This window comes from Chenopodium album, chromosome 4 (genome assembly GCF_948465745.1).
Source record: "Chenopodium album chromosome 4, dcCheAlbu1.1, whole genome shotgun sequence".
Classification (NCBI taxonomy): Eukaryota; Viridiplantae; Streptophyta; class Magnoliopsida; order Caryophyllales; family Amaranthaceae; genus Chenopodium; species Chenopodium album.
In genome coordinates this window covers 18,690,735-18,834,913 of record NC_137837.1, presented here as the reverse complement: position 1 = coordinate 18,834,913, position 144,179 = coordinate 18,690,735, and the positions used below count along the sequence as shown (strand labels likewise).

At 34.6% G+C, this 144,179-nt stretch overlaps 5 protein-coding genes and 1 pseudogene across 9 annotated transcripts; 2 read left to right on the top strand and 4 right to left on the bottom strand.

Annotated features, from left to right (window-relative positions):
• Positions 1-2,781: 2,781 nt before the first annotated feature.
• Positions 2,782-3,885, bottom strand: LOC145626795 (uncharacterized). The gene has a single exon (XM_081679272.1). It carries the CDS (start codon positions 3,765-3,767, stop codon positions 3,039-3,041), a length of 729 nt encoding a protein of 242 aa, XP_081535398.1. The 5' UTR covers positions 3,768-3,885; the 3' UTR covers positions 2,782-3,038.
• Positions 3,886-46,012: 42,127 nt separating this feature from the next.
• Positions 46,013-93,807, top strand: LOC145629002 (uncharacterized). 3 transcript variants are annotated; one of them, XM_081681466.1, is made up of 29 exons: positions 46,013-46,256; positions 46,475-46,738; positions 49,128-49,288; positions 50,738-50,803; positions 52,063-52,180; positions 52,306-52,415; positions 52,541-52,636; positions 53,526-53,646; positions 54,812-54,879; positions 55,763-55,849; positions 56,422-56,574; positions 56,672-56,767; positions 56,947-57,006; positions 57,093-57,211; positions 57,306-57,393; positions 59,724-59,828; positions 59,911-60,012; positions 60,088-60,140; positions 60,235-60,298; positions 60,405-60,539; positions 65,453-65,565; positions 65,652-65,745; positions 66,386-66,605; positions 71,238-71,368; positions 79,066-79,212; positions 79,478-79,606; positions 79,874-79,972; positions 93,189-93,227; positions 93,604-93,807. In XM_081681466.1, exons 2-29 carry the CDS (start codon positions 46,498-46,500, stop codon positions 93,739-93,741), a joined length of 3,153 nt encoding a protein of 1,050 aa, XP_081537592.1. In that variant the 5' UTR covers positions 46,013-46,256; positions 46,475-46,497; the 3' UTR covers positions 93,742-93,807. The 3 variants fall into 3 exon arrangements, with proteins under 3 accessions (XP_081537592.1, XP_081537591.1, XP_081537593.1); XM_081681465.1 differs by having other exon boundaries at positions 59,908-60,012; XM_081681467.1 differs by lacking the exon at positions 46,475-46,738 and having other exon boundaries at positions 46,014-46,256; positions 59,908-60,012.
• A 4,296-nt stretch (positions 93,808-98,103) lies between these two features.
• Positions 98,104-98,868, bottom strand: LOC145627748 (putative mitochondrial protein AtMg00310). Its single transcript, XM_081680098.1, has one exon. It carries the CDS (start codon positions 98,866-98,868, stop codon positions 98,104-98,106), a length of 765 nt encoding a protein of 254 aa, XP_081536224.1.
• A 4,175-nt stretch (positions 98,869-103,043) lies between these two features.
• Positions 103,044-109,404, top strand: LOC145629001 (glycerol-3-phosphate dehydrogenase [NAD(+)]-like). 2 transcript variants are annotated; one of them, XM_081681463.1, is made up of 11 exons: positions 103,044-103,343; positions 103,463-103,539; positions 105,793-105,865; positions 107,275-107,492; positions 107,615-107,722; positions 107,847-107,910; positions 108,008-108,045; positions 108,272-108,392; positions 108,490-108,544; positions 108,653-108,701; positions 108,927-109,404. In XM_081681463.1, exons 1-11 carry the CDS (start codon positions 103,226-103,228, stop codon positions 109,095-109,097), a joined length of 1,092 nt encoding a protein of 363 aa, XP_081537589.1. In that variant the 5' UTR covers positions 103,044-103,225; the 3' UTR covers positions 109,098-109,404. The 2 variants fall into 2 exon arrangements, with proteins under 2 accessions (XP_081537589.1, XP_081537590.1); XM_081681464.1 differs by lacking the exons at positions 108,653-108,701; positions 108,927-109,404 and adding an exon at positions 108,615-108,645.
• A 178-nt stretch (positions 109,405-109,582) lies between these two features.
• Positions 109,583-114,152, bottom strand: LOC145629000 (protein SIEVE ELEMENT OCCLUSION B-like; annotated as a pseudogene). The gene is made up of 7 exons (XR_014111531.1): positions 113,817-114,152; positions 113,624-113,716; positions 112,942-113,390; positions 112,759-112,868; positions 112,501-112,647; positions 111,907-112,380; positions 109,583-111,034 (listed from the first exon to the last, which is right to left on the bottom strand). The product of XR_014111531.1 is annotated as a protein SIEVE ELEMENT OCCLUSION B-like (transcript).
• Positions 114,153-117,512: 3,360 nt separating this feature from the next.
• LOC145626794 (protein SIEVE ELEMENT OCCLUSION B-like) lies at positions 117,513-121,035 on the bottom strand. Its single transcript, XM_081679271.1, has 7 exons — positions 120,737-121,035; positions 120,529-120,627; positions 119,797-120,227; positions 119,615-119,706; positions 119,371-119,516; positions 118,788-119,261; positions 117,513-118,464 (listed from the first exon to the last, which is right to left on the bottom strand). The coding sequence occupies exons 1-7, from the start codon at positions 120,977-120,979 to the stop codon at positions 117,781-117,783; spliced, it is 2,169 nt and encodes a 722-aa protein (XP_081535397.1). The 5' UTR covers positions 120,980-121,035; the 3' UTR covers positions 117,513-117,780.
• Between the last annotated feature and the right edge of the window lie 23,144 nt (positions 121,036-144,179).

The following is a 144,179-nucleotide window of genomic DNA, read 5'->3' as shown; positions in this document are numbered from 1 at the left end:
CTGCATAATGACTACATTTGTTATTTATGAACAGGAACTTGGAGACTACTTTTTAGAGGAGTATCTGAGTGAACATTTGATGAATACATTCACTTTTATAATACATGTTCCTGAGATAGAAAATGATGATATCATAGTTGTATCTGTTTTACAAGTAAGATGGGAGGAAGAATTCTACTATCTGAAACGAGAGATGCGTGGACAATCTAATTGAATACTTAGATTCATTCATCATAATATTTAAAGACTTTAATATTTTTATTTTTTTTTATATATGAATTCAACACTTGGTTTTTTTTTTTAATTTGTTATCAGATTTTTTTTTCTTTTTTTTGGTTTTTGTTGTCATTATTTTTGGTTTAATTAAATACTATATGCATCTACATACTTTGTATTTTTTTTAATCCTATCCTTAATTATAACCCGTGCACTAGCACACGAGCACATTCTACTAATAATAAAAAGATAGTTATTTTTGCCAAAATAAAAGAAGTATAACACTTATTAAAACACGGTCATATTTGGTAAGTGTAACACTTATCAAAACACAGATATAGTACTATATTTTATCAATTTTCTCTCTTACTTTAAACCCCGCAAAACTTATTTTATCATTTCTCTCTCTTCCATAGTCCCTAATAAAATAATAAAAATATTTATCCTCTCACATACGTAGTATTTTATCTTTCGTGGTCCCCATCTTACTTTTGTTATAATAATTTATTCACCCACTTACAATATTATATTACTCTCCTAAAACTTTGTGCAATCCAAAGTGATGAAAAAAAAAGGAATAATAAATAAATAAATAAATAAATAAAGGTGAACCAAGCATGGCCTCACAAAAGTGTCACAAACTCATAATGAAGCAAATTTAGTTTGCCACCTACAAGATTTTGCATTTAAGTGTCAACATTATAAGATTAATAACTACCCCTTTTTCTACCAAAAAAAAAGGGCAGTACAATCGTGCAAGCAATAATAAACTATGAGCACATGGCGCCAGATAATATGCTATGTCCTGGAATATGCTGCCAGAGTACATGAATAGTGACAAAGTACTTGGAATGGTAAATGACTAAATGAGTGATGAAAATCATCCACCAAGTGCATTAGCATATATTCCTCAATCCTCCATCAATGCTACTCCTACATACAGGAAATAACCATCACAATTAACCACTTAAACCACTAGACTGAAAATTCAAGTTTGAATACAAGAAGCTCTAGCAAGGCAAATTAGCCTCACCACATTGCTTGCAGTCGTACTTTTTTTTTTGTCATTGCTTTTACAAGGAACTTTACCCTTCATACCATAACATCTAAATATAACAGTATAAAGTTTTCACCCATCTGCACCGTCTAATTCATAATGCAGTTGTTTTACAGTAGATTCATAATCACAAATATAGATAGCTAACTAATACCAGTCGACAGAATATTAAAACCAACTCCGTTCACACAAGTAGGAGGATAATCCGACCTTATGATAATGAAATACTTCGTCATACTTTATTCAGGTACTTATATCAGACTCCATCCATGAAGCACATGGGTGAATCCATGAATATGCTTGAAGGATTAAGTTTAATAAGGGGATGAATAAACATTATGACAAAGTTAACTGTTCAACAAAAGGAAAACGTTATTGTAAATGATTTGTACAGAAAACTTCTCACTAGACTGTCATTCACACCATTACAGTTGCCGGCTGCCTTTTGTCACATATAATTTATGGGTTTAAGGGCGGACTAATCACCCTTTCAAAACTAACATCAAAACAACATTGAAACTTCAGATGGTATTCTAACCATGGTGTAAAAACAAGGCCGAGGTGTCTTGGTTGGGCCGTTTTGTAATGGATTTCAATTGACCGAACCGAAATTGTCCGTATTAACAAGGGATGTTAAAAAATACCCACGATTTTGTCCAAATCAAACACTCCAACCCCAAATCACCTCTTATTGAGGGTTACATCTATTGTTTCACTCAAAAGTTACTTCCTATTACGTAGTAAAAGATATAATGAAAGATTTCTTCATATCTCCCTACTAATGGCTCTAATCCTTTACTATTCTACCATATCTCTCCATTGATGGCTCTTATCCTCTACTATCTTGAAATTAAATTTGCATCGCAATAAAAGTGACACGGTCTGCGATCATACCCGTTCCCATGACACCGCAACCGTTCCCATGATAGTAACTGAAACCGCATTTTCAAACCATGATTGTTACTCTTTCTAGCAGCCTGAATATCATATGTTTCAATAACCCTTAAATTAGATGGAGAATTGTGACCTAGAGAAAGTAAACTCAGGTCTCGGATAGGGAGACGCCACTGCCACTGAATCAAATTTCCAATCGCTACAATCAGCCTATGAGCACTTGAAGGGGGTAAGAGGCTACCCTCTGCAAGATTTCATGGCAAGTAGAGATCAAGTTGTACAATTCAGACAAACTAATTCACCCATAATTTGGGACACAGTCTGCTTCCAATTCTAGTCATTTAACAAAGGCAAAAAACGCAACTCATAAAATCAAATCCAAAACCCGAAATTCAAGTTCCAGAGCTATACTAGTTAAGAAATTCAACACTAATGTTACAATAAGGCAACATAAGAAGATAAACTAAACACATGATGACATGATGAAATAATTCACCATATTTTCACTGTCACATGAGAAAAATCAAAATTAAAATCCAATTATAACACCAATCTTGAAAAACCCAATCAAGAATTGTTTTCAGCATCAACTAAATCAACACTCAAACATCACATTTAATAAAAATCAATCATGTATCATAGAACAAAATTGGGATTCACACCTCAAAACTCATACAAAAATATAACCAGAGTAAAATTTCCAAATTATCTTGCTAAAAACAGAATTTAGAAATATAAATAAAATAGAAAAAACCATGGCAACTAACATCAAATTTAGCAAATAACTAGATTACTACTATCCAATAGTAACCATTTAAATTCTCAACCTAAAACAAGTTATCTCATCAATATTCTATATTTATACCTGCCTCTACTTCTGCCTAATGTAGCACACAACGGCCGCGGCGACGACGACACCAGCAGAAACAGCACCAATAGCAGGCAATAGATTCATGAATCCTGCAAATCCATCATCAGAAACTTCTCTTTCTGCAACTTTATCCATTAATCCATCAATTAATTTTTCAGATTCATCCGATTTCTTTGCCAAATCATCCAGTTTCTCCTCCAATTGATTCACCTTAGCTTCGGAAATCCTCAACGAAGTCTGAAGCTGTTCAACGGAATTCTCAACCTCCTTCTTTTCGATCAAAAGTGCAGCCATTTCATTCTCTTTCGCTTGTTTCTCTCTCTTCGCCTTCTCTTCAATCTCCTTGATCTTCGTCTTCAGCTCCTGAGCTTCACGGCTCGACTCGGCACCTTCGTTCATGGAGGTGATGTAATCATGCTCAAGACGCGACACTTGAATTTCAAGCTCCGACGCTCTCTTAGCAATGGATTCCGCCGCCCTACGATTCGACTCCGACTCGGCGTTTTCAGCCTTCAGTGCCTCGATCTGAGCTTGTAATTCACCGATTTTAGCCTCCGATTTCGACTTTTCTGTTTCCAAATCGGATTTCTCCTTCTCCAAAGCTTCGATCCTCTGATTAAGGTCGTCAATGGAGGGGGTGGAGGTTGACTTCTTGGAAGAATGATCAGGTTCGTTGAGATCAGCAGTGTCGCCATTGACGCCATTAGAGAGAGCTTCGTTGTCCGCCATTGATGAAGGTTGTTTGGAGTTAGGGTGATTTAAGGAGGAAAGTAGGGTTTTAGAAATGAAAGAAAATGAAATGTGCAAGTTTTAGGGGAAATTGTGAGATACACAGAGAATGTTTCTGTGAGTGGTGTGAAATGAGGAGAATAAAGGGTGGATGAAATGACGTCGTTTTCATTGAGTTTTGTTTTTGCGTTTTTTTTAATTTTCGTAGTGCGCAAGACATGTTGTTTGGGCTTGTAATTTTTTTTTGTTTGGGTTAAGGCCTTAAGAGTGTCCGAGTATTCTCATTAAAGCTGAAATCGAATACTTCCTCCATTTTTCTTTTACTGCACCATTAGATTAGGAGAGAATTCAAGTTTATCCCCTCGATTAACAAACTTTGTTTATCTAAGGGCTTTTTGGTCAATTTACGAGCTTTTAATTGGGGTATTTATGTAAAAGTATAAAAGTCATGTAACGTTCGTTTGCTGAGAGAAATTGACAGCTTTTAACCAAACCCAATTTCTGTTTTTCCCCATGTGTGAACGGAGTACTACCGAAGTCGACCACAACCACCATCTCCTTCCTCCTTGAACCCACAACCAGAAATAAACTGACCACCATCATTATCATCTTCTTGCCAATCAACTAGGAGTCTAGGAGCTTTAATGGTAGAAATCTCAGAGCTTTAATGGTAGAAATCTCTGATTTTTAATAATGGTAGAATTCTCAGAGCTTTAATGGTCAAAAACGATGAAGGAGGGGAAGCTCACTTACCCTTTGGGTTCACCAAGACCTGAATTACTCTATTTCTATGGTTTTCGTTTTATTTGGCGGTGAAGCCGCCATCAATGTTGGTGATAATGTCGGTGGTGGTGGTGGTTGGCTTGCAAGAAGAAGGTAAAGATGGTGATTGAATTTCAGTTGTGGTTTGAAGGAGGAAGGAGATGAAGAGGAAGATGGTGATGATGGTGGTTTTCTTTTGTCCTGATTTGGTGATGGTGCTGAACCATACTAACGCCGTCAAGGAAAGATAAACATCCGTTATTGACAATTGGACCCACATCTTTTTACTTTTTAAAAATTTATTATATTTTATTCTCCTTCTCTCTTGGGATATATTTGTTTTGTTTATCTAGGAGATTAATGGGGTTTTCCTCTTAGATTAGGCTCGTGCAATGCACGAATCTAACAATAATTTATGATTTTAACAATATCTTTTAGCTTGTGTAATATGTATGTAGTAGAAATAATTTTTAAAAAATCTAATAAATTGATAAATTAATAAAGAGTGGACACCCTAATTCATATCATCTGTATAAAATATATGGAGTAGGAGAAAAAGATACTCCGTAATGTTTATAAGAAAATGAAATAGTCCGACCTCCCTTTAATTCTCCAATGGAAATTGCATAATTAGTCAATTCAAATATAAAATCTATTAGAAAAATATATAATTAATTTAGCATTTTCAAATTTTTATTTATGTTGATAAAAAAAATTAATGATGTCATTATTAGTTTTGGAGGGAAAATTTTTTACAAGAAGTTGACATGTGGAAAGTAATGACATTAGCGGTAATTACTTTTTTAGTTATATATATTTATAGATAAGGACTTTTATACTATTCATTTATATAAAGACTAGAATAGACCCGGTCTACAATAACTTATTGTAGACCCAACCTTCTAGTATACCATACGAATGTGATTATATCATACGAAATGTGATTATATTATTACAAAAGTGATTATATCATCTTCAAACTGTTATGTAAATGTATCACTCAAAAAGTGAATTTATCATTATAAAAAGTATCAAATTAATAAATTACATCATTCAAAAGATGATTTTTAAATTTTATCATCCTAAAGATAATTATATAATCTCATTAAATAGTTTGATATGAGATCAAAATATGACTCACAAAAAGATAGTTATACCATCTAAAAAAGTGATTTTATCATCCGGAATGTGATTATATTATTTGAAAGTATTAAATTTTGGGTCTACAATAATTTATTGTAGACCGGGTCCATACAAGACCAATTGATTCATTTAACCTTCTTTGACTATATTTTGTGATTTATCCAGGCCATTAGGAAAAACATAGTCATGTGGGATCTAGTTAGATTCGTCTCGAAATCTACTTTTCAAATATCAATTTTTCATAATTTTTACAAAAGTATAATTAAAGATATTAATAGCCAAAGTAATGCATTGGAAAACGTGAAACCCCTTATGGTGCAATAAAAAAGAACGAATGAAGTATATAATTATAGAGACACTTTTCACGAGAATCCTCCAAATCCCCAATACTACACTCTCATTTACTCCCGCCTTTTTCACTTATTTAAATTTTTTTTTACACAAGTAGTTTACATACAATTCACCATCCACTAACTACTCTCTAAAAATATTAGCCTTATCTTAATCTATTTCTAATCTCATTTTCAAAAAAAAAAAAAAAAAAAACCATTAAACGTGCTAATCAGTTGTAAAACTCCACACCTCCACCTTCATTTTCACTCCTCATAATATACCAAACTTAAGATTACTACTCCCTCTGTTTTTAAATACTTGCTTCATTTCTATTTTTTGCACTATTCATTTGTCCTAATTTGACTAATGTTTGTGATTTAAACATAAGAAAAAATATAGTCTTGTGGGTACTTGTTGGAATCATCTCAATGAATAGATTATTAATTTTCAATTTTTAGAATTTATATTTATTGATAATTAAAGATATTAGTGATCAAAGATTAGCATCGACATGCGTGTCCAAGAGAAATGGAGCAAGTATTTAAAAACAGAGGGAGTACTACACTTATCAATACTCATACTTCATAGCAAAAAAATCTAAACAAAGACAAAATCAAACTTGGCGATATAGTAGATTATTGTATTGGGTATCTTCGGTTTTTGATTCAGTAAGCAATCAATTTTCGCTTATAATGTTATACAGATTATTATGAGGACTCCCAGTTTAGTATATGATTATAAACTTTTACTTTTTAAGCTGTTTGAATATAATGAATGTTATCAACGTATGATTGTAATGAATGTTATCAATGTACTGATTATATTTATATCTTTAAAATTTTATTTTTCAGAGCAATAATGTTTTTTTTATTTTTTTATTTTGCAGGAAGCAATAATGTTGGTTTATCTTTACCAAGTACAGTGTTTTTGGAAATACAAGGTTTTGCTTTTATCGGTTGGTTTGATCTTTACCAAGTAGGGTGATTTTGGAAATACAAGGTTTTGCTTTTATCAGATACATAATTAATTTTTACTATATAAATACTGTGAGTTGGAAACTGAATAAGGAATGTGCCATCATATTATGTAATTCAAGACGTTTTGCGTGAGACTGGACTCACGTGAGTCCGGGCTCATTAAATAAAAAGGCGCGGGCCTGACCAACCCGACCAAAGCCCGCGCGCCATTTTATAAATTGTCTGAATTTTGTCGTTTTCATCATTTTGATCATTTTCATAAAATTTCGAGCGTCGTCATTCACTGAAATTCAACCACTTCATTTCCCCAAATTTTATAAAATTCAAATCTGCAAAATTCATATAATTCAAATCTGCAAATTCCATAAAAAAATGGAGAAATCAAACAATAGGATGATGATTGAAGGAGATTCTGATTCACCTATAGAATCAATTTCCAGCTCAATTACTGCTGAAAAAGGTACAATCTAATTCATAATTTTGATTGCATGTAATTTCAAATTTCATATAATATTGATTTCGATTTATAATTCGCATGATTTCAGATTGTATTATACCGATTTTGAAATGTGAATTTCGACTTATAATTCGCATGCAAGCCAAATTGAATTTCAGATCGTATTAAATTTCAATTTAATATCAGATCGTATTTAAATTCGAGTTAATTTCTACTTATTATTTGCAATTAATGCCAATCGAATTTCAGATCGTAGTTAATTTCGACTTATAATTTGAAATCAGGCCTAATTTATTTTCAATTACATTTTATTTCAACTATTCATTTTGAAATCAAGTTTACTATAGTATTCGATCGAATTTAATTTCAAGTTATGATTTGCATGCAAAGCTATTTTAATATGTAACTACAATTGTCGCAGAAAATTAATTTTCATTTGAATCCATTTTTTTGATAATTTCAGAGTGAAATTCAAATATACTAACACTAATGATGAATGCAGCAGATAATGTTATTCTAGAAGAAAATATAAATGAAGAAAGAGATGATGCAGAAAGAGATGAAGATGCTGCAAGTATAATAGGTATACAGATAATTAAATGTTCTGTAAAAGTATACTCTGTAATTTATTGATGTAATTGCAGATAATATAATTCCTGATTAATAGAACCTATTTCCTAAACAAAATTAGTAAAATAATCTAATTCCTGAAAATTTCAAAATATTTCTAACTGCATTTAAAAATCTAATATTCCTGCCTGACTATTATTATTTTAAATCTGACTATAATTATTTTAAAACTGACTATCATTATTTAAAACCTGACGATCATTATTTATTTCCTGAATAATTTTATTTCTTTTCTTTTCAATTCCCGACTATGATAATTTATTTCCTAACTAATTTTATTTTAAACCTGACTATCATATATCTGAATATTATTAACCTAAAACTGACTATCAATATCTATTTTCTGACCAGCACTATTTTATTCCTGACTAATATATGATAATTCCTAAGTATTATAAATTTTAAAACATATAATTATTGTATTTAATATTAATATTACAATTCCTGACTATTATTATCTATTTTCTGACTAATATTATCTTAAACCTGACTAAGTTATAATACATGTGAATATTATTATCCTAAAACTGACTATCCATATCTATTTTCTTACAATAATTGTCTAATTCCTGACTAATATATGCTAATTCCTGAGTGTTATAAATCTTAAAACATTTAATTACTCTATCTAAATATTGATATTATTATTCCTGAATATTATTATCTATTTTCTGACTAATATTATCTTAAACCTGACGAGTTATAATGTATCTAAATATTATTATTTTTAAACTGACTATCCATATCTATTTTCTGACAAGAACTATCTAATTCCTGACTAACATAATATAATTCCTGGGTATAATAAATTTCAAAACATTTAATTACTGCAAATTATATTGGTATTACAACTCCTGACTATTATCATCTGTTTCCTGACTAATTTTATCTTAAACCTGACTGAGTTAATTTTATTTCTGAATAATATATCATAATACCTGATCTAAAAAATCTAATTCCTGTTTAAGATATGCTAATTCCTGAGTATAAGCTACTGATATCATCAACTAAAACAAAAAATAAAATAACATCAACCAAATTTCCAAAAATAAAATAACATCAACCAAATTTCCAAAAATAAAATAACATCAACTAAATTTTCAAAAATAAAATACATAAACTAAATTTCCAAATTACATATTACTGAAATGTTATTTAATTATGATAAAGTACAAAACATTGAAAATAAGCTACAAAGATAATCTTCCTCAATTTTAATTCTTTTTGCCTCTCTGCATGGATGATTTGCCTCTTCTCTTTTTCTCTTTAATTTGCTGGCTTCTTCTTCAGCAAAAACTAAACGTAATCCATTCAGAAATTCAGCCCAGTCTTGCACCATGCCATTATGAAACCCATAACCCTTATGCCTCATAATGTCATATGCAACCCACCATTCATTTGAATTATGATTTCTTCTTACTGTTTCTGGAATCCAATATTTATAATACCATAATTCATTATAATATTTACATGTACAGTTAATCATTGCCTGGGCTTTGAATGTGCACCTAGGGAAAATATGCATGCATAATATTTCTTCAACGGCCATTGCTGGATGTGCATCTTCTAAGGCGTCAATTGGGTGTGGGATTTGATTAGCCATCTAAACAAAACAAAATGAAAACATAAATCATAACAAAACTCAATAAAACAACACTAACAAAGGTATAATCATAATACGAAAAAAATATACCTTTTGTAATAGCAGTAGTTATATTCTTATAAGATTAATTAAAATTTCTAACTGAAGCAGTTTATATGGATTTTTTTTTCCTTTTCTGAATACAGTTTGTTGACAATATGGTTACTTATATATAATGTTTAGAATGTGAATAGATGCAGTGTTTTGGAAGAGGGAGGGTCATGCCTTTTCAAATATGTCTTTTCATTTATAATTAACCTCTTTTCTAGTAAATTCATTTCATTTTATTCAATTAATTTTACGTGTTTTTTGAAAAGGGAAGAGGGAAGGTCATGAGTTATTAAATTCTAATTTCCTGACTATATTTATCTTAAACCTGACCATATCATTTATGTCCTGAGTAATTTATTATCTATTTTCCTGACTAATATAACTTTATTCCTGACTATTATAATCTAATTTCTGATTCGAACAATATTTTGACTATTTTTTGTTACTGAAATTAGATTATTAAAATTGTTTCAATTTAATTTCTGATTGAAACAATTTTATTCCTGAAATTTACATTTTAATTCCTGATATATTCTAAGTTTTGTATATTTATCATTTAAGTCCTGAGTAATTTATTATGTATTTTCTTGACTAATATAAATTTATTCCTGACTATAATAATCTAATTTCTGATTCGAACAATTTTTTGATATTTTGACTATTTTTTGTTACTGAAATTAAATTAATAAAATTGTTTCAATTTAATTTCTGATTGAAACAATTTTATTCCTGAAATATACAATCTAATTCCTGATATATTCAAATTAATTCCTAATCAAAATTTTTTAATACCTGACATACAAAATTTAATTCCTGACAAAACAAAACTAATAAGTGACATAAATAATCTAATTCCTAAAAAAATAATCAACAACATATTATAATCAGATACAAATATTATTATTTCTGACTGATATTATCTATTTCCTGATTAAATATAAACCTAAACCTGACTGAGATTATTTATTTCCTGACTAGTATTTAGTAATTCCTGATTTAAATAATGTAATTCCTGACTAAGACATGATAATTCTTAAGTATCATAAATTTAAAGAATATTTATTTACTGTGTATAATATTTAATTTCCTGACAAAATTAAATTATGATATGTTTCATATATACTTTTCTTGCAGATTATTACAAATATGACAAGGATGAAAACATAAGTAAATGTCTAGCAGGTTATACTGTATCAGACTACAATGACGGATTTGTTTTATACAAAGCTCATTCAAGGTCTGTTGGTTTCAGTGTCAGAAAATCAACAAAGAGAAGAGATAATAATGATAAATTGTATGAGTTTTATTTTAGATGTTCTAAAGAAGGGCATACAAAGGGTAAAATGAAGATGGCAGGTGAACAAAATTCAGTGGAAATACCCATGTTGGGTAAAACTGATGAAAAAAAGAGAAAAGATAGGGAGGTAAATGAGACAAGAACTGGATGCAAAGCTCATATTCGTTTCAAGAAAACCAAAGAAGGAAGTTTCGAAGCTGTTACACATGAGTTGGAGCATAATCATGAATTGGTTATAGCAGTTCAACGTCATCATCTAAGATCAGAAAGGCAAATATCAGCACCAATGGGTGAGCTAATTGAAAGCATGGTTGAAAGTGGTATCAAACCAATGGATGCTTACAATTATATCACCAATGAAGCTGGAGGAGAAGAATGTGTAGGTCATACTAAGAGAGACCACCTTAACTATGTATCAAGGGTGAAAATGAGTATGGTTGAAGGTGGAGACATGCAGAATGTATTGGATACCCTTCAAGAGAAAGCAGATAATGATCCTTCATTCTTTTATAGACTGAAATTTGGAGAAGAAAACAATGTGGTGAGCTAGTTTTGGCGTGATTCTCAAATGCTTGAAGATTTCAAAGCCTATGGTGATGTTTTAATCTTCGATACAACATACAGAACAAACAAATATGGGTTGATATGTGCACCATTTGTTGGTATAAACTGTCACTGGAGAACAACAATGTTTGGATGTGCATTCATAAGTGACGAAAAGACTGACACATTTGTTTGGCTTCTTCAAAATTTTCAAAAAGTCGATGTGTGGAATCGAACCAAAATCAATCTTCACTGATCAGGATCTTGCAATGAGTAACGCCATACCAGAGGTAAGAATTTTTGTCTTCATAATATATTGTTTCTGGATTAGAATAACTTAATAACTGATAAAAACAGATCAATACCTGACAGAAATTATATAATTCCTGATAAATATCTGTTTAATTCTTGACTAATAATATATGTTTCATGTTCATAATTTAATGTAATATAATTCCTGATCAAAAATATATTAATTCTGATAAAATAAAGGCAATACCTGACTAAGATATATTAATAAGTTCAAATTATTTAATATTGATTGACAGAATCTTATTCATGATAGCAAGATCCTTAATCCTGATATAAGTTTTCTAATACCTGATCGAAATTAAGTCATTACTAATTCAAATTTATTTAATTTCATTTCAAGTTTATTTCTGAGCAAAATGTTATAATTACTGAGTAAAATATTCTTATTTCTGATTGTGATAATTTATTTTATTTCTGAAATCAATATGGAATATATAACAAATTAATAAAATTCCTGACTAAAATAATATAATTCCCGACGAAAAATTATTAATACTAAAAAAAAAATCAATATATGAATAAAAACCAACAAAACCATATCATTTTAAACCATATCTGAATAAATCTTTTGATAATAAAAACAGGAAATACAGAAACATAAACATAAAAGCATATCATATTTTCCATATATTTTAATGATATTGATTGTGACTAGAAATTAACAGAAAAAAAAAGATAAAGAAAAAAACCCTAAAATCATAATCTTCTTGTTGTTCTTCCTCAGATATTAAACTTGTTTTTTCTTTTGATCTTCTTTTTGTTCTTTCTCTTCCTTCTTGTGTTGATCTTCTTCTTTCTGCTTTTTGTTCTGTGTTTCCTGCCATATCTCTTGTGCTCTCTTTCTCTTGCTTAGTTCTTCGATTTCATTCTTTTCAACTTTTTCATAGAGCTTCATCAATCCATTCTTCACTCTATCTCTTCTATCCAACAGATCATTTAATTTTTTTTCAAAGTTATCAATTGCATTTTCTTCTGGATCGTTTGATGAGGTAGAAGACTGAGAATTGTTTTGCATATTTGAGAAATATTGAGGATCGTTTGATGAAGTAGAAGACTGAGAATTGTTTTGCATTTTTGAGGAATATTGAAAAAAAGTTTGTTTTAGGAGAGAGAATATACCAAAGTACAAAAACATGCAAAATGTATGAGTAAATAATACTTTTATAGACAAATAAAAAATATTAAAAAAAAAAGATAATTTTTAAATATATTCCTTTTTATTATTATTACATTGTTTTGGTCCTTATCCAGTACTTCAAGTACAATTCTGATTATTACATTTTTTTAGTCCTTATCCAAAACTCCAAGTGAACTCTAAGACTATTAATTCCTAACCAAAATATACTAATACCTTTCATAATTCATCTAAAATCAGACCAAAATATACTAATTCCTGACCAAAATATGCTAATTCCTTATTAAAATAATTATATTTCTGATATGCATTTCTTCTTGTTTGTGAGTGATGACTTATTCCAAGACACCTTGTATTGCTAATGTTTTTAATTTCTTATTATAATAGTCATATTGCTGACTACAGTATTTTAATTTTTGTTGCAGGTTTATCCAAACTCAAGACATAGGCTATGTTTATGGCATTTGCAAAAGAATTTTGTGTCACACTTTGGAACTCTAAAAACCAATCCTGAATTCAAAAATATGTTTCACAAATGCTTAAGTGGATGTGATTCTGAATCTGACTTTGAAGATTGTTGGCACAAGATGGTTCAAAAACATGGGCTAGAGAAAAAAGAATGGTTTGATAGGTTATACAGTCTACGAGATAAATGGTGCACAACATTGAGCAAGGATATTTTCTCAGCTGGAATTCTTTCATCTCAAAGGGTAGAAGTAACAAACAGAGCAATTTCATTTAAGGCCAACAAAACCACAAAGCTTTTGGAGTTCTTTCACATTTTTGAGGCTACTGTGAAAAGATGGAGAAGCACTGAAAAGAGTGACAACTTCAGATGTATTACTGAGAGACCAAGAACAACAACAAAGATATTAAAACATGCAGCTGAAGTTTATACTCTAAACTTATACAAGGATTTTAGGCTGGAATTAGAAACAAGTCTTGGAGCATATGCAAGAGAAAAAGCCACTTCAATGCAATATGTCAAATTCTTTGATGTTTCTCTTGATGAAGATTATATGCACACCTATCAAGTCATATATTACACTCAAAACAATGAGTTTATGTGTTCTTGTATGTGCTTCACAGAGACTGGATTGATGTGCTTTCACATTATCAAGATTATGCAAATGTACATCATACATATTATTCCAGAGAGATACATTCTAAAACGTTGGACCAAGCTTGCTAAATCAAACATTTGGGATGGCAGTGAATCAGGTACGTACATACTTTGTTATTTTAAAATTTATTACTTGTTTATTTAGTATAAAAAAATATCTTTATTCCTGAGATAAACATTTTAATTACTGTCATAAATAATTTGCTGACATAGATGAAAACTTGATGTCTGATGTGAAAAATATAATACATGAAAAAGATAATATTATTCCTGATTGAAACAAGTTTATTCCTGCAGCATACAATTTAATTCCTGATATATTCAAATTAATTCCTGAATAAAAATTAAAATACCTGACATACATATTTTAATTCCTGACCAAAGAAATCTTAAAGCTGACAAACTTTATCTTATTCCTGATCCTTTCTAATTTATAATAACTAATTTCTGATTGAAACATTTTTATTCCTGAAACAATCTAATTCCTATGTAATCAAAAAATTTTAATACCTGACACACAGAATTTAATTTCTGACAAAACAAATCTAATAAATGAAAAAAATAATCTAATTCCTGAACATAATGAACACTGAACAACATATTATAATGTTATACCAATAATCTTATTCATGAACAAAATATTATAATATCTGATATATATTTTATTATTTCTGATATAAAATCAGATTTATTACAAACATAAAATTATATAAATATTTAAAAACTTATACATTGGTACCACTTCCTGCTTCATTAGGAAGCCTTTCAGTACCATCAGCATTAAAAATTCTAATATAAATGTTATAATGATCATGGTAAACATCAAGTCTGTCTCCAACAACTATGTTGTTCGCAGCTACAAAGTTTTCCCATTCACGATCAATCAACATACCACCACAACCTGTATTTTCTGGTATGCTTATGACTCTTACTTCCCAAAATCTATCTTCTCTGCCATTCTTCCCAGCAAAGACTCTAACAAAGTTCTTGAATTTCAGAAGAAAAAGCTTCCAATCTTCAGGAAGACCCTGAAAGAAAAAAAAAATGATATCATTTAATCTTTACTAAAACACAAAACAAATTTATAAATTTAAAACTTAATGTAATATATTTACCATACTAATGCGATCAATTGGTTTAACAATAATAGTACACTTCTCCTTATTTACGTAGAAATCAGCCATTATTTTGATGATTGATTAGATGAAGAAAAATATAAGTTATTTTTACAAGAATGCACCTTTTATAGAACACAATAGAGGTTGTTATAATATAACTCTTTTAATAGAAAAAACTTAATTTAGAACAGCCTTTAAATAGAAAAGAGTTATGTATGAACAGTAATAATTAATCTGTAATTACTTTTGATAACAGCCTTTAAAAATTGATAACAGCCTTTAAATCAATTTTGCCAGAAAATTTATGGCTGAAACAGAAAATAAAAATATTATGGCATAGCTCGTTGCTGACTTTTCTTACATTTTTCATGATATAAATAATTTTATTTCTGATATTATTATATTATTGAAGCAAAAAATTTTATCATTATTCATGAGCTGCATTCTTTTCTGAGTAAAATTGCCTTATTACTAACAAAAATGTAGTAATCTTTTTTTTTTTTTTTATTAGGAAATTCAACCACAGATCATTCATTAATAAACACTCCTTGGAGACAATCAATAACAAAGAATTTTTACAACCTTGTGACAATATGTCAAGGGAATGAAGAAGCATCAAAAATATGTGATGATGTTTTGGAACAAATGTACAAATCTGTAAGGAAAGTGTTCCAAACAAATGAAGAAAAAATTCGTGAACTTGATGAAGAAGAAGAAAGAAGAAATACAGTAAAAGATCCAAAACGACCAAAAACAAAGGGAAGGCCAAAGAAGAACAAAAGAATTAGAGGACATTTTGAAAGAAGACGAACAGCAACAAGAGATCCAAATGAGTTTGGAACAATAACTCCTAATCCACAACTCATTTAATTCATCCCTATTGTTGCATTCTTCTATCATAAAGCCAATCTTCAAATTTTTTATTTTATTATTCAAGATAATTGTAAACAATACTATATTTTGGCATTTTGAGGTTTGATTACTTCTGAAAAACATTATTTTATTTTCTGATTAGATCAATGTTATTCCTGACTAACCTTACTTTATTACTGACTTTAAAAGTCTTATTGCTGAGTAACTGAAGTTTATTCATGACATCCAAAATTTTATTCCTGACTAAACTAATTTAAATCCTGATTTACACAATTTCATGCCTGATTTAATTTCTGATAACTCAATTTTATTACTGACTATTACATTTTAATTTCTGATAACCGAGTTTTAATTCCTGAGTTAATTCTTGACTTCTAGAATCTTATTCTTAAGTAAAATAATTGTATTACTGACTAACACAATATCATTCCTGACTTTAAAAATCTTTTTCCTGACTAACTCAAGTTTATTCCTGACTGACTCAACTCTATTCCTGATTTAAAAAATCTTATTCCTGATTAACTCAAGTTTATTCCTGACTAACAAAATTTTATTCTTCACCAAAAGAATTTAATTGCTAACATAAATAAAATAATTCCTGAGAAGAGTAATTTAATTTATGACAAACATATTCTTCATTTTAAGTTTGATATTTAAAATTTTTAAAATTAACATTTGATATTAATTTCTGACACAAGTATTTTAATATCTGACCAATATATAGATGTATGATTAATAGAAAATGGATTTAATAGAAAATATATACATATATAAACCAAATTTATAAGTATCTATACAAAAGAAAACTAATGCCTAACTACAAAAAAAAAATATATATGTACATGTATGATTAATTGTTTAAAAAAAAAAAATCTAATCTTCCTCTTCATTTTGCTGAAGCTGTTGATCAATTTTCAATTGCTGCTGCTCTTTTTCTAGTTGTTTTTGCATCAACTTCCACTGCCTCTCTTTTTCCTTTTGAATGGCTTCCTTTGGTTTCTCATATTGGGCCTCTAGCTTCTTTCTTGCAGGTTGAGCTTTCCAAATTTTGTGCTTGTTAATTGAAAACTCAATGCAATCATTCCACAATTTCTTCCGCAAAAAATTCTCTTCTCTAGTAGCCATCTGATAAGCAAGTTGGCATCTATATATCTTCCGATTTTGCTTCTACAAATTTATATAAAAAACAAAATAAGAACACTAAAAAACAATAGGTAAAAATCCAAAAACAAAGGAGAAAAAATACTTACATATTTCAAGTCGACAAGACCTCCAGCTATACCATTGTAATTTTTCATACACATTAATGTAAAAAGGCCACAATCCTCATTTTCATGGCTTGTTTGCCATGTAAACTTAGGTTCATGCCATTCCAATTGTTCCAAATTTGTGTCACCATGTCGATGTTCATGCTTTTTCAAAAAAATACCAACAACTCTAATCTGTAATTATAAATATATAAATTATAAAATTTAAAAGCATCTAAAAGTATAATTTTCACAAATTTAATTTAAAATTATCTTACCAGCACTCTGTCTATTCCATTTAATTTATCTCGATCAATATCAGTCTTGTTATTTATCCAATCTATTCTTGGACCAATACCATCAATGAAATTGAAAACCAACAGAGTATGATGATTATCGAACGCAATGGGAAAGAATAGCTGCAAAATAAATAAAACATAATTTTCACAATAAGTAACACATTTATTAACTGACTAAAAGAAGCAAATATCAGATTAAAAGATCATAATATATGAGTAAAACATTTTATTCCTGACTTACAGAATTTAATTACTGACTAACACAATTTTTTTCCTAACTAAAATAATTTTATTCCTGGCTAAAACAATATTATTCCTGACTAAAACAATTTAATTCCTTACTATACAATTTTTTTCCTGACTAACACAGTTTAATTACTAACATAAATAAATTATTTCCTGATTAAAGTAATATAATTCCTGATTTAAAATAATATAAAATCTGACTAATAAAAGCTTGTATCATACTAGGTTTAGCTTATTCCTGAATATACAATATACAAAGAAGAAATAAAGTTAAAAATTTACCAAATCGGCTTCGGCTATGTTGAATGAAGGAAAACGCTTAACCCACTTGCAAATGCTGTCATAAATGTCCTCGCCTTTATGCATATTCAATTGACAATCCATCTCCATTTTTACCAATTCCTCTTTACACTTATTATACTCTACTGGGTTATTTTTCAAAGTTTTCAAAATTGCCTCCTTTTTCTTTATGTTAGCAACTTCTTTTCTGTAAATTGCCCTTTTTTCTAAGTATCTCCATGTAAGATTCTGCAAAACAAAAAAATATATTAAATACAGTATATTATAAATAAAATTTATTTCTGAATGAAGTAAAGAAAGAAAAAAAAAACTTACAGCAACTTCAGTTTGAAAAACAAATCTTTTATATTGAAAAACTACTCTATCAGTTATTTTACTCTCTTCAATGTTGAGCACAGTAGCCCAAGTATCATGAATAGCAGAATTAACCCACTCAGACGGACGTAGGGAACAAAACTCCTCCTTTACCAAAATAAGATCACTCTGTTCAGGATCTTCAGTGGGAAACTGACAGATAACAGTACCTATATCTTCTATGTAAAGACTGTTGTTACGCCTCTTAACTCCCTCATCTTCACCAGTAGGATCTAACTCAAGCTGCTCAAAATAGTGCATAAAAAACAAGTAATCACACATGTATAATTCATGTTTAGTCAATCTTTTTAGATACAAAGGCTTGTTTACTTGCAAATTCCTACACACAATCTTGTCTTTATTTTGAATTGGAATCTTGTGAATAGGTGGTAGAACCCAATCTAAACCACCAGCTGCTACCAATCTCTCCTCCTGCCTTTGTCTTAATTTATGAATTCTCTTCTCCCTTTTTCCAGAATATTTATCAGCTGGTATCATAGTAGATTCACCAGGAACATCTGTAGGACTAGGAATTCTATCAACATCAATTAACTCAATGTGTGTTTTGGGAGGCTGTTTTTCTGATACTATAAACTCATCATCATCAATACTAGGAGGAGCAGGAGTTTTATCTATTAGAATAATGTCACCAGTAGCAGCAGTAGGAGACTCCAAAGGAATAGAATCAATAGGAATAGGAATAGATTCAGCAGCAACAGTTTTATTCCTCAGCAATTCTAAAACAGCACATGCATCTCTAGGCTGAGGTTGTTCTTCCTACAAGGAAAAAATATATATATATCAAACAAAAGTCTTCTAAATCATGACAATAATAATCTGTACTACATAATATAAATCATAACAAAAGTAATTTAATTTCCTGACTATGACAAGTTTATTCCTGACTAACAAAAACTATTTCCTGACAATGACAAGTTTATTCCTGACCAAGATAAGTTTATTCCTGAATAATACAATCTAATTCCTGACTACCACAAGTTTATTCCTGACTAACACAATTTAATTCCTGACTACCACAAGTTTATTACTGACTAACACAATATAATTAATAACAGTGACTAGTTTATTCCTGATGAACTCAATTTAATTCCTGATTAACTCAATATAATTCCTGAATATAACAAGTTTATTCCTGACTAACTCAATCAAATTCCTAACATAAAGAATGTAATTCCTGATATAAGTAATTTAATTCCTGACAATGACAATTTTATTCCTGACTTACTCAATCTTATTCTAATTCACTCAGTATTCCTTAGAAAAATATATAATTTTTGACAAAAACCATTACCTGATGACCTTGATAAATAGCTAAAGCAAGTTCCTCTGTAGCTTTAGACTGAATAACATCATCAGATTTAGTAAAAACCTGAAAGCATATGGATAATACAAATAAAAATAAATACAATAATATAGAATAATAAACACATTTATTTTTATAAAATATGATAGTTAAATACAATAACTATTAAAATAAATTATTGAGTTAAAATACAAATATTACACCTTAGATGCGCTGTCATCTTCCTTGTTTTTATCATTTTCTTTTTCAGAAGTTTCTTGAACTTCTTTTTCAATAACTTGTGCATTTTCTTCTTGGGATACTGGTGTATCTTGAGAAGTAGGAGGAGTAGGAGTAATTAAATGAAATCTAGGCAAAGAAGTATCTCCCTTGAGGAAACTCCTCCCTTCTTGCACAAGCCTAGCCTGATTCTCATTCATAGCAGATGAATAAATTTTATTGAGTCCCTTGGGTTTCTTTGGTGTTCTTGGAGGTGATGTGGAACTAAGTAGACCTTCATTACTAACTGAATGCACCTCTTTTTCTGATGGTGTTGTGCCTTCAACTAATTCTGGTTCTGCGGTTGTGTCTTCAACATCACTTCCTTGAACATTATTCAAACCAAGATCATCTGCCTCATTCTCTGGTTCCGTGCTTCCTTGGTTTGCATCCTCTAAATTTTGCTCTGCATCTTCAATTAGATCTTTTTGCAAACCAAGATCAGAAATAACATCATTCACCTATACAAAATAAAGAATAATATCAGATATATATCTAATATGATTTTAATAAGTATAAAAAAATGATAATATATGTAATCAAACTTACAATTGCATCAGACTTAAGTTTTGTTTTATCAAACTGATCCAAATCAATAGCTAAAGTTTTAGTCTGCATTGCAGCTTCAACTATTGCATCAATTTTTGCTAAAAATTCAGGATTAGAATAGAAATCATCCTCTCCTTGAGATTGAGATTCTTGTGAATATGATTTTGCTTCATCCTTCAAATCAATAGCAAAGTCTATTTGGTTCTCTGATACAATCTTCAAGTCTCGACCAAATTTCATCATTTTCTTCTTCACAGGCTAATCAACAAATAAAATAAAAAATGAATAAGTAAAATGTAAGAAAGCAACATAATTGTTATTCCTGACTAATAATTTCTTATTAGTAAAATGTAAGAAAATAACATAATTCTTATTGCTGATAATAGTAATCTAATTTCTGAGAGTGTTTATCTTATTCCTGACTAATAGTTTTTTATTCCTGACAAACAAAATTTCTGATGAAAGGAATTTAAATCCTAACAAACAGATACTAATCAAAATAAAATAATAGATTTAAGGATAATATTAGATAATGCTAATTTTTGATAGAAAAAGTATAATTCCTGATAATATGGTAGAAAATCCTGACAATAATAATGTATTCCCAAATTACAGCAATGTAAATAAATCAACAATAACCTTAATATATTAGTTTCATTTCCTGACCAAATTTACCATATTCCTGACTAATAGTTTCATATTACTGACTAATAGTTTCTTATTGCTGACAAGTACAACTTAATTTCTAATGAAAAGAATTTAAATCCTGACAAACATATACTATAATCCAAATAAAATATTAGAAAATGCTAATTACTGATAGGAAGTACATAATTCCTGATAATATAATGTTAAATCCTGACAATAATAATATATTATCAAATCAACAACTTTAATATATTAATTTAATTTCCTGACAAAATTTACCATATTCCTGACTAACAGTTTATTATCCCTGATAAAAGTATTCTAATTTCTAATTAAAGCAAATTATACAAAATCTAAAAATATAATAAAAAGATGGCAGTTTAAACTTACATCGATATCCATATTATCAATTTCAGCATCAGTAGGAAACTCTTTAGGAATCTTGTACATTACATATCTAGCTTTGTCATCTATATCCTTCAATTCAAAGCTAGTAGATTGTACAACCTGATCTTCCTTCTTTCTTTCTTTTTTTTTTTATCCAAATATTCATCTTCATCACTGTCTTCAATCTTAAACTCAATATTGTTCAGCCTTAAACTTTTAAGAAGAGCTTGTTCAGATATGCCAGCATATTTTTTTGGTGAGGCAGCAGGGTACAGTTTCACTGTAATCCCCCGTATTTTTAAATATTTTATAAATGAAATTTTATTTTATTTATAATATTTATTTGTACTTTTCCGGAATTTAATTACAAAAGTTTCAAATTATTAATATTGGTCAAAAATTATTTTAGCACAAACTATTTTATGAACCTATGTTCTACAATTCATGATCATACAAACAAAGCCTAGTCCATTTCATTTACCTAATTGGCCCAATAATTTTATGAGGCCCAATCTTTTTACTTACCCTACAACATTCTCTCCTATAAATACCCCATTAATCCCCAAAAATTTCCCACACCAAAAGGTTAGTCTTATTTTCTCTCTCCTTTGTTTTATTAATTTGTATAATTATAATTATTGATTTATGGATTTTGATTTTATTGGTTGAAAGTAATTTAATTAGTATCAAGTTGTATTTTGATGACTAAACTTTATAATTTCAGATTTTATAAGTATCATAATTTTCAGATTTTGTAAATTTTATAACCTAAGGTTTTTAATTATTGAAAATCATGATTTTAGAGTTTTTATGAACAATTGATTTAGGGCTTTTATAGTAATGATGTTTTGAAATTTTGGTGATTATAACAAATGATTAGTTTAACTTAATTCCAGATTATTTTGAACATGTAAATTCGTGTTTTAGTTTATAGATTTTCGTTCGTAAATATTAATCCCGTTTTAATCCCGATCAGATTCTAAACTCATCCGATTTTGATGAAAAAATAGTGTTTTCCATGTGGAAACAACGTTTTAAGAAAGACTTACTACCCTTGGTAGTGAGTACCACCCTCTCGTGGCCAAATTCAGCCTCTAAATATGATTTTCAGGCAGTTTTTGATTTTAACGAAGTTTTTTTTTACTTAAAATATTATCCTTGAGTTTGATTAATAAAATTAATTATGTTTAAAGTTAATTAAACATAAATATATGTTTTTATTGAAGTTTTAAGTGTTGGAAATAGTTTCTAAGTACTACTTTTAATGTTTTATAAAGAGGGTTTAATCACCCATTAAAAAGGGAGATTTTTAGGGGTTTTTATATAATTTTCAGATTTTTATTAGACTTTGAACTTGCTGTAATTTCATGTATAAGAGTGTATTTTAAGGTTTTTATGAAGAAAATTTAAAGAACTATATATAAGCCTTTAATTTTAACTAAAGGGAAGGTTTTAAAGTGTTGTTTGATTTGGATTTTGAAGGCTTTAAAGTAAGTTAGTATTGCTGTAAATTTGATTGATTGGGTATTGATTGAGATGTTATTATTTGGCTTAGGAGAGGAGTTTATTGAAGGTGATTTCTAGTTAGTAAAGTGGCATACCAATTCGTTTGCTCAAGGTACGTACAAGTTACGAAACCTTTCTTTTAGGTGCATGTTTAAGGACGACGGATCGAGAACTTAGTATCATGTATAGGGATGACTGAGTTAAATTGTTTGGTTATACATTGTGAATTTCGTATAACGTGCACTATTTTATATTGCAAGTATTATTTGTGCTCTAATTATGCAAGGTGCGCTTAGAGGCAAAGGTATATTATTGGTGTAATGATTAATTTATTACTCATTCATGATTATGCAAGCAGGATGAGTAAAGGAAGAATTTAAGTCTTCTAAGACGAGGTTAAGGTTTTGGGGTGCCTTATGCACTCAAGGTGTTTATACACCGAGGTAGTAAAGGAATAAATAATAAATGTTGCTTGCCACTAATAAATCAAGAATTGAAATTGAAAAGTTGTTTTACTTGATTGAATTGATATTGGATTGATTGTATTGTTATGCATATGAGTCATCACCAAGTCTAAACCTGTAAATCACGTAAAGTGCAAGATGGATGAGCAATAAAACTCTGGATTGATGCACTTATGGAGTAATGACAATCAGAAGTTGGGGTACATGGGGTATTAGCTGTGTACTTTTCTCGAGGCCGTCTGATCAACGAGTCTCTTATTTCAAATATTTTTCAAAACTAGGAGTTAGGTGAGATCTCATACTAACTACGGTCACGGAGTCGTGCCCGTGGTCGTTGGATGTTTATTGATGTTTCCGAAAGGAGGCATGGGGTTTTTCTTTTATTGATGTTCCAAATGGAGCATGGGTTGGACAACCTTGTCTATTGCGTAATCCAATGAATAAAAATAATGATTTACCTATTATTAATTAATGGAGTCTTAGTAATATAAATAGTTGAGTCGTGTGTTGAGTCTATAATTTAATGATGCATGATGATTGATTATTAGTAGCATGTTATGGATTTCTTAATTTATTTTGCAGCTTGTATGTACTCAGCTTTGCTGATTGCGTGCTTTGTGTGTCTTTCTTTGGTCATGGCCTTCGCCTTTCAATGACCCTGTGACGATCCAATTTTTACACTTGTAATATTGGGGAGCAGAATTACCACAGGTTCTTACACATGCAGCATTCATCAGGGTTGTGGGATCTTGAGTAGAGAGTTGATTGTTTGCATTTTATTTCTTTTGCAAGTTTGAATTTATTTTAATTCGATTTTATTTGACACTAATTCTTTTGGGTTTGAATTTATTCGAACACTGGAATTAATCACTTACTACTTTTATTGGGTTTTGAATAAGGGCCTTAATGGTTCCAAGTTGTATGACTTAATTTGGTTTCATTCGTTGGTTTTGAAACTTATTTATAACTGATTTAGTTTTTCCGCTGCTATTTTCTGATAAAGCCTTAACGTTTGAACACGTGGCGGTAGCACGCCAGTAATTCTCTTGAATGTTGTTCAGGGTCCTCACAAGTTTAAAGAGAGAATTATTGGGGTGTTACATTCACAGTACCATAATCCATATTTTCAGCAACAGACTTAATCCTCTGGTTCAAACTCTCACAGGTCCAGTTCAAAATAAACGGCTTGCGATGTAAAGTTGTCCCAAACTCAAACTTTTGTAAAAATGCAATTACAAAAGCAACTAAACAACCATTTACTTGTTTAGATTTTGTTTTCAACTCCTTCCCTTCCTTTTTTTTCAAAACAAAGGCTTGAAAATCTGCTATTGACGCACATAAGAAGTCCATAACATAACCAGCCCAGTTGAAAGCCTTAATGAAACGCACATCATCTAAAGATTTGATGATATTAAAATTAGGAGACTTATCACCAATTGGAGCCAAAAATGTAGACACAGCAAACATAACAAACAGCTTTTTAAAATCAGCACCACCATCTCTATATTTCTCAAACATCATCTTATAAGTAATAATATTCACATATGTCTTCTTCTTCCTACCCTGAACAACTTTTTCTTCTGTTTTCCTCTTCTTTTGCTTCTGTGCTTCAGCTTCATTTCCCTGTTCAGAGTCATCCTCTATATCCAAACCCAAGAACCTCCTCCACTCTATCTTCAAATATTCATCAGGATTGATTAATTTCTTTATTTTAGAAATCTCTTTCACAGGTATATTAGTAAAAGGAATACCCAACACATCAGCAATATCAGAACTATCAATATGAATTGCATGTTCCTTTTTACCAACAATAAGATTTCTAGCATGAGGATTAAAATGAGTTACTATATAGTTGTACAACTGATGACTGATATTGTCCTGCAAATTCATTTGAAGCAATCCACCAAAACCAATGTCTATAACATCCTTCTTTTGCTCATCACTAAAATCTTCCATAATTGTACAAAGATAACTAGGACCAGATTTAGTACCAATTTCAAGGTCTGAAATATCATCTTCAGTAAGAGCACTGAAAAATAAAAAACATGAATAAGACACACTTATTCCTGAAAAAAATTATGTTATCCCTGATAACAGTAAACTTATTTCTTAGCATAATTATCTTTTAAAACATTTAATTCCTGACTATTATAAATTTTAAAACATATAATTACTGTATGTAATACTGATATTACAATTCCTGAGTATAATTATCTATTTTCTGACTAATATTATCTTAAACCTGACTGAGTTATAATATATGTGAATATTATTATCCTAAAACTGACTATCCATATCTATTTTCTGTCAATAACTATCTAATTCCTGACTAATATATGTTAATTCCTTAATGTTATAAATGTTAAAACATTTAATTACTGTATCCAAATATTGATATTACAATTCCTGAGTATTATTATCTATTTTCTGACTAATATTATCTTAAACCTGACTGAGTTATAATATATGTGAATATTATTATCCTAAAACTGACTATCCATATCTATTTTCTGTCAATAACTATCTAATTCCTGACTAATATATGTTAATTCCTTAATGTTATAAATGTTAAAACATTTAATTACTGTATCCAAATATTGATATTACAATTCCTGAGTATTATTATCTATTTTCTGACTAATATTATCTTAAACCTGACTGAGTTATAATGTATCTAAATATTATTATCCTTAAAATGACGAACCGTGTCAATTTTCTGACAAAAACTAGCTAATTCCTGACTAATATAATCTAATTCATGGGTATAATAAATCTAAAACATTTAATTACTGCACATTATATTGGTATTACAATTCCTGACTATTATTATCTGTTTCCTGACTAATATAATCTTAAACCTGACTGAGTTAATTTTATTCCTGAATAATATATCATAATACCTGATCAAAAAAATCTAATTCCTGTTTAAGATATGCTAATTCCTGAGTATGATAAATTTGAATACAGACAACAACAACTTAATTTCTGATGAAAAACATCTAAATCCTGAAAAACATATACTATTATCAAAATAAAATAATACAATTAAAGATAATATAATAAAATGCTTATTTCTGATATAAATAATATAATTCCTGACTATATAATAGTCAATCCTCAAAATAATCAAAATTACAACTAATGTAATTACATCAAAAATAACATAATCCTACACAAGAATATTCAAAGTAAAAACAACAATTTACATTTCATCGAACACCTGGCGTGCATCTGAATATACAAAACAATATTTTTCCGAATTTAAAAGAATTTATTTCGAATATCACACCTCACAGATCGACTTCTTTTAGAACCTTGTTTAGTAACACGCTTCTTAGGATGCTGTGAATCATCCCTACAAAACAAGAACAAGAATAAAAAAAAATTACTGAAATTTTTTTAAAAAAAACGAATAAGCAAAAAATAAATAAAAAATTTATTAACCTTTCTGGCATTTCAACTATCTTCGGAGGCTGTTTTGATGATCGTTTCATATAAACTTTTAAAGGAGAATCGTCAACAGGAGGAAGGCCAGCCATTAATGTAGGTGAGGAAGACGGAATTTAGGGTTTATGTAAAAAAAATAAAAATTAAGTACATGCAAGTAAAATATAAGCTAGAAAATGAAGGAGTGATGCGAAATTTTAGGGAAAATGTAGTTAAGTTGAGAGTAATGGAGTGTAATGGAGTGTAACTGCAGAAAACGTGGGGAAGAAGAAGGAGGAGAAAGGCGGAACGTTGGAAGACGTTTTTTTAAAAAAAAAAAAAATCAAAAAATGATTGATAATTAATAGTCGGGCCGCGCGCGGGCCGAACTATTAAAAAACGGGCCGCGTGCGGGCCTGTAAGTAGAACGGACTCACATGAGTCCGTTCTACACAATATTTTTCGTATGTAATTAGATTGGTTATAATTTCTTATGTGTGAATATATAAGTTCTGCACTTCTGCATATGTACATGTAAAAGGATTGAAAGATATTGATCAAGTTATAAATTTTGATTAAAAAAATATTAACGTTGCAAGGTTTTCAATACTTTTGATTATTGGTTATGGATGATTATTTATTGTATTTGTCTACTGTATAGAGTATATAAAAGATTACAATGAAATCTTAATCAACCATCCAAATTCTCTCAATTATATCTTAAAAAGTTCTAATTTAATCTCTATTACTAATAATGATTAATATTAAAAAAAAATACACTGAATTAAAAGGTTTAATTTATCTCTTTTAAAAAAAAATAAAAAAATCAATTCTAATTTCTAATCCCCTACTCACTACAAAAGAGAATTGATACAAGAAATGGGTACACCATTAGTAACTTCAATTCTTCACCTAATCAATATAATTCTAATAGAAATTAATTGAGGAATATAAAATTATAAAAATAATATATATTCTGAATTAAAATATAAACTAAGGTTTTTTTTTTTTTGACAGAAAACTAAGGATTATAGCTTGCAAAGTATACCGAGTATTATTATTTGCAAAGTATGAAGGCACTACCTTATATAAATTTCAACAACATCAAAATCAACTTTCCATATTTTAAATATATATTTTCTTATATATCCCGTGCATTTTGCACGGGGACACTCTAGTCTTTTATATAATTTAAGAGACATTTTCACGAGAACCCTCCAAATTCCCAATACTACACTCTCATAGTCTCATTCACTCCCGCCTTTTTCATTAATTTAATTTTTTTTAAAAAAAAAAACAAAGAGGATTACACACGTAGTTTACATACAGTTCACCATCCACTAACTGCTCTCTAAAAATATCATTCGAGGCGGTAGATCGACATTTCAAGGACATTCCTAATGACAATACATTTTTTAGAGGTAAATTGGTTGTTCTTGGTGGAGACTTTAGATAGATACTTCATGTGGTGCTAAATGAAGGACGAGAATCTATTGTTGCAACCACCTTGCATCGAGCGTCCTTTTGAAGAGAGTGCCAAGTTATGTGCCTAAGGATAAACATACGTTTATGTCGAAGTGAAGTTCCCTTTGATACCCTTGAACAAATTCGAGAATTTGCTGATTGGATAATAAAGGTTAGAGAAGGAAATATAGCAGGAGTGCCCAATACAGAGGAAGGGGAACCAAATTGGATTGAAATGCCAAGTTGTAGACATCTACTTTTGGCCTCCTGTCCCGACAGGAAGTGCAATGACGATAAATAAAGCCATCTTCGTGTTGGATCGAAGTGAAGAATACTTATGGATAACTGGATAAGCCACAAAACACAAAAGACTAGCCCAAATTAAAGAAAAAGCCAAATAAAGGTCCAATTAACTAAACCCGATCATAATTAGGCTTAAGCCCGTGCTTAAAGCCTAATAATGACGGATTTAGGAGCGCCTAGGTTAAAACTTAGTGCTGTCGCAGAAAAATCCGCGCGCATCTCACAAAGTCGCGTTGGGCTGCCGCACACAACTATTTTAGTTGCGCTTCGGAAGATTTAGAATTATTCGGAATTATACGTGTAACACCCCCGATTTACTAACCAATAATAAATAAGAATTAAAGGAAAAATAAACAACCTTTAAATAAAATAGCGAAAGCATACACCTAAATCGGAGGTATTACCGCCACACTCAACAACCTGTCAAGTGTTAAGGCTTACAAAATCCCAATAATTACAACCCGATAATCTAAGCTAAGTGAGCTATTTATACAACTTTATAAATTAAACTTATTATAACAAACTAATCGAAACACTTGAGCTCCTTTAGCTACGACCACTTGATCAACCTGTTTAGACAAACTTAACTGCTGACCATTAAGAAAAATTCCAAAATAGATCGTCGCAGGGCCACCATAAGAAAAAGACATGGCCGCAAACGCAAGTAGCACAACAAAATAACACACACGTCAGCAAAAAGCTGAGTAATAATCACATGTCAGAGTATATAGAGTATAATATAATAATTAACATTACTATATCAATTAAACAATGTAGTTCGAAACTACATTACACATTGTACTATGAAAATAACCTTTATCAACTCAACCTCGAATAATAATACAAACTTTTACTCAATTAACTTATATACCCCATAAGTGTGCCATGCTCTTTGTTTTATACCTAGCCTTGGACATGGGTAATTCGAATAAATCCAACAAGTATAAAAACTTGAATACTCCCAATCAATAACCAGAAAACACCTTAAACCAGACCACATACGGGCCAATTCCCACTGTAGGGGACCATAGAAAAATAAATAATAAAGATTGTACCTCATTCTTAACTCATGATTATTACCATCTTACCAACAAGCCAAGGACTAAGTTATATAACGCCGAGCCTCAAACCAAGAACAAAACAATAATTCTCAACCATTTGATCTCATACATGGATCAAATAACCATTCACATGATAATAAATAATATCTCAATATTGGCACATGTTCCCAATTCATATATGACGACATATTCGGTTCATAAAATATCTCAACTCTTATAGAACTAATACTAGTACCCAAAATTAATCAAATCTCCACCCAAAAATAATACTCTGCATTAACAACCCTAAAACCTTGATAAAACAATACTCCCTATAACAACAACATTAAAACCCTCAAAATAATTGTACAATCAATTATATACAACAAAAGTAATATGATATTCAAATCAAATCAAATCATACAATATCATAATAATTAATCATATATACAAGGAGTACCATTAATAACTCAAATCACACATAATAATAATACGAAATATAATACAAACATCTCTAAAATTTAGTGTGATTACCTTTCGACGAATTAAAATCACATTGAACAAACCGAGCTACATAAGTTGTGTAAATTGCAGCCTTCATTATACAAATATATTGTGGAGCTTTAATTTCCTATTAGACCCACAATATAATCATCATATAAATTAAACTAATGGACATATGATAGATATTGGAGTATGAAACAAAAACTTACCAGAAGAAACAAATTGACTTTGTTTTACAAATCTAAAGCATCGACAAAAGGAAAACGACTTCTTCAATTTTTTTTTAAATATAAAATATCTTTTGAGGGTTAAGAATATTTATAGGGTTAAAATAGTTTATAATTGTAGAATCATATCCAAACAAAATAGGGTTTTAAACGTTCCGTACTCTAAATTAAAATTAAAATATGAGATTAGAAAAGTTATATAATAAATAAAAATAAACTATATTTTTATAAAATATATTATATAAAATCATAAAGTATTCGGGTATTACAATACGAAAAATATAAAATCGAATCTTACCATAAAGCCGCGCGCAAGACTAATAGTTGTGCTGCACATAGCAGCGCAACTCTATAACTTGCGCTGGATGCCGCGCGCAACTTCATTTGTTGCGCGAGACACCTGCTACGGCAAGTTGCTCGAAACCCTAAACCTAATCATTCTATGTAAATACGAGCTTAAACCGATGCTTCAACAAATAAGAAATGAACCTAAAAACTCTGGCGAAATAACTTGTAAACTTGTGCAACCTAGCCCTCTTGTCCTAAACACTCACCCTTTCGATACTTTGTTACTGCGGTGGAGGTTCCCCAACAAGAAGGTGTCCATAAATGTTCTAACGGAGATCTAGCAAAGAGAAGTGGTAAATTCCCGAGCACTTAGTTAAATCACCTTTATTTTCTTGTTTAAAAGGACTTTAATTAATTAATTAGTGTTATTTGATCACCTTTAATATAATTAATTAATCAATTCCACATAGTATCTTGCGTTAAATAAAGATTAGAATTGAATTAAATAATTGTTGGTTGATCACTTAAGCCAAGGCGAATCTTGTTTATTTTCTTGTTCTTTACGAATATTATTAAATAAGAATAATGACTTTACAATGTAATTCCTACGTGAATAAATGTTTTTAAATAAAATCAACTAACATAGTTTTAGGTATCGCGTTGCATATATTGTTTGGTGATAAAATTGTGAAAAGGAAGAGCTAGTAAAGGCCGTACTAGGGCTAGGATGACGATTCCCCTCTACAAGGAACGCTATCTTAGTGCCCTCGCTCCCGAACTCATTTCTGGTTTATAGACCAATTTGGGCATGGGTAAACTTATGATTTGTGCTAATATTCCATGAACTCCACATGGAAGAAAGGCATGAACGATGTTTATGAGTTTTTCCTAAAACTCATTGGCGACTCCTACTTGTTTCTTATAAAAAAGCGTGATGATAGAATCAATTCTAATTCAAGGTCCCCCAAACAGTCAGGAATTCAAATCCTACTACACCTTAACAAGTGTAACGTCCTAGGCTTTTAAGTGGCCAAGGGCATTTAAGGAGAGTACCCCTTACGATGGGATCATTCTCCTTACACACATTATTTTTTTATAAACGATGATGAACATGGTTTGCAAAATCTCATTAACTTTGTCTACCCCAACTTGCCTTCAGATTACACGGATTGGGAGTACCTGAAGGATCGAGGAATTCTAGCACCAACAAACAATGATGTAGATCAGTTAAATTCGAAAATTTTATCAATGCTACCAGGAAGTGAAGAGTTTTTATAGTTCGGATACTTTGGGTCATACAAGAGATGGTGGGTTTCATGATAACATGGAGCTTATGGAATTATTACACTCATTAAATTTGTCAGGTCTTCCTAATCATTGCTTAGAGTTGAAAGTTGGTGCCCCTATAATATTGATGCGAAATATGAACCTATTCATAGGGTTGTTCAATGGAACACGCCTTATATATAATCAAGAAGTTGGGTTATAGGGTGATTGAAGCACAAGTGATCATGGGTCCGAGAGCTACAGAATCAGTTCTACTTCTGCGAATTGATTTAACGCCTTCCAACAAGAAGATAGATCTCCCTCTTAAAAGAAGGCAATTTCCATTAAAATTAGCCTTTACCATGACAATAAATAAAAGCCAAGGACAAACGTTGAGCAAAGTTGCCATTTTTCTCCTTAGGCCTGTATTTAGTCATGGCCAATTATATGTGGCAATGTCACGAGTTACAACTCCTTCCGGGCTAAAAATCTTAGTACAAAATAAGAAGGGTGTTTCTCACAGTTTGACTAAAAATATTGTGTATAAGGAAGTATTAAACAGTGTAAATTAGCTATGTATGTAGTTTTATTATAACATTTATTTAGTAACTCTTAACAATGTTTAATTTAGTGTAATTTAAAAGCTATACATATATATATATATATATATATATATATATATATATAATGAAATAAATTTTTAATAAAGTAAAATGGAAGCATTAACATGACAAAGAAAATCTTATATATATTTATATACTAGTGTTGGTGCACGCGCGCGATGCGCGCGCAGCATTTTGTTTATTGGAATAGGTAAATCAACTATGAATCAACAAGTCGAATGTTTTGACAATATTATAGAACTAACACTTTAATTTGGTGAATGTGTTTAATTTCCTATTGGAAAACATTTAGGATGTAAGTAGGGTCATCAATTTGTTGAGTTATGATAGGATGTAAGTAGGGTCATCAATTTGTTGAGTTATGTGTTAGTTTAATAGTGGGGTAAAAATCAACTCTGAATTAACAAGTCGAATGTTTTGACAATATTATAGAACAACGCTCGAATTTGGTGAATGTGTATAATTTCCTATTAAAAAACATTTAGGATGTAAGTAGGGTCATCAATTTGTTGAGTTGATGGATATGTTGAATTAGTTACAATGTGTTAGATTAATAGGACTTAGTGTTGAGTCACTTAAGGTTTTGAGTGATGACAAACAGCTGACTAGCTGGTTCTTGTTGGTTTTATATCATATCAACTGACATTTTGAACAGGAACAGCTATCCCAAGTACTTGAGGCAATATGAAGTCCTTTTGAATCAAAGCATTCAAGAAATATGTATCAGAATGTTCTATCAAGGAAGGCCGTCAAGACTTGAAGATTATGAAGTCTCTCAGATTAGGATAGTTGATCTTTGTAGTCTTTATAATGTTAAGTGTGCATGGATGTTTGTACGTAAGCTATCTGTATCCCTTACTTAGAATATTTAGTGTTGTAGAGATCAGGAAAAGTTGACCTGATCTCTAGGACACTAACAGGTTAGGAAACAGCTGCTTCGTAGCTTGTTTCGTGAACCTGGACATTAGTTCAGTAAATATTTTCTGGAATATATATTTCCTATCCTTGGAGAATATTTACTAAACTAATTGATTCAGTTTATGCAGAGTTGGAGATGAATTATTTCGCATATAACTTAGAATATATTATTCTACCCATTTATGGAAAGTAGAATAATATCTTAGAATATCTCTTATTTACAAAATAAAAGATATTCTATTTTCCTAAGTTATGATCTGAAAAGATCACGAAAGAATTCATCTCCCAACCTTATAAAAGCATAAACTCGATCAGAATTTCGAGTGAGCTTTTCTGAAAAAAATTCTCTATCTTTGAAAGCTCGAAATACACTCTAAGGGAAATAGTTAGTTCATCTCTTACAAACTATTTATGCACACAGTAAGAATTGTTTTGTAATTATCTCTTGTAAGCTTTGAGTGGAAGCATTTAGAGGGAAACAAAGGGTTTGTATTGAATCACTAAGAGGTTAGTGATTGGGTAGCATTTACGAGTGTGAGTGCAAGTGCTTGTGAGTTCAAGTGCGAAGTGACACCTAGAGTTAGGTGTGGGGATCACGAGTGTGATCATTTGTAATTGCTTTTGTTTTTCAGAGTTGATTAATAAAAGTAATTAGGGTAGTGGAGGACGTAGGCTCAGAGTTGAGCTGAACCTCGTTAAATCTTTGTGTTGATTATTTATTGTATTTTCTGTTTCCGCTGCAGGACCAGTTCATCATCTGGTCCCCCTACATAAATAGAAGAAAATCCAATAATTTCTAACACTGCCCTGTACTCAATTCAACCCCCCCCCCCCCTTCTTGAGTACCAGCTGCACTTTCACTTAGTATGTAAAGAGCCCAAACTCTAACTAATGCAAAATGTGGCTGGCCCAAATCCAATATTGTTGGCCAATTAATTCATTGAAGGAACTATTGTCAATTAAATGAAGAATTTCTATTTGTTTTTTTTCACTTTAAATCCAATGTCAACAAATCTAATAGATTAAGGAAATAATAAAAACATTAATGCATCATTAACCAAACAAACCAAATTAACATGAAAATAAAGCTAAACAATTCAAAACCCAAAAGAAATCTATAAAAAATAAAGGAATTTGTAACCTATTAACACTAAACAATTGGAAATTACTGTGGCTAGCATTTTTTGGCATGAAACACTTAAAACCAATTAGAAGACCTTTTAACCAACAGGTAATGCAATATCATTGAGGATGCTTGATCTCTGTGCTTCAGAAAAGCAAAAAATCTATCAATTGTTATATAAAGCAATTGGGTATTTCACATAAAGTAATTGCTTTTTTCCAAGATTTGTAAAAATTTTCATACTTCAAATTGGTAAAATTACCAAGACCAACAAACTCATAAATCCAAAAGCAAACCCAAAATAGTGTACAATTTTTAACATTCATTTCTTATAGCATAGAAAATAAAGTAATCAAAAGCAAGGTTCAAGCAAAACAAAATCAACACTGAGAGAATAATAAATAATGAGTTTTGGTTCTGTACAAAGTAATCAAAAAATGGAATTAGCCTAAAATAACATTACCAATAAACCCATAAACCTAAAATTACAGGAAATAATAATGCAATGTAATCGTAACTTAAAATTCAAATTGCCAAAAATAGAAAAAATACAAATTCACTGAATTTGGGATGAACAGCTACAAATTTACAATTTCTGCAACTACTTAAAAAAAATAATAAGAACTTAACATTAGCAAATAAGATATCCTCGTGCACGTGGCTAGCCAAAGAGGAAGCTTGAGCATGCATGTGGCAGTTCTACAAGGGACACCTACAATAAGGAGAAAGTGGTCATTCAACTTTCTTAAGGGACCTTTTTAAGGGTAAAAGGGGAAGCACACTGTTCATAAGAATAGGAATGCAAAACCCATTTTCTCACCAATTTGGCTTTTAAGGTGTATAGATATATATAAGATTTTCTTTGTCATGTTAATGCTTCCATTTTACTTTATTAAAGATTTATTTCATTATCTATACTATTTATATAACCTTTGTACATGTGCGAGGAGATCAATTCAATGATGATATATTATGTAAATTATTTTTTATGTCCACTTCAATGATGTTAAAATGCAGAAAATGAACACAAGTTATACACCATGTCGTTTTATTACCCTTACGACATTGAATATGAATATGAGAGTGCGTTTATTATGGATGTTCAATGAACAAAGTAGAGCTAGGGATACAAATTACGTCCATCGTTCATGGAGTATGGTATTCATTGATTCAGAGGTTTGAACTATATTTTTACTTAGTGCTTACTTTTTTTTCAATATATTCATTTATTTCACACTCATGTATGAAATTTTCAATTACTAGGTGGACGAAGTTCAGATCACATTATTTAATGCTGACATTGATAAATATAAAGAGATCTTGAAACAAGGAAAGGTTTATTCAATTGCTCAGCTAGAGCATATGCCTCTAGATACATCTTACAAATATGTCAATAACCAAATGAGGTTGAAATTTGGCAACAAGATCATGGTAACATAAATTCTTGATGATTGTGATGATATCCCAAGGTACAATTTCAGGTTTATTGAATTTTGCCACATTGCACAGTACCTTCACATGCGCAATTCTCCTCTCATATGTGTCTTTTAGTATTTAATATAAATAGTATGAATATTTATTGCACTTTTTAAAATTATTTTTTTGAGTTTTAATGGTCATATTAGATCTTTTTTTCCGGATGATGAATGTATACATATGTTATTGGATTGGTCGTATATGTGTCTGAATCATATAGAGTCTCGGGTGGGAGACAACAATTCAAAAGAGATGTGTTACTCTGCAACACAAAGTAAGAGCATATTAAACAAGTTACAATATGTTTATATAATTATAACAACTTATGCAATGATAAGGTTTTTTTTTAAAAAAAAAATTACATATTTTAATTTACAGCACGGAAACAATGAGGCTAATTTTATGGGAAGGGTTTGCTCATGATTAAGGTCGTTTCTTATTCTATGAGCTTAATCAAGATCATGTGTTGGGTGCATCCATGGTATCAGTTGGCTCCTATTATGGTAAAATAAGTTTTTTAAATTAGATAACCATAGAAAGACTATGGTGTCATTTTCATTATCATCATTGCTTTGAATACTTTTACTAACCTTCCAATTGGTGCATGTCTCTCGACTGTTGGACGTACCAGACTTTTTATTGATCCTGATATTGATGAAACTGATGATCTACATGGGTGGTAAGCCTTACAAACATCATAATCAACAATGTGAACATGGTCTGGTTTGGTGTGGTTTGAGTCTAAACCAAACCAAACCGTAAAATACGGTTTGGTCAATTTTCCAGACCAAACCAAACCATATTAGTATTGAAACAAACCAAACCAAACCGTAATAATGCGGTTTGGTGCGGTTTGGTTTGCGGTTTATGATGAGATGACATTTTTTCCTAAAAATTGTCAAATATTAATAAATTTATAATAAAGTTCAAATAATTAGCCAAAGGGATTAAATTCTACTACAAATTTTTAATAAAAATAACAACCAACTAATCAAGTGCTAAGTGCTAACATAATAACACATAATAAAAATAATACATAACAAGTTAACAGTGGAAAAAAACATAATAAATTTGTCAAAAAAAAAAATTCATACTACATCATACTACATTATAGTTATATGACCTATTGAATTTTAAGTACTGATATTTGAGATTGAGTATAGAGTATAGTAGTATACTGACCGTATAGTCTTCTAATGATTTTTCATGTTTTTTTGTTTTTTTTATTTTTTTATAATATATAATAACTATTTTAATTTATTTAAAAATTATTTAAATATTTAAATGCGGTTTACTGGTTTACGGTTTGGTTTGGTTTATAATTTTTGAAAAACCAAACCAAACCGCAAACCGTATTTCCCAAAAAAATCGAAACCAAACCGTATTTTTCCAAACCGTAAACCAAACCAAACCGCTAAAATGCGGTTTGGTCTGGTTTGGTTACGGTCCAGACCAAACTGTGTACAGCCCTATTGCATACTTATGTATTTATATAGCTCATATAGGTATGTGAATGATGGATATATCCAAAAACATATCTGAAGCCAGATATTAGCCAATAGTATCTCTGAAATGGAAATGGTGTTTAATGTTAAAAGGATCAAGTTAAATTATTTTTCAGTTGCTCATAATGTATGTATATCAACAATTATTTATTTCATTTTCTTATACATAAGGTATTTAATATTTGATGTGTGTTTTCAGGTAAAATACTTTCGAGTACTAGCAAAAGTGTTATCCATTGATTCTTCTATGCCTAGTTGGTATGAATCATGTGCTTGACACTTAAGGAGAGATGATATGTGCGTGGAGTGTGACCCCTCCTTCAGTAGACCAAGGTATTTTCACTTTTTTATTTTATTTAAAAATATAATTATAATGTGCTTTACAAATCACTATACTTAATTATATATATCATATCCATATAATAACAGATATAGAATCAATGTAAAAATTGGTGACCCTATAAATACATTGTCTGTTACACTCTTTGGCCAATATGCTGAGATGATTATCGGTTGTCCAATATCAAGTATTCAAGCGATGACAAATAATGTAAGTATATCCTTTAATCATATATATTAAGGAATTACTCACCTTCATAATGACTACATTTGTTATTTATGAACAGGAATTTGGAGACTACTGTTTAGAGGAGTATCTGAGTGAACGTTTGATGAATATATTCACTTTCATACTAGGGGTGAGCATGGGACGGGTACCCGTACCATTAGTACTAACGGTTCGGGTACCCGATAACCAATATCACTAAAAGTGATATCCATAAACCGAACCGATAAGTTCGGGTACCCGGACTTCGGGTACCAGGATTATCGGAACGGATATCGGGTACCCAATAAACTATCCAACAGTGATCATTAAACTTAATAAATTAGTTATTATGATATATTTTAACACTAATTAACAACAATACCACATGATCTTGACCAAATTATTAATTATAATACTAATCATTGATATTATATAGTGATTATGAAGTAAAGTAAGAGTTTAGATTTTGGAAAAAATAGATTTAAGTAGGATAAAAAAACAAAAAATTGCTTGTCGGTTCGGAACGAGTAACCGTTAATTTTAAAATGATACCCAATAACCATACCCGATAACAAATTATCGGAACGGGTACCCGAACCATTATGGTTATCGGATCGGGTATCCTAATTTTCGGAACGGTAACGGAACGGGTTTTCGGTTTTTCGGGTAGTTTTGCTCAGCCCTATTTCATACTACATGTTCCTGAGATAGGAAACGATGATATGATAGTTGCGTCTATTTTACAAGTAAGATGGGAGGAACGAAGAATTCTACTATCTGAAACGAGAGATGCGTGGACAATCTAATTGAAAACTTAGATTTATTCAGCATAATATTTAGATGCGTGAACAATCTAATTGAAGATTTAGATTCATTCAGCATAATATTTAATGACTTTAATTTTTTTCTTTTGGAAAAATTGCCGGGAATAATCCCTCCTTTGGGACGCCCGCTAAAAATAATTCCACCTTTGTGTTATTTTTTAATAATCCGACCTTTAATAACAATCTTCTTTAAATGGTCCCAACCGGTCAATTAACTTGTTATAGCAAGTTACTTGACACGTGTCAGCACCTAATTGGACTAAAAAAATTAAAAAAAAATTAAAAGAAAAAAGTAAAAAAAAAAAAAAAAAAACAATTGATTAAATTTAAAAACTACCCACCAATACAACCATACCACCAGCCCTGCCGCACCGACCACCCCTACCACTGTACTGTCTTCTGTGCCTACCTCCCTTGTCCTCGAATCTGGCTGAGCTAACCTCCCTAGTCCCCCGATGTCAGTCTCACTAACCACCCCTGCCCCCGATGCCGGACTCGCTGACCTCCCCCATCCCATCCCTCAATTTCGGCCTCGCCAACCTACCCCATCCCCCAATTCCGACCGCACCGACCTCCCTCATCCTCCGATTCTAGCTGCGCTGACCTCCTATGCGCTCGATTCCGTCCGCATCGAGCCCTCCAATCGTTTCCTAAGATTTGGTTTGGTTTGTTTTCAAATGGTCTTGGGTTTATGAGGAATTGATTAAAGTGGTTTTGAGGTTGGGTTGGCTGGGGTGGGATTCTGGTCAATGCGGTCAGTTGGCAATGGTTTCGATTCTGGGTGAGATGGTGGTTCCAGGTTTTGGGTTTGGGTTTGGTTGATGGTGGTGGTGAGGATGCTGGTGGCTGAAGTGGTGTGGCTAAGGTAGGTGGTGGTGTTTTTTTTTTTTTTTTTTTTTTTAATTTTTGACCAATCAAGTGGCGACAAGTGTGAATTATACTTTTTTTTTTTTAAAAAAAAATAACCTACTCAATCGGTTACAAGTCACTTGGGACCATTTGAAGAAGCTTGACATTAAAGTTCGGATTATAAAAAAATAATCCAAAGATGGGATTATTTTTAGCGGACGCCCCAAAGGTGGGATTATTCCAGGCTTTTTTTTTTTTTTTTTTTTTTTTTTTTTGTTTTGTTTGTTGTTATTATTTTTGGTTTTATCAAATACTATATGCATCTATATACTTTGTATTTTTTTAATCTTATCCTTAATTATAATCTGTGCATTAACAAAGGCACATTATAGTTCATATCAATTTAAATCAAGACCCTGTTTAATTCACCTTATTATCGATTGTCCGAATTTATCTGATTTGGGAAATCTGATCTGGTTTGATCTAATTTGATCTGGGCTGCTCTAATCTAATCTGGTTTGATTTAATTTGATCTGGTATGATCTAATCTGATCTGATCTTATTTGATCTCGTCTAATCTTATTGTCTAATTTGACGAAAATTTAACTTAAATGTACGATAATCTGTAAGGAAAAAATGTATCAAATGGGATCTTAGATTTGTAATAATGTGTATTTTATTAATATGTAATTTTGCATAACTTTTTTTATTACGAAATTGAAGATATTTAGCGATAAAAAATTGCACATAAAACAATGATCTAATCTAAACTTATTTTTTCTTATCTGACCTGATCTGAACTTATTTTTTCTAATCTGATCTGATATAATCTTATTTTTCATATAATACTAGGGTGGCTAACGCGCGCGTTGCGCGCCATAGCTAGTCTTGTTCGGAAAGCTTTTTATGTTTTTGGTTACATTGATAACATAATATATGTAAACAAAATTTTTTTAGAGGCAAAAATGTTTGCATTAGAAGCAAAATTGTTCGCATATTTTTCTAAATATTTTTTTATATAAACAACTAACAATAATAAAAGCCAATTTTTTTTTTTTTAAAAAACAATTAACATTAATGGAGGCAAAATAAAAACTTATACATATTAATAAGGGTAAACACGTAAATGCACATTTTGAAGGATATAATTAGCATACCTTATGCATATTTGCATGGTATTTTATTATATCTATTTGCATAGTAATAATTATATACTTTGTAAAATTAAATATGGAGAATGTAAAAAATGGAGAGTCTAAAAAATGCTTTAAACATTGAAATAAACACAATCAATTAATCTATTTTGGTGATTCAAGAGACAATTTTAAGGCTTTTGAATTCAATGTGGGTAAATAAGTAAAATAACATTTTTAAGGATATAAATGTTCATGCACTATTCATAAGAGTATTTTCCCACTTTTTATAAGGTAGGGAAGTAAAAACAAGTTGAACTAAATAAGGCCTAAATCATTATTTGGATCAAATCAAGATTTTAAATCGAATAAAAAATTAATGAGGATTTGGATTTAGATTGGATTGTGTCGGATTTAGTTTGTTAGGAACCGAAGACACTTAATAGCAAATCGTGTATGTATAAATGCATAATTGCAAATTAATCATGTAAAACTATTTTTTCAAGCATGTATTAAGAAATTTGGATTAAACCTTTTTTTTTTTTTTTTTTTTTTGCAAGTTAAAACTAGCATATTTTAGAAAATAACACCACAAAAAAACCAAAAACTTGGTTATAACATCACAAAAAAACTTTTACTATAACACCACAAAAATACTCCAAAGATTGATTTTACCACCACTTAACAGATTCTGGGATGGAATCTGCTAGTGGGACCCACCACGTACACGTGTTTGTATAACAATGATTTTTTTTCTTTTAAAAAAAAAAACTAGTGTAGCCCGGGAGCTGCACCGGGTTAATACTTAAAACATAATGACATAATATTGGGGAAAAAAAACTTAACATATGCACCACAACACTTTCGGTGACCGCTCAGATCCCACCTTAGCCTTGCTGGCGTCGCGGACGCATCCCAGCCCTCATCTAGACCCAAAATCCCTCTCAGGCTCACTTAAATCCAAACCCCGCACCTAGAACCGAAATCTAAAACCCAAACCAAATTGGGGTTGTGTGTTTCAGTGTTGCTAGTGTTGGGATACTTTCGACGGTGGGCATTAAAAGAAGGGGGTGCCGACGGTTTAGGCGATAAAGGAGAGGTTCTGGCAAGTGAGCTTGGTGGTAGTGGGGTATCCGACGATGGGATATAGGATTGTAGGGGTTGCAGGTGGTGGGCTTTGTTGGCTGGCTTAAGGTTTAAAGGTTTTTTATTTTTTTTAATTAGTATATAAGTGAGATGTGTACTTGATGGGGTTTACAAAATGGTTTTTTGGAAGGCATCCACTAGGTGGTTATAAAATCAATTTTTTTGGGTTTTTTTGGTGGTGTTATAATTAAAATCGTGACTTTTTTAGGGTATTATTTTCTAAAATTCCCTAAAAACAATTGTAGGGTCATTTACACTTTTTTTTTTTTTTTTTTTTTTTTTTTTTTTTAAATAGCAGGTCATTTACGCTATTTATAAAAGTTTGCTTTAGGCCATTTTTGGTTGAAGGGATTTGGGTGGAAAAGAAATGAAAGGAAAGGGTTTTAATCATGTTCCCATATTAGGTTGAATAAATAACATGAGAATTCAAAGGAAATGAAGGGAAGTGGGAGGAAAAATTGGAGGAATTCAACTGGAAAGAGAAAAATAAAAGTTGTATATGAAGTAAATTTTAAATATTTGTATCATTTTATTTCACTAACCAAATCTTCAATCTATCTATAACTAATACTAAAGTAATTACCGCTTACATCATAATAACTATACACGTGTCATCTTCTTATTACTCCCTTAGTTTCATAATGTTAGTCCCATATACTATTTTGGGTGTTTCAAAAAGTTCTACCCATATTGAATATATTTCATTTATGATTTGATTTTTTTTGGAATTAATTGATTGTGGATTGATGACATGACTTTAAGTAAGGAAAGTTTTACCTTAAATTATGCAATTATGACTTGTGCTTTCCTAATAAAAAAAAAAAGTTAAATAAGGTAAACTAATTATGAAATATGTTATACTTTAATGTTAGATTCCAAATATATTTGTTTTCTTATTTTATGTGATTGATTCCATATGGGACTAACATTATGAAACGGAGGGAGTAAAAATTTTCCATCCAAAACTATTGTTGATATCATTTATTTAAAATTTTATTTATTTATTTATATATATTTATTTTTATTTATTTTATTTTCTTTTTCAAGGTAACATTTTTAAATTTTTTCTATAGTTATGAAGTTAATTATAGTATTTATGTCCTCCATTTTAGCTCAATATATTTAACGAGAGAGATCAGAATTACTATGTTTTGCTTTAAAAATTTATGTTACACCACTACAAGTAAATAATTTTTATTATTAAAACCGTGCATCACACGGGACTGTAGACACCCATTTGTGTCTCCCCAAAACCAAACCCGGTGATGAGTGCCTTTCACGTCGAATCATAATCGAATGAAACAAAAGTGTGGAAAGGTCTAGTGTTGCGGAAAGTTTTATTTCTTTTCTCTTCTCCCTGTTTTTGAAAACTTTATTTTAAGAAAACAGCCGATCCAGTTTGGTTGGTCCATGATATGGGTCCAATAGTGGTGTAGTTGGATGGGGCTTGCAAAGACCTTTCCAACGATATATTATAAACTCAATTCCGATGAATATTGAGGAAGTTATGACCAATTTACTAAACTGGGTCCGGTTTGAGCTTTATGTACGGCCCAATGATCTAGGGGAGGGCCTAATATGATTTATCATTCCTAATGCAATTAGGAATGGTTCTAGTCTTCTAGAACATTCTAGAAGGTTCTCATCATTTCTAATTCAATTAGGACTCTTCAGAGTTTTAATCAAGATCAAATAGCATTTTCGATGGAATTATATTATTTTATCTTCCAGTACGGGAAATTTATCAGATTTTCGAAAACGCGTTGAAAAACAGTTTGGCGTCCAACCCCAGGCCTTGGCGCCTGGAACCAGGCTTGGCGCCAGACGCTAACCATTGGCGCCAACTAGCCAGGGCTGGCGCCAATGTTGTTTTGCGATCTTCAGACTATGTTTTGTTAAATTATCTTTTTTGGCTGATTTTCTCTATAAATATCGTATTAAAAACTCCGTTTTCATTCACCAATTACCAATATCGATTCATCAACTCTCTTTATTCACAAGTCTCCATTCACTCATTCATTCATCTTCATCTTTCTTTCATCAATTCTCAATAATATTAATTCTTTAGTATTCTTTCTTTCTTGCTTTTTAATACAAAATTCCGTATTCATTAGATCTTGATACACCTAGCCATATTCGAAGTTGCCTTCGCCCTAGACGTGAAAGGTTTTAATTTCTGAGGGTTTGGTCCCAAATCTCTCTTTCAATTATTTAATTTAATTGCTTTGATTATTATTTTCCTTGAAGTTACTAACGTGTGTATTTTGTTATTAGAAAGAGGTACGAGGCATCCAAGTAAGTACTTTAATGGTTTAAATTGATTTTATGATGTAGATATCATGCTTAGATTGTTATTTTGATTCCTAGTATCATGTCTAGGGTAACTTTAATATCAAGTATGATTAAAAGTACGATGCTTCCTATATTCTTTCTAATATTAATTCATGTTAGTATCATGTTAGGGTTAAAGATTTGATTTTTATTGTTTAGTGACATGCTAATCTTGTTAGTATCATGCCTAGGATCTTACTTTTATTATGCTTTAACATGATTATGATTATTATTGATATTATTATTATTATTCATGATGTTGATTATTATTTATTATGTTGCTTGATATATTTTTTATTGTTATTGCTTGATCACCTTTTTATGCATGCTTAAAGGGAATTTGGTATTTGCAATCACGCTTAATAAGATATTTAATAATCTTGTTAGGGTTAATTGTGATTATATTTCAAGTGATCGCCAATAATAGTTTATTTGTGCATTAAATTCAACCAACATAGATTAAACAGGTTTAGGTTAATCCTATTGATTGCATGTTAGTCAGAAAGCGCACATGAATACGAGCAGAATAATGTAGAGGCCTATTATTAGGGCAGGTTCAATCTCTTTTAGGTTGGATTTGTACCCTCATCCCCGAACCCTTATTTGGTTCATGACCTTATGGAGTTGACGATCTCTTGGATCGTTAAGGGGTGTAACCTTCACCTCGTGATGGTTTACAAGTTCCTTAAAAACTTGTTGGCGACTCTTTTGCTCTATCTTCTTCCCTTTTGGACGCCACCGTACTTTAGTGTATGATCACAGTGGGGTTCAAGTTAGTGGGATTTTAAAGGCTTGAAATTATTCCCTACAGGGACTAACCTAGTATTGAAAAATATATACACCTTCTTTCGAATCACAAACTTTTAAATAAAACGGATGTTCAGTAATTTACTGAACATCCGTTATAAAGTGACAATAAAATGTGCAAAAGTTACACTAAAACACACAAAAGTTACCGTGACATATATAAGAGTTATTTATGCTTTATTGATAAATTTGACAAAAGTGACACTAAATCTGACAAAAGTGTACCCGATGTACAGTAAATTACTGAAAACCAGGTGTATACAAAAGTTTTCCCTTTCGAATTCCTTCCTTTCCTTTTCTTTTCCCTTCCCTTCCCTTCCCCTCAATTCTTTTCTTTTCCCTTCCTTTGAACCAAACAAAGCCTTATTATCCCTTTAAAAATAAAAGTTTGCTTGATACAAGAGAGAAACAAAAATTGAAATGTTACTCCAAAAATGAAAATAGAAAATAGAAAACATTGAAAGAAAATCGGACAAAAACATTTCTAAATTAAAACCGTACCCTATAACTATAAGCGATGCACAAATTTGGATTCTGCTACTTCAATCTTTTTAACTTTCCCTTTCATTTTTAACAATGTCAGCAATCTCTTTACGTAAATTTTCCTTTCTTTCTCATTTCATCCCTAAAACACTGATAAACTGATTCACTCAATCAATCGATTTGACTCGTTGATCTCATCTTTCAATTACAATCTCTGTTTGTAGCAAGGTAATCGATCGATCTTCACGCTTTTCGATGATTTATTTTGTTTATTGTTTATTTATTTATTTATTTTTGAAATTTTAGGCTATATTTTGTGGATTTAATTGTAGCATAGTAAGTAAATGAGGAGTAATTAGGGTATTTTCATGATAAAGTTTGATTTTTGATTAAAGTTATGATTTTGAATGTTTGGAGATTAAGTTGGTGTTAATTGTTTGTGAAAGGAGTTGGATTTGAGTGCAACATCATGGAAAGTTTGCAACAATTGGAGGCATTATGTGAGAGGCTATATAATTCACAAGACTCAGCGGAAAGAGCTCATGCTGAGAATACTTTGAAATGTTTTTCGATGAATTCCGAGTATATTCCGCAATGCCAGTACATTCTAGACAATGCATTGACACCGTATGCGCTGATGCTCGCGAGTTCGAGCTTGTTGAAACAAGTTACAGATCATTCACTGTCATTGCAGCTTCGCCTTGATATCAGTATGTGCAGCTGTCTATGGCCTTTGTTTTTAATCTCCCTTTATCCGTAAATATTAGTCACATATGCCATTTTAGGATGTTCGATATAATGTGTCACATTTCTTGCAATATATATGATATGTATGGTTGTGATTTTTTTTTTATAGAATGCCATTTTTTTTTTATATTCCCAATCACCCTTAAAATTTAGTTATGTGTGTGTGTGTTATTAGTCACATTTGGTTAATAAGTATATAGTTTGTGATTAATTTATCTAGAATACCAATTTTATTCGAACCCTGATTTAGATTGTGCTATGATAGTGTTGAGATGGTTTAATTTTTAATAGAGGTTCTTTTTAGTATGATTGTGCCATACCCTTGTTTATGAGGCATTAGGACCTATGTTATCCGAACTTTTCATTTTACTTTAAGTACTTATGTAGGACTATAGATGGATATAGGTATGAAACTTGGATACTTCAATTTTAATTCAAAATCATGGAACTTTTACCATAATAGCAGAGTCGAATGCTTGTGTTGGACATGGGTACCCGAGTCCATGTAACATAGATTAACAATGTGGTAACTACATATGGGCAACTTTAGTAACAGTTTGATGTGTATCTAGAAAATGCAATGTTGATGTTGTGCAAATTAGGTCCAAGTTTGCTAATTTTTATCTTTTGGGTAATTGTTAAAGATAATAATGAGTTATTATTGTTTTCTTTGTTATAGTTTTGGTTTTATAAAAAAGTTATCTTTTGTTATCTTAGAATATGCTAGAATTTATTTAGTGCATTTTTTGTGTGGCTGGCTACCACACACCAAAACACCGACCAGTAACCCTTGACTATCCAGTATCCCTTGACCAAGTAACCCAGCCACACGAAGTAGCTTTCCACATATGAAACTTTGCGGAATTTATATTGCATATATAAAAGGCGTTATGTTGTAGTGATTTATGAGGAATGATGTTAAGTTAATTGAATTTGAAGTTTGACTGAGAAGGCACTTCTTTTGCAACTTCTTAGTTTAAATTGTGTAAGCTGAGATAGCTGCAAACTTCTTAAATTATATCCCTTTTACCTCACCATGATCTGCATCATATAGGGAGATCATTTCTCAAATTGATCCATTGTTCGACTTAACTATAGAGAACTCATTCGATATCCAGTTTTGCATCAGTTTTGCGCAGTTGGGTCGTTTTGATTATATCTGGATTTTTACTTGGAACGATTTGTTTTGTGTTGCATTAAAAAATGTTAGAACTTTGTTGTACAATTTTCGCTGCTATTAAGTAACGAATTCCCAGCCAATGTCAAACTTTTAACGCAATGCATTAATTGTTTGCACAAGATCATTTTACTCCTTGATTCATGGGAAACTATGGGTGAAGATGATGATGTTTCATTTAATACTTTGGTGGTACAACTCCAGAATATTGTCATAATTCATATGTGGGTATTTGTTGAGGGCGAAGTTTTTTTTTTTTTTTTTTTTTTTTTTGAGAAGGGGAGTTAGATGCGTATTTGGAAAATACAATGATGTTGTCGTGCAAATTAGATCCTATTTTGGCTAATTGTTTGAGTTAGTACTTAGTTATTGTTTTTTTTTTTAATTCTGTCATAGATTTAGCTTAAAAAATAATTATCTTTTGTTTTCTTAGAATTTCTAGAATTTATATTGCATGTTGGCCTGTAGCATCCTATGAGGAACTATGTTGAATTATTGAACTGAAATTCAGTTTGTGTATGCGAGATAGCTGCAAAATAGCAACTTAGTTTAAATTTGAATTGTGATAGTTCGTTATTCTACATATTCTTTATTTGTTTGTTATGTAAAAATAGAAAGTACATTTACCTCACTATGATCTGCATCAAATTTCTAGTTAATGGACAATGAAGTGCTCAATTGGATATAATAGTAGAATTGACTAAACAAATCTGAAAGCCTCACTGATGCACAACTTTTCAGTATTGAGAAATGGACTACAGCAAACATGATTCAATTTTGATTCTTGTTTTCCCATTTCCTGATTAAAGGTCAAATGGAAACAAAATTGCAATGGTAAGGTACTAAGATTTATGTCAGTTAAGCTGTGAAAGTATTGTGAGCGGAGTTGAGGTTATCTATGCTTTGGCTTGGGGTTAATAAAATCAATTCCACTAACTGAACAGTAGGTTTCCATATTTTTATCTGCAGTCCTTGTGTCATTGATCTATATTATTTGTTGTAGAAATGATTCATTGATTTATAATATAAATGCCTCGCAGAGCTGGGTGATTCAAACTACAGGGACGGTTGCAATTCTTGCTAATACTGGCATATGACTAATCTCAGCTTTGAGTTCACCTTTTCATTCTTGTCTGATCTCTTTGTTTATTTTTATTTTTTTATTTTTGTGCAAGGGAATTACTTGATAAACTATTTGGCTACAAGAGGGCCGGAATTACAACACTTTGTGATACAGTCTCTCATTCAACTACTGTGCCGGCTCACAAAGTTTGGTTGGTTTGATGATGATAGATTCAGGGACGTGGTTAAAGAGTCCATGAACTTTCTTAGCCAGGTGCTTATTGTTGTAAATGTACTTGTTGATTTCATTTGTAAGGTTGACACAGTACTCAAGAGCAGGTGTTAAATAGATAAGTCCTGATGCTTCCTTTTAGTCGTCTCTAAAGCTTGTTCCAGTTAGCAAGCACTTCACATAAACTATAGTTTTCACACTAACATAGCAGCTTCAAGGAAATGGTCTTTCCTGTCCAAAAAAACAAAAAAACAAAAAAGAAAAGGAAAAGGAAATGGTCTTCAGAAGAAGAGATGGCAAACAGATTGCTATCCATTGTCACATACAAGTAGTAGAAAATTGTCGCTGTGATCTGTCAATAAATTATACTTTGTATTTTCTTTATTTAGACTAGCCATAAGTTTTAGTCCTCATCATTTTTTTTTTACTTCATATTTTGATTTTTTAGGTTTTGAACCTCTCTTCTACAATATCTTGTTGCTTTCTTTCTATTAGTTATTTATTTTTCCTGTTGAGAGACCGTACATAGCACTGTAGCTGCTCAACTAGTTATAGGTTTAACTATGTACATGTACAACCTAAGTTCATGACTTCTTTACCTTGTCGTTGATGGGGTTCATACAAGTATTAGTAGTCGCTATTTTAGAGAGCTACAATTCTGTAATCAACAAATTTCCAATCTTTGATTTTGCTGTTAATTTATTGATAAAGAGGTCCATAAGCAGGCTGTATCTTTTTGTGCTCATACAAACTTATTAATTGACAGAGTAAATATTTCTGAATTTGTGCAAAGCAACGCCCTTTATAAACCAAAAGACATAACTGCATGATTTTGAGAAATGGTCTCTGAATTTTTGTTTTATAGTTCTCCTTGAGTAAGGTAACCTATCACAGTAAATTTGTCGATTTCTTAGGCACATAAGGATATAACGGAGCCTCTATAGAAGATTTGACAATATTCTATTTAGCAAATAACTTTAAATTTGTCTTGTGACTTCTGTTTTAATAATTGTTTTGGTAAACATTGTAGCAAGGTTAATGACTGAAAGCTCTGAAACACTCAAACAAAATACACTAGCAAAATACTTTATGGCAACTCATTATATGTTGTTCATGGAAAAATTTAGTTGGATTGAAGCTCAATAGGAGCAACACACTAAAGATATATTTTTAACCTCAAATGTGGTTTCCCAATGTTCTTTTGTTATGTCTGATCTGTTGGTGATATACTGCAGTAGTGTCTATTTATGGCCAGTCCAACCCTTCTAGGAGTAGTAATTTTGCTGTTGATGGAGCAAACTATCATCATTGTTGTACTATCTAACTAATAGTACCTTCAAATTGATCTTTGAGCATTATACTTTGATTGGAGAATGGAGATGCTACATAACTTGCAAATTCTTATAACCTCTTATTTGAAGAAATTTATTAAAATTTTAGCATGTTATTTTTGTGAATGAATCCTTATTCTCCTTTTTGTAAACATATCAGGCAACACCGCATCACTATGCTATTGGGCTGAAGATATTAAACCAGCTTGTTTCTGAGATAAATCAGGTTTGTTGTTCGCATTGGTACATTCTTTAGAATTCTTAAAATTGACTATTTTTATGTATTGACTATTTTTACCATTCCTCTTCAAACTATACTGTTTTTATGTGTCGACACATCTTTACCATTCCCAAATTTATAGTATGATAATTCGTATATGCCCGACATTCTAATTTCTTAACACGTTGGTATGATAGAATCTTGTAAGGTATTCTTAAACCTTTAAGGCACACAATTGTTGCACAATGTATCAATTTTCATTTGAGCCACACAGACGTAATCATGTACTTCCTCCGTTGTTTTTAGTTGCTACATTTTTCTTTTTCACGGTCTCCTAGACAACTTTTTAACAGGAGAGAGAGAGAGAAAAATTAGAGGGACCCATGTGGGTTAGAGAGAGATAGAGAGAAGGAAATGTAAAAAATGGAAAGTGTTGCAACTAATCAACAATTTCCAAAATAAGAAAGTGTAGCAACTAAAAAGAAACGGAGGAAGTAATTTAAATTTTGGTCAATGTCTTCATCACTTTGTAAAACCAACCTAAAATAATTAACTCACTCAGTTGTGGTCTTATAAGCAACTCCTAACCATCTAACGTTTCTACAACCTTGTTTGACCCACTCTAAGTTTTAATACTGAAATGGCACTCTATGTACTCTGCTTTGTTCGGTATGTTCTCATCCTTCTGAATGTGACTAAGTTTGGTTGTATCCCGCAGCCTCCATTGCCCTAGACGGCTGGACCGACATTGAATTTCACACATATTAAATATCTTTGATTGTATTAAAAACATGTTTTCTATGGGGTTCCATACTTCCATAGAAAGTATTGCATTGCCTAGGTTAAGGCTGTTACATTTGGACATTCCTAGTCCCTACCTATAGGTGGAATCTATATCTTTGTGGTGGTGATGGTGTATACGTTAGCCAATTTTAAAAATTTTCCCACTGTTTATCTGAAGCAATGAAGTTTGTTAAGATTGTCCTAAAGCTACATAAGATTTATGTGACTTGTGCATATTACTTGTCCTTGCTAGTGGATTTTTTTTGAGCAGTTGGGAATTATACTTGAATCTTGAAAGCATGGTTAATAATTCTAATTGTCATTAAATGTGTCTTTCTATATTTCTATGTGCATTATATAAAATCAATTGTTGCTAATTGTATGCTCATTACATTTTGCATTAAATCAATGTTTTTATTTTACTCCAGTTTTTTGGCTAACTTTACCTGATTACATTTATGTTCATTGCTTTTGATTTGTAGCCTAATTCAGGGTTACCAGCAACTCATCATCGGAGGGTAGCATGCTCCTTCAGGGATCAATCACTTTTTCAAATTTTCCAAATTTCCCTAACGTCCTTGCAGCAACTTGCTAGTGATTGTAATATGTCTTATCATCTAGTCGTCTTTCTTAATTTTTTTGTTTTCCTTTTCAAATAGTCCTCTCATTGTAGAAATTTCGTAATTTTCTCTAACCACAATGATTTCTAATAAAACTTCATGCAGCGACAAGCAAGTTGCAAGAGCTGGCACTTTCACTTGCGCTGAAATGTTTATCTTTTGACTTTGTTGGCACAACTGTTGATGAGAGCTCTGAAGAGTTTGGTGCTGTCCAGGTCAGAATTCCCTTTTGTTAAAAACCTTGTTATAATACTGGTTTGATGCTTGAACAAAGACAATGTCCGTCATGTTTTTTTTTATTACTTTGAATGATGATTATAGACTCTTGGTCTCATTGCAGGTTCCATCTTCTTGGAAACCTATTCTTGAAGATCCTTCAACACTAAAAATATTTTTTGACTACTACGCTATCACACAGCCCCCAATTTCAAAGGAGGTTTATGATACATTTATCATTTCAATTTTTATTTTGATGTTGAACTTTTCTATAGAAAGTTGGTTGTTGAACTGTTTGGTTCTGTGTCTTTTAACCTATGTTACTCTAACTCTTCATTTAACCTCTATCACCTTAAATCCTCATGTACCTGTGTCAAATTCTTGTGACACTGTGACATGGGTATTAGTGAAACCTCATTTTAGACCATTAAATTGGGTTCAAATTTATTTTTTAATTTTATATAATTTAGCTGAGTTTAACACATAGATAAGTATCTATGTCCGACATGAGTTTGAAAGTCCTAGTAACATAGCAGTATTGCTTTTCTAATTTTTCATGTACTGTTACGCTTTGTAACATCACCCTGAGGCTTCTGTAGTTATTGTTATATATTACAGTAGCTCATTGGATGTTTTTGACTCGCTAGTTGACAATGGTCATTTTGAACTGATGATGTACTTCATTGAGAGCACAGTTGCATAGAGATTACGCTGTGATGCCTCTGTTGGTCGCCAAAGCATAATGGTATTGCAATTGGTATATAAAGGGACTCCATACCAATGGTCATATTGAAAATTGGAAAATTTCTTTTCTTAAATACTGAAAATTAGCATTTCATGCGCATTAATAGATATTGTATTGTTTTAGATAATGAACATCCAAGGGGAAGTGTTGTAAATTTGTGTTGTTCATTATCATTTTGGTAGTTATCTTTGTACATATATATCACTATATATGATGATGAATAATAAGACAGTTTTATATTTCTATCTACATTTTACATAGTTTTCTCCCTTCTCTCTATGCTATTTGATTATTATAAGTCATAGGTGTCTCTTAAGTCTTAATTTGTTGACCTGTTCCTAAATATTCTTTCTTATGTTCTCAGGCTCTCGAATGCTTAGTGCGTTTGGCTTCAGTAAGGCGCTCTGTTTTCTCTGATAGTGTACGTTCCAAATATTTGGCCCATCTAATGACAGGAACTAAAGAAATATTACAAAGTGGACAAGGTACTTTTTGCTCATTCAATGTTTATTACAGCGTATATGGAAAAGTTTTTACAACCTGAAGACACTGATTTTTGTCCAAAGAAATAAAAAATTAATTAGTAAAATGTTAAAAGTGTTTTTGGTGTGGCTCTTATTATGGCATGTGTATGGAGCTTCCTGTGGGCAAGAAAAATGAAGATTGCTCATTTATTATGTCTTTGAGAATAGTCATGTTACTGAAGCTGTAAGAAATTCTTTAATGCATATATTGAGTATATTATAGTTTTTTAAGCCCATCTGTAATTTTGTTAAGCGTTCCTCACTTCTATGAGGTGCACCCTAGGAGCACTTAGGTGTAGTTGAATCCTTATTGCCTTAGTGTCTTGAGCTTTATTATTTTATGCATTGAAGATGATAATATCATGAAGAAAGAAAATTAGTATTTCTGATATCTGTGGTATATATATTCCTATTTTAGTAAATCAGCTTTGTTTTTACTTTGCTGAATTTATTGTTAATACTTGCTAATGGAACTGGGCTGTTTTATTACATCTGTTCTATCTATTGCCAGTGGCCTTTGAGGCTTTTCTCCAATTCAGTATGACTTTTGTGAACGTTTGTACAACCAGAATAGTAAATCTGAAGGGGTGGAGGTAGTGGCTGTTTTGGGTACCGATTGCCAGTTTTTCTAGGGAGGGTGGTCTGGGTGGGTGTCATGGAGGCTGGGCAGTGTGGTCAGTGTTCATGCAAGAAAGGGGTGGTGGTAACTTATGGTGGAAGGGGGCAGTTGTTGATGGTCATGGAGGAAGGGGGTGGTCGATAGTTGTTAAGGACGGTGGTGGTCGTTGGTCATGGAGATAAAGGGATGATATAGAAAAAAAGTTGATTAATTAATTGAATTTTAACAGACTATGCTATACAAGGTCACAGAATGTTAAGCAAATACTCAATGTCACCATGGGGAAAAAAAATCCCACCATATAAAATTTTGCAAAACACAAGATCACCTTGTAGAATTTCCCAATAATGTATCTTAAATATAGGTTCATCATGTTATCACTTGGGTTTTATGCTCTTTCTAAATAGTCTTAGCTTTTACTTAAATTTTATGACTTTTGAAGGCTTGGCTGTTATTTGCATTGTTTTTTGTATTTCATTTTTTCATTTCCTGTGAAATTTTTTACAGGTCTTGCGCAACATGATAACTACCATGAGTTTTGCCGTCTTCTTGGTCGTTTTAGAGTGAATTATCAGGTAAAACATATGCATATATATCTTTTCATTTGTATGTGATGCATTGAAGCCCTTCTGCATGGAGTTAGTGACTGATTTTACCACTCATTTACTCAGTTGTTCCTCACTGAATGGATCTTTTGTTACAGATACATGTTAATTTATATTGCTATATTAGGAAGAATAAAAATTAGAAGCGGATAGAAATTAAAAACCTTGTTGAAAACTTAGGAGCCAAAATTCTGCTTCTTGAGTGATTTGCTAAATCAAATCTGGCATGTGAAGACATGGAAAATTTATGTAGAAAGAAAAGTTAAATGTATTCTGATTCTTTAATAGTTAATCATAAAAAAAAAACTTGTTTGGAAGAGCATCCTTTTGATCAGAATCTTGTTTTGTTGTTGGCGATGCTCTAGTCTAGGATGATTATAGCTCCAGTGCTCTTACCTGAATATTGAAAATCCTAACGGCATGAGTATTATCTTCTAAGTGGAGATGGTCACAGGGAGGCTGAGACCTAAGAGTGATCCACTGCCTTTAAGGTCTCTTCTTCCCAAACATGTAGCTGTAGAATCATTGGAAAGTGGTTTCTGTAAATCAACTGGATAGATCATTTGGAGTCTATTTGTGGAATTTCTAGCAGTTTCTTGACTTGTTAGTATGGTGAATTTTGGCAATGAGCACTTGTTCTTTACCAGCATTGTTGTCATGAATCTCATGATCACTATAACTATGTTTTTCTAATGGACAAAGGCGGACGAGATGATTCTATGTTTGTTTCTAAAGGAACGCTGCTGGCTTTCCATTTCCTTCTTTTGCATTTTTTGTGGTCTGTTGTCACATGATTAATAACACAGTATGTTTTTCTCACTGCCAACTCGGTAATTCTATGTCTGTATTACAGTTGTCAGAACTTGTTAATTTGGAAGGTTACAGTGATTGGATACATCTCGTGGCTGAGTTCACATCAAAATCGTTACAATCCTGGCAGGTTAGTTTCGTGGATTCCTATGAGATCCTTACTTAGTCTGCTCTATGTGGTTGAATCTCAAACACTTAATTTGTATTAGAGGGACTATTGGCATGGGGTTTTAAGTGGATGGAAAGAGGAAAAATTGTAAGAGGGAAAATGTTGTGACACGGAGAGAAGAGGGCTGATGTACTGGAGGGAGAAAAAGCAAAAAGGGATTATAGTTTTTATGTTGGCCGTTTAGTCATCCAAATTTACTAATGTGGAACTTCATATTGGGTGGAGATTTTAAAGTTTGTATTCTCTCAAAGTATTATAAAGCAGCACTTATTTTGGATTAAAAAGCTCTTGCTTTAATGGACTTTTCTTCAATTTAAGGGTGTGCTGTCCTAACTTTATCTAATCCCGTAATCCTTGTAGTTGAAAGAGCTGTCTTCTTTTTATCTGAGATCTTGCTGATATATTTTTACTCCTATCCTGTCTTTGTTTGGAAAGTATTGTCTCCCAGTTAATTCATTGATAAATTTCTTTTACTGCTGATGCTTCACGAGTTGCCATGACCCTTATTGTTTACCTTGTGAATGGTGTATAAGTGGGCCAGCAGCAGCGTATACTATCTTCTGGGGCTGTGGTCGAGGTTGGTAACTTCTGTACCATATTTAAAAGGTGATGCTCCAAGTTTGCTTGATGAGTTCGTGCCAAAGATCACCGAGGGTTTTATCACCTCCAGATTTGACTCTGTGCAGGTTTTGTCTCAAAATGAAACTTTTGCTAGTGTTCTTTAGTTTCACTTTCTAATTCTGATATGAAAGTTTAATTATCCTTTTTAATTTTGCTTTTTAGGCTGTGCTTCCTGATGACTTCTCTGAGAATCCCCTCGACAATGTTGAACTTCTTCAGGACCAGCTTGATTGTTTTCCTTATCTTTGCAGATTCCAGGTTGCTCCTTTTCCTCTGCGTTGATTTTCTTCTTAGAGTATGAATTGTTGTTTAAAATGTTTGTATCTTAATTGGTAGTTGTTCCATGGATACATGTATAGGCGTATAGCAATAAACTACTAAAATCACTGTTATTTCTTGTTTTGGCACTGATTTTGTTTATTAACGTTATTTTGCAGTATGAACGCAGCAGCCTATATATAATTAATGTCATAGAGCCTATTCTGCAGAGTTATACGGTACTCTGAATTGATTTGTGAATGAGACTTCTGAGTTATTCATGTTGGCAGTGTTTTAAAAGTTATTTACTAGTATTATGTTACAGGAAAGAGCTCAAATGCCTACCAGTGATATCAAAGAGCTATCTGTTATTGAAGCCAAACTTGCATGGATTGTTCATATTATTGCTGCTATTCTCAAAATCAAGCAATGCACAGGCAGTAGGTATAACATACAGTTTATGCTTGAATTCTTCTATAAATATCCATGTTTTTTTTTTTGGGTGGAAAATAACTGTTATTATCTTACTTTATTGCAGTACAGAGTCACAAGAGGTAATTGATGCTGAACTTTCAGCACGTGTTCTGCAGTTAGTGAAGATTGCAGACAGTGGATTACTCAGTAAGGTATCACAGCGATCTTTATTATAGTGCTTTTAGCAAAGATTGCAGGCACCCCAATGTGTTATGATCTAGTGTCCTTCTAGGCAACTGTGGAATGTGGATTGGTGCACTCTAGATGGTTAGATACTAGTAGCTGGAAGCTTCAGTAACTTATGATCTGGTGCAAATATTATGGGACACGTGGGAATGTGGGATCCCTTGTGAATCAGTAATGACCAACCTGCAAGTCTTGATCCTCCCAAGTGGCTGATTTTGATATAGTGCCAGACTACTGTGTGGGAAAGGTGAGATAAACTCTAATGCAAGATAGTCTAAATGAGCTTAATCACAAATAAACATTGAAATCAAGTAAAAAGATAATTTCAATAATATTCAGGCTGCAAAATAAATGATGATGATAACAATGAGCTTTCAAGAGGTTCACACTCTCCCAAGAAAAACAGTACACAATCAATAAATCGCTACTATCCTCTTTTTCCTCTTTTGTTCTGTTCTGCTTTCACAGCTTGTCATTACAGCAATCCTCAAATCCCACTTATCCTGATTATATACTTACATATTGCCACCTTACACTTTCTAACAGCCTTCTGGATCCCATCATCCCCTTATTTCTTGGCCTGGCTTATGTCAACAAAAACTGGCTCTTTAGGTAGATCCATCACAAAGGATTTCAAAAAAAATCCTTTTGTTGAAGGGCGTGGGTGGGGGATTGTGTTTAAATAAGCAGCACCTGCTGTGATATTTTGGTATTGTAGAAAATAGGAAGTAGCTTAATTTTATTTTATTTGCTCATGGATTCTGGTTGAGTTTTTAATTTTTATTTTTTCATTTTTGTATTTTCTTTGTGTCATGCTTCATTTTCTGTAAGGGGTTATCCTGATAACAGATGTATAGTGTTTGACTCTTCTTCAATGAGGGATGATTCTTGGTCTTCTTTTGCTGTGACTTTGTTTGTTTGAAACTACTTTTTTCTTATTTTTCTATACCATTTTTAAAGAACTGGTTCTGAAAAGTCTGCAGATTGCGTGTTTGAAATTTATAGTCAGGTAAAAGTTGTAGGTGTTTATTCTGTCACAAACTGTGTTACATATCATATTAATGAGTTATTAACTTTATTTCTCTAACTCAAAAAAAAAAAAAAAAAAAAAAAAAAACCCTCAGAATATTATTTTTAATTTTTAATTTAAAATTTGACTTTTTAATCTTTTACTTTTACTGATTTTTTTTCCTCAGCCGTGTACTAAGGATGTTTCGTCTATTAAATAGGATTCTCAGAAATGATTTTTGGAATGTAGAATGTAAGAGAAATTCAAATGTTATAACTCCAGTACATACGTAAAAAAAAAAAAAAAAAAAAAAAAGTAAAAAAGAAAAGGCAGTTTCATTATGGTAGTATACCACCACCAGCCACCCCGACCTAATTTATGATGAGCCCACCAACTTCCTGGCAAGATGCCTACGGTTAAATAATGACCAATTTTCCTCTTTTCCTGCTCCCCTCCATCTTTTAAGAGGCAGGATTCGAACCAAATTTTATTGTTCCATATTTTCTGCCTCCCATTATTCCATCCTGTTTTTCAGCCGCACAAGTGTCATTGGTGGTTCAGTATTTTGGATTTTAACTTTACAACATCCTTAGCATTGTGACTTAATATTTTGTACTCCTGTTGTTTTATCTTCTAAGTGCTACACTTCTCCAATTTGGAAACTTTATACTACTTTTAATTATCTCTCCTCCCTTGGTTCCCTGCTCCCCTCTACTACAATTCTAATTATTTCTCTTCACTCATGATTCCCACTCCTATCCTCTTTATTATTTTTCTCTTCTCACATCTTGTATTTTAAATAAACTATTAGAGTATTAGCCCACTATCTAGTTGCATTAAATCTAATCCTAGTGTACCACAGTAGTACTTTCTGAGACAGTGTAAAAGAATTTAATATTCATTATGTCTGCAAGCTGATGAAAAGGAACTTAGGTTTCTCTGCAATCTTGCTACCTTGTTAATGACAGGGATTTAATACCTGGAGTAGTTTTAGTCATTTTGATTCCCAACACCGCCTTTGCAGAGTTTTAGTTTTCAACGTCATTTTTAGCAGGTTGCAGAATTTTTTGTTGGAAACTTGGTCCATTTTGTTAGAATTTTTTATTGGTGTTTCTTTTTTGAATGCGAGTGGGAAGGTTATTATTTCTTCCGTACTTTTATGTACATTAACTGCATGTAAAAGTTGAGAGAAATTTTGGGTCCTCGTGTGACTACTTTTGGTTCTTTTCCTATTATTCTATCTTGCTTTTCAATGTAAAATAACCTTTAATTTTTTGCATGTTGAAGAGATATTCTGAAATTAGCAAGCAGAGATTAGATCGTGCGATACTCATGTTTTTCCAGAATTTCCGAAAGTGTTATATTGGTGACCAGGCCATGCATTCGTCCAAGGTAACAAGATAATATAATATGATTACCACACAATATTTATCTCTAAAGTTGTGCTTAAGACTCTTATCTTTGGGTGCAGCAGTTATATGCTCGATTATCGGAGCTTCTAGGGCTTAATGATCATTTAGTTTTACTAAACGTCATTGTGAGCAAGATTGCAACAAATTTAAAATGTTATACAGAGGTGGGTCTTGATTGCTTATTTATTCTCAGTAGATTTATACATTCATCTAACCTCTGCTTTTCTTCTTGTATGTAGAGTGAACAAGTTATTGATCATACATTGAGTCTATTCTTGGAGCTGGCTTCTGGGTAAGTAATTATGTTCACCTAGATTGCTATACTGCTTATTGTATAAGAAAAACCTAGAAAAAGTAAACTGATGTAGCCTTTGGTTGTTTTGCAGTTATATGACTGGAAAGTTTCTTCTGAGGCTGGACACGGTCAAGTTCATTGTCGCAAACCACACGGTACTGTTCGTCTAATGTATTTCAATCTGTCATTTCCCTATTTTGTTAGCTGAGGAACTTAAGCTCAAAAGTGGTTTTGACTCTATTTTTGACCTTTTAATTTCAGAGGGACCACTTTCCATTTCTGGAAGAGCATAGGTGCTCTCGTAGCAGAACAACTTTTTATTATATAATTGGTTGGCTAATCTTTATGGAGGATAGCCCTGTAAAATTCAAGTCTTCAATGGAGTCTCTTCTAAAGGTATTCCTCTATATTTGGTGAGAAAAGTGATAAAAGAAGGGGACATAAGAATAGTGTTAGTCAAGCAGTTTATTTTAAAGTGAATAGAGCCTGATCTTTCTGAATATATATGACATTTTTTATCTAGCCCTGCTGTATAAGGAAGTTGAATATGATCATTCTTGTATATTGGCCCTGATGCAGTTAATTGAAAGCAATGTGTTAAGGACGAAGTCCAGGAAATTTGTGATGGTATAGAGAAAGTTGACAAGCATCTATAGTCTGTTTTACTCGTTTCTATCTGATTGTTTACTATATTTGACTTTTTCCACTTGCAAACGTACAATTTCTTAATAACAAAATCCGTGTGATTTAACTTTTTACATGTAAAATTATAATTTTTTTTACTTCCTCCGTTTTTCTTTAGTTGACAGTTGACACCATCTGTCTTTTGCACTATTCACAAACTATAATTTGACTAACTTTTGTGATCTATAGCTACGATAAAGCATAGTCATATGGGAGTTTGTTTGAATCGTCCTAATGTATATTTTAATAATATCTACTTTTTTTTTTCTTTTAATTTATAATTTTAAAAAGTTTATAATTAGAGATATTGATAGTTAAAATGGTGCATTGGCAAGCGTGATAATAGAATGGTGTCAATTAAACGGAGGTAGTATAATTGTTATGAAAGTACATACCGATATGAATTCAACAAGATCCCACATTATGTTTTTCTTTAATATATATCATAGAAAAGACAATCAAAATGGTGTGTATGTATAGTGTCAAAATGAAAAAAGAAGTTAAATTGAATATCCAGAGGTTGTCTGGGAAATTATTCCATTTTTGCATTATTAAATGTTAAGCTAACATCTTGTTGGCTTTAAATTGATTCATCTATTTATTTTTTTGAAAACCTGATTCATCTATTTCTTTTTCTTGAACAAATGAGCATACTTCTTCTACCTGTTACATAAATGCTGTTGATTGATTCCTCTATCTTTTATCACTCTCCTTGTTAAAAAACTTTGAATTTGTAACTACATCAATGACAAGGGCTATGCTTTTGGTGTATGAAAAGGGCTGTGATGTAGACAGGATTTGAACCTAGGTCCTAGACTCTTAGGCACAACTTCCAAGATTATACCTACTGGGCTAGCTGACATCCACAATGATGGGGTTATGCAATTTGACTATAATGCCTATGTTTAAAGTCTTTAAACATTTCACTTTCACTATCATTCCTCTCTCTCTCATTCACATCATCTATGTCATGACATTATATTTTTACATTAAACTTTATTCTGCTCATGAACAGTTCCAAAATTACTAATCCTCCTCTCTCCTACAACAAATTTTTCTTATTCTTTTTTTCTATTGAAAATATGCCACTAGCGGTGCCTGTTTAAACCTCTACAAAAAAGATGTCTCTTGATTGCTTTTTCTTTAATTTTTTTTTATCAATATTATTTTGGAGAAAATAGCTTTTTAAGTTAGAACTAAAAGTAGAAGTAGTTGATTTTTGCAAAAATGGAGGCATGATATGTACCAAGTACCCATGAGATGATTTTATACATTGGTTTGGTGCCATGAAATGTTTTTTTTTTTTTTTTGTTTGATGGTTGGTGATGCTCATAATAATTACTCCCTTTGTCCACATATATTTTGTCCCAAAATAAACTATTATTTATTTTTTTTACCTTATATGGAAAATTTTCCTTACCCAATTTTATGTGATTTTGGGCTCTACCATAACTACCTCACTGTTTCTCTCTTCTTATAATATGTGGTGATGTGGGTCCTTTGCTATATCTTTCTCCATTATTCATAAATTTTAGGGTGAGCGGATAAGGTACCCGGTTTAAATAACTGGACCCAGAATTGGTTAGAATCGAGTCTCAAAATTTTGGAATCGGTATGACTTGTTATTAAAATTTCGGAGTTAGGTTTGGAACCGCTGGGTATTGGTTTTGGTTCTGGATGCCCGGTTATATATATAATTGTTGAAGAACCATACAAATTATAATATATATTTTTTTTTCCGTCTATTTCATTTTCAAGCTTTTAATACTTTTATGGAAAAATGGAAAAGAAAAATCCAACCTTTGCACTTTTTCCTCCTAAAAATCCAACCTTCATTTTATTCCTCAAAAATCCAACCTTTATACCCCACCTTCTCCTATAGATCCATTACCTGTTGATGACCTGTTTTTATAAGTTATATGTCACGTGTCAGCTATTAATAGGTCAAAACATTTTTTAATTATTAAAAAACAAAAATAATTAAATAAAAAATTTAAAAATAAAAAAAAACAAAAAAAAAAATTCAGAAACCCGCCCACCCTCCTTCCCTGACCACCACATCCCCACCGCCCACCAGCCACCTGCCACCAGAACCCGGCAACAACAATCTCCTCTCCACCGGAAAACCCACTACACTCCTCCCACCGCCAAGCCTCCCCTACTTCCATTTCCAATCTTCGTTTCAGCAGCCCCGCAACAACCGCATCACCCTCCACCTCCAACCACACGACACCACCAACACAAACCACACACTTCGATGCCCCGCAATCACAACCGCACACAGCCCCGCAATCACAACCGCACCACCCTCCAACTCCAACCACCTTGCTCGCCACTACATGACACCAGCAACACAACCACACACTTCATCCCACCAATTTAGCTTCACCAACAACATCAACTCGCTAACAATAACAACTATTAACTGCTGCCCCAAACTACAACCACCTATCCCCAACTGACCACCAATTCGGATGCCGCCGCATCATTTCTACCACCACAGTCAAAGCCCACCAAGAGTTGCCACCATTCGAACCTCAACAACCCCAACCTCACACAACAATTTACCAACCCAAAGGCAACCACCACCGCAAGAGAAGGGTTTCGGTTCTGGGTTTGGGTAGGGTGGGGTAAGTGGTGGCAGAGTTGGTGGTGGCGGTGGAGGTGCGTGGTGGTTCTGTTGTTTCAGTGTTTAGGAGATAGGAGAGAGAAAGAGGAGTGAAAGAATTTAAAAAAAAAAAAAAACTTTTTAACCAGTTTAACAGGTTAGAGGTCAAATGGATCTGTCATGGAAGGTGGGGTATAAAGGTTGGATTTTTGAGGAATAAAATGAAGGTTGGATTTTTAGGAGGAAAAAGTGCAAAGGTCGGATTTTTCTTTTCCATTTTTCCTACTTTTATTTGCTGTGCATTAAGTTTGTTTTGTTTTTTTTATTTAATTTACTTGGTTAGTGGGAAAGTTTGAATCTCACAACCAAGAGGTTGTGGGATCAAACTCCACTAGATCTACTTAGGGGGTGGGGATTCTGTTACCTTTCTCCCTCACTCCCAAAGTACACGAGCTGGGAGGACCTATGAGAGGTTCCGACCAGTACGGCCCTTCTCCTTATTATCCAAAAAAAAAAAGCTATTTTTTTTTAAAGCTTTAATTATTTACTAACTGTATACCTTCAACATGTAAGCTTTAATTATTTACTAACTATATACATTCAACATGTTTTGGTTTTTCCAATACATATATATTTTTATATGTGTCGGTAACTGGGTACCCAACCGGTTTCCGGTTCCAAAAACTGAGAATGGGAATGAAAACCCAGTTCCTTAACTCATTACCTGGTCCAATTTTGGTTACGAACCTTCTGGTTCCTAATCGATTCCGGTTCCAAAACCATCAATTCCTAACCTGTTCAATTCCCAGTACCTAGAATTTTTGCTACCCCCTAGTAATTTTCCACTATCTACCAAAAAGCCTACATTATACATATATTCTTAATATGCATACCCAAGCCTAGAGGACAGTGATTAGAAGACTGACGGAGTATATCATTGTACAGTGTGGGTGATGTCAATTTAAAATATTTCTTTTTAACCTTGCAAATGTAAATTATTGTTGTATAGGTTTCAATGGATATTTTCAAAGTATAATACTCCATACAATGTATATTTTCAAAAGTGTAGCTTTTCCATATGATTTTACTAATTGACTAGATTAGGTGATTAGCCTTGTGCGATGCACTACATTAAATATTGCTTTGAAATACATAATGTATATTTTATGTATTCATATTACTTAATTACCTCATATAAGAAATATAAAGTGTTTATTCTATATATTTTATGAAGCATAAGGGTCGGGAAAGATGCATTAGATATAGATAGTTGGTGATAGAAGGAAAATAAACAAATTAAAGAGTATAGATAAATTGAGAGGAGGTAAAATTAAGTGAAAAAAATTTGAAACCAAAGAAAAATATAATGACATCATATTTTATTTAGGAGGGAAATATTTTCTTGTAAAGCTGCCATGTGGACAGTATGATGTAAGTGGTTGCTACTTTAGTGATATTTATAGATATGCATACAACAATTAATTGTCAAATTTGTGTTTTGACAATTAAAGAAGTTAAAACAGTACTGTGAAACGATGGTGGTATGTGTATGTCTTATGAATTGTGAGAGGGGAAAAAATACGTAGACTAACGGTATCAGTGAAATCTATAATATGTAAGGAACGTGAGGCAGTAAAAGATATGTTAACATAAATGAATGTCATTGCACTAATGTTGTCCAACTCAAGCTGTTTAATCTTTGTTAATACACCAAAAATCGTTGTTAAATCGTGGCACATAGGAATATCAAAAATATTTGTGTTGTATTGCTTTTTTGGAGTCCAAACTGTTGGTTTTAGCTGACCCATCTTTGGGATTAAGGCTTCGGTTTGTATTGCTTTATCAATCAATAGCTGGAGAAAAGCACACAGCTTGCTACGTTTTTTTAATGAACATATGATTGTGAAGACTATACAAACTGTAAAAATGGGTGTTTTTTTGTCTTTGTAAAGTGGCTCTGTGGCCTGGAGCAATTTAGGATTTAATTCTGGTAATGTGATATGACTTGTACTTGTAGGTTTTTGTTTCGTTGGAGTCAACTCCAGATAGAATGTTTCGAAGTGATAATGTTAAGTACTCATTAATTGGACTGATGAGAGATCTCAGGGGAATTGCAATGGCCACCAACAGGTATCTTTTTCTATCAGATTATTGCTTATTTGTGCTCCTAGTTCTGAGCTCGATTTTTATGATAAATTTTGCTTTGTTAACTTTAGTCGAAGAACTTATGGGCTCTTGTTCGATTGGTTGTATCCTTCAAGGATGCCACTCCTCTTGAGAGGCATTTCACATTGGGCTGACACTCCTGAGGTATGATATTCTCATAGTTCGTTGAGGCATCTAATATATAACTTATGGTAATGTAAAATAAGGGCTCTATGTTCTAATGTATAATCTGGAATTTTCTACTGTGAATGGATCTGTATTACTCTATGCTTTTGTGTTTTGCCTAGTTAACTTAGAAATAAATTTTGGGTAACTGTGATGCTGATCTGGATCATATATTTTGATGCCTCATTGATAATTTTTAATGAGAGTAATGCTGAATTTTTATAAAATGTTTAACCTTTTTCAACTTATTTATCCTCTCAACAGTAAATTGACTTGCAGAGCTGCATTATTGGGTAATAAGAATAATCTTCTCGTTGTTCTAGTGACTTTTCAGATCACTGCAAGGCTTCCATTCTTCTTTAAGAATGCTTTTAGTGGTGACTGAGTGTTGGGCTAATCTTTGTGATTTCCTTGCAACCACACGTGTTTGTTGTCAAATTCTCTGTGTTTTCAACAAGAATTGCTGGACACCGGAAACTCCTGTTTTCTTAATACATAATAATCTTGTTGCTATATGAGTATACTTCAAAACATTTATTTATTAATCTAGTTTTGTTTTTAGGATTTTATCTTGATTAATTAGTTTCATGAAAGTTAAAATCATGATTACATTTTACAGGTTACAACCCCATTATTAAAATTCATGGCTGAATTTGTACTGAACAAGGCCCAGCGTTTGACATTTGACTCTTCTTCTGCTAATGGAATACTACTTTTCCGGGAAGTAAGCAAATTAATAGTAGCATATGGCTCAAGGATATTATCTCTTCCTAATGCATCTGAAATCTATTCATTCAAGTACAAGGGCATATGGATTTGCTTAACTATATTGTCAAGAGGTGAGGGCATTTGTAATTTGCGTTTTAGCATTATTGTTGAAATTTATGTGTATGAGATAAGAAAAGTGTGTGTGGGTGTGGTATTTCATTCGTAGCCTCCTATTCCTTGACTTGATACTATAATATTATATGATTTTTTTTTAGTTAATACTATAGGTCAACACTCTTTGCATGAATTGAATTGGGATAGTGGTTATATTGCAAGTTGACCAATATTCTAAAAGCTAATGTGGATGATAAAAAAGTTTAAAAATGTGGGAAGATTACTTAAGAGGGTAAAATTAGTGATTATGTTAGCTTAGACATGAACATCAAAAGTAATCAAGGTCCTTAAGGAACATCCAAAGTACGCAAGATTGACTACTGTGTCTGAAGTAGATGATCCGGAGATTGTATCCCGAAATATCTCTTTTTAGAAGTCCAGACACAAGACCCATGGATTGTGAAACATGGTTACTTGACTTTAAGGTTCTACAAGAGATACGACACTAGAAATCGTAAACATGACCAAGAAGCCTAGTGAATCCCACATGTATCTAGGACTCCGATAGCCTAAGTCAAAGGAAGGTTGATTTTTCTAATGCATAAAATATTGAAGGAAAAATTGTCAAAACAACCTTTTAAAAGCTTGCGTTTGATGGAAACAACCTTGTAAAATATTTTTGCCAAAGTTCAGGCCTTAAACATTTTTTTTTTATTTAGACCTAAGCATACTGTTTAGCGTTTACTCTTTCTTTTTCGGCGCTGACTGGAGCATGCTTGGCACTTGGCCTTACTTTTTCCTAATAAGGCCACTTTTTCCCAATCTCAACCCCAATCACCACCACTATCACCAGTCCATCACCATCAGCACTAAACCAAAAGTATTAAACAAGAATATCTTTTATTCTCCATTTCAATCGTCAATCTTTGATTCTTTCTCATCATATCCAATTTCTTCATCTTAATTCAGAAGAAATTCATAGCAAATCCCCTCATTAGAGCACCCAATTCACCGATCATCAAATTCCTTAGCTTCCATTTTCCTTTTCTCTCCACCCACCAACCTCCTCGTTACCATCTTCATTCATCTGATCCTGTTATTCTGCATCCTTTTCCAAAGTCCTCAAACCCACACCTTCATAATCACCCCCCTCTGATACCCATTTTTGATATCCCGCTCCGTCTTATCAAATGTCCCAACCCTTTCCCTCCTCAATATCTCAAGACTCCTGAACCGAACTCTCCCTTCTTTATGATCTTCGTCCTCATTGTTCTTCGATTACGGCCCTGTTTGGTGGTAGCGTTTGAGGTAGCGGGTAGCATTTTGACCAGACTAGAAAAAATGTAAGAGTGTTTGGCAAGGTAGCGATTCTAGTAGCGTTTAGCGATAGAGGTAGTATTTAGGTAGCTTTTCTCAAACGTTGAAAATAGTAGCGTTTAGAAGTAGCGGGGGTAGCATTTGACAAATTTTTATAACTTTTAAAATAATATTTATATGAATTTTGATGAATTTTGGTATTGTCACCGCTACTTTTGCCAAACACTCATACTATCAATTGTTACTTTGACCGCTAACCACTACCCACTACTAATTGATCGCTACTCGCTACCTTAACAGCTACTCGCTACTCGACCGCTAAAAGTTACCCGCTACTTTTGCCAAACAGGACCTACATAAATTGAAAAATTTTAGAGAAAAAAACCTACTTTTCAACAACCCAATTTCATAACAATCAGAAATCTAAAGAAGGATAAACACATTACCTTAGTCAAAAAAATGATAAATTGATTTGTTCAAGACTTGAATTGCATAATCTAATAGCTTTTGGGAGTAATTGAGCCTTCAAATTTGAGCGAATGGAAGATTGTTATGGAGGAAGTGACAGAGCATGGGTCTTTTGTGGGGGAATTTGGAGGGAAAAGGGGTCTAATTAGGAAATAAAAAAGATCACATGCCAAGCATGCTCTAGTCAACACTGGAAAAGAGAGAGTCAACGTCGGAAAGTTGGCTAAGGTCTTCTTTGACAAAAAAAAAAAAAAGAAAAAAAAAGTTTAAGATCTGTACTTGCCAAATAAATTTTATAAGGTTGTTTTCAGACAAAGGAGAGCTTATAAAAAGTTGTTTGTGGCAATGATTGTTATTTTTTCAATATTAAATCCCAAATTCAATGCTTTTCTGGTAAAAACACATAGGGAAATTTTCCAGTGCCAAAGCCCATCAGTTCTGACAAATTTCTAAGACTTTGACAACCTAAGTCAATGGTAGGTGGGTATTCTTATGCATAAACTAATAAATTCCTATTTCAGTGTCTTTTCAGGCACAAAACTCATAAAGAATATGCCCAGTCTCCATGCTGGGTTTTCAAATTTGCAGTTTGTCCTATGCTCCTATCATTTAATCTTTTAATGCCTTGGGCTATACTCATTCAAAATTTTGCAAAAAGTGCTTATATAAGGAATTAAGGAGTGAAAAAGATAGATAAATTCCCAACTTGGCAATCCGTATCCTCCAACATCTACAATCCAGAAAGGGCAAGCCTCTAAGGCTCTAACCAACCTTTTAGTAAGCTCCTTCAATATTCAGAGGACTTCATCCGAATTGTAGATTCCCCAAAAGAAAAAAAGAACCTTTTCTTAGTACACTTTAGGAAATCAATCTTTTTCCTAATGCCACTTTTAACTAAGCTAGCAAATTTTTGCAATGGAACCATACGACATGCATTTGTATGAACTATAACTGTAAGTCCATGCACGGGATCTGGAAGTCTGTGTATCCTAAAGCCTTGAGAGTATCATAGCTGCTCTGATCACTTGATATAAAATAGGAGGTAGACATAAATTCCAGAACTGCGATAAATTCTTCCCTAGAGATTTTTTTCTTGCTAGAGTTTTACTTTAGCCCTATGCACAGTTTAATTGTACAAGATGGTCTCTCACTTGTAAAGTGATAAATAGCACTGAAATTGAATAGGATAAAGCCTTCCCAATGCTACCCCTCTCAAAAACTCTCTCACACGACCTCTAGACTATTGTCGTCGATTTCTGAGTGGGACCCAGACGTAGGTAAGCAGAAAATCAGGGTCGCTCAGGATGCTCACCCACTTTAGAACAAACACTCTTGGAGAAGAAGGCTGCAGAATGACCTCAGCAATATTACCATAAAGATCTAAGGGTAGTGAATACTATTGACCTTCTGAAGTTTATTTGAGACAAAATTATAGTGCTGCCTCTGAATTGCTAATGAGAAGTAGACACCATGTCTCAATGCTTAAACCTCCTGACACATCCTACATTTTCTGTAAAAAGTTAATACAAAAGATGGCGATCAGAGTATACAGGAAAAAAGAGGCTCGAGCATCTGATAGCCTAAGAATGGTTCAATTGATGGCCATTCACCACAGAAAGCATGCTGATAAAATCAACCACGCATGCATTGTTTCCACTTGTTGTGAGTCCATCAACCCTTTAGGCAACATTAACTTTCTCAACATACTTTCAATTCCTAGTTATGTAGATGTCATACAGGATCTGCTACATGGATGCATGTCTATGTGTTGGAGGCATTTATTATCTATAATTTAAACAAATATCTTCCCTAAGCTGCAGCATCGAGTGTCTTTAACTCCATATACAACTCTTAGTATCTAATGTTTATTATTTCATGTGGAAATTTCTTTGTAACACAAGGTCATCACAATTTCTCTCCATCGAGTGATTATTAACATTATCATTTGACATTCATAACCTCTTACTATTCTGTCATTGTGTGTGTGTGTTGCTGATGGATGGTTTTACATCGTAACTATGTGACTCTTTAATAATGTATATGCCTCGTTTTTCTTCCTTTTTTTTTTTTTTTTTTTTTTGTTTTTTTTTTTAATAATTCCCTGTTATCTCCTTTTAAGTTTTTGTAGTTCTTCCATTAAAAAAAAAAAAAGCTGAAGAATTTGTGATTGTTTTGGACCAGTGACATGTATTCTAGATGTGCTTGCTGATTGTCCCTGACTTTATCATGTTATCCATTAATTAGACCCTTCATCCCTAAGAATGGGCTCCTTTCTTTTGATAGTGTATCCTTCGATTGTCACTTTAATTACACAATGCGTACAATTGTAAATCACTACTATTTGTGGTGTTAAATTCCTAACTAATACTTTGTCCGTTCCCCTAATGTTGCAACATGGGGAAGGGGCACAAATTTTAAGAAGAGGAGAGAGATAGAGAGGAATAAAGATGAGGAGAGAGAAAGTATGACAACATGTGCAGATAGGGAAATGTTGCAACATTTGTGAAACTTCCTAAAATGATAATTGTTGCAATATTTGTGCAACGGGGGAAGTAATTGCTGAAAATCAAATAAGATGCTCATTGTAAGAACGAGGTAGCATTATCTTCCCTTATTTCTTGTAAAAGTAATATAAGTGTGACGCTCTGCATTGGTGGCGATTGTCAAATTAAAATTTTTGGCACTCTATGAATATCAGTAAACAGTGATTTTAATCTAGAAAAGAGAGAGGAAATTAACAACTATACTACTTATTTATTTTATTCTGAATGGTATAACTTTTCTAATGGGTTCTTGCTGCATGTGAGAATTCTGTGGGCATGTTCACGACTTGATTAATGCTGTTAATTCTTTTTTCACTGTAGCTCTTGGTGGAAACTATGTCAATTTCGGTGTATTTGAACTTTATGGCGATAGAGCTCTTGCTGATGCCCTTGACATGGCTCTGAAGATGACATTATCGATTCCTTTGGGGGACATCTTGGTGTTTCGTAAGGTATGTGATGCTCTACATAATTACATTGCTGCTATTTCTGTATTAAATTCCATTGTTTTAGTCTATCTACAATAATAGCTACTGTGAACATAACGAGTACATATTACCAACCTGTAACATAAGGTGGATATTCTATAGGGAGTTCTGTGAACCAGCTCAACCAGTTCCATCAAATATTATCAGAAAATTTCCCTCTTTAATCTCCGTTTATAGTCGAAAAGAAGAAAATATAGGTTTTTAAACGGATAATCTTTTTTCTGTTGATGATTGTGCTGCTATTATTAACAGTCCTCTATGTAAATAACCCTCTTGTCGATGACCACACAGAATAATAAAATTTGGGTCATGTAGCCGACCCCACTTTTGGGATTAATTCTTTGATTGATTGATTGATATGTAAATAACCCTATTGAATCTCAGCCAAAGCCATCTTCATCATCTAAAGTACACCTATAAATTTTGCTTGGATGTGTTATAAAATTGGCTCTAGAATCTTCTATAGTACCTTGCTGTCCTAAATTGAACTGTTGAAACAAAACTGAAAATTTGTAACAGAAGAGCCCTACTTAATTCAAGTGATTCTTCTTATTGAAAATCTGTTTATCAATAAGCAGCATTGTTTGCAGATATATACCTGTTGTCTTGTTTCTCACTGCCCTCCATAGTAGGACTTAGGAGGTGCATAGTTACTCCAGCTAAACTTTAGGTGATTAGTAATGAATTTCATTTGCACTGTAGGTGATGGATTTGAATTTTGTGTGTTGCAGTAGGGTAATCCCCATTTGGCTATTTCTCAGTTATTTGTGTGTTTGTATGTGAATGCTTTTAAAGTGAAAAAGAAAAACAGGGCTGCAACTACCTCATTAAAACAGTGGAAACTTGTATCCTTAGGGAAAAATATTACGGTATGTAGCAGAACTGTAGAAGCGACAGTGTTACTACATGTAATAGACCGAGATTACTGCTAACTTAGTCACGAAAATAACAGGAAAATAGAGAGAAAAAGATTAATTATTTGATTAAAAGGTTTGAGCTTTTTACAGACTAACAACTTTAGGTTGCAAATCTACGAGGTTGCTTAAGGCTACTACTTTCCTAATAGTGAGTTGAGGTCACAACTCTCCTAAGCGTTCTCTCAAAAATCTGCCTACCGCTTCCTTTCCCTCTCTCTATATAAAAGACCATGACTACTTATATTGCCCCTCCTTGGGTTTGTCTATTACAAACTGGTGTGATGATGTTCATTGTTGATGTCATTTTATCTACTTCCTCCATTTCTTTTTAGTTGCATCATTTTAATAATTGCCGACTCCTAGGCATTTTTGGAGATGAGAGAGATAAAGAGAAAGAAAAAAATAGAGCCATGTGATAGGAGAGAGATAGAGAGAGTTTATTAATTAAAAAGGAAAGTGATGTGTATATATTGATAGTTCCTATTTAAGTAAGTGATATATCTACTGATGGAACTATAAATTTTCTAGATTTTTATTTTTTAAATTGTACTTGAAAATATATTCATGGCCTTTATCATATGATGTTTGATGAAATATGATTGTTTTAATTGTTATGGTTATTGAAATATGAGTCTAAACTCCGCCAGTGGGTTTCCCGCTGCCAGTCCCAAGCCTGGATAAAGGAGGAGGGTTACGGTAGGCCAGTGACAGCCAGTATAAAACTTCGTCACATCCCATGACATGAGCCAAACAGATATTTTCGTGGGGGCGTTCCCTACTCAGCGACGCGCTGCACTTCCTAGACCCGGGTGTAGTGATAAGTATGCAAGGGTTGCTAGGTCGTCGCCCAGAAGCGACGCGCCACATTGCCCGAGTGTGGTGTCAAATGAGCAAGGGCGTGCCATTGGGGCGTTCCCTACTGAGCGACGCGCTGCACTTCCCAGACCCGGGTGCAGTGATAAGTATGTAAGGGTTGCTAGGTCGTCGCCCAGAAGCGACGCGCCATATTGCCCAATTGTGGTGTCAAATAATCAAGGACTTGGAGTTGGGATCAGGAGGGAGCGTGGGAGAAAAGAATTTAGTTTGCGGATTGGTTCTTGGAATGTGGGGTCTCTTACGGGAAAATCAGCAGAATTGGTAGAAGTAATGAAAAGACGACGCGTGAACATCATGTGCCTCCAAGAGACAAGATGGACAGGAGAAGGAGCTCGAGGCTTGGTTTTGGGGTATAAGGTATGGTATGTTGGGCAAGAAACGAGCCACAGAACAAGGAATGGTGGAGCTAGGAACGGAGTTGGTGTGGTTCTCGATGAGAGGTTGGCAAAAGAGGTGATCGAGGTCTATCGGAAGAACGATAGGTTGATAAGGCTGAAGTTGCTATGTGGCAAGGAGATTGTGAATGTTATCAGTGCTTATGCTCCCCAAGTGGGTTTAGATGCAGAAGAGAAACGACAATTTTGGGAGGACCTAGACGAGGTGGTGCAGGGTGTCCACCACTCAGAGAAGTTATATATTGGAGGGGATCTAAATGGGCACGTTGGGGCGAGCCGAGATGGCTATGAGAGTGTCCATGGAGGCTTTGGGTATGGGCAGAGGGACGCCGGTGGTGAAGCTATTATGGATTTTGCCCAATCATATGATTTAATTTTGGCTAATACTTGGTTTAAGAAGAGGGATTCACACTTGATAACTTTTCGGAATGGAGCAAATGCAACTCAAATAGACTTCCTGCTCACAAGGAGCATAGATAGACAAAGTTGCATAAACTGTAAGGTTATCCCAGGGGAGAGTGTGGTCACCCAACACCGGCTATTGGTAATGACTATTCGTCTGAAAGAGAAGGCGAAGAAAAAAGTTAGACAAGAAGAACCAAGGATAAGATGGTGGACCCTAAGGGATGCAAAAGCTAAGGTTTTTACAGAAAAGGTAATTGAAGAAGCGGATTGGGATGGAGAGGTGGATCCGGACATGACCTGGTTACGAATGAAGAACTGTTTCCTAAGAGTGGCCAAAGAGGTCTTAGGGGAAGTAAGGGGAAGAACTTCGGTACAGAGAGATACTTCGTGGTGGAATGAAGAGGTGAAAGCAGTAATTAAGCAAAAAAGGGAATGCTATCAAGCCTTAGGAAAATGTAGGAGTGATGAAACCTTTGCAGCGTATAAGGAGGCTAAGAGTAAGGCAAAGGCAGCTGTTCGCCAAGCAAAAGAAAAGGCATATCAGGAGGTTTATGAAAAGCTTGATTCCAAGGAGGGAGAAAGGATCATTTATAAGATGGCAAAGAGAAGACAAGAGGCAAGGAAGGATATTGGCATGGTGAAGTGTGTCAAAGATAAGAACCAAATGGTCCTAGTGCAAGAGGAGGGCATCAAGGACAGGTGGAAGGGGTACTTCGATGAATTATTTAATGGAAGTAATGGAGTTGTGATAGGAGATACCTCTATGAGTGATGAAGAAATCAACATGGAGTATGTGCGAAGGATTAGGAGAGTAGAGGTGGAGATTGCACTGAGGAAGATGAAACCTAAGAAGGCGGTTGGCCCTGATGGGGTACCGATAGAGGTGTGGAGGTGTTTGGGTAAGATTGGTATTGATTGGTTAACAAACCTTTTCAACAAGATATGGACGGCTACAAGGATCCCACAAGATTGGAGGAAGAGCACCTTGGTCCCGGTTTATAAAAACAAAGGAGACGCTCAAGATTGTTCTAACTATCGAGGAATTAAGCTTATGAGCCATACTATGAAGTTGTGGGAAAGGGTGATTGAACAAAGGTTGAGGGCATGCACAAGCATTTCAGATAACCAATTTGGTTTTATGCCTGGGAGATCTACTATGGAGGCAATCCATTTGATAAGACAAATGATGGAGTTTTATAGGGTAAAGAAGAAAGATCTTCATATGGTCTTTATTGATTTAGAGAAGGCATATGACAAGGTGCCAAGAGAGATACTTTGGTGGGCAATGTTGAAGAAAGGTATCCCACGAAGGTATGTAGACCTAGTTAAGGATATGTATCGGGATGTGTCAACAAATGTGAGGACATGCGGAGGGTTGACAAAAGATTTCCCTATTACAATCGGATTGCATCAAGGGTCTGCATTAAGCCCTTTTCTTTTTGCAACGGTTCTAGATGAATTAACTAGACCAATTCAAGATGAGGTTCCATGGTGTATGCTGTTCGCAGATGATATCGTTTTGGTGGATGAGACTAAGGATGGGGTTAATGTCAAGTTGGAGCAATGGAGGCAAAGGTTGGAATCTAGAGGGTTTAAGCTAAGTCGGAGTAAGACTGAATATTTGGTATGTCGTTTTGGCACTCAGAGGGGGACAAGCAATGAAGTGGTGAGTTTGGATGGAAAGGATTTGACCATGAGTGAATGTTTTAAGTACCTAGGGTCGATCATCCAGAAGAATGGTGACATTGATCAAGACGTGACCCACAGGATTAAGTCAGGGTGGCTTAAATGGAGAGCGGCCACGGGAGTGTTATGCGACCGCAGCATTCCCTTAAAGTTGAAGGGAAAATTCTACAGGACTGCCATAAGACCAGTGTTGCTCTATGGTACAGAATGTTGGGCTTCTAAGAAAGAGCATATTAAAAAGATGGAGGTTACGGAAATGCGCATGTTAAGGTGGATGTGTGGAAACACTTTAAGAGATAGAATCAGAAATGAGGTTATTCGCAAGAAAGTAGGTGTGGCGGGCATTGTAGATAAATTAAGGGAAAATCGTCTGCGTTGGTTTGGACATGTAAGACGGAGACCCGAGGGTGCACCGGTGCGAAGAGTGGAAGAGTGGGACCATGGAGGGATTAAACGAGGAAGAGGGAGACCAAAGATGACTTGGTTGGAAGGAGTGAGGAAGGATATGAAGTGCATGGATTTACGTGAGGATGAAGTTTTGGATCGTAAGGGATGGAGGAGAAAGATTTATGTTGATGACTACACGGAATAATCAAATTTGGTTCATGTTAGCCGACCCCACTTTTGGGATTAAGGCTTTGATTGATTGATTGATTGAAATATGAGTCTAAAGTATTTATGTTATCTTTATTCGTTAGTATCAATATAAATAATGGCCTTAAGTTTTTACTTGCAACATTTATGTTTTTCACGTTTTTCAATTTCAATCGTTAATATCTTTAGCTATGCATTTTTAAATATTGTACTCTTTTCGTTTCATAATGTTAGTCCCATATGCTATTTTAGGCGTTTCAAAAAAATCTACCCATTGAATGTATTCCTTTTTTAGCCTATATTTATTTCCTATTATGCCGTCTTATTAAAATACCCATTATATCACTTGATTCTATTTGGATTGTTTCCTAAATTTTCACGCTTAATAGCTCTAGTCAATGATTTTTCACCACATTATTTTGTTTTTTTACTGATACATTTAACTTCTTAAACATCCAGATTCTTCCCCTCTCTCTTCTTTCTTCAACCTCCCATCATTATCCATTTTACATGAAGAACCCTTGGTTTTTCCTCTTCAATCTGAAGGCTAATTCTTCATGATTCTCCTTAAATTTTCGATTTTCTGGGTCAGTGTCACCAGATTTCACGAAGCCTCCAGTTTGTTGTGTTAGACGTTCATTTTCTCTCTCCTCAATTGGTTGTATATTTAGTACAAATTCGGTTAATTTTTGGTAGTGCATCAACAAAATTGTGTTTTTACCACTTTAATAGTCTTTGTGCATAAAACCTTGTCTTGATTGTTCTGTATTGTAGTGGTATACGATGAGGAATGAAATTGAATTGAGAATTTGAGATTAAGCTGCATTTGCCATCTGCTTGGTGCTTGCCAGCCATGAGTTCTGATGTGCTGGGTGTATTTGCTCAAATTGAGATTGAATTGAAATCAATGTTTAATGCTCGTAATATTTGCTCAAACTGTCTTTGAAGATACAATTTTTTTTGTTTAATTTTTGAAATATAAAAACATTAATGTGGTGTTTTTTTTTTTTTTTTTTTTTTTTTTTTTTAAAAAAAAAAAGTCTAATTACTGGGAAAATAAAAAAGTTGCATTTTAATTTTTCATGATTTTTTATTTAAATCTGAGTAGTTAAAGCTTTTGAAATGTTAAATTTGATTGGTTTATTGTAATGTAGTGGATTAATGACTTGGCAATAAAATCCTAGCTAAGTCGCATGCTCAGCCACAAAGGCCCACAATTATGGCTTATACTTTCCAAAACATTGTAAAAATTTAATAAGACAACTAATTATGAGCTGTTATAGTATTTTAATGTTAGATTCATAATATCCTTCTTTTCTTATTTTACGTGATTGATTTCCATATGGGACTAACATATAGAAACGAAGAAAGTAAAAATTAAATTTTAGTAGAGTACACTTTAAGACAGATCTTACCCATACGACTATATTTCTTTAAGTATGAATCACGTACTGTAATTGAAGTGAAGAATGTGAATAGTGTACGATATATAGAAGTTTTCCAAGTAAAAAAAAGGAGGTAATACTTATTAAGCTTTATGTCTAAAAACTTGAAAATTCTTGTAACAAATGACCTTACTATAATGGAGTAGCCTTATTTTAATCTATGCTCCCTTAAGTATGTTACACCCCTTTTCCCAAATTATTTTTATTTTTTACACTTATAGTGGCAGTTAGTGAATTGGTATTTTATTTAAAATGTAATTTTGATTGGAGTTATGGACTATTTTGCACAGAAAAGGTGGATGTGATGAGAGATAGTGCTTTTATTAAATTGAAAAAGATAGAGGTTTCATACAAAGAACATGTAAGTGTAATGCAAATAATATGCACTGGACTAGGATGAACAGTCTGGTGCAGCTCCATGATATAAGAATTGGTTTCTGAGGTGCAGCTCCTTTATGTTCTTTTTTTAAATTTTTTTTTTTGAGTATTAAGCTATTAGCTTTGAACGTGACACAAAGTTCAAGTTATGCAAACTGATGTACAGGCCAGATTGTTTCCTATTTCAGTTTATGAAACTATTGAGTGTTATGAGATTATGCCTTGTTCTATTTACCTTGTTTTGACTAAGATAACTTTAGTTCTGTTCAGTTCAGGAAGTTGAAATAGAGATTTATTTATTTACTCCTCTCCCTCCCCCCCTCCCCGGCGGGGAATTTCACATACAATTTAGAAATTAAATATTACCTCTGTTTTTTTTAGTTGACACGTTTCGACTTTAGCACTACTCATACACTTTCCTTTGACCGTATTTTGTGATTTATTCAATTATACATAACGAAAAAAAATATAGTCATGTGAGATCTTGTTAAATTCGTCACAATATGTTTTTTCAAAATATCAACTTTTTATAATTTTTGCTTATCGGTAATTAAAGGTATTAATGGTTAAGTATGTGCGTTGACAAATGTGACTAAGAAAACGTGTCAATTAAAAAGAAACGGAGGAAGTAAATAATAAGCTTTAAGCAGACAATATAAGATAAGATGATACAAATTTAGACAAAATAAATAGGATCAAACATAGCCTAAAGTCTGAGTTTGAGTTAGTGTAATGTGTAAAGTATGAGTTTTCTATACTCTTACAGTGGAGAGTCTATATTACTGGACATAGTTGACTGCTGTTTTAATAATTTCAGATTTAGAAAATGATATTGCTTTTACTATGGTTGAATCTTGAAGGGACTTTCTTATCTATGCTCATTAAATATTCTAGTAAATATTAACTTTATCATTTAGTATTTACACAAAAAAGTTTGATGTGAGTTCATTTATCTTTGTTGGCAGTTAACAAGGGCATATTTTGCCTTTCTGGAGGTTTTGTTTAGCAGTCATATTGCTTTTGTACTGAATCTGGATACAAGCACTTTTATGCGCATTATGGGATCCCTTGAATCTGGTCTTAAAGGTTTAGATACTGGCATCTCAACACAGGTGCGTTACAGCTGCCCTGCCATCCCAGTAGCCAACGTTTCTTAAAATTATTATATACAGCTTTTATTTTTTTTATTTTTTTTTATTATTATTATTTTTGTTTAGTTTGTATGGCTCTAGATTATTTCACTCATTGTTTAATCCAGTGTGAACTGTTATATCCTCAAAAGAAAATCTTGTTAGGTGGAGTGAATATATGTAAAGGATTGCTGTTTTCTTCACATATATCATATTTTAGTTTGACGTTTATCAATGCTCTTCTCAGTGTGCATCAGCAATTGATAATTTGGCAGCTTTTTATTTCAACAACATTACTATGGGGGATGCACCTTCTTCACCAGCTGCAATAAGTCTTGCACGACATATTGCAGAATGCCCCACATTGTTCCCAGAAGTAAGATTTTATATCCTCGAATAATCATGAAGAGGATATTTTTATTTTTTAATTTTTTAACTAAGTTCTTTTTCCTTATACATAGCTATATAGCCGACTATGACACTTAAACACCTATTTGTATGAGGTTGCAACATGTTTGCAGTCTTGCACACTATTGATTCAGTTCTATTAAAGTTGGAGAGAATGACTGGGAGGGGCACATAATTTTATTTTGGATGGCTTTAGTGTTCTATTGTGGTAATAATCTACTTTTGCTTCTGACAGATTTTGAAGACCTTATTTGAGCTTGTTTTATTTGAGGACTGTCCCAATCAATGGAGCTTGAGTAGGCCAATTCTGAGTCTGATTTTGATAAGCGAGCAGGTACTAGCTTTTTATGCTTTTTATACGCTTCTTTTGTTCGGCCTATACAGAGTTTAAGTAGCTTTGTGTTTGTATCATTACGGAAAAAACTATGCATGCCTGGGATAACACTGTATGAATTAGACTGATTTCATGCTGTTGATAGTACATAGTATTTGGCTAAAAGTAGCTTTGTGATGCAATTTATTTATTTTCAATAAAGATGCAGTGATGCTTAATATGATGCCATTGTGCAGAAATCAAGACATTTGATATTTAGGTTTGGAATTTGGTTTTAAAAATTAAGTTAAATTAGTAGCATCAATGTTCAAAATGAGTGTTGGATGAATCGGGATTGAATTTCAGTGTTTTTGCCTATGTCAATAAAAATCAATAATTGTAAAGAAGAAATATAATAGAGATTGAGTAAAAATAATTTCAATTCAGCAAAATTAATTTCAGTTTTAATTTCAGTTCATTAAAAATTAATTAAGTTTAGCAAAAATAAATTTTAGTTTAGTAAAAATAATTTCAATTCAGCAAAAATAAGGTGAAGTGAACGGGGCCTAAAATTGGACTTGATTCTTTTAAATGATGCCTAAGCTTGATCCATGTCCCAAATTATGTAGTCATATTGGATTATTTTCGTGGCGTGCCTAACTAGCCCTTGTGTTAGCCTATCTCATGCTACATGGGTACCTGCTAAGTTATCATATTCGACATGGGTACTTAAGTAGAATTACCTAATTAAATTATATTAAACCAAGAAAATGAAATTAACATTATAAGTATAATCTAATTAAAAATTGCTAATTAAAATAACAATCCTCTAAGTTTGTGGAGGTGATACTTGTATGTGTAATTTGAATCGATTAAAATTGAGTTGGGTTTAGTGATTCATGATTTGATATTTTAATATGTGAAATTTTTATATATAGTCGCCACTTATTTTAATTTATTTCGTTTTTAAAAATAATTGGTCATAATAATTGAGGTTAATAAAAATAGATCATGTATAATTATTGTTTGGAAACAATCTCCAACGTGATAGCGATCTTTATTTTAGTAGTATATCAAGCATTATGAAAACTACTTTTATTTTATTTACTTAAACATGTTCAATTATTTAATTTTTAATTTTAATCAAAAAATTTATTTACTTAAATTTTTAAGACAAATTTATTTTAGTAGCATCAATCCCATATATAAGTGAATTTCCGGTGAATGTTATTCGGATAAATTTACTTGTAGTCCATTTAAACACTCCCTTCGTTTCGTAATAATTGCAACACTTTCCTTTTCCTTCAATTCCATAATAATTGCAACACTTATTTATTTGGTAAGGACCCACAAATATTTTAATATTGTCTCTTTTAGTTTCCCCACTTACACTTCTTTTTTTTTTTAAAAATTATTTCTCTCCTATTTACAATTAATTGTATCCCCACTAATTGTACTTTATACAATTAAATTCCCCCTTTGGTCTCCACCCTATAATTCTCTTTAACATTTGTGCCTTCCCTAATGTTGCAATTATTACAAAACAGGGGGTGTAACCAAATCATTTTTGATTAAAAATTAATCGGAGAAAATTTGACCTTCTTTTGCAAAAATTTGATTTTGAATAAATTATCCATGTAAATTTTTTTAAAATATTGATGCAATGCATCAAACATTTTCTAAGATTTATATTTATTTTTTTGTAAGGATTTCACAAACTTTTAAGAGCATTGTGATTTTTTTTTGTAAGGATTACAACAATAACCTTTGACAGCCACAAAAGTTAACGAACGTTAGAGAATGTTAAGTGGCGTTACTAAAATTGTTTAATTAAAAAAAAAATAATAACATAAAAAAAAAACATTAAAAAAAGCCATGATTCCCTAGACACCTTCCTCCCACCGCCAAACCCTAACCCCTCCCCTAAACTTGCCGGAAAACCAGCTGGCACTCCACCTTAACCACCTAAATCGGTCGGCCGGTACTTTACCTCCCCATCTGACTTACCCGACACCCTCCCTTTCCCCTAACCCCCACCGCATCTACCTTCTTTCTCGAAACCCCAACCACCTAACAACGCTGCTCCTTCCTTCCCCCACCTGAAACAACCCCTAACTCCCTTTCCCACACCTCGAAACGGCGAGAGAGGGTCGTTTCGAGGTGGTGGAAAGGAATTGTTGGCTGTTTCGTGGTGGTTTAACGGAGGAATGATGCGTCACATGGTTGTGTTCGTGGAGTGTCAAGGAAAGGAGGGTGAGGGGGAAAGGTCGGGGGCTCGTTGGCTATCTGGGCGAGGGTGGACAGTTGTCGGCGGCAGCAATGATGTGGGCTGATGGGCGGGGTTGTTGTGGTGGGAGGGGTGGTTGGTTGTTTTTCTAATTAATTCTTAATTAAGTATTAATTATTTTATTTTCTGATTTTTTTATTTTTTTTTAAAAGTGTTAGACCAATTAGAACAGGACACGTGTCAAATTAAAAACGCCACTTAAAGTTCGTTAAGGGATATTGATGATAAAATATTTTGAGGCGGAGGGCACAACTTATAATTTTGAAAAAGCATGGGTACAACTTAGAAATTCAATAACTTGGGGGGCAGAGCTTAGAAAACCTCCTATTTTTAATATGATTTACTACCTTCGTTTCAAGTTTTTTGCAACTTTGGAGTCGACACGGACTCCTAGGCAAAAAATGAGAAATGGAGATTAAGAAAAGGGAGGGACATGTGATTTAAGGAAGGAGAGAGAAATTGGGGATAAATTAATAATGAATTTACCACCTTCCATAACACCAGCCACACGCATCACCACCTCGACGCACCGCCAGTGTCAGCCACCAACACTAGCCTCACGGGCACCGCCCAACCACCACATATCCACAGCGCTCAAACCCAAAACCTAAAACTTATCCCGTAGCCACCACACACAAACCCGAAACCAACCCCGCTGCAACCATATCACACAAAACCTAAAACCAAACCCAGATGCACCACACAACCACCCCGTAACGCTCCCACACTAACTCACACCACTTACCCTTAGCCAACCCAAAAATCAACCTGCATCCTTAAAAATTACCCACCTCCGACACCAGCCCTCATCGAAATATCCACCGACCCATATCACCTAAATTAAATTCGTTTGAAATTGGTGGTTCGACCACCACCATAACCGCGAACTTTCGGTCATCATTGTCCATGGGTAGATGGTAGATCTTCACCACCCCAATGGTTTGTCTTCGTGGGAGAAAGAGAAGGGGTCAGATTGAAGGGTAGAGAAAGAAAATGGGGAATTGAAGAAGAAGTTCAAGAATTGGGTTTGATTTTACTGGAAAGATTCGATGATAGGAGTTATGAATATTGTTCAATGAACTAAAATATTCAGATTAATCTGGTTGGGGGAATTAATTAGATTTGGTGGAAATATTTAGATTAATTAAGTTGGATTATTATTTTGATTAAGTTTTGTTTTAAGTAACTAATTGAGTTTTTGAAAATTTTAGTAAGGGTATTTTAGTAAATTTATTTTAAAAAATTCACTAAAAATGGAAAATTTTGGAAAGTTGCAAAAAATGTGTAGCGGACATTTTTAGTAAAAGTTGCAAAAAACTTGAAACGGAGGTAGTAAAACTTATATATTATCTTGATAGCTCTTTCCCAAACTAGATATTAGTGCATTTTGTTTCATGCCTAACTAGCCTTTCTGTTAGCCTAGCCTATGCTAAAGTAAGAATGGCAACAGATCGGATTCGTGTCGTATGTGGCTAAATTCGAACCCAATCCGCTTAACAAACGATCATGGACTCGAATCCGAATTCGCTTGATTCGAGTCCGATCCGACTCGTATTTTTTCGCCTCCAAATCCGGTCCCTTTATCTAGACATTCCTTAATTTTGAGATATACTAATATTTGCTAGACATTTCTCAAAAAATTTAATTTCTTACATTTTCTTGGTTAAATTCTAACCCGGTGTCGGATTTTATGGAAAGTCCAAGTCCGATCCGCCTCATATTCGGATTTGAATCTGTTTAGTCGGATTCTGTTGAAACCCATTGTAGCCCACTTGTGAATGTCCCACATTGGAGAAAGATGAGAGGTGGTTCCACTTTATAAGGTAGAAGAATTACTCCTACTATTGCCAATTGGTTTTAGTATGGAAGCTCTAAAGCCTTGTTTGTGGACCAAACTCTCCTCCTCCTTGTTCGGGTTGCCAGGCCCATTTCATATTGTTTCAAAATTTATCATGGTATCAGAGCCCAGGTTTATTGGGTCGTTTATAACTGGGCATTTGTCAAGCCACTGGTTAAGGGACCTCTATTGGATGTTCATTCCCAAAGAGGATTTATACTGTACCTTGTGGTGTGCTCTAAGTTCTAAGGACACTCACATGTGAGGGGGAGTGTTGAATCCCATTGTAGCCCACTTGTGAGTGTCCCACATTGGAGAAAGAGGAGAGGTGGTTACACTTTATAAGGTAGAGGAGTTACTCCTACTATTGCCAATTGGTTTTAGTATGGAAGCTCTAAAGCCTTGTTTGTGGACCAAACTCTCCTCCTCCTTGTTTGGGTTGCCAGGCCCATTTCATATTGTTTCAAAATTTATCAGATTCGGATTATTTTTAAACGGATTCGTATTGGACTTTTTTCTTCGGATTCAAATCGAACTCAGATTGAATTGTCTCCGTATGCCAAACTCTTCCTAGTACATGTGGGTAAATGCTTCATAATATACTCAACAGTTGACATAAGTAGCATTACAATGTGCTACTATTTATGTAATGGAAGTTGAGGAGAACGAAATATGGGAGTTGATACCTTAACCTGATAGAGACCTTTTGGGTCGGATATGAACCAAATCAAATCTTTGTGGGCTTAGGTCCAGAATGGACAATATCTACTAGTGGGCTCATATTGACATGAGGTGTTATATACTTATATGTATATTTGCCATTGACACGGGTATATATATATATATATATATATATATATATATATATATATATATATATATATATATATATATATATATATATATATATATATATATATATATAAGGAAGGGATCCAGTAAAAATCCCTCCTTATATAAGAACCCTTTCTTATGTAAGAACACCCGATGTTCTAAATTTTTTTCGGCTTATGTTCTAAACACCCTTTCCTATGTTCTAAATTTTTTTCGGCTTATGTTCTAAAGTTTCTCCTACTCCTTATATTCTAAATTTTTTTCAGCTTATGTTCTAAAGTTTTTCCTAACTCCGCCAGTGGGTTTCCCGCTGCCAGTCCCAAGCCTGGATAAAGGAGGAGGGTTACGGTAGGCCAGTGACAGCCAGTATAAAACTTCGTCACATCCCATGACATGAGCCAAACAGATATTTTCGTGGGGGCGTTCCCTACTCAGCGACGCGCTGCACTTCCTAGACCCGGGTGTAGTGATAAGTATGCAAGGGTTGCTAGGTCGTCGCCCAGAAGCGACGCGCCACATTGCCCGAGTGTGGTGTCAAATGAGCAAGGGCGTGCCATTGGGGCGTTCCCTACTGAGCGACGCGCTGCACTTCCCAGACCCGGGTGCAGTGATAAGTATGTAAGGGTTGCTAGGTCGTCGCCCAGAAGCGACGCGCCATATTGCCCAATTGTGGTGTCAAATAATCAAGGGCTTGGAGTTGGGATCAGGAGGGAGCGTGGGAGAAAAGAATTTAGTTTGCGGATTGGTTCTTGGAATGTGGGGTCTCTTACGGGAAAATCAGCAGAATTGGTAGAAGTAATGAAAAGACGACGCGTGAACATCATGTGCCTCCAAGAGACAAGATGGACAGGAGAAGGAGCTCGAGGCTTGGTTTTGGGGTATAAGGTATGGTATGTTGGGCAAGAAACGAGCCACAGAACAAGGAATGGTGGAGCTAGGAACGGAGTTGGTGTGGTTCTCGATGAGAGGTTGGCAAAAGAGGTGATCGAGGTCTATCGGAAGAACGATAGGTTGATAAGGCTGAAGTTGCTATGTGGCAAGGAGATTGTGAATGTTATCAGTGCTTATGCTCCCCAAGTGGGTTTAGATGCAGAAGAGAAACGACAATTTTGGGAGGACCTAGACGAGGTGGTGCAGGGTGTCCACCACTCAGAGAAGTTATATATTGGAGGGGATCTAAATGGGCACGTTGGGGCGAGCCGAGATGGCTATGAGAGTGTCCATGGAGGCTTTGGGTATGGGCAGAGGGACGCCGGTGGTGAAGCTATTATGGATTTTGCCCAATCATATGATTTAATTTTGGCTAATACTTGGTTTAAGAAGAGGGATTCACACTTGATAACTTTTCGGAATGGAGCAAATGCAACTCAAATAGACTTCCTGCTCACAAGGAGCATAGATAGACAAAGTTGCATAAACTGTAAGGTTATCCCAGGGGAGAGTGTGGTCACCCAACACCGGCTATTGGTAATGACTATTCGTCTGAAAGAGAAGGCGAAGAAAAAAGTTAGACAAGAAGAACCAAGGATAAGATGGTGGACCCTAAGGGATGCAAAAGCTAAGGTTTTTACAGAAAAGGTAATTGAAGAAGCGGATTGGGATGGAGAGGTGGATCCGGACATGACCTGGTTACGAATGAAGAACTGTTTCCTAAGAGTGGCCAAAGAGGTCTTAGGGGAAGTAAGGGGAAGAACTTCGGTACAGAGAGATACTTCGTGGTGGAATGAAGAGGTGAAAGCAGTAATTAAGCAAAAAAGGGAATGCTATCAAGCCTTAGGAAAATGTAGGAGTGATGAAACCTTTGCAGCGTATAAGGAGGCTAAGAGTAAGGCAAAGGCAGCTGTTCGCCAAGCAAAAGAAAAGGCATATCAGGAGGTTTATGAAAAGCTTGATTCCAAGGAGGGAGAAAGGATCATTTATAAGATGGCAAAGAGAAGACAAGAGGCAAGGAAGGATATTGGCATGGTGAAGTGTGTCAAAGATAAGAACCAAATGGTCCTAGTGCAAGAGGAGGGCATCAAGGACAGGTGGAAGGGGTACTTCGATGAATTATTTAATGGAAGTAATGGAGTTGTGATAGGAGATACCTCTATGAGTGATGAAGAAATCAACATGGAGTATGTGCGAAGGATTAGGAGAGTAGAGGTGGAGATTGCACTGAGGAAGATGAAACCTAAGAAGGCGGTTGGCCCTGATGGGGTACCGATAGAGGTGTGGAGGTGTTTGGGTAAGATTGGTATTGATTGGTTAACAAACCTTTTCAACAAGATATGGACGGCTACAAGGATCCCACAAGATTGGAGGAAGAGCACCTTGGTCCCGGTTTATAAAAACAAAGGAGACGCTCAAGATTGTTCTAACTATCGAGGAATTAAGCTTATGAGCCATACTATGAAGTTGTGGGAAAGGGTGATTGAACAAAGGTTGAGGGCATGCACAAGCATTTCAGATAACCAATTTGGTTTTATGCCTGGGAGATCTACTATGGAGGCAATCCATTTGATAAGACAAATGATGGAGTTTTATAGGGTAAAGAAGAAAGATCTTCATATGGTCTTTATTGATTTAGAGAAGGCATATGACAAGGTGCCAAGAGAGATACTTTGGTGGGCAATGTTGAAGAAAGGTATCCCACGAAGGTATGTAGACCTAGTTAAGGATATGTATCGGGATGTGTCAACAAATGTGAGGACATGCGGAGGGTTGACAAAAGATTTCCCTATTACAATCGGATTGCATCAAGGGTCTGCATTAAGCCCTTTTCTTTTTGCAACGGTTCTAGATGAAGTAACTAGACCAATTCAAGATGAGGTTCCATGGTGTATGTTGTTCGCAGATGATATCGTTTTGGTGGATGAGACTAAGGATGGGGTTAATGTCAAGTTGGAGCAATGGAGGCAAAGGTTGGAATCTAGAGGGTTTAAGCTAAGTCGGAGTAAGACTGAATATTTGGTATGTCGTTTTGGCACTCAGAGGGGGACAAGCAATGAAGTGGTGAGTTTGGATGGAAAGGATTTGACCATGAGTGAATGTTTTAAGTACCTAGGGTCGATCATCCAGAAGAATGGTGACATTGATCAAGACGTGACCCACAGGATTAAGTCAGGGTGGCTTAAATGGAGAGCTGCCACGGGAGTGTTATGCGACCGCAGCATTCCCTTAAAGTTGAAGGGAAAATTCTACAGGACTGCCATAAGACCAGTGTTGCTCTATGGTACAGAATGTTGGGCTTCTAAGAAAGAGCATATTAAAAAGATGGAGGTTACGGAAATGCGCATGTTAAGGTGGATGTGTGGAAACACTTTAAGAGATAGAATCAGAAATGAGGTTATTCGCAAGAAAGTAGGTGTGGCGGGCATTGTAGATAAATTAAGGGAAAATCGTCTGCGTTGGTTTGGACATGTAAGACGGAGACCCGAGGGTGCACCGGTGCGAAGAGTGGAAGAGTGGGACCATGGAGGGATTAAACGAGGAAGAGGGAGACCAAAGATGACTTGGTTGGAAGGAGTGAGGAAGGATATGAAGTGCATGGATTTACGTGAGGATGAAGTTTTGGATCGTAAGGGATGGAGGAGAAAGATTTATGTTGATGACTACACGGAATAATCAAATTTGGTTCATGTTAGCCGACCCCACTTTTGGGATTAAGGCTTTGATTGATTGATTGATTGATTGATTGTTCTAATGTTTTTCCTATATTCTAAATTTTTTCAACTTATGTTCCAAATTATTTTTTACTCCGTATGTTCTAAATTTTTTTTAAGCTTATGTTCTAAATGTGTTCCTATGTTCTAAATTATTTTTTCAGCTTATGTTCTAAATTTTTTCCTAATGTTCTGATGGGCATTAGAACGGTCGCACATTCCACACTCAATCAAACACACTTATAAACAAACATCCTACAAACCAAACATAATGATAAGTAAGAGTTCGGTCCATAAGGAACGGATATGGTTGCTAAAGATTTTAACACTTAAGCTTATCGAAGTCTTTGGTGAATTGGGGGTTCGTCACATAGACAAACAAACTATGGTTCTGAATCGATGGATTAAAGACACTAGGGAATGAGATCCACTCAACTAAGGCAATTAGGCAAACGGGGAGTAAAATACACAAGATATAGCAAGGACTATATGTAAGATCAACCTCATGCAATGAGAAAAAAAACTCACACTACCAAACTTAGATTCCTCATTAGTTTGGCAATAGAAGATACATAATCAAATTGCAATAAGTAATGACAAACTCAATTCACATTTCCATGTCAAACTAAGCATATCATGCTATCAAGCTCCTAAGTCATGGGTAGCTAATCCTATCATGAAGAACTAACAAGCAATCTCATACAATTAATTAATTGCAATACAAATGTCAATAACCCTCCCACATTCACATAACTAACCAATAGGTTGAGTTTCACCCAACCCCTAGCAAAGAGGACTACTCACAACTCATTTTAAGTGACATGCAAACAAAGGTTAGGGTTTTGATTGCTTCAATAATTGGGGAAAAGTGATTAACAATTGAATAAACAATCATCTAACAACAAATTATCAAGAACTAAAGGGATTCGAGTAACATGTAAAAACCAAATAAAACCAGAAATTAAGTAGATGAAGGTGGAAGAAATTACTAATTGAAGTTTCAAAATGCTGAATACAAAGTGCCAAATCTTGAGAATCCTTGAAACTCACTATTACAATGATTATTCTGATGAAAACTAAACTAAATTACCAAAAATGGATTATTTCAAACGAAGAGGAGTTGCTTAAAACTATACTACTGTTGTCCAACTCTCAAATGAACTAAAGGGGAAGTATTTATACTCCCCGATTTACATAGGTTAATCCGTCAAAATAAAACGGATTTCCAGTGAGGAGCATGCGCTCCTAGCCCTGGAGCGGGCGCTCCTACCAAGCTGCATGCCCGCTCCTATCATCGATAGAATGAGGCAGGGAGGAGCGGCTGATAGTGTGTGCGTCCGCTCCCTTGTTCTTCAGCACATGGCTGATTCAATCTTCAAGGGGAGGAGCGGTCGTTCCAAGGAGGGTGCATGCCCGCTCCTCCCGCTTCATCTTGAGGCAGAATGACTTGGGGCAGCTTGTAGCGCCCGCTCAAGCTTGGGCGCTCGCCCGCTCCTCTATGATGGAGCTCCTGCTCCTCCTAGAGTGGTGCACACCCGCTCCGCTTGGAGCGGGCTCTCCTTTCTCTGATGTCAAGACTTCCAAGCTTTTATTGTTTGTCAAAGGAAATCATAATACTTGCAAATCATGGAAAAACACAAGCAAAGAGGGGGCGAAGCCAAGATACAACATTTTCATTCAAAACGGGCTAGAAAGAGGGGGAAAAATTGCAAAACCGGGTTTAAATCAACAAAATAAATGGTCAAGTAAACCACTTGTCATGTTCTAAATTATTTTTCAGCTTATGTTATAAATTTATTCCTGTGCTATAAATTATTTTTTCAACTTATGTTCTAAAATTTTTTTGGCTTATGTTCTAAAATTTTTCCAATGTTCTAAATTTTTTTCTATGTTTAAATTTTCTTTTTTTTATGTTTTAAACCTGCACTCCTCAAAATTACAGAAATGCCATTACTAAAAGATCATTTTAGATGGTTAGATTAAAACTAATAAAGGGTTGAGATTGGTTCTTATATAAGATTGGATTCTTATATACAGGAGGGTTCTTACATGAACCTTCATATATATATATATATATATATATATATATATATATATATATATATGTGCATAATATTTGTGCTAATGTGCATATTTTTTTAACTGAATGACCAAAATTTGATGTGCATAAATTTTGAACATAAGAAAATTCAAATTTTTTAGGAAATTTTGAGTTTTGGTATGTGAAAGATGAACCTAATTGAATTTTCGCACCCTTTTAAAATTTATTTTATTTTGGTACCCGTCAAATTGAAAAATTATAGGTTTTGGTACCTCCGTCCATGTTTTGTTATGTTTTTCGTTAGTGGGGCCTAGCCATAAAACTGCAACCTCCTAGCCACCCTTAGCCCCCCTCTTCCTCCCCGTGCGGCTGTCGGCAACCCTAATAATCACCTTCTAGCCACCAAAACACCAATTATCAGGTGCCGACGACCCCGAAGCCTAGTCACAGAAGCATGTCGCCGCGGCCAGACACACAACCCTCATTTACCAAAGCCACCGAACGCACTCCAGCCGCCACCACCACCACTCGAAACTCCCTAATTCACCTCCGATTCACCGCTCCATCACACCAGCACCACCAAAATTACCCCCTAAAAACCCTCCTAAAAACCCTAAACATGTTTTGTTTTTCGGGTAGTTTTATGTGGGTTTCGGGGGACGGCGTAAAGGGGAGGGTGTTTGTTTCAAGGGGAAGGAGGAGGAGGCCAGCGAACAGGGGAGGGGGGTTGTTTTTCAGCGAACGGTGGTTGTTTTGGAGGGCAGCTGTGTGGCGGTTTAGCGGCTCAGACCGGAGGAGGGAAAGGGAGGAGGCAGGCTCGCCAGCGCCGGGAAAATGAATGGGCATCGGCAGCCGGGACGGAGAGGGGGAAGGATGGCTGACGGGGAGGGGGGAGGGGTGGCAGTGGCTGGTTGGTTTTTTTTTTTTTTTTTTTTTTTTTTTTTTTTTTTTTTTTTATAAAGGCTTTTTTTTTTAGTAAATTAAATTATTAAATTATTAGATAATGGGCTCCGCAAACGGAAAATTTAACAGAACATGGACAGAGGTATCAAAACCTATAATTTTACACTTTGATGGGTACTAAAAAAAAAAAAAGTTTTTATACAGGAGCTTGTCTAGTTTTTGTTCCAGCTCTTGACTTTATAGGAGACACTATCATGAGTGTCATTGTATCATTTAATTCTGTATTTTATTATTCACTCACATTAAACTTAGCATGTGTGATTAAGGTCTAGCTTGGAGTGCTCTCCTACCTATTAAGTGAGATGCTTTATTTTACAGACCTACAACTCCCTTTTTGGAGCATATCCATTGTTTCTATTCAGATTTTGCTTTCTGTAATGGATCTTTTGCTTTTAAGGCAACCTGTGAGTGTAGTCTATTTGACCTCTTCCTCTATCATGAAATGATTGCTTAGCTATATTAGCTTGTATCTAGGCCATATCATCTATTCCTGTCTCTCTCTCTCCTTCCATTCCTTTTGTAATTTAGTGGATTTGTGTGACATACAATGTGCTATTACAAAACTGGAATTTTTGTGCTACTTTTATGGGTTTTACAAACAGTTTTAGAGGTAAGAAAGCAACATACAAGTGAAATATTAGCTAATGAAAAATCATTTATAGATCGATCCTTCCTTATTTTTAATCCATCGATGTTCTTTCCCTACTAAGGATGTAACTTTTGAACTTGAAAAAAAATAAGAAAGAAAAAAAATTAGAGGGGAATATACAAGAGAAGGGCGAACAAAAAAGAGTAGGCTATAGGAGATCAGAGTATGTCAAAAAGCCATGTCAATACTATATTGTCAACATTAATAGAATTTCTAATGGAAGGCTACTCAACAGAACTAGGTGTCGAGGTGGTGGGAGAAGTTGAGAACCAAGTATATATGCTAAATAGAAAGAGTTGATACTAATGGTATCCTCATACCGCGCCACATTATGCTCATCCCCTGCATATGCTTATGTATTGGACCTTCAAAGTTGTGAGACACACAGCCATTCGTATTATTAAGTATTTGAGTTTATGTGTTGGATCTTCAGAGTTGTGAAGCAAACGACTATTGTTATTGCTAAATATATTTTGGAGCATTGTTGAATGAAGGTAGGGATTTAGAGGTTAAATGCTCAAGGAAATATTCAACAGAAGTGTGTTTTTACTGTGATGTGATATATCAGATCAGCATAAAGATGGAGGTTTTAGAAATCAGATGCTCATCTATGAAAACTAGTTTGCTTCCCTCTGCACTGCCCCTTCCTTTTTTTAGTTGACTTGTTATTTGACTGGCTGGAATTTTATTATCATCAAGTCTAGGTTAGGCAAACTTAAAATAAATAGTTTGTCTTAAACTTCGTATAATATTGTTGCACTATTATCCTTGTTTTATATCAATTCTGTTTTTCTTGGATGCTCCTTTTCCTGCCATTCACTTTTTTCTCTTGTCAAATGAAGTTCGTTTCTAACCGAGGACGGGGTTTAATGTAGGAAATAGATCCCAACCTAGAAATGAAGTAGATCATTGATCTCCTTCCTCACCAGGAAAGGGAACAAATGGTTATTTAACTAATCTGTTATCCTAATTGACTTTGCAGATATTTACGGATTTGAAAACTCAAATACTGGCCTCACAGGTATATTTTCGATTACTTCTTTCTGCAATCCTTATTTTCTGTTTCAGTTAAAAACCAAGCAAGAGACTTCTGGTGCACTCTGCTTATAAGAAAAAGTTTTAGTTTATGTCTAAATTTTCATTCAAATAAGTCACAGTTGCTTTAGTTTTCCCAAACTTTGTTCCCATGAACAGTTAAAACTTCTTTTGAATGCATGAGGTTTTTATTTTATTTTATTTTATAAGTGCATAGTTTGTGGTCTATTACTAATAGATTACATCACTTGCATTATAAGGTGACTTTTAAAGATTGTGGATCATTAGTGAAATTAATATCCAACTTCTTATACAAAACATGTTAAATTCACTTAACTGATTCAACCTCTTGATACTTGCAGCCAGTGGAACAACAGCAGCGCCTTGTGCTTTGTTTTGACAAATTAATGGCAGATGTATCCCGAAGTTTAGATTCAAAAAACAGGGACAAGTTTACCCAGAACTTGACTGTTTTCAGGCATGACTTCCGTATGAAGTAGCTCTACTATTATGGACAGGAAATTCTTCTCGTAAATTATAATTTAAGCATATCATTTTGTCTTTCATATATGCTTTGATATGTTGGAGTACCTGGATGGGAGGTGCTGATTTCACCTCAAGATCAATGCGCAGGAGAATTGTGTTTTCTTTGTATAGTCTTGTTAGCACAGTAAAAGTAGGATCGATTTGGACATTAAATTTTAGTATACTAACATAATAGGTTCTAGTTCACTTGGTCTTATGCTTACAAACTGCTAGGATGAAGTTCTTTAATCATATGCCAGAATGCTACAGAGCAACAGGAAATCTTAGGTCAAGTTCATTTTTGTTTAGTAAAATGGAACGTGTTGGATATCTGGATTGTACTAGTTGTACGTCCGACAGTTCTGCATATTTGTTTTGTACATGAACTTCACAATTCTTTTGACTGTCGATAATGAAAAGATGAATCTGCTTGTATCCCTTCCTTTCTTTCATTTGTTCACAGGAGTTATTTAAGCTGAGCACATGATTTGGAAACTCGCTTCTCTCCAATTCTTTGTAGCTTGCTTTTATTTGTTACTATTGAATGCTCAAACATATGGTTGTAGAGTGAAATATGGAGTGCTTGAATTTGACGGTCTAATTTCATCTGATTTCTTTATAATCCAAATTGAATTAGTAATTTAATTTGGATTGAAATTAAATTTGATCCGAATAATGTTCATTCACCCCTATATACAAAAAAGTATAGCACGAAACAAATAGATTAGATAAAAACCTTGAAAATCAATTTCGATTCAATTTGAAGTTTAAAGCCTCCACTGCTCATTTTTAGCTATTAGATTTGACTTTAATTTTTAGAACAAAATTTCAAACCTCAATTCGTCCAAAAATATTAGAAAAGAGAACTTATGATTTTAATTATTTATATGATTAAAGTTAAGATTTAATGTTAGAGATATGAGATATCAGAAAATATATGTGTGATATATTTTCCGTGGATATCATTAGGAGAATAATATATTTATGTTTATTTTATATTGAGATATTGTTTAGAGAAAATATGTATATAAGATTTAGGGGTTATGCTAGTATATCTTTTAGAAAAATTATTGGAAAAATTGAAAAGAAAAATCTCACCTTTGCTCTATCTGCTCAAAACAAGCCAACCTTTGCATATTCTGGGAATGGGCCAACCTTTACCCCTTATTTTCTTTAAACGGTCCCTTTTACAAGCTACCTGATGAGCAGGTTAACTTTTTTAATTTTTTTTTTTTCTGTAATCATCTTCAACACCATAATCACCAGCACCATTCACCATAACCACCACATCACCACCTAACACCACCTCCACTACTGAACCAAACTGACTCCCACACCCACAATCACTGCCCCACCACTAACCAGTGATCACTGCCCCCACAACCCCCTTAACTGTAATTTATCCCGCCCCGAAATCCACCGTGTCGACCAGAGCTCTACCCCACCCAACCCCAAAATCAGACTCAATTTGATTTCCAAAGTAATCGAAGTTGAAGTTGATTTCCAAAGTAATCACAATGGTCAATTTGATTTACAAAGTAATTGAAGTTGAAGGTGCCTGAAAGTTTAAAGAAAGACTCAATTTGATTTCCAAAAGAAAAAATGGAGAGATTTGGTATAAACTTTGGCTGTGTAATTAGATCGCTTCACCATGGCCAAATTCCAGAATTAAAATTGCTTGCTTCGAGGTGGTTTTGTACGGCGAGGAAGGGGTGGGGGTGATTTCGGTCCTTGGGGTAAGTTGGATGAGTTATTCTGTATGGCTTTGTTGATTGCTGGTGGTGGGTTGGTGGCTTGCTGTTGTGAGCGGAAGGAGGTTGCGTGGTGATGGGCGGCTACTGGAAGCGCTGGTGGATGCAGGTTTGCTGGTTGTGGTCAACTGGTCAAGGCTCGGTGGTTGTGCGGCTTTGTTGATTGCTGGTGATGGGTCGGCCGGCGGGAAAGGGGGTAGCTATGGTGGTGGTGGGGGCTGAGTCAAGAGGAAGGAGGTGGTTCTTTTTTATTTTTTTTTCTTTTCTTTTAGGTTTTTTTCTAATTATTTAAGCTAACAACCAATTAGAAGGTGACATGTGGCAAGTCACCTTCTAAAACAGGTTACTAAATTATAAAATCGGTCAAAGGCTTGTTTTGAGAAAATAGGGGGTAAAGGTTGGTCCGTTCACATAATACGCAAAGATTGGCTTGTTTTGAGTAGATAGAGAAAATGTGGGATTATTCTTTTCACTTTTTCCAAGATTATTTCCTATCTTATGAATTTAGGTTTCTGTATAAATACTCTACTTATTGATCAATAATAAAAGGAAAAATTGCTCAACATAATCCCACCTCTAGGTTGTCTGCTAAAAATAATCTCACCTTTGGATTATTTTTAAATAATCCCACCTTTATACCCACCCTGCTATAAATGGTCCCAACCGGTCATTTAACTTGTTATACCAAGTTACCATACACGTGGCAGACTGTAATTGGTCAAAAAAAAAAATCAAATCAAATCAAATCAAATAAATCTTTTTTTATAAAAAAAAGTAAAATAAAAAATTAATATTCAAAAACCATCATCCACCCAAGCCAACCCCAACACCCCATACACGCGGCTCCGGCCATCCACGAAAACCCAGCTCCGGCGTGCGACTTACCCCCTCCCCTTAAACCACCCCAACCCTCTTTCTCACTCCTTTCCCCGCGAAAACCCAAGCGAGCCACCACGATTTCTAGCCGCGTTGTCGAACCCCTTTAAACCCAGCTCCGGTGCGCCGACCACCCCAATCCCCAAATTCTGCTCGCATTGATCTCCTCCATCCACGTTTCTAGCCGCATAATGGGCAATTGGTTCGTCCCCCGATCCCGGCCCCACCGAACTCCCCGTTCCCCGATTCCACCCTGTCGAACTCCCTTGCCCATTCAACCTGTTTTCTAGGATTTGGTTTGGTGGGTTTGGTGGATTTTCGAATGGTTGAGTTAATGGGTTAGTGGGGTTTTGGGGTTGGGTTGGATGGGTGGGGTTCCAGTGAGTGCGATCTCCATAGCGGTGGTTTCAGTTCTGGGTGGGATGGTGCCATGGTGGTTCTAGGGTTTGGCTTTGGGTGGTGGTGGGATAGTGGTGGCTTAGGTGGTGCTGGTGGTTTTTTTTTAGCCACCTGCGGATAAATATATTAAAGGAGGTCAATTTCCGCCAAAGTTAAGAGGCTTTGGGGAAAAGGACCTAAACAAACGAGTTCGTTACAACCTCTAGAATCCCACCTTGCAACATGATGGGCTAGAGTATTACCCGCATGCTTAACATGAGAAAAAGAACAAACATCAAAGATACTAGAAAGATTACAAATATCATCGATAATAAGAGAGAAAGGAGTAAATCCTATGGCCTTCATCTTGACCCCTTGCACAATGTTCTTTGCATCACTCTCAAGCACAATGGAAAAATACCCAAGTCTGGCAGCCAATTGTAGACCATATCTACAAGCCGTAGCTTCTGCCAAATCAAGAGCCCAGTCAGCAGCCTCCTTCCGTAGAGAAGGAGCTCGAATAATGCCATTCTCATCCCTGATGACTACCCCGAGACCTGTAGAGCTCCCTACATGTGCATCCACATTCACTTTAACTACACCCAAGCTAGGACATTCCCACGAGTTTGCTGATGAAGACCCTTGAGCTCCACCACACAGGAACACCTTATTAGCATATTCAACATAATCATGGACTGATTTTGTCAGATTAGTTGCAATACTTATGGGACATTGACTTCCATTATCAAACGTGATCTTATTTCGACACCACCAAGCAGCCCAAGCTAGAGTTACCATCGATCTCAGCTCCTCGCTTGTGGAATGTGAAGCCAGCCACAAAAATTTGTCTCTGAAACATGTGAAAGGAGCTTGAGCAGTGAATTGGGTGAAGTTGCTCGCTGCCCAAATGTCTCGTGCAGCCCTGCATTCAAAAGTGGCGTGAATCACTGTCTCATCCCCGCAACCACAAATTGAGCACATTTTATCAGCCACCATATGTCGATAATGTAACCTTTCCCTTACAACAAGAAAGCCCTTGCAGGCCCTCCATAAGAAATGGGCAAGCTTTGGGGGTCCCTTAAGACCCCAAATAATTCCCCACGCCTCATCATGTGGCTGTCTTTGGACAGTAGCAGGACCTTGTTTCGCAAGCCAGTATCCAGATTTCACAGAGTACTCCCCACTCTTATTTGGCCACCAATACATCCCATCTTTCATACTACAATACGACAATGGTATTGACATAATTTGTGCCTGTTCAACAGCATTAAAATTATCTGTAATCACCTTAACTCGCCAAGACATTGTCTCATGGTCAATTAAATCGCACACTCACAACCCCAACTCACTATTAGGTAAGGGTGTAGGAACACACACCGAAGAATTTCCTGGCAGCCATGCGGATTCCCAATCCGAAATGTCACACCCGTTTCCCACTCTCCATTTTAATCCCTCCAAAAGCATGGATTTTTCCCCCCACATGCTACTCCGCGTATAGCTCGGGTCATACCCTCGAAAAGCATCCAACACATCACAATTTTTAAAATATTTTGCTTTCAGAATAGAATGCAAGAGAGTACCTTTTTTATGGTGGAGGCGCCAAACTTGCTTTGCCAAGAGAGCTTGGTTAAAGCACCAAAGGTCATGAAAGCCTAATCCACCCATATTCTTCGGTTTGCATAAATCTTCCCATTTCTGCCAATGTAGCTTTTTTGTCGATCCCGTCGACCCCCACCAAAAGCGAGCCAAGAGAGCATGAAATTCATCAATAATACCATCGGGTATCCGTAGAATACTCATCATATAAGTCGAGATGGCCCGAGTTACCGCTTTGATCAATACTTCTTTTCCGGGCATAGATAACAATTTCTCCTTCCAACCCTGCAACTTCTTCCAGATACGCTCTTTTAAGCCTGCAAAAATAGTTCTCTTCGATCTACCAATAATCGTCGGCAAGCCAAGGTACTTCTCATGCCTGTTAACCTCCCGAACCCCAAAAGTATCCACAATTTCTTTCCGGCAAATGGGACATACTTTTTTTGCTAAAAGCCACTTCAGTTTTATCAAAATTAATTTTCTAGCCCGACGCTCTTTCATGTTTGCTAATTATATTAGCTATCACAGAGCACTCTTGAGTATTAGCTATAGAAAACAAAATACTATCGTCAGCAAAAAATAAATGTGAAATCCGGGGGGCGCCATATCATACTCTAGCACCATGAACAAGACCATCTCTAGCACCTTACAAGTTTTTCTTTTTTTTCTTTTTTTTTTCTTTTTTTTTTTTGTAAAAATTTGACCAATCAAGTAGTTACACTTGTCAATTAAACTAAAAAAAACCTTATACAACCGGTTCCAGGTAAAATGGGACCATTAAAAAAGATCAGGGGGTAAAGGTGAGATTATTTAAAAATAATCCAAAGGTGGGATTATTATTAGCGGACGACCCAAAGGTGCGTGAGATTATTACGGGCAATTTTTCCATAATAAAACATGCCACTCATTGTCTATTTCACCCTAATTTGTTATGGTATCATAGTCAAATTAAATCTTAAGACCGTTTACAAAAAAAAAAACAAAAAAAAAAAAAAAAAAAATCCCTTGATACATTTTTTGATATCTCATATCTCTAACATTTAATTATATAATAATAGTTATTACAAACAAGTTTGTAAGTAAATAATTGAAAAGTAGTTTTCATAATACTATATACTAAAGTAATTAAAAGGGGGGACACTTGACATTATTTTGTGAAAAAATTTCCCTCCAAAATGCTCTGCTTTTTTTTAAAAGAAAAAAATTGAAATTATTTTAATAAATTATATATATAACACATAAGAATTTAAAAGATAGATATTAATAAATTCAATTTCAAATTAAAAAAAAAAAAAAACAGTTGCATAAGCCATTTTTTAGGTATGTTACATGTGTCATTTAATTTCAATGAACTCTTTTTCAATTGACTATTACTCGTATTATTAATAAATCATACTTTATTAATCCGTGCAAGGGGCCAAAACCTAGTCCTACCTATATAATAAAGATCGCCATCACATTGGGGACACTTGGCATTATTTTGTGAAAAAATTTCCCTCCAAAAGGCTCTGCTTTTTTTTAAAAGAAAAAAATTGAAATTATTTTAATAAATAATATATATAACACATAAGAATTTAAAGGATAGACATTAATAAATTCAAATTAAAAAAAAAAAAAAAAAAAACTGTTGCATAAGCCATTTTTTAGGTATGTTACATGTGTCATTTAATTTCAATGAACTCTTTTTCAATTGACTATTACTCGTATTATTAATAAATCATACTTTATAAATCCGTGCAAGGGGCCAAAACTAGTCCTACTTATATAATAAAGATCGCCATCACATTGGAGATTGTTTCCAGACATCAAATATACATACTTAATTTCTTTCTGATTAACCTCGATTATTATGATCAATTATTTTTAGAAAGAATAATAATTAGGACAAGTGATGATTACGCAGATAGATTTTAAGCAGTAAATATCAAATTATGAGTCACCTAATCTAAAACGACCCAATTAAATTCAATTTGAATGACCTAATACATGTGTCACCTCTACAAACTTAGCAAAATGATACCTCTACAATATTCAATGTTTTATTTTGGAAAGGACCTCTATTTTGAGGAGATGTTTGTCAAAGGTTGTTTTATTATGGAATAACCGTAAAGGTGTTATTATTTTATTTTATTTTTGAAAAAAAAGGTTAGAGGTCGTATTATTCTTCACAATTCTAATAATAATTAAGGCAAATGTGAAGTGTGGTTGTAAGACTTTTGTTCGATTTCATGTTGATCAGGACATTTAATGATGTGTAAGACATGAGATAGTTCACAATTACAAAATGATGCCTAGTGACAAAAAGGCTTTGGCTAAGGTCACAAAGACAAGTGACTAAAGAATAATTATTCACCCCCACTACGTTAAAAGATAATGATATTGGGATAACTGATCCAATTTAACTTAAGAGGAATGAAGTTGGGTATTATGTATGATGGTTTAAGTTTTGTTGCAAGGGATGCATATAATGGAGTTAGTAAAGTGAAGAAGAGGAAGCATCTTAATGGCTATGAACAAGTGATACAAGAGAACAATTAAGGGTGTTTCAACAAAGAAAATTACTAAAACCCGATTTTTATTTTTATTTAAAAGTTGATGATAAAAGGGCATATAGTTTTTCTTCTTCTTCTTCTTCTTCTTCTTCTTTTTTTTTTTTTTTTTTTTTTTTTTTTTTTTTTTTGAAAGATGGAACAATGAAGACAGATTATTAATTATTTGGGGACTTATTTGTGCATGATACAACATATATTACTAACATGTATGACTTAATTTGTGGGTCTTTAGTTGATATGAATCACCACACTATGAATTAAGAAGACGTCTCAAGACTTTCTTGAATTCTATAGGAGGCATACATCCTATTACTATAATAATCAATCAATTTGTGGGACTTTTGTTGGTGTGAATTACCACACTATGAATTAAATGTTTGGAATGAGTTTTCTTTTGGATGAGAAGTCTTCTCTTTTGTTGATGTTTCTTTTTGTTAAGCGTATGTTAGTAATTTGTTTTTTAAAATTTAGACATTAAATTAATGCGCGCTTTTAGTCTAATTTATAATGCATTGGAAGGGGGGGGGGGGGGGGGGGGGGGCATGGGTGGTGCACCTATAATGATCTTGAGTCTGTATTATAAGAATTGAGAAGGATGTAAGATCAGAGAAATAATAAATTTTGTAGAATTGAGAACCATAGATATTAAAAAACACGTAGTAGTGGAGAATGAGAGGCGGGGATGAGATTTATATACTCTATCACACTACCTCACATGAGTGCCCTTTGGGATTAAAAGTGGATGTGGTAGCATAACACTACTCATACCCAGCGCGATATATTTTACATGAAAGAAGAAGTAGATGAGATTTGAACCCGCAACCTCTGTGTGACACTAACCCTTGATACCATGGAAATGGAAGACTGTAATATGTTGTGTGATATATTTCAAGATAACAAACACTCTCACGCTGTCACACTTGAGTATGATTCAGTCATTCAGAAATAAAGAATTTTCCCAATATCATGGAATATGGTCAATACCTCACGTTATTGAAGGAAACAACTTTTTTATGGTATAAACTTTCCTTATTTTATGCTTGCCAAAAGATTATTTCTATCAATAAAGTCTTTCAAAATTATAATATGTAAAAATTGTTATAATTAAATATTATTAGAAGTATAAATCTAGGTATTTGAGGCGAATCTACAAAATTCCACATGCTAATTTATTTTCTTATATTTCGTATAAATCATCAAGATAGTCAAAGTATATAAATAGTGAAATGAAAGAATTATTATTTTCAAAAACATTTGTATTTACAATAAAAAGATAGGCAGGAGGTTAACCAATAAATTGTTGGTGCAGTGGTGATTGAGGCTGCACTTAATAGGGAGGACCCGTGCTTGAATAATAATTGGAAGGGGATTGAAATCTAACTACTTAAAAGAGTAGTTAGAACTGATCCCCGACACAAAGACTTGTGTGGACCTGGTCCACAATAATGTTATTGTGGACCCGATATTTATACACACGCAACTAACATTATATTGAACATAGTGACCCTTAGTCTTGACATAGTAACCTTAATTTTAACTTAGTAACCTTATTAAAATTAATATAACGTTTAATATTATTGTGAACTTAAAGCACAACGTTATGACCCTAATGTTAACATATTGACCTTTATTATTCATATTAACCAGTATATAAAATATTTCGTTAAAAAATTAACCTCTTATAGTTTACTTCCTCTGTTCTTTTTTACTTGACCTGTTTCTTTTATCACGCTTGCCAATGCAAAACTTTAACGGTTAATAACTTTAATTCTCCATGATTAAAAAATATAAAAGTTATATATTATGATAGTTCTTATTGAGACGAATTCAAAATGATCAACATAAATATGTTTTTCCTTACATATTATTCACAAAACACGGTCAAAGGAGGGGTGGTGAATAGTGTAAAAGTCAAAGCGGGTCAAGTAAAAAAGAACGGAGGAAGTATATATTACCAAAATGACTTTTATTTCAACATAGAGACCTTTTTTCAATTATAGTGACCTGTGGTCCACAATAAATTAGTGTGAAGCAGGTCTATTTAAGAATTTGTAGATCCCCGAATCCAAATTAGGGTAAAGGTGAACGAGTAAAACACCAATAAAAAAAAATGAAGGTAAAAAAATAAAACTGTTGCCTAAGTTTGAGGAAAACTAGAGGGAGTACCGGAGTAGTAAAAAAAGGGGAAAGTATATTTTAATACAAGATCAATTCGTTGGACATTTTCTACACAAACACATGCACAATCTATAATAAAACCAAATCTCTCTCAACTTCTCTCCTCATTTTCTGTAATCATCATCTCTATGAAAGCTGAAGAATTTCCAGATAAATACAAAGTCGCTGTTATTGGCAGCGGTAACTGGGGAAGTGTTGCTGCCAAGCTAATTGCATTCAATACCCTTAATTACAACATCTTCCATGGTAATATCAAAACATTCTATAGTTTTTACCTGCAATTTTTGTATACAAATATACAAATGATTAAAATTTTGGATTTTTTTTTTTTTTTATTGATTTATGATGTTTTTGATGTCCATCAGATGAAGTTAGGATGTGGGTATTTGATGAAACATTGCCCAGTGGAGAGAAATTGTCCAATGTTATCAATCAAACCAATGTAAGGTGAAATATTTGTGTCATATTCATGTTTGTATTATTCAATAGACAAAGTAATATTTATGAGATTATGATCATGAATTATTATGAAGATGATATAGTGGCCCATGTAAAATTAAAGTATTAGTAGCACAAATCACTTAGAGATTGTATCATGAATTCTAAATTGATACCCCCTCTGATCCCAAATGTTATTCACATTTTGAATCTATACGTGTGCCAATGCATTACTTTGAAGTTCGATCATATATATCTATAGTTGGATATTAGTATAGAATAGGAAAAATTGCCCCATTAATCCCAACTTTGCGTCGTCCGCCAATAATAATCTCTACTTTCGATTATTCACTATCACTCCCAACTTTATACCCTATTAATTTCTATTGAACCCAACCGGTCATCCAACCTAATATTACAGGTTACAAGACACGTGTCAGCCTATAATTGGCTTAAAAAAAAAAAACAAAAAACAAAAAAAAAAAACCCACAAACCACCCATGTCCAGCCCGGAAAACACCACACCCCCACCCCGCTGGAAAATCGGCCCCATCCCCGAAAACCCTTCCCCCGCTGCCGGAAACCGCCGCCCAGCCCTCCCCCTCCCTCGAAACCCACCCCTTCCCTTCCCCCACCCCCGAAAAACCCTCCCCAACAGCCAGCCACCTCCGGCAGCGGCACGGTAGCCCTGCCACGCCAGTTCCCTCGCCGTTTTCGTCCCTTCCCCGTCGATTTCACCCCCTTCCCCACCGATTTCGGCCTAGACCTTCCTTTCCCCTCCGAATTCCTCCCCTTTCCTCGGCGACTTTCGCCCCTTTCCCCTAACCATTGGCAACCAACGATAATCAGCCACGAAATCGGCCGGTTTAGGGTTGAAATCAACCATTCAGCCCCATTATCAGCCAATTTCGGCCATTTGTGGCCAATTTTCGTTGTCGATTTTGGGGGGGGGGTTGCTTTGTGGCCAATTTTTGTGGGGAAACGACCGTTTAGGCCCGTGATGGGTTTTCCGGTACTCGGTAGTAATGGCTAGGAAGGGAGTGCGTCGGTGGTGGTGGTGTGGTGAGGAGGGTGTGCGTCGGTGGTGGTGGTGTGGTGGTGGAGGTAGGGCAGTTAGTCTTAGGAATTTTTTTTTTTTACATTTTTTTTTATTTTCTCTATTTTTTTTCAATCAATTACATATTGACACGTGTGCAAAAAAACTAATTCACAAATGTTTACCAAATTAACCGGTTGCAAGTCATTTGAGTGCAATAGAAATTAATACCCCTAAAGTTGGGAGTGATGGTGAATAATCCAAAATAGGGATTATTATTGGCGGACGAGACAAAGTTGAGAACTTGAGATTAATGGGGGCAATTTTTCCTATAAAATATAACATTTGAATATTAGTAAACTAATCATTGAGATGAATCAATTAAGACTCAACATGATTATTTTTTTTTTTTCATATGTTGTTAGTAATTTAGAACATTTTCTCAACTTATGAATAGTGTTAAGACTCCAAATGGGAAGAAGCATTAGAGAGAGTACTATACTGCTATGTTTGGAAATGAGTTAAAGGGTCTATTCTGTTGGATTTATTTGTCTAAACTTATCTTACATCCTTATTTTGTCTTAAAGTTTGTTGAACTCTTAGTATGTCCAAACTCAATTTGTTTGAACTTATTCGAACTATTATTATCTATTTTGTTTGAAACAAGTTAATATACTCAATATAAGTCGAATACAATAAGGCCTAATGCTTATGCTGAACTCTTAGGTTTATGTTTATAGTGAAACCCTATTATAAATGAAAATAACATTTGTTTGTAGTTGTTTCATTTCATCATTTCACCTAATGTCTAAAGATCTTGCCTTTCAATAAATGTTTCATTTTACTTTTATTTATTTTTTTATTCGCTTTTAATGGACCAAATTACATTATCTTATTTTATATCAAATTTAAATTAACAAAACCCCAATATCTTGTTTTTTTTTTTTTTTTTTTTTTTTTTTTTTTTTTTTTTAAATTTTTTATTTATTTATTTTATTTTAAATATATAATCATCATTAACTAACCAAATTCTATTGTCTTACATCTTTAATTTACCATCATAAAAATGTGTGTTAAAAGCATATGGGATTTTTATTGGAGATGGAGTATTGATAGTGAATGGAATATGATATAATCCCATCATCCTTTTAATTGGTAGTATTGCTTGATGAGATGGATCATTTGTCATTTATGGATGTTTATTTTTGGGTATTTTCATAGATAAATGTGAAGTACCTCCCTGGCGTAGAGCTTGGTAGAAATGTGATTGCTGACCCGAACCTCGATACCACAGGTATTATATATTTTTTTTGCTTGAAATTATGGATCACATATACTTCACTTATTTGCAAATATTGAGCAAATTCTGTTTGTAGAGAGGTACGAGGTTGAAATCAGGAATGAAATCACAGTGAATTAGTTTAGAATTTGATAGTAATACCATGCATTTAATTTTGTTTTAAATTTGATTTTTTTTTTCTTCTATTTGATATCTAAAGGTATTGGTTTGATGGAATTAAAATTCTTATTGTTGTCAACAAAACACATGTGGAAACCCATACCTAATACCTAAAATTCGTGAACTAAACATCCCTTAAGGGTTTGGTAAGTTTTTTGGTTGATAATGGGGTAATAAAAATAACTAAAAACTGATGATTAAAGATAATTAGTGGTGAGAGGACCCACATAACATGAAATATGAATGGAGAATATGAGAGAAAAAGAGTATATGAGTGGGTCCACATGGATTGGGTGAGTTAAGTTTTTATTATAAGATAATTAGATTGTTTGTGGTCATCACAATAATAAATACATGAATGTTAATAATCAATAGAGGGATTCCTATTTGAGGATAGCTCAAAAACATTTGTCTTATTTCTTGAAGCTGTAGTGGTTTGTGATTGATTTTTCATAATTTTTTTAAAAAATGTATCCTTAGGGCCTGTTCATTTCAGCTTAATTTCAGTTCACTTCAGTTCAACTCCAATCAGTTCATTTCAGCTGAGCTCCTAATTTCCCTCTCTCATAAAATATTTATTTCAGTTCAGTTCAGCTCCAATTAGTTCAGCTCGTTCAGTAAATGTGAACAGGCCCTTACTAAAGTAAGTGATATGGGGGAGAGAATGAGGTTAAGACAACTATGAAAAGATATATATGTGAATCATGTCTAATTCTTTGATTCGAATGGTTGGGACTATGTAACAATTAATTTTAGGAGGGATATTGGAAAAAGTTAGCTACGATGTTATTGAGGAATCAGAATAGTTGTGTCCAATTTCCTGTTCTTCATATGGTTTAGAGTTCCTTAAATATTCATACTGCCCCTGAGAATTGATTACAATTTTACTATTTAGGTGTATTTTTGCACCAAGAGATTTGACAACAAAGGCTAATATGTTCATTAAGAAGCATCAAATGTGTAGACATCTACAAATACAGAGTTTCAATTTACTGCTTCAGCCTTGATACATACAAATGAAACTATTGTAAATTAAGATGACACTTTTTTAGTACTCAATATCCAATTGTCACAATGTTAAAGATATCTAAATGAGAATTTTGGCTTGGTAGAGTGGGTTTATATTATTCTCTTCAGAAGCTCTACTCAAGATTAACTTGTATATTCTTTAATTGTTATAGTTCAATGGTATTTTTTTTCTTTTTAATTCATTTTATTCTCTTGGCTGGGTGAACTGTGTGCAGTCAGAGATGCTAACATGCTGGTATTCGTGACACCACATCAGTTTGTCGATGGTGTTTGTAAGAGACTAGCTGGAAAACTAAGGGGTGATGTTGAGGCTATTTCATTGATCAAAGGCATGGAGGTTAAAGTTGACGGCCCACACATGATATCCTCTGTAATCTCTAAGCAACTTGGAGTCAATTGTTGTGTTTTAATGGGGGCAAATATTGCTGATGAGGTACTTAAACAATTTTTTATTTATTTGTTTATTTTATTACTGACTTTATTGTATCTTTGAATGAGGTATGGCCTATTGATCTATCCCTTGGGAAATCAGAATAACTGATTCTTCTTTTGTAGATAGCTGAGGAGAAGTTTAGTGAAGCAACATTAGGATATAGTGAAAATAAAGAGGTTGCAGATAGGTGGGCTCGACTATTTGCCACACCCTATTTTGCTGTCACAACTGTGAGTTTGTTTTTTATTCTTTTGGAATTTCTTCTGAAATTAGAACAATTCATGATTTATTCCATCTGCGCTATGTCTTCTCGCAGTCTCACATACACCATTATAATTATTTCATGAAAAACAGATTCAAGATGTGGAAGGAGTGGAATTATGTGGTACACTAAAAAATGTAGTGGCCATAGCTGCAGGTTTTTCTTTTTTTAGCACTTGCTCTTTTTGATCGAAGATTATTGATAAGAGTTAATGCATTCAATGGATAATGACCATAAAGTGCTCTACTTACAGGATTTGTTGATGGCTTGGATATGGGGAGTAATTCAAAAGTAAGCAAAGTTTTGTGAGTAAAATATTCTATGGCTCGAAGTGTATTTCAAAAGTAAATAAATGTCCAAAATATATTCAAAATGCTGTGAAATTCTATTTAGCTGGATTTGTTGCTTGGTATAGGTCACATGTGGCTGCAAGAGTAATCAGAACGGTCTATTTAGCTAGATTTGTTGCTGGTAGGTCACATGTGGCTGCAAGAGTAATCAGAATGATTTATTTCAGGCAGCAATCATGAGAATTGGCTTGAATGAAATGAGGGCATTCTCCAAGCGACTGTTTCCATCGGTTAGAGAAGACACTTTCTTTGAGAGTTGTGGAGTTGCTGATCTTATCGCTACTTGTTGTAATATCTCAGTTCACGTTATTGTTTGATTGATTGTTTTTTTTTTTTTCAAAACCATTCTTTCAACTTAGTATGCTCAATGGTTTTTCTTTGACAGTTGGAGGAAGGAACAGAAAAGTTGCAGAGGCTTTTGCAATTCATGGAGGAAAGAGGTATAGATTTTGTAAAACTTTTTTTTATGTTTCCCTACAATGAATATTTTGTGGTGATTGATTGTTTCAGGCAAATGCTAATCTAGTGTTAAATTTAAATCGTGCTAGACCCTTTAAGGAGCTGGAAGCTGAGATGCTGCAGGGGCAGAAATTACAGGTAGACTGTTAAAACTCTTCGTATCCATTGGATGCATATGGAAAATGGAATATATACATCTTAAAAGACAATGTTAGACTGCATGTTTCAAGCATCTGATTTTAGAGAGAAGTTAATCAATATCTCGGATGCTCTTTTTATTTATTCGACCAGCAATATAATTTTCTGATACAGTTAATGATGTTTATTCCACTTATAGCAGCCTCTGTCTTTATTTTCTTGAAGGGTGTCTCGACAGCTAAAGAGGTATACGAGGTCTTAGAAAGCAACAGATGGTTTGATTCATTTCCCCTTTTCAGAACAATACACGAGATTTGTATCGGATCTTTACCGCCGTCTGCCATTGTGCATTATAAAGCAGAAGTACATCCAAGCTCTTTCCAACAGAAACTGTGAGCTGATACAATACCCTAACCAATTTTTATCCTTTTTTTTTCCTTCCTAACTTCCAAATCGATTTACACTGCAAGTTTAAAAAATTATTGACCTCTTTGGGGTTAAAACTAAACATTGGGTTCAGCTCTGCTATTTTGACTGAAATCAAGTTAAATTCTCTGTAATTGTTATTATGTTATAGTGAGAGTCAGCGGATGAAGTGTGTAGCGCAATCTGTAATCTGTATCTTCAACCTATCTGTGAAAGTGTGAACTTTATATACCTTGGAGCATATATACCATGAAAAGATACATGATACACATCAAAATTCAATGGTTTTCTTATAGAAACTGTATTGAATTTGATGAAACAGTAAATTTCATCAAATGAATTATGCAGAAAAACTTTGAACGTATGAAGAGGAATTGAGAATTTTTTATTGATTTTAAGATAGTGAGAGAAACTCTTACAAACCCAAAATTTGGGGAAAATATTATGAATTCTCATTTCTCACAATTTACGTATTTTTGAAAGGAGCTAAGCTTATTACATCCTAACAACTTTCTTACAGAATTGCATTATCATATCAAATTATCTAAAAACTTCTTGCTGAGGTGGACAAGGTCATTTGATCACCAATTTTTTTGAGCTTAACTTGCTGTGATTTATTGACCTGCATCTGCTGCTGCTAGATTGAACTTGAAACAAATCACCTCACTGGGAATATTATCCAACAAACTCTGCTGATTTTTCTTCCAGCAACTGAGTGTGTGAGTTCAGAATCAGCAGTTGCATGTAAAGACGGGTGTAATCTAAACCAGTTGGCAACTCTATTCAATTATTCATATGTTATCCTATCTTCGACATTATATGTGAGCTCCACCCACAGTTTTCATGGCATTCCTTGTGCTTTTCTACTTTTTAGAATGATTTAGGGTCGTAAATGTGTCAACCTTTTAGCAGGAACAAAAGGAAGCGCAAACCTGAGATCAATCAGTGGATACCTTAAAAGAGTTTTAGTCTCTCTAACTAATTTTGCATCAACATTAAATAATTACTTGATACTTTGTATATGGAGAGAGTACACTGATAACATGAAAGCGAATTACAAGACTGAAGCCATTTGCAACGAGAATGGTTCATAATATAGGTAGCAAATGTATCACTTCACCTCTGTGGTCTTTATTCTAGTATAATACTTTTATGAAAAAAGAAAAAGAAAAAAAAAAGGCAAGACAAAATGAAAATCACAGAAACATTGGGACTTAGCCCTCATATTGAGCAACAGTAGTTGCAGCAGCCGCTACTGCAGGTGGAATCTCAGCTTCAGGATCGTAATCTTCATGGCAGCAGATGAATGAATTGAACCTATGCATGTGGCGACGACACTCAGGGCATAGCATACTTTTTGGAATTCTCACACTGGAGGGGAACTCAATCCTATGGCATGGGTATTCCTTCATATGAAGTTCTTTGTAATGGCTTTCAAACCCCACTTCGAATCCCTCTCTTATAGCACGCTCCTTCCATATCTCCATTTCTTGAAGAGCAGTCAGAGCAAGCTTACCCTGACCGTGGACCACTATTGTTGATCCTTTGGCTAGGATTGCCCAGCCACCATGAGATTTGTCATGGCTGTGGAGCCTTTGTATCTCTTGCAGTATGATATCTGCATGGTCGTGGACTCTCCCTAATTGAATCTTCGAGAAGATCATGCTCTCAATTCTTGTCCAAAAATACCAAACAAAGGTCGGGTCTTGCCAGCAGTGGCTCAGTTGTTCCATTGTTATAGCTGCACAAACCTTACGCACCAGTTCCTTGTTATGGCTCCTGCCAACATAGACCATTTCAAGTGGAACTCGCAGAGCTCGCGATACAGTATGTGCCTCGTTTGTAAACTTTCTGATCCATTGTAGGTCATCTCCTCCATACAAGAAAATGTACTTCTCTTCTCTGATCTGTTTGTAGGAAAGTTAGAGGTTTACTTGAAGTTAGTGTAGAAATAATTTACCAATAGTACTTTTGACAGGACTAAAGGTACTAAAATTAACATAGAATAATTGAAGCCATGACAAGAAGAACAAGAACCTACTATGAATGTTGGGATAATTTGGTGAGTTTCAGTTATGCAATCTTACCCTAATTTTGAGGGGGGTTTTCCCTTTATTTGGTCACTGTAGACTAGTTTATCTGATCTATTAGCTTAAATTCTTTTGATTCTCTATTGCAGATGGTCTTGGATACTCAAGTTGCGAAAACACTTCTTTAAAGGTTTCCCTCTCCTGCTAAACAAGTAAGCTATTTACTGCACTAATGTCAGATTATCAGCTCCACCAGTTTTCTCTATGGTCTAATTGCCTTCAAAATTCAAATCATTGAGCTGTTTTGATTGAGAGTCTCGTGGTTGAGCTTCCTATTTTAAATTTCTGCAACTAGTAATCTCGTCTAAAATTTTCATGGCTGTTGGAATTGTGTCATGCAATACTCTTTACAAACTAACAAGAAACTGCATGTATGATGTATGGGCATATGAATATTTCAATAATTCACTTAAGGTGGGCATGCAATTGGACTTTGTGGGGGCTTTCTGTGCTCTTGATGGGTATATAAGATTAAAGGGCTGTAACCATTCATATTATTATGAAAATTATGATTGTGTTTTGTTTACTGGTTTATAACCAAATAGTAGTAAACTACTCAAAGTTTGCCTGGTTACATAAAAAATTTCTTAAAAGCAGGACCTGTATGTTTGCAAGTAGGTGAATCATACTTAGTATATAAGCTGCGCTGGGAACTTTCTTTGATAGACAAAATAGCAAAGGCAACTTACCCAGTCTAGAATTTTTTGATCAATGCCGTCAACAAGCAGTTCAAGCCTCCATGATTCCTGTTCCCAAAGAGCCTCTTCCCTTATGCTTGTGAATGGGAAAGCTTGGCTTTGCCAGATCCACATCATGTGGATTGCGTTTGGGCTTAGAACTTTTCCCTGAGGATCCAGCACCACAAGCATAGGCTTACCATGATAGTGCCAGTCATCTTTAAGGAACTTGATGACTGCATTTCCGATTATTGAAGGATGATGAACAGAATACCAGGGCATTGAGGCTTTTAGAGTCTCAAGCTTTACTTCCATGGCATCTGTCCATTGCAGTGAACGGTCAATGACTGGGATCCAGACAATCTCATATTCGTGGACCTTCGATTCATTGTAGCTTTGCTCAAGAATGAAGAGCTCTTCATGAGTGATATCAAGGCCTGATATGAGTAATAACACATTTTTCCTCCTCAACATATCAAGGTGGACCTGCAAATTAGCAAAAATACAAGTACAATTTCCTTGATTAGATAGCTATGTTAAAAAAAACTATTGTTAGGAATGAATGATAGTTGATGTATACTATGGACTGAAGTTTCGAGCACAAACCCTTCTCTTTGCAGGACCATCATAAAGTGGAGATATGTCATCATCAGCATAGATCAAGGTCTTCAGGACTTTCATGTTGTCAACATGAATTGTGTGGTAGATGATTTTCTTGATCATATTATAAGCGTCAATCTCGTTTCTTCTCCTCTATATGAGAAACCAATGTCCATTAGAGCTAAATAATATTCTAGGCATTACTGTGCAAATATAATGCTAGATTATAAGTAAGAAATTTGATGAATTGAGAAGCTATCTGACCTATAAGCATGTACAAGTTGTCTAAGGTGCTCCTGAGATGATCATTGATTGTTTTAAGCTTGTGAGCCCAGTTGGAGAGCTCCCATGATTCAGCTGTGGCTGACATATTTCTGCCAAAAAGAAAATCTATTAGAAAACCTTGCGTTGTATCAGGCATCGCATTATTGTATAGTCAAAGCTTACCCGACTCCCTTGCTAGACATGGTTGTAATCTGGGTCGCAGCAGCCACAGCACTTCTGATTATCCAATAAATAGCTATTGGGAAATGCCTCATTGCAGCCTTGACTTCAGGATCTTCATCTGTAATATACATAGTGGGTAACTCTCCGAACTCAACAATGCACCTAGTTGTATCAAGCATGGCCTTTATTAGATTATTAGTGGCTTCAAACTGGTTCCTGTAGGCGCCTGCATGCTCCACAACCATAGGCAATTGCTTCATAAGTGCCATCGATTTTGCCAGGGCATTTGTAGAATAAATTTGGGCAAGAAGCCAGAAGTCTCCAAAAGTCATAGCAAATGCTGCTAATGTGAGCACCACTTTGGCTTCCCAAGAAAAGTGTGGCAGCATATTCAACACCGAGAGGGTGGTATTGTGTGCATCGTATCCACTCAGTAACTTACATGTCATCTGCATCAGTTTTATAGGTATTACTAACAGTCAACTAAAACCAGTTTTAGCTAGTAATTTTCAGAAAACAGGACACATTCTTGTGGATGTAATTAACTATAAAATGCATTTGAACTATAAGCTAACAAAGGTGAAAACAGGAAACCTGTTTTATGTTTAGTTTAAGCTGCAACCACTGAATACTTGGACCTTATATTGTGCGGTTTATAGAGATTTAACAGTTCAGGAAATACCTCAGAGGATATCCTTTCAACAATGAGTGGCAAATCAGGAACTTCTTGAAGACCGTCAAGGGTAAGTCTGCTTCCTTGGGCATCCCTCTGACCCTGTAAACAGATCAGATCACCGCTATCAGTAAAAATGCAAGGTTGGGTATGAAAAAATACTAATACAAAAATTTTGAAATAAGTTATTTATTCGCTATACCATTGAAGACCTTTCAGTATTTTGAGTAGCATGGCGGATGATTTCCTCAACTAGATGGAAAAGAGGTCTGACATTAACATTTCGAGCATCAGGTTGGTGCAGCTGCTCAATCTGTTTGGAGAGGGCATTATCATCAGAGGTCAAGAAGATGCCTCCTCGTTCGTTACCTCTTGACAGCAGGGACGTGCCTATATAAGAAGGCAACATGTTGCTTTTTTCAGCATCCCATGATTTTTTTTGCAGCTGAGGTTGTAACGGAGCTGATACTTTGGGGGTCATTGGATTCGGGGCGTTTGCCATGGTGGCTATAAAAATTGTTATACACTTTTGGTTGGTCAAGAAATGTCAAAACTGAGAATGGCTTGTGTGTTGCGTTTGTTGTTTACTGCTCTTTTATAGCATTGCAGGAATAAAGCAAAGTGAATCAACTTCAATTCCTTGCTTCCATTGAAGTTTAGCTTGTAAGAATATTCTTCGTTTGTTTAATGAAATACTTAGATTTTGTCTCTCAATCACCTTTTACTTTTTAACTGTGGGATTCTGGACTTGGCAGTTGTTAATCAATACAAGTAATTTCCCTTAATTGAAGCCTCCCCAACTTCCTACACACACAAAAACAGAAGGAACTTTGTATTGGATCTAAGTGTGTTACCACATAGCCAATGGTTGTGACACAGATCATGAGAGTAACCGAACACTGACTACATAGCGCGGTGGTGCCTTGTTAACTATGCTAGTTAAAGTGCTGCAATTTTTCCGCCTTAAATCAAGGAAATACAAAGTGCTTCCTTTGTTTTTTTAGTTAACACCTTTCTAATATCACGCTTGCCAACGCATTGTAAAATTATAAAAAGTGGATATTAATAAATCATATATATAGACGATTCAATTAAGAACTCACATGACTATATTTACTCGTATATATAAATCACAAAACCGAGTTAAAGTGTAGTATAGTGTAAAAATCAAACGGCGTCAACTAAAAAAACGGAGCAAGTATAATTTATGGTCAAAGGGGTACGTGATTGACTTCAGAATAACGAATACTACGACCATGGCTTCACATTGGACATTACAGGAGATGCGACGACTTAGCTTAATTCCACGACGGTGCAACATTTTGAAGGTAGACAGGGACAGGATTAAAAAATCATACCGTATTGTGAACAACCATCGGACTAGTTTAGTTTCCGTTTCTGTAATTGTTTATTTTATATGTGTTTTGCTGTTGTCATACCTTTGCTGTTGTCATACCAAAAAAAAAAGACAAGTTCAAGGACAATTAGTTAAATACAAACAGTGTTGTGAAAGGTAGACTGTCAGAGCAATTGCTTAGTTGATTTGGTTTGCTCGATTCTCTAATTAACTTCAATTTCAATATACTCTAGTTTGTTTTTCACCAAGAGGCAAAACCACAGTAGAAGAACAGAAGATTCCATACCCTTGCTTTTTTCCCCTGTTTGGAAAAGGAAACGAATTCTTGCTTTTGTAAGAATTGTAACAAATGTCAAATGACTTAATTAGATTGATGTAACAAGCATGAGTAACGTTAATATGAGTGAATATAGTTTTATTTTTTCCTTTTTTTGGGTAAAATTCTGTTTATTAACAAGAAAAGTGACAAATAAACCATATAGAAAGTATTAAGGGTCTGTTCTGATTGTCTGAACTAAACTGAGCTGAAGTGAACGGAATATTTTATGAGAGAAGGAAATTAAGAGCTGAATTGAAGTGAACAGAGAATAATTTGAAGAGAACAACCCCTAGTAATTGACAATCAATGTTTTACAGATGTATTCAAGGTCATCTTAAATATTTTGGAGACTATGTTCTTATTAAAAATATGGGACCTGACAAATAAAAATTGATTTTAATGAACTAAAAATATTTTAAAATATTGTCATATTAGAATTATAGTCTTCTAATTTTCTGCATGAAGTTACATATAGGTGTAATGGGCCAGTAATTTTCCACACATTAGCACGTGGTCTGTTCACATTTACTGAACTGAGCTGAACTGAACTGATTGGAGCTGAATTGAACTGAACTGAGCTGAAATGAATATTTTATGAGAGAGGAAAATTAGGAGCTGAACTGAACTGAACTGAAATTAAGTAAATGTGAACATGCCCTAGAGCAACTCCAATAGTTATTGGTAAGGACTTGCTTGCAATTTTCAAAATTTTTTAGCTACCAGCTTCACCATTAGAGTTAAAAATTACAATTAGCTTGGCCTTTAAGCTAATTTGCTTGAGAAAAAAATTTCCAAAATTTTTGGAGATTAATATATTAAAATAATTAAAGGAAATTTTAGTTTTTACCACCTTCCAATAACCACTAAATTGAATTTACCACCTCCAAAAAAAAACCATTTACTTTACCACCACATAAAAAAATTAAACATCAGTTTTACCACCAATGACCTCCAACTAACGGATTCCGTCCATAAATCCGTTAGTGGGGCCTATCTTGTACACGTGTCGCCATATTATTGGACAAATTTAAAAAAAAAAATTAAAAAAAAATTAAAAAAAAAATTAAAAAAAAAAATTAAAAAACCTAAAACTACCCAGCCACCACCACAGCGCCACCCCCGCGCCACCGCCGCCTTCCCCCCAACTCACCACAACCCTCCCGAAACCACCACCGGCGTCGCACCACCAGCCCCAACCCACCTGAACCCTCCCCCTCCCTTTCCCGCAACCATATGGCCCCCAAAAACCACCAAACCCAAAACCCTTGTCCTCCCTAAACGGCCACGAATCCGGCCCTAAAAGGCCGAAATCGGCCGGTTAAGGCCACTAAGCCCCAAAATCGGCCGATTTCGGCCATTTATGGCAAGATTCGTGGGGTAATTAGGGAACTAGGTTCGTGGGTTTCGTGGGCTAATTAGGGAACTGGGTTCGTGGGTTTCGTGGTTGGTGGGTGGCGGTGGTTTGTTGGTGGTTGGGCTAATGGGTTTCGGTGGTCTGGGTTCGTGGGCCGGTGGGTTTTGGTGGTCTGGGTTCGCGTAGTGGTGGGTTTCGGTGGTCTGGGTTTCGGTGGTGGTTGTGTAGGTGGGCGTGGGTGTTGGTGGTTTGTGGGTGGCGTGGTGGTTCTGGTGGGTTTCTGTGGTGGTTTCGGTGGCAGTCGGTGGTTTCGGGGAGGGCTGTGGTGAGTTGGGGGGAAGGCGGCGGTGGCGCTGTGGTGGTGCACGGAAAATCGTGGCCGTTGAAGAAGAACCGTCAAAACGGTGGGCCCTACTGACGGTTTTATGGACGGAATCCACTTGAAGGTGGTAAAATCAATTTTTTGGAAATTTTGGTGGTGGTAAAGTAAATGGTTTTTTTTTGGAGGTGGTAAATTCAATTAAGTGGTTATTGGAAGGTGGTAAAAACTAAAATTCCCATAATTAAATTTATAAAGCTAATTGAGAAAATCAAGCTTATTTAATTAATAAGCTAGTAGCTAACCATTGGAGTACAAAAATAACTACAAAGAGAATTAGCTAAAAATCATATGTGGCATGACAACAATTAACTTGTCATTGAAGATGCCCTAATAATCTGATATGCCTCAGTATCAATCTTCTATGCTCCAATTTTCCAGTTAGCTTTTGCCCATTGTTCTAACTTTAAAATTGAATAACAATTAGATAATACGCCATTTATATTAAATAAAATTGAAGAAAAAAAAAATAATATTTAAGGTAATGTCAGCTCCTTGGTTGAACAATTTTCAGCAACAATATTCCCAAAGAAAAATAAATTAAATGTGTAAAAATTTATTTGGGACACAAAGAGCATTACTAAAATGGAGAGTACATTAACACATGATATTAAACTACAAGATTGAACTAACCCATTTGCAACAACATGATACCAATGCAAATGTATCACCTCATCACTTCCGGGTTTATTCTAGTAATGCTCATATTAAAATACAAGACAAATTAAAAATCATATAAACATAGTAAATTTGTAACTTAGGCCTCATAGTGATCAACATCAGTTAAAGCAGCCAGAACTTCAGCAACTTCAGCATTGTGATCTTCATGGCAGCAGATGAACGATTCGTTTTTATGCATAGGACGACGACAGTCAGGGCAAAGCATACTTCTTGGAATTCTCATACCAGAGGGGAACAGAATCCTATGACATGGATATTCCTCCATATGAAGCTTTGTGTAATGGTTTCCGAACCCCACACCGAATCCATCTCTTATAGCTGGTTCCTTCCACTTCTCGAGTTCTTCAAGAGTCACCATGGCCACCTTACCCTGACCATGGACAATGATCCTCGAGCCTTTGGCTAGCACTACCCATCCGCTGTGTGATTTGTCATGACTTTGGAGCTTTTGTATCTCTTGCCATATGGTATCTTCATGGTCATGGACATTACCTAGTTGAATCTTCGAGTAGATCATGCTCTCGATTCTTGTCCAGAAGTACCAAACAGAGGTCGGGTCTTGCCAGCAATGGCTCAGCTGCTCCATTATTATAGATGCACAAATTTTATGCACCTCCTCCTTGGTATGGCTCCTACCAACATAGACCATTTCAAGAGGAATTTGCAGAGTTCGCGCTACAGCTCGTGCCTCATTAGTGAATTGTCTGATCCATGTTAGGTCGTCAGCTCCATACAAGAGAATGTACTTTTCTTCTCTGATCTGATGTTAGCATATTTATATGAGGTTAGATTATGTAATATTACATAGGAGATTCTAAAATTTATATAATTGACACGTACAGTCAAACATGACACATATGTCAATGTACTAATTTAACATTAGATATATATAATTAAATTTAAGTAAAAATATAAATGAAATGATTTTATGAAACATTATATTAATACCTATTCAACATTTTTTATATAATACTATAAACAAAGATCAAAGTTAGTGTATGAATACTGAAAAAAAAAGTAAAACATGTTAATTATTCCGGAACAAAGGGAGTAAGAATTTGTAAAATAGTGAAGGAAAATTACCCAGTCTAGAATTTTCTGATCAATACCATTAACCAGCAGTTCAAGCTTCCATGTTTCCTGCTCCCAAAGCGCCTCCTCCCTTGCGTGTGTGAACGGGAAAGCTTGATTTTTCCAGATCCACATCATGTGGATTGCATTCGGGCTCAGAACTTTTCCCTGAGGATCGAGCACCACAAGCATAGGCTTACCATGAAAGTTCCAATCATCTGTCAGAAACCTGATGACTGCATTTCTGATTAATGAAGGATTATGAACAGAGTACCAGGGCATTAAGTCTTTTAAGTTCTCAAGCTTAACTTTCATGGGATCAGTCCATTGCAGAGAACTGTCAATTATTGGGATCCAGACAACCTCATATTCATGGACCTTTGATTCAATGTAACTTTGCTCTAGAATAGATAGCTCTTCATGAGTGATATCGAGGCCTGATATGAGTAACAACACATTCTTCCTCCTCAAAATCTCAAGGGGGACCTGAAAAATAGTAAAATTATGAGTATAATTTTCCATGAGTTGATAGCCATGTCAAAATGTTGGAACGATTATTAATTGATTCATAGTGACAGAAGTTTCGAGCACAAACCCTTTTCTTTGCAGGACCATCATACAGTGGTGGCATATCATCATCAGCATAGATCAAGGTCCTTAGGATCTTCATGTTGTCAATATGCATTTTATCATTCATGATTTCCTTGGTCATATTATAAGAATTAATATGCTCCTTCTCATCTGTACAACAAAACAATGTCTTTCATTAGCTCAATCTTTAGACATTATTATATAAACATCATGCTAGATTAGAAGTAAGAAATTTGATTAAATCTAACCTATTAATCTATACAAGTTAGTCAAGGTTTTCCTGTAATGATCGCTGATAGTTTTAAGCTTGTAGACCTCAGATGAATTAGCCTTGCTAATTCTGTCAAGAAAAGAAAATGAATGAGGAAACCTTCTGTTATTGATTCTTGCATTAGGCGACGTATTATTGTATACTCATCATTTAACTTACCCAACTCCCTCGTTGGTCATGGTAGAAAATCGAGTAATTTGTCTTGCAACAGCCACAGCACTTCTGATTATCCAATAAACAGCTATCGGAATTTGACTCATTGCAGCCTTGACTTCAGGATCTTCATCTGTGATATACATAGCGGGAATTTCTCCAAACTCAATTATACACCTGGTTGTATCTTGTATGGCCCTTATTAAATGATTAGTGGCTTCGAACTGGTTTCTGGCAACCACATCATTTGTGCGCAGTTTTGAAATCGAATATGCAAGTTCATTTGTTAATGTATTTTTGATAACAAGCCAGATCCTTCCTACAGTTACATTAACAGCTGCTAATGTAATAACCACCTTGGCTTCCCAAGATAAGTGTTGCAAAATATGTAACACTGAGAGGGTGGTTTCGTGTTGATCAGGGTGATTTCGTTTCATCTGCATCAGTTTTATTGGTATTACTAACAGTAACACTATTTTAGCAATTAATATTAAGGAAACAGCAGACATTCTTGTGAAAGTTAATACAAGGGTGATTGTATAATACTAGTTTGAAACAAATAAATTTGACTAATGTAAAAATTAATTTAGGACAATGGAAGTATTGTGTTTCGACTATAAGTTAGGGTCTATGTAAGAGAATTTTAAAATTTAGAAAGTGTGTCACTTAAAAAACATGGCTACTTTAGAAAAGTGTACATGTTACTATAACAAAAATGCAACACTAGTAGTGTAGTACCTCAGAAGATATCCAATCAACAAGGAGTGGCAAATCCGGAATTTCTGAATGAATATCATCATGGGATTCATAGGTAACTCTGCTTCCTTTGGCCTCAGTCTGACCATATACGAAGATCAGAACATATTTATCAGTAAACATGAACGCTAAAATCGAGCACGAAAAAATAAAAAATATAAACAAATAAAAGAAAAAAAAACATTGATACCGATGAAGGACGACTTCCAGTAACTTGAGTATCATCAACATGGCTGATGATTTCCTCAACAAGATGAAAAAGAGGTCTGACATCAAAACTACGAGCATCGGGGTTGTGCAGCTGCTCAATCTGTCTTGAGAGGGTATAATCATCAAATGTCAAGAAGAGGCCTCCTCGTTCGGAACTCTGTGACAGCAGTGTCTTGCTACCATCAAAAGGTACAGGGGTCATTCGAATCGGGGCGTATGCCATGGTAGCTATTAACCCAATTATACACCCCTGTGTGCGGAAATGAGAAAATTGAGGATGTAAAGTGTTTATTTGTGTGTTCAGTCTTGCAGTTACTGATGTTTTAAACTAAAGCATAGTTTCAGGAATAAAGCAATGTGTATCAATTTTACTATCTTTTTATTAAAGTCTAGTTTGTTAAAATATTCTTTGATTGTTTAATGGAAAACATAGATTCTGTCTGTGAATCACGTTTATCCTTTTCACTGTGGGAATCAGGAATTGAAGTTGTTATTTAACACAAATGATTTTAGTATGAGAATGGAAATATTGAGTACTGATGAATTATATTTCACTACTCATGCCGTACTCAATCCCATTTTTCTTTACGATACAGAATGCATTTTATGATTTAGGTTCCATTTGTTTTGACAGAAAATATTTTCCTAGAAATTGATTTTATTATTTTTTTATTGTTTGGTTTGTAAAGTTATGTAAAACAATTTTTCCTAAAGACGGAAAATAGTTTTCCAATAGTCGAAAACAAGTTGTTGGCCCGAGCGATGCTTCGGGTCATCTAATATAATACTCTCTCCGTTCCAAAAAGAACGACTCATTTGGGTTGATTACGCGGGTACTAAGGAAGTTAAGTAAAAAGAAGTAAAAGTATATTGGAAAGATAAATTTACATAGAGTTTGTAAAAAAATGAAGAGAGAAAGTAATAAAATAACATGGAAAATCAAATTTTTATATGGGGAAGCTAATTTTGCACAAATATTGTTGTAAATTGGTGGTGTTTTAATGCAAATGGGTCATTCTTTTTGGGACAAAATTTTGGCCAAATGGGTTGTTCTTTTTGGGACGGAGGGAGTAAGAGATTAAACATAAAATTACAATCATTTTAATTTCATTGCAACTAATTATGATACATTAAAATATTTTCAAAGAGTCACATTAGCCTCTAATTAGTGATTTGAATGAGCCCACAAATTTTATAAAATGTAAATTTACGTCCATTGGATTGACCCTTGATATTTGCATCCTTTTTTTTTTTTTTTTGGACTTTACGTGTTTGAGACGAAATTTTTTCATATCATAATAAATAATTATGATGTATGTAATTGTGTTACAATTAGTGATTGTAGTTTTCCATACATATTAATAATCAGTTTCATATTAGTTATGAAGTATTAACAAAACTAAGATGGTTTTTTAATTGATAACTCTGAGTCTTATGACCATTTATAATAGGAATTGAAAAGAACATGAATCATGTTGAGACGTTTTTATAGTTTGGTTATGGGTCATTTTGTACGATCATTGACCGACGTTGATAGTCAAGACAAATATATACAAGACCAAGTCAAGATAGTTAGTAGTAGTCTCTAAAATCATGGAGAGAATATTTGTCATCAAGAATAAGTCATGGAAGTTGTTAGACGTATATACACTCTAGATAAGTCCACGTTCATTGGAAAACCTAGTAAAGATGTCAACCGCCACTCCCTAAATTTAAGGAGTCATGATCATATCTTCCTCCAACCGCCTGCTTGAAGCTCTATAAATAGAAGCACTTCCTCTCACAAATACCAGGCCATTCCCATGTATAATACTTCCACTATGCAGCAACCCCCCACTATTCTCCAACCATACCTGCGTAATGCCATATAAATAGAATTACTCTCCACCAAAAAGTCCAGGACTACTCTACATATAATCACCACCCACAATACTAATGATACTACTCCTCTTAAACTTAAGCCTAAGCCTCCCCGTAACCACCCATTGTTTTCCTCACGCAAGTATGCCACCTAGACCTTCCACCACCAAAAGTATAACAAAGCTACTATATTTTAATCCTCAAAGCACAATACAAGCTAGCTTCTACAAATGTTATGTCGGTTACCCTCTTGCCATACTATTAAAGCCATGTGTTTCGTATATTTATATTTATCTTCATCGTACTTTGTACACATCAAATACGCCTTGTACTTGTAATTATTGGCCTTATGCCCATATTATAGTGGATTGGTGGCCTCATTGCCACCTGCGGTTTTTACCCACCTTCATTGGGGTTTTCCACCACTACAAGAAAACAGCTTAATTACGACGGAAAAATTCAGTCGGAAACACCCTGTTTTCCGTCGGAAATGGTGTTTCCGACGGAATTCCATCGGAACGTGTCGTCGTAATAGTATGTGTCGGAAAATCGACCTTTTCCGACAGAATTTCCGTCACCATATCATGTCTCCTCCCTCTCCCTTTATTTTTCAGTCATTTATTTTCCGCATTCCATACTCCCTATTTTAATTTAGTTGATCCGTAGCCCATATCCCACATCAATCCTATGATATGTCTATTTTATATAGTATTTTACCCCCGTCCCTCGGTCATAATTAGTAGTGTTTTTGGCCTTTTGGGGCCACTTTTATTACTAATATGTGTTTTCTAGTGTTTTCGTAGTTTTGGTTAAGTTTTGCAGGGAATTACACCTTTGGAGTATTTTCCCGGGATCTTTATGAAGCGACTACGAACATTGGAGGAACACGACCACTTTTGGAGCCCAAGGCTGGCTAGAGCCATCGAGCCGGTGATAAAGGGCTCGGTTATTTGGATCACGAGGCAATTGGACCATGTATTCGAGACCCGGGAGGAAATATGGATTGGGCCGAGAAATCTAGCCCAATCGAAGTCCAAGCCTCGAAGATGAAGACCCGCGCCCGATCGGGCAAGCATACGCCCGATCGGGCGGTTGCGCGCATGAAGGCTATCAAGAAAGGCGCGCCCGATCGGGTGAGCGTGAGCTCGGTCGGGCGCGGCACTTTAGACTGGGCATAAAAAAAAAAGGCGGGCCCGATCGGGCGCCCCTTCGCCCGATCGGGCGCGTGTTTTTCCTAGTGTCTGATTTAGTTTAGTTAATTCTTGTTTTAGGGGAAGTATATATAAGTTTTGTACGGATTATTTACGGACCTTCCTCTCCTTAGACTTTCTCTCTCTACTTAGTATTTTTCTCTCTCTTAAATTCTCTCTAACTCTTGTTCTTAATTCCTTCATTAATTCCAGATTTAGTTTGGTACAATTTCTTCCCTTTTTAATTTCAGCTATCTTAATTATTTTCTTGTTTATGTTTTTAATTGTTTATTTGATTGGATTAGTTATGATGATTAGTGAGTAGTTTAATTCTAGGGTTTAAGGGGATCCATAATTAATATGAAGGGATAGCTTGTTATTGTTGATTGTTGATATTGCATGATAATTTCCTATTGAATTGTTTTAACTCTTTGCAATTAGAATATGAATCGAGCAGATGTAATTTGGTTGTGAATGTTTAGCAATATTGAATTGATGAATCGAGCAGATGTTGATTTAATATTAAAGGCTATTTTTAATAGGAACTTAGGTCTAATAAATTGCGAGAGCCTGTTAGATCTATGTTGGTTAATAAATTGCGAGAGCCTGTTAATCATATTATCTATGCTTTGTTAATTATTAATTACTTCATTCTATCCCGGAATATTAATTATTGGTGAACCTGTGATCCTAGGTTTCCTTATTATTGATTCTTTTCTCCCTAAACTCATTCTTCGTAATATAGAATTCACATTCAAAATATTGGTTACTTGGATAATTTAGATTATATTAATTAATTAGAATTAAAAAGACCTGTTTCCCTGTGGAGTTCGACCCTACTTCCCTATCTACCTTAGTTAGTGATTTAGGTAATTACTTTTGATTTGGGATACGACTTTACCCTGTCAAAATTTGGCGCCGTTGCCGGGGAAACGGTTTTATTTTTATTTTCTGATTATATTTTTGTAGTCTAGATTATCCCCCCCTCTTGCCTCAGAGAACATTAGTTCTTTGAGGCAAATCTCATATTTGTCTTTAGTTCTTTGTTTATGCCCAGGTGTTCTAGATCAGGTGACATCCCTTTTCATAGGCAAAGGAGACTCTACAGACAAATTCTGGCGGGTTCTGAGGAGGACAACGATCGAAGAGATCCTCCCACTGATTCTAGTGATACAGATATTCCTTCAGATTTGGAATCAGAGATGACGGCCCAGAAGAAACTCAGTGATTATTCGCAACCGAAGCTCACAGATTTCCCGCACCTTACTCCTACTCCGGCTCTAGATGGAGTTCAATTTGAGATCAAGCCCCAATTTATCACTATGATAGAGAGGAAGCAGTTCAGCGGAGCTAAGGGTGAAGATCCTAATCTTCACATCGCAGATTTCTGCCAATATTGTAACACCATTAGACAAGCCGGGGTTACGCAGGACCAAATCAGGGAGATTCTTTTTCCCTTTTCTTTATGTGGCAAAGCAAAATTATGGTTTAATGGTTTGAATAGAACTGCACTTGGTATTACTGACTGGGAAACTCTTGCTTTGAACTTTTATAATAAATATTATCCTGCAGAGAGAACAGCGGTGCTAAGAAGTGCTATTCAGAACTTCGCTCAAGAGGCCGACGAAACACTATATGAGGCTTGGGAGAGGTTCAAGGATCTACAGAGAGAGTGCCCCCACCACAATCTAGCACAATGGCAATTGATCCAAGCATTCTATAATGGACTTGGAAATTCTTCCAGATCAGTACTAGATTCGGCAGCTAGTGGGAGGTTTATGAATTTAAATGTGGATGATGCAGGACAGGTTATCGAGGACATGGCAATACACAATTCCCAATATGGGAATCCGAGGGGGTTTGCAAATAAGGGGAAACATAATGTCGATTCTGTATCCTTTTTGCAAGCTCAATTAACTTCTATTTGTCAAAAATTAGATAATCTTACTACTACTCCTAACTCTGTAGCTAATGTTTCTGCTGTTGCTAACCATGAAGCTTTTTGTGAAAATTGTGGAATTGTAGGTCATTGGGAGCAAGATTGTAGGAGCTCTATGGAACAGGTTAATGCCTTTCAAACCTATAGGAAAAATAACCCTTATTCCAATTCCTACAATACCGGTTATAAAAATCATCCTTACCTTTCATACCGGAGTACCAATGTACAAAACCCTCCACCTCCACAACAACCACAACAGCAACCCCCACCACAGCAAAAATATTATCATCCAAATGCCGGCCAGAAAAGCCAAGTATCACCCTCATCATTTTCCGACCCTGCCATGACAGAAATTAGAGCGATGCTAGCTAATATGCAAAAGCACATGGAGAGTAGGGATGCGCAAATAGATTCCATCTTAGCCCACAATAAAATCATGGACAATCAAATTGCACAACTTTCATCTACCCTACAATCCCGTCAGCAGGGAGCTCTACCGTCACAGCCTATCCATCCTACAGATCATGCTAATGCAATCACTCTAAGGAGCGGTTCCCATTATGATGGACCTCCTATGCCACAGGAAGATGGACCAGTTTCTAATCTAGATTCCTCTACATCAAACGGTAATTCTGCTAGCCCTGCAGGGCTACAAAAAGACACTAACCCTACCAATGTTTCTGTGCAGGGTAAATTGCAGGATAAGGGAGGAGTTGTGCAGAGCCCAGTTATCAAGCTTCCATTCCCTAATAGACAACTGAAGAGTAAGCTTGATAAACAATTCGGTAAGTTTTTAGAGGTCGTGAAAAACCTGCAGGTAACAGTGCCTTTCACTGATTTAATCACTCAAGTACCTGCTTATGCTAAATTCATGAAAGACATTCTGACTAGAAAAAGGGCCTTTAATGAAGTAGAAACTGTATCTTTCACAGAGGAGTGTAGCGCTTATTTGCAAAATAAATCACCTCCTAAATTAAAGGATCCCGGTAGTTTTTCTATCCCTTGTCACATTGGGAATGTTTTTATTGATAAGGCTTTATGTGATCTGGGTGCTAGTGTCAGTGTCATGCCATCATCTATATGTGCTAAATTAAATATGGGGGAATTGAAAATTACTAATATAACTTTACAAATGGCAGATCGTTCGGTAAAATATCCCTTGGGAATTTTAGAGGACGTACCTGTCAGAGTTGGTAAATTTTTCATTCCAGTTGATTTTGTTGTTTTAGATATGGCAGAGGACACACAAATACCCATTATATTAGGTAGGCCTTTCCTCCACACTGCAGGAGCTATTATTGATGTGAAAAATGGTAAACTGACCCTTTCTGTAGGCGACGATAATGTTACCTTTAATTTAGGGAAGGTTTTGAAAGGGCCTATGTTGGAGGAAAATTGTTGTTATATTGATACAATTGATATAATGGACAATATTTGTGTTGATAGCTTGCCACAGGTTCTTGCTAAGGATCCCTTGGAGGAAGTTCTCTGCGGGAATTTATCCAGCGATAATGCAAGCATTTGGGGTAATGAGGTACAAATTATTGAAAAAGCTCTTTCCTTAGAAGAGTTAAGCCCCAAGGAGACAATGAAGGTAGTAAATTTAGTTCAGGAATCAAAACCTGCAGAGGTCAAGAAACCTGAGCTAAAACCTCTCCCTTCTCATTTAAAATATGTTTTTCTAGATGAGCAGGAACTACACCCCGTGATCATCAGTACTGCACTCACTGACCTACAATCTTCCCAACTTCTAGGGGTTCTCAAAACCCATAAGAAGGCTATAGGGTACAGTATTGATGATCTTAAGGGTATTAGCCCTGATTTTTGTATGCACAGGATTCATCTTGAGGAAAATTATAAGCCCTGCATTCAACCCCAACGAAGATTAAATCCAAACATGCAGGAAGTAGTCAAGAAAGAGGTGATGAAATTACTCGATGCAGGTATCATCTATCCTATTTCTAACTCCAAGTGGGTAAGTCCTGTGCAGGTAGTACCGAAGAAGGGTGGGATGACTGTGATAACCAATGATAAAAATGAATTAATACCCACCAGAACTGTGACAGGGTGGCGTATGTGCATAGACTATCGTAGAATTAATATCGCCACTAAAAAGGATCATTTCCCTCTCCCCTTTATTGATCAAATGCTTGAGAGGTTAGCTAATCACAAATTCTTTTGCTATTTAGACGGGTATTCGGGATTTTTCCAAATTCCGATTCACCCTGAAGATCAGGAAAAGACCACCTTTACATGCCCTTATGGCACTTTTGCATATCGTAGAATGCCCTTTGGTTTATGTAATGCACCTGCTACCTTTCAGCGTTGCATGATGAGCATTTTTTCTGATTTCATAGAGTCTATTATGGAGGTCTTTATGGATGATTTTAGCGTATATGGTTCTTCTTTTGATTCATGTTTAATTAATCTCGCTAAAATTCTGAAAAGATGTGAGGAGTGCAACTTAGTGCTTAATTGGGAGAAATGTCACTTTATGGTGACAGAGGGAGTAGTCCTTGGTCATATTATATCTGATAAGGGCATACAGGTAGATAAAGCTAAAATATCAGTGATTGAGCAATTACCTCCCCCAGTTAATGTCAAGGGAGTTAGAAGCTTCTTGGGTCATGCGGGGTTTTATCGCCGCTTTATCAAAGATTTTTCTAAAATTGCTAAACCACTGACACAGCTTTTGCTCAAGGATGCCCCATTTATTTTTACTGACGAATGTCTTGAGGCTTTCCACAGGATTAAGCAGGCTTTGATATCGGCACCCATCATATGTGCTCCCGATTGGAACCTCCCTTTCGAGATCATGTGTGATGCAAGTGACTTTGCACTAGGAGCCGTGCTCGGACAGAGGAAGGATAAGGTTTTGCATGCTATTTATTATGCTAGCAAAACCTTAGATGAAGCCCAAGTCAACTATGCCACCACAGAAAAGGAGTTTCTTGCTGTTATATATGCTTTAGAGAAATTTAGATCATATCTAGTTGGTTCTAAAGTTATTGTTTTTACTGATCATGCAGCATTAAAATATTTGATAGCCAAGGCGGAATCAAAGCCAAGGCTACTCCGTTGGGTTCTCTTGCTCCAAGATTTCAACATTGAAATAAAAGATAAAAAAGGAGCAGAGAACGTAGTGGCAGACCACTTGTCACGTATCAGGTATGATGAGGGTAAGGATTCTTTACCTATAGATGATTCTTTCCCTGACGATAACCTGTATGCAGTTGTAGAGCATCACCCTTGGTACGCCGATTTTGCTAATTATATAGTGGGTGGTACTCTACCTCCTGACTTGTCCTACCAACAGAAGAAGAAATTCCTCTATGATGTTAAACATTATTTTTGGGATGACCCTTTTTTGTTTCGTGAGTGTGCAGATGGATTATTTCGCAGGTGTGTTCCCGAATGGGAGGTTCACGGCGTCCTTACCAGTTGTCATACTTCACCCTATGGTGGACATCATGGCCCCACTAAAACGGTGGCCAAGATTAATGAGTCAGGCTTCTTTTGGCCTACTATGTTTAAAGACGCTAACACTTTTGTGCAGGCTTGTGATTCTTGCCAGAGGACTGGCAACATTTCGCGGAGGCATGAGATGCCCCAAACTGGCATCCTAGAAGTTGAAATATTCGATGTTTGGGGTATCGATTATATGGGGCCGTTCCCATCTTCCAATGGGAATTGTTACATACTTGTAGCCGTCGATTATGTGTCCAAGTGGGTTGAAGCCATAGCTTCACCAACGAATGATTCCAAGGTAGTCATTAAGCTCTTCAAGAAGATCATATTTCCCAGGTTTGGTGTTCCACGAGCTATTATTAGTGATGGGGGTACCCACTTCCATGAAAGACAATTGGATAACCTCCTCAAGAAGTATGGCGTACATCACAGAACAGGGCTTAGTTACCACCCTCAAACTAGTGGTCAAGTTGAGGTCTCTAATAGGGAAATCAAGGCGATTCTAGAAAAGGTAGTAGCCAAGTCAAGAAAAGATTGGAGCATGAAGCTTGATGACACACTTTGGGCATACCGGACCGCATTTAAAACACCGATCGGTACTTCACCTTATAGATTGGTTTATGGTAAGGCATGTCATCTTCCCGTCGAATTGGAGTACAAAGCTTTTTGGGCGATCAAAGAGCTTAATATGGATTCTAAGGCCGCGGGTAAGAAGAGACTCCTTCAACTCAACGAGTTGGAGGAGTTTAGATTGTCGGCATATGATAGTGCGCGGATCTACAAGGAGAAGACCAAGAAGTGGCATGACAAGAGGATCCTACCAAGAGAGTTTGCACCGGGCGATAAGGTTCTTCTCTTTAATTCTAGATTGAAGATTTTCCCAGGAAAGTTGAAGTCTAGGTGGTCTGGTCCCTTCACTGTCACAATGGTAAACAAATTTGGTTCGGTAGAGTTGGTGAATGACAAAGGTGAAGAATTCAAGGTGAATGGCCAAAGGTTGAAAGTGTATCATGAAGGTGCTACCATCAGAGATGTGGAGGAGACTCTCCTAACTCCACTCTCAACATGAGTTCCAAGGTGGTGAGAAGGTCGTGCGGGACCTAGATAAACCAGCGCTTTGCGGGAGGCAACCCGTATTTAATGCTTTTTTTTATTTTTTTTTATTTTATTTATTTATTTATTTATTTATTTTAGAGAGGCGAGGAGAGTGATATTTCACCGGTTTTAAGTGTTTTTGTACAGGTATAAATTTCACAGAGTATAAAGACTTAGAGAAATTTTGAAGAAGAAACAGAATCGGAGGAAACAGGCACTCTCGGGCCCGATCGGGCGAAATTGCCCGATCGGGCGCGTAAGTGAGCTAAGAATCGAAGAAAATTTCGCCCGATCGGGCGACACAGCCCGATCGGGCGCGCAAGCTAAGTGGATTCCAGGGTTATTTTCGCCCGATCGAGCGAAGCTTGCCCGATCGGGCAAAATTTTTGAAAATCGAGTAAAAGAAAAAGAAATGCCGGGCGAAGCTCGCCCGATCGGGCGAGAAAAAAGGGCGAAAAATCGTTCGCGTTCGCGCCCGATCGGGCGGAGATCGCCCGATCGGGCGCGCAACTTGAATTTTGGAGAACCACACCTACGCCCGATCGGGCGAGGCTCGCCCGATCGGGCGCGCCATCAGGACGACCCCCCTTTATTTTCTTTTCTCTTCTTTCTTCCCTCATTTCCTCCTTATTTCTTCTTCTTCATTCACTTTCTCTCTCTAAAACCTCCATTTCCAAACCTTAAACTTTCACTTCAATCTAAGATCCCCTCCAATTCCTCCATCCAAAATCAAAATTTTTTACATATTTCATCTCCCTTCACCTTCCTCTACATTCTATACTAATTTTCCCCAATTTTCCCTCCATTTTTTCTCAAACCCTAAGAGAGAGAAATCTCAAATTTTCTACTATTTTCAACGACAATGGCCTCCAAGCGTTCAAGAAATCAAAGGGGTGAGAGCTCTAGTGCGGCACAACCAGCAATCAACCCGGACCTTCAAATTCCGGGATGGGAGGAAGTTGTAATCGTTTCAGAGGAGCAACGGGTTCGGATGATCAACCTCATCGATCGTCAGGTAATTTCTACCCGTTTCATACATCATCCTACTTTAGCTAGGCTAGGTCTTGACAAATATGTGGAAAAATTGTTTAAGGGCATAGGCATGAGTGGTTTTTTTCAAATGTGTCACGATACTTATGATTATTTAACATTGGAATTTATATCAAGTTTTAATGTTATCAAAATGAATGCACTTATCACTCACGTCCAATTTCGATTGTTGAACAATAATGTGAGATTAACTTTAAAGGATTTTGGTAAACTGTTTGACTTGAAATCGGACAAGCCTATTGAACCTTCTCAAGACCACACCGCCGTGGTCTATAAGAGGTTAACAGGGGAGGATTTGGTAAACCTCCAACATGCCAAAGGGACGTGGATTCAACACCCCGTCCCCAAACTTTGGCAAAGATTTGCCGGCCTCACTATTTTTGGGAGGCATGAACCGGCAAATGTTCGGAGGGATGAATTGGAATTGTTGGCTTCCTATATAATCCCTAATGCTGAAAAATTAAATTTACCCCATAGGATAGCCAACCATTTTCAAAGGGCGGCCAATGCGGCCGAAGCTAGTAGGTCTAGAGCGCCTATTTACTTTGGAGGGTTAGTGACCCATATAGCTAGGAAGCATTTAGGTTGGAACCCCGATGGCCATAGAAAAGTTGTGGGATCGAACCTAATGGACCTACCTTATTTTGGGAGTTTGAATTGGGTACAACCGGTGGGGAATGATACTTGGTGGATTGTCCACCGACAATCGGGTAGGAGAGACCAAGCGTTTACCTTACCCAACCCCGCCTTGACCAAATTTGAGAGGGGGAAGCCCTCTTATACCTTCGAGTTAGATGGTCAAGGTGCGGTTCAACCACCTCACCCCTCACCACAACCTCACCAATCCCCCATTCACCATTCACCTCACTACACACCACCCCCACCTTTCACCTACGGCATGCCTACAATGCCAACTTCCTCGGTCGATTACAATGTCGACCCAAATGCCCCATATGACTTTTCGGCTTTTAGGAGCCAACTAGACCGTATTGAGACGGGGTAAGGAAGGGTAGAGGGCATGATGCAAAACCTAGACTCTAGGTTAAGCACCCTAGATGGGAGGGTTGGTCTTATTGAGAGGAACTTAGGGAGGGGCCTTTACCCCATGTATGATGATTATGCCCGTCGGGGGGCTATTCCTCCCGATTCCCTTACTCCCGATTGGTTCCAATACCCCCAAGGAGGGTATTCTAACCCCGGTGCTTATGGTACTTATGTGGACTACTCTTCGGTCCACGGATATGGGGGTATGGGTGGGAATGTAGACCCTAACTACTATGCCGGTGGTTCGGGGTATGGTGGTGGTGGCTCTAGCCATGGTGGGGCCGGCTCTAGCCATGGTGGAGGGTACTCTAGGATGGATGAGGATGAGGAGTAGGCTACTCTCCCAAGTCAATGAGGTCATTGCTTGATTTGGCTTGGGGGGAGTGTTCTTTATCTCCCTTCGAAATTCTCTTCCTTCTCTCCCTTTGTCTGCTTTCTAGTATAGTTTTTTTTTTTTTGCTTTCTTATTTATGAAAAATACAAAAAAAAAATTGGAAAAATAAAAATCAAAAATACGTCCCAATGAATTATAAATCATGCTTCCCTGTGCCCCATACTTGAGAAAATTATTTTGATTCTTGGTATTTGATGATGAACATTGTGGATTTGTTGGTCATGATTTGAAGTCTAATTGTTTGGATTCCTTAACTTGCGTCAATTTTGTCCAACTACTTGTGAATATAGTGCCTGACTAGTTGATTTGGTTAGGAAGTGTGTGATAGTTCCATAATTCCTGGTATGTCAATGAATTTGAGTATTGATTTGCAACTATGAGTAGTGTTTCATGACTTTATAATATGCACATGAGGAGGACGAAGGCGTTCATTCCTTAGGTAGCCTTCAGAGATATTTAGATACATTTGTTCCCTTCTTGTCACCCATGTTGTTGCTTGTGCCCTTTTATTGTTTATAGCCACATTACAAGCCTTAATTGCCCCATTGGTTACTAGTCCCAAGCTTGGCTTGGGGGAGCTATTAGTGAGTGAGGTGAGGGAGTTTGTAGTGTGCACTTTATTTGCACAATTTGGGTGGGTTTTGTAAAGTAATTTGTTCTTGATCATATTTTTGTTTATATGAGTTTGGAAGTTGTATATATTTGAGAAAATAAAAGTGTGATGAAAAAAAAAAGAAGTTCAAAGAAAAAAAGTGAGAAATATGAAAAAAAAAAAAGAGAAAAAATGCTTGATGTTCAAATGTTCTAAGTGAAGGGTAATCAAAAGAAAGGAAAAAAAAAAAGTTGAGTTTCAATGTAAATATTTCAAGTTATGAGTTCAAGGTTTGTTATTCACTCTTGTTTTACACTATCATGTTTTTATGAGTGAATTTGTGAGTGTTGGGATTGTTTTATTGTTTGGATTATATTTGGTTGTTGTTGGAGTTGGTTATGTTGGAGATGTGTATGATCATTACTTTTGATCATGGTTTTATTAGGATTTGGCTCCCTTAATGCATAGCTTTTCTCTCACATAATCCCAAATTTATCCTACCTTTACCCTAGCCTTACATTACAAGCTTAAAAGACCTTCCGACCATGTGCATAGAAGTTATGTGAATGTGAAAGTGTTGTTTTTCAATGCAAGTTATGACTTGACATATTTCGAGTCGACTAGTAGGATGAGCGTTCAATGTTTTTATATACACGAGAGTGTGAGTTGGGAGGGCATTGTTCACATTAAAGGGGTTTGGGTGGAGAGCGATCGAGTACATTCTTTACTCGCCACATAAATGAGAGTCGAGTGTGTGAGCACTAGTCTTGTATTCTATATGCTCTTGTGGTTTGCTCTACTTGACAATTGTTGGGGAGGAAGGGTGATTAGATGAATAAGATTGATTGACGTCGAAGCATGTTTGTTTAATTTTACCTTGAATCGTTGGTTTTTGATTTGTTGATTGGGGTGAAGTATGTTTTATATGTTCATTGATGAGCTCTTTGCTTAGGGACAAGCAAAGGTTTGGCTTGGGGGAGTTTGATATGTCTATTTTATATAGTATTTTACCCCCGTCCCTCGGTCATAATTAGTAGTGTTTTTGGCCTTTTGGGGCCACTTTTATTACTAATATGTGTTTTCTAGTGTTTTCGTAGTTTTGGTTAAGTTTTGCAGGGAATTACACCTTTGGAGTATTTTCCCGGGATCTTTATGAAGCGACTACGAGCATTGGAGGAACACGACCACTTTTGGAGCCCAAGGCTGGCTAGAGCCATCGAGTCGGTGATAAAGGGCTCGGTTATTTGGATCACGAGGCAATTGGACCATGTATTCGAGACCCGGGAGGAAATATGGATTGGGCCGAGAAATCTAGCCCAATCGAAGTCCAAGCCTCGAAGATGAAGACCCGCGCCCGATCGGGCAAGCATACGCCCGATCGGGCGGTTGCGCGCATGAAGGCTATCAAGAAAGGCGCGCCCGATCGGGTGAGCGTGAGCTCGGTCGGGCGCGGCACTTTAGACTGGGCATAGGAAAAAAAAGGCGGGCCCGATCGGGCGCCCCTTCGCCCGATCGGGCGCGTGTTTTTCCTAGTGTCTGATTTAGTTTAGTTAATTCTTGTTTTAGGGGAAGTATATATAAGTTTTGTACGGATTATTTACGGACCTTCCTCTCCTTAGACTTTCTCTCTCTACTTAGTATTTTTCTCTCTCTTAAATTCTCTCTAACTCTTGTTCTTAATTCCTTCATTAATTCCAGATTTAGTTTGGTACAATTTCTTCCCTTTTTAATTTCAGCTATCTTAATTATTTTCTTGTTTATGTTTTTAATTGTTTATTTGATTGGATTAGTTATGATGATTAGTGAGTAGTTTAATTCTAGGGTTTAAGGGGATCCATAATTAATATGAAGGGATAGCTTGTTATTGTTGATTGTTGATATTGCATGATAATTTCCTATTGAATTGTTTTAACTCTTTGCAATTAGAATATGAATCGAGCAGATGTAATTTGGTTGTGAATGTTTAGCAATATTGAATTGATGAATCGAGCAGATGTTGATTTAATATTAAAGGCTATTTTTAATAGGAACTTAGGTCTAATAAATTGCGAGAGCCTGTTAGATCTATGTTGGTTAATAAATTGCGAGAGCCTGTTAATCATATTATCTATGCTTTGTTAATTATTAATTACTTCATTCTATCCCGGAATATTAATTATTGGTGAACCTGTGATCCTAGGTTTCCTTATTATTGATTCTTTTCTCCCTAAACTCATTCTTCGTAATATAGAATTCACATTCAAAATATTGGTTACTTGGATAATTTAGATTATATTAATTAATTAGAATTAAAAAGACCTGTTTCCCTGTGGAGTTCGACCCTACTTCCCTATCTACCTTAGTTAGTGATTTAGGTAATTACTTTTGATTTGGGATACGACTTTACCCTGTCATCCTACTTGACGAAATTTAATTAGCATAAACAATTTGGCGCCGTCTATGGGGATGCTGCTAGATTAAAATCTTAACCCTACAAAAGTTCCTCTCCAAACACATTCAAACACATTCCCATCATCAAGATATATCTAATCCCGTAAAGTGACTTTATAAGAATTATTGTTCGTGGTCTCGACGACGAGAAGTGGTATCGACGCCAACTTAACTTAATATGCTGCAACATAGGCGATTATCTTTGACGATCTCGAGACATTTGGTAATATTCTTTTTTGTGGTTTAATTTAACTAACTATTTTGTGTCTCTTTAAGCTATGACAGATTATATCGTCATCAAAAAAGTAAACATCACACTTAAAGGGAAGGATGCCATGGAAAACACAGATTTAAGTCACACTACTAAAATTCGGTCAAATTACGACCGTTTTTTACGACCGTCATTAAAACGGTCGCAAAATATAATATTTGCGACCGTTTTTAAGGCGGTCGCAGATTTGCGACCGTTTTTAGGCAATTTAAAGGTCGCAAAAGTATTTAAAAATTTCTTAAAATTAATATACATGTTAAAAATAATTCTAAATTAAAACAATTCTATTGCGACCGTCAAAAACGGTCGCAAATTGCGACATTTACGACCGTTATAGAAACGGTTGCAATTTGCGACCATTTGCGACCGCCAAAACCGGTCGCAAATTGCCACCATTACGACCGTTATAGAAACGGTCGCAATTTGCGACCATTTGCGACCGCCAAAACCGATCGCAAATTGCGACCGTTATAGAAACGGTCGCAATTTCGACCATTTGCGACCGCTACGAGCGGTCGTAATAAAGTAATGATATTTTAACTTTTTTTAAAAATAAAAAAAGCGTGTAAAATAATTCAAAATCTAAATAACCCAGTTGCGACCGCTTTTAACGGTCGCAAAAGTCAATAATTGCGATTGATTATGTGCCGGTCGCAAATTTGCGACCGCTAAAAGCGGTCGTAAAAAGATTTTTTTTATATTAAATAAGGGTATAAAAGGGTGGTCAGCTAACTTAACCCTAATTCTCTCTTCTCATGCCGCTTCTCTCTTTGCTCTCTCCTCTTTCTCTTCTCTCTGTTCTCACGCTCTACTCTCTCTTCTCTTCTTTCCTTTCTCTCTCTTCTCTTTCCTTCTCTTATGCTCCTCCTCTTTGACACTGCTAGCCCGTCTATCCTCATCACCCTAATTTTCTTCTTTTCTTGCGTTCTTCACCGAGAAACAAACGAATTTTGCGTTATTCATCGAGCTACAAACAATTTATGGTGTTAATGGTCAAATTCGACCATAAAAATTCCAGATCTGGAGTTTTCATGGTCGAATTTGACCATATAAACCCAAAGAGGAAGAAATATTGTAAAAGGTATGTTGTTTTTTCTTGAAATTTTGTTTGTTTTTGTTTATTTTCGATATTTGTGGGTTTAATTCGTTTTTTGTTCGATTTTTTGGTCGGATTCGGTGTAATTTATGCCCATTTAATTTTCTTTGCGATTTAATTTATGTGGGTTTTATTTCATTCGATTTTATTTATGTGGTTTTGATACTTGTTCGAATTTGTATGTGGGTATAATATTTGTTCGATATTATTTATGTGGGTTTAATTTTTTTTTGTTTTTGGTTTTTTAATTTAATTTAGTAGTGTCATAGGTCTCATGATGCCACAAAAATTCAGGGTTTGTCGTCATTCACAATAGTTTTTTTTGTTTAACTAACATTATTTTTAGGCTATGTTGTCGCTAAATAAAACGGTATTAAAGTTTCAACAAAGGAAGCCTATTCCGACGATGAAAGCCAATTCCGACGACGAAAGCCAAATTCGACGACAAAAGTCAATTTCAACGATCGAATCAGTTCCGACGACAGCCAGTGTCGACGACGACACCAGTCAGTAACGTCGTCAGCAGCCTAATATCATCGGTTAGTGACGACAACATTAAGACAAATGTTGCTTTAAACGACGATGCAAGTAATCTTTTGCCTAAATGCAAACTAAAGACTATTCTATTGTAAAAATAATTTCATTGATTTTTATCTATAACTCATGACATTAGCTTATGTAGCGCTTAGATTTTTATATCTTATGTTGACTAATTTATGTCGTACCAAGCGTAATTTTAGATAAAGTAAGGTTACAGGTAGAGATTTATAACACTTATTGATTGTGACATCGGAATATTGTCATCGACAACAACAAGTTGAAGGTAACATTATATTTTGTGGCTAACTTCATTTCATATTGTTTGCTTTTTTTCATGAAGTTGCCACAAGGGGGCAAGATACTATGCTCTGATTATCAATCTAATGCTTTGATTAAATTTTTTTATTTGATCCCAGATGCTTCGATTCATCATGCTTTGGTTAGTATGATTATTTTTCCTTAGTTTTGACGCTTTGATCATTATAATTTGATTAACAGTCGATGCTTTGATTATGGTTCATTCTTAACGTAATTATAAATGTTTAATTCTTTTTCGAATAAATATGGTGGATAATGTTATTTGTTATTATTTCATGAATAATTAACAACAAGCTGGTATATACAAGAATGCTCTTGTAGATAATTTACCAATCTAGAATATGATAGCGGGGGCTAAACTTGACTTAACCTTCCCGAGTAATCCAATATTGGGGGCTCAATTTAAATTATTTCAATTCTTATCAAGGCGATTTTCTATTATTTAAAATGTATGTCAACTTCCATCCATCTTGTCACAAACCGTGGTAGTCATGACCGACACTATTGAGGTACACTGCATTATCGCTTTTAGTTTCTACATTTACCTTGTCATGATCATGGTCTTTAATTTTTTGCCTAGCTTAAAGTATTTATTTCTGTTTCCATTAATCATCTTCATTAACGCGTTATTACTTTGACTTTCTAATTAGCACTGTCATTGACATGATTCTACCGCCTTAAAGTTTTACTTGTTATGTCTATCATCTTTGTTGACATAGTAATTGTAGGGAATAATTTCAAGCCTTTAAAATCCCACTAGCTTGAACCCCACTGTGATTATACACCAAAGTACGGTGGCGTCCAAAAGGGAAGAAGATAGAGCAAAAGAGTCGCCAACAAGTTTTTAAGGAACTTGTAAACCATTCACGAGGTGAAGGTTACACCCCTTAACGATCCAAGAGATCGTCAACTCCATAAGGTCATGAACCAAATAAGGGTTCGGGGATGATGGTACAAATCCAACCTAAAAGAGATTGAACCTGCCCTAATAATAGGCCTCTACTTTATTCTGCTCTTATTCATGTGCGCTTTCTGACTAACATGCAATCAATAGGATTAACCCTAAACCTGTTTAATCTATGTTGGTTGAATTTAATGCACAAATAAACTATTATTGGCGATCACTTGAATTATAATCACAATTAACCCTAACAAGATTATTAATTATCTTATTAAGCGTGATTACAAGTACCAAATTCCCTTTAAACGTGCATAAAAGGTGATCAAGCAATAAATAATAAGCATCAAGCAACATAATAATCAATAAAAAAATAATAACTATAATCATGACAATAAAATTATAATAATAATAATCATAAAAATAATAATCATAATCACAATAATCATGACAATCATAAATCATAATTAAAATAATAATCATCATAATAACAATAATAATATTCATAATCACGTTAAAGCATAATAAAAATAGCAAGATACTAGGCATGATACTAACAAGATTAATAACAAACCCTAGCATGTCACCAAGCAATAAAAAATCAAATCTTTAGCCCTAACATGATACTAACATGAATTAATATTAGGAAGAACATAGGAAGCATCATAACAATCATATTTAATATTAAAATTAACCCTAGACATGATACTAGGAATATCATAATAACAATATAAACATGATTTCTACATCATAATATCAATAAATCAATTAAAGTACTTACTTTGATGCCTCGTACCTCTTTCTAATAACAAAATACACACGTTAGTAACTTCAAGGAAAATAATAATCAAAACAGTTAAATTAAATAATTGAAAGAGAGATTTGGGACCAAACCCTCAGAAATTAAACCTTTCACGTCTAGGGCGAAGGCAACTTCGAATATGGCTAAGTGTTTCTAGATCTAATGAATGCGGAATTTTGTATGAAAAAGCAAGAACGAATTGAATGCTAAAGAATACTTGAGAATGAGAGAATTGGTGAATTGGTGAATTGGTGAATGAAAACGGAGTTTTTGATACGATATTTATAGAGAAAATCAGCCAAAAAAGATAATTTAACAAAACAGAGTCTGACGATCGCAAAACAGGATTGGCGCCAACCCTGGCTAGCTGGCGTCAGGCACCAGTGGCTAGCGCCTGGCGCCAAGCCTGGTTCCAGGCGCCAAGGCTTGGGGTTGGACGCCAAACTGGATTTCAACGCGTTTTCGAAAATCTGATAAATTTCCCGTACTGGAAGATAAAATAATATAATTTCTTCGAAAATGCTATTTGATCTTGATTAAAACTCTGAAAAATCAACAAAGTCAACTTATCAATGCTAATTGAATTAGGAATGAAAAGAACCTTCTAGAAGATTCTAGAAGACTAAAATCATTCCTAATTGCATTAGGAATGATAAATCATATTAGGCCCTCCCCTAGATCATTGGGCCGCATATAAAGCTCAAACCGGGCCCAGTTTAGTAAGTTGGCCATAACTTCCTCAATATTCATCGGAATTGGGCTTATAATATATCGTTGGAAAGGTCTTTGCAAGCCCCATCCAACTACACCACTATTGGTCCCATATCATGGACCAACCAAACTGGATTAGCTGTTTTCTTAAAATAAAATTTTCCAAAACAGGGAGAAAAGAAAAGAAATAAAACTTTCCAAAACACTAGACCTTTCCACACTTTTGTTTCATTCGATTATGATTCGACGTGAAAGGTACTCATCACTGGGTTTGGTTTTGGGGAGACACAAATGGGTGTCTACAGTAATACACATAATTAATTTATGTTTGCGTTATTTGGCCTATTTATTGTTCTTAATTGATTACCAGTAATTCTCGTGACGAAACCTGTGGTTACATCTTGAATCAATCAATATCTAAATCTTTTTACGCATAGTTTACAATTAATATTTTCAATTTATTTATGACTTAATGCAAAAATCCGACACGAGTGTTTAGAGTGATGACGAACAGGTTACTCGACGCCAAAATTAAGCATAATGATTTCAATATTATGTATGAAAACATCATATACCTTGATGCCATGAGGATAATGACGTAATAAAAGATCATGATGACATGTGTGAAGACGAAACCTCGATGTCATGGTGATGACAACCAAGGTTCAACGCTAGCAAACTGTAGTGCCATTGACAAGGGATCGAAGCATCAAATGATCATGATCAAGGACCATGACGACACAAAAGCAAACTCTAACCCACTTATTACATTTGATTTGATCATCTTGTATGTTCTTATCACTATTTATGTATGTTTCCTACATATCTATGTGTAGGGAATAATTCAAGCCTTTAAAATCCCACTAGCTTGAACCCCACTGTGATCATACACTAAAGTACGGTGGCGTCCAAAAGGGAAGAAGATAGAGCAAAAGAGTCGCCAACAAGTTTTTTTAGGAACTTGTAAACCATTCACGAGGTGAAGGTTACACCCCTTAACGATCCAAGAGATCGTCAACTCCATAAGGTCATGAACCAAATAAGGGTTCGGGGATGAAGGTACAAATCCAACCTAAAAGAGATTGAACCTGCCCTAATAATAGGCCTCTACTTTATTCTGCTCGTATTCATGTGCGCTTTCTGACTAACATGCAATCAATAGGATTAACCCTAACTTGTTTAATCTATGTTGGTTGAATTTAATGCACAAATAAACTATTATTGGCGATCACTTGAATTATAATCACAGTTAACCCTAAACAAGATTATTAATTATCTTATTAAGCGTGATTGCAAATACCAATTCCCTTTAACATGCAATAAAGGTGATCAAGCAATAAGTAAATATCAAGCAACATAATAAATAATCAACATCATTAATAATAATAATTTCAATCATAATCATAATCATATTAAAGCATAGCAAGATCCTAGGCATGATACTAATAAGATTAATAACAAACCCTAGCATGTCACTAAGCATTAAAAATCAAGTCTTTAACCCTAACATGATACTAACATGAATTAATATTAGGAAGAAAATAAAAGGCATCATAACAATCATATTTAATATTAAAGTTACCCTAGACATGATACTAGGAATCATAACAACAATATAAACATGATTTCTACATCATAATATCAATTAAAACAATTAAAGTACTTACTTGGATGCCTCGTACCTCTTTCTAATAACAAAATACACACGTTAGTAACTTCAAGGAAAACAATAATCAAAACAATTAAATTAAATAATTGAAAGAGAGATTTGGGACCAAACCCTCAGAAATTAAACCTTTCACGTCTAGGGCGAAGGAAACTTCGAATATGGCTAGGTGTTTCTAGATCTTGTGAATGCGGAATTTTGTATTTGAGAAAAGGCTAGTTTAGAAAAAGAGAGAGAGAGAGAATAATCAAGAAAATCTTGATGAGAGTTGGCAAAAACTTAAGAATAAAGAGAATTGGTGAATGAATATTGATAATCCATGCCCCAAAACAGAGTTTATTAATACGATATTTATAGAGAAAATCAGCCAAAAAAGATAATTTATCAAAACAGAGTCTAAAGATCACAGAAACAACTTGGCCCCAGCCCTGGCTCATTGGCGCCAGGACCAGTGGCTAGCGCCAGGCGCCAATGGCTGGCGTCTGGCGCCAATCCTGGTTCCAGGCGCCAAGGCTTGGGGTTGGACGCCAAACCGGCTTTTAACACGTTTTCGAAAAAATGATAAAATTCCCGTACTGGAAGATAAAATAATATAATTTCAGTCGAAAATGCTATTTGATCTAATTAAAAACTCTGAAGAATCCTGATTGAATTAAGAATGATAAAAACCTTCTAGAATGTTCTAGAAGACCAAAACCATTCCTAATTACATTAGGAATGATAAATCATATTAGGCCCTCCCCTAGATCATTGGGCCGTACTTAAAACTCAAACTGGGCCCAGTTTAGTAAATTGGCCATAAATTCCTCAATATTCATCGGAATTGGGCTTATAATATATCGTTGGAAAGGTCTTTACAAGCCCCATCCAACTACACCACTATTGGACCCATATCATGGACCAACCAAACTGGATTGGCTTTTTTCTTAAAATAAAGTTTTCAAAAACAGAAAGAAGAGAAAAGAAAAGAAAAGAAATAAAACTTTCCACAACACTAGACCTTTCCACACTTTCGTTTCATTCGATTATGATTCGACGTGAAAGGTACTCATCACTGGGCTTGGTTTTGGGGAGACACAAATGGGTGTCTACACTATGATATATGTTATTCTTAGAAATAGCGATTATTTTAGCAAAATATTTCAAATGCTTACGATAAGTCACTAACAAAGTCGTTAAAAGAATATACATTGCTTTATCCTATGTTTTGCAGAATACAATGAACGACGGTGTTAAAGGAAAAAAGTTCATGACCAAAGCTATAAACAACGGTTACTCACAAAGGCGTCAGTTACACTGACATCCCCAAAAGGGATGAGGAAAACTGGCGCTCAAAAGAATATCGTAGCAAACGAATCCCGGGAAAAATAGACCCTAGCGTCAGACACCAAACGCCCGATTCCTGAACTACCCTTTTAATCCTCAGTGTTCAGCGCCAGACGCCAGGGCGCAAGAGGTATTGGCCCACAATGCAATGATGGCCATACAACGATAGTATAACTTTTTTTAAAGTTATTCTTCAAAAGTACACCGAAAGGATTGGTCGTAACGATTGATCATATTAACAAAAGAAACACCACAAAGCACGCAAGTCCTAAAGTACATATAGTGTCTTAAGTCTACAAAGTGTCATAAGAATGTAGAGTATCGTTAGTGTCGATAAAAATCATTTTAGAAAAACATTCTTTTATTCATTTGCATGTCTTCAATATTTAACCTATAAAACATTTATTTTTTGTTCTCTAATTTAATTGGTTTTGTCGTGCATCGGTAACATAGACACATATATAATGTCCAATGTCGGTAGCTCTGGAACTACATTAAAGTTTACCTTCCGATACAAATTCATGATTATATTTGCTCACAAGTCTTTGTTTTCAACGATGTTACAAAAGTTGTCACATACGATAAAAATGTCGTGCTTTAAAGTACAAGACAAAGCGATCGGATGTTATCTCCGCACAAAGACAACGCTTGAAATGTTAATAGCTTTGACGCCTGAAGTTTTTATGACGAAAGCACCACTTGGTTGTGACACCAACTGTGAACACTAAATGCA

Bases quoted from the DNA above. Each gene is read 5' to 3' on its own strand.
- LOC145626795 (XM_081679272.1), bottom strand. From the start codon at position 3,767: ATGGCGGACAACGAAGCTCTCTCTAATGGCGTCAATGGCGACACTGCT.
- LOC145629002 (XM_081681465.1), top strand. From the start codon at position 46,498: ATGGAAAGTTTGCAACAATTGGAGGCATTATGTGAGAGGCTATATAAT. The intron at 50,804-52,062 runs GTTTGTTGTTCG...TTTGATTTGTAG, and splicing joins TTGTTTCTGAGATAAATCAG to CCTAATTCAGGGTTACCAGC. The intron at 52,181-52,305 runs GTAATATGTCTT...AACTTCATGCAG, and splicing joins GCAGCAACTTGCTAGTGATT to CGACAAGCAAGTTGCAAGAG.
- LOC145627748 (XM_081680098.1), bottom strand. From the start codon at position 98,868: ATGAAAGAGCGTCGGGCTAGAAAATTAATTTTGATAAAACTGAAGTGG.
- LOC145629001 (XM_081681463.1), top strand. From the start codon at position 103,226: ATGAAAGCTGAAGAATTTCCAGATAAATACAAAGTCGCTGTTATTGGC. The intron at 107,723-107,846 runs GTGAGTTTGTTT...CATGAAAAACAG, and splicing joins CCTATTTTGCTGTCACAACT to ATTCAAGATGTGGAAGGAGT. The intron at 108,046-108,271 runs GTAAGCAAAGTT...GATTTATTTCAG, and splicing joins ATATGGGGAGTAATTCAAAA to GCAGCAATCATGAGAATTGG.
- LOC145626794 (XM_081679271.1), bottom strand. From the start codon at position 120,979: ATGGCATACGCCCCGATTCGAATGACCCCTGTACCTTTTGATGGTAGC. The intron at 120,628-120,736 runs GTATCAATGTTT...GTATATGGTCAG, and splicing joins CTGGAAGTCGTCCTTCATCG to ACTGAGGCCAAAGGAAGCAG. The intron at 119,707-119,796 runs GTAAGTTAAATG...TTTTCTTGACAG, and splicing joins ATGACCAACGAGGGAGTTGG to AATTAGCAAGGCTAATTCAT.